Source organism: Cydia pomonella, chromosome 4 (assembly GCF_033807575.1).
Source record: "Cydia pomonella isolate Wapato2018A chromosome 4, ilCydPomo1, whole genome shotgun sequence".
Lineage (NCBI taxonomy): Eukaryota > Metazoa > Arthropoda > Insecta > Lepidoptera > Tortricidae > Cydia > Cydia pomonella.
Window position 1 is genome coordinate 25,684,685 of NC_084706.1, and position 144,179 is coordinate 25,828,863.

Sequence of the window (144,179 nt, forward strand, 5' to 3'; positions counted from 1 at the left end):
TAATTTAAAAAAAAACATGTATCATGATGCGAAAGCTTGTTTATGCTTAACTAATCAAATTGGTTTAAATTTTAGTCATTATTTGATGTAATGTTTGTTTAAATTGTTTACTTTGGGATTGTCGTTAGACGCGAGCGCTTCATTAAAAAAATAGTTTCAGTTTATTATAGCATATTTCGTCACCAATTGAAAGCAATTCCAGCATGTTACATAGAGTTATAAAGAACTGCGAAAGCAAGTTATAATAAATTATATTGTAAGTATAATGCACCATTAAATAAGCTTTTAAATGTACGAATAATAAGGAAAGAGTAATCATACTGTAAAACGTTTGGAATAAAGAGCTTTAATAATAATAACATTAAAGCTCTCCAAGAGGCCTCTACGTGTTGGATCTATATCCCCATGCAAGCCTATCAAAAGACCGGGATTTATAGGCCCGTGAAATCCAAGGAGATACAATAATAATAATAATCATAATTATCAGTAAAAATCTTTCTGATAGAACTTTTGGATCGACTAAGTATACAATATACTATTATTTTAAACATATTTATATTCTATCGTTATATAAATGGGGCGAAGTGTAACTGGAAACATTTTTCTTGAAAATGATCCGAACAAATAACACTTTTCTCGCTCGTAAACCAGTTAGGGCCCTCTACCTGTAGCATCTATCCATTTTTCTTTAATACTGGGATTTTTCGGGAAAAAAAAAAAAATGCAATCATGAACATATTTGATTATACCTAGTGCAGTTATTCGAATCGTTGCTAAGAACCTGAATAAAATATACTTATAGGTATAAACTATAATGTTATAAATAAATTGTACTTAATTAAATCAGTTTATTTTTTGGCTTACCTATTCGATTTTTAATCCAAATTAATAAGTATTAAATTAAACATTAGGTGCATATAAAATAATTGTAAAATTTTACTTGAAAAATAATTACTTTCATACACACTATATACAAACATTTTTATCGATAACGCTCAAAGATCAATTATATGCACGAGCACCACTCTACTTCGCGGCGTCAATGAAGGGAGCGGTTGGCGGTCGTACCAAGAAACAATAATGCCCCTGTGAATATCGTTAGCGGTTTAATGCATTGCGCCGTTGCTAAGGACACTACAAATAGTTTTCCATGCCAAAGCGTCAATGTAGGATGTATAGACAAATTGCCACGCGTTTGTATGACAACATGGTCTGACTCAGAAAAATCATATGTCACTGGATTTATTTGTTAAAATGTGTTGTTTTATTGACTAATACGTGAAAAAAAATGTACTCACATAGTTTTTGGATGCACTCCTATTTCGACACAAAATAAGGCTATAATTCGGAATTTCAATAAAAATGACGCGCACATTGTTCAATGACAGCTAATTTGCTACTGTCTTATGGCGGGCCGGTATGGCCACGATGTGGCCATGTCGCGGCGACACGCGCCACGCCTCCGTCAGCCATCTAGTACTTTCTATGATCTGAGCCTTAGATTGACTTATAAATGAAGTCTAATAGGTATGACTGATTTTCGGAATTCCAAAAATGCACCTTAGGTTTAACAGTAACAGAAGTGTCACTAAATTATATGAAAAAAAAAGGAAAAAATGATCCATTTTCAAAAAAAAAATTAGCATCGTTTTAAATACTTCTTCCTAGTAAATATGTTTCCCAAAATGTTTAAAGTAGTTAGGTATGTCGATTTTAATACCAAAAGTCCATTATTTCTTAAGGTGATAAAATCGGTACATAGCGGTAAGAAGTTGATAACTCCCAGAATAGAAATAATGTTAACACATTCAGTGCCAGCGCGTGCTACGCGCTACGAGCGTAGCCGATAACATGGGAAAATGCGTATGTAGCGAAAACCGACTACGGACTGAGCACCCGCCTGGCGAGTTGCTGGCAGTGAATGCGTTAAATGTTAAAATAGAATAAAATAAGTGTTCCGTGAAAAAAGTTTTGTACGGAACACTAATAACCAATCAATCATTCAATTCAAGTTCATTCAATTAAAAACCGTGTACGAAAATGATGTATCATAGTTTTTCCCGTGTACTCTGCAGAAAGACTAAAATAACTAATTAAATATTCTATTATTGAAAATATCATATTTTATAGAGAGAAGGAAAAATTCCGAAAGAAATCCCAAATATAAACAACATGATATGATAAAGTATTGAAAGAAAAACAGAACAAGAATGAATTTCAAGAAAGCCGAACGAAAATAAGTTTTAAAAGTAAATATTATTACTATTACAATTTATATATATCTTGATCATCCTATTTACACTACAGACAACAAGCTTATAGGAAAACTCCGTTTTCAATATGGTAATTCACTGTAAATAAAGGTAGGAAAAACTGTACCTATACCATAGAGCATAGGTCCCTATCTTCACCATGACATTGCAGGTCCATTCGTCTCAGACGGTGATTGGACGACTAAAGTGAAATCTATTGTCTCGTCTAGTAGAAGATGACTAATCTTCTTTCTACTGGTGATCATGACATAAGAGGCGCGCCTGTTTCTGAAGGTGTCTACATTGGAAACCTGTTAAACATGTCTGTCGCTTCTATTGTTCGATCGTCTGCTGTCCGCTGGTTATGAGAGGCGAACCCGTCTCGGACGGTGATTGGACGACCACACTGGGCACTCTGCTGGTTTGTGGTGAACGCCTACTGATGGATGATCTTCTACTTTGTGGAGAGTTCCGTGCCTGAAAAACGTATTAAATGTTAAACGTTTTGTGTAATAGTAGACAAAGCAGGAAAGCGGGACCTGCTTGTATGCCTCGGTGGAATGCTACAACGCGATTGGTTGATAAGTTCGCATCACGCGCGCGATTGGTCGCAATCGCAACTAGTTAGCACGCTTGGCTCACATCGCCACTGTGCTGGCACTATTCTTGGTACCCTTGCCTTTTACGTCAATGAGTTATATAAGACAATGAGAGACAGCGTTTTGTGTCATTTCTTGTAGATTATTCTATGTCCACTTGTAAGTTTACGTGTGGAAATTGAGTCTACTCTATAATAGAATACAGCCAATACAGGTATGGTGAGAGGCCTCTGTAATTCTTACGCTATACTTAGGTATACTAAAAGGTATGCGCAGATACTTATTTCAATCGGATACCAGGGAGTGAGTCAATTTAATCGTGTTGTTTGTCAGTTGCGCTATAACATGGGGTCAAAGCAAGTATTCAGTTTTCGCTCAGACAATTCGCTTTTAAGGTGCTGACAGACTTGAGCATTCACTCGAGGGGAACATCGGGCATTTGCAGTTTTTTTAGTAAGTTATATTCAGGATGCTGATGAAGCTGGCGCGCAACTGCAGTGCGTCAGGTATGTTCGCAGAGGCGCGCACTGATGGCGTTCACGCAGTTAGAAGGAATAGAGTAGCGTGACTGCTGAACAGAGTACGCGGCAGCTCCAACACCATCCTGAGCATGTTCGCTGAGATAGCCCCTTGACAAAACACTGGGTAGAAATCATCACCGGCCAAACAAAGTAATGATTTCTACCTAGTGCCGCTAATTATCATTTAATTTATTTGTTTGATCATTAATTATTTTTGTAGCTTTTTGTTATTTAATGTATTTTTATTCATTTTATTTTTTGTAATGTTTCATATGGGTTGCTATACCTAATATATATATATATTAATGTTAGTAAATTTGGAGAATTCTTCGACGAACGCTAGTACATGCTTCTGTTCGCGAGAATGCTCATTATAAGATTTACAAGTGTAATACAAACCTGCGGCATTTCTCCCATCTCATGCCCTTCGTCATGCACTTCCTGCCGTGGTGCTACCCCGAGGAAGCTCCTCCTTTTCCAGCCTAGGTACCCTAGGATGATCAGGAACGCCCCGATGCCTATAGCGCCGAAGGTAACTCCTGTGGCTGATGCTGTTGACATGGTGTATATACCTGTAAATAAATTAATGAGTGAGATTAATTTCTTAAGCATATGGTACATACCTAATGAAAAAATAAATAAATAAATAGTAATACGATGTAATCACTCCGTGGTTTGGTAGAAGAATATATGTAGTGTAAGCATGATTCGTGAATAAACTTTTTTTTTTTGTTTTTTTTTTTGGCGATATAACGACCTGGTGCTCATAATCTTCAAGTCAATGATAACTTGATAAGCTACCCTAACCTAACTTTATTTATTTATTTAATCTTTATTGCACAAAAGAAAACCTTATAGTACAAAAGGCGGACTTAATGCCATGAGGCAATGCATGAATGCTTTAGTCATAAATGTTCTATACAATTAACGCTGTTTCTTGTGGGCCCCGGCATCTTTGGTTTGGACATACCCCTTACCTTCTACGATCAGCTCCACTGTGTCCGTATACTCCTTCCCATCACTGAGACTAGCTCCGCAAGTCCAGATCCCCACATCTTCATATTTCACTTTCCTGATGGTCACAGCACAATCTCCTCGATCCAAGCTCTTGTTTTGTGGAAAGTAGTAGCGGCCGAGGATTGATCTGGAATTCAGCGGATAAATTGATTATAATCATGAACTTTTGAAGTGAAAACTTCTTAAGCGGCGCTGTTCACTTTTTGTGTGAAGACGGACACGTGACCTGATCGAAAAACTGTTGCAATGTCATTGAAGCCAGTGCTAAACAACAATGACATTGTAACAGTTTTTTGATGAGGTCACGTGTCCGTCTTAAGAATTTTCAACCTGTCGAATCTGTCGGTCACGTGACCTGTCGCGTGAGTTTAACATTTTTTCCCCATCAAAAAAAAAGAAATTTCACTTCCGCTAAATTTCACTTCAAAAAATTTTATAGTACCGTCGGGGACCGTATGACCTACATACAAGGATAAGCCCCATGGCACACGTTCATAAAAGTGATGCTCAGTTTGGAAAAATAGTCAAAAAAATTAGGATTGGCCGAAAGCACGGAAAAAGTACCACTTTCGGTTACAATAAAAAGGTTAAATTTACGCCATCTGATACAAAGATGAGACTGGTGGCAACAGATAGGAATTTATATGTAGCTTCAGAAACCATCGAGCGAGATGCAAACATACCTATCTGGTGTACACTGGTTTCAAAGTATATCAGTGTACTGAATTATGCAAGAGTGTCGATTTTCTAAGTTTACTTATTAGTAACTACTTATATATTACTGGACAACTACTTACTAGATACTAGCAGCACACGAATGCCATTAGTGGACCTTATATCTTCCCGACAAGGTTTATAATTGTCAGAGAGTCTATACGGACCAATGTATGCACAGTCTCGTAAACACAATATTAAACTCTATCCAACTGGCTCAAGGTCGAATTTATCGTAACAATCAAAAGTAATTAGCATTCCGACCTTTAAGTCAGATAATGGAGCCAAAGTGTCAATAAGTTTCATAATTGTTATCACGACTCGTCTTATCTTCACTTTACGCTCTTTAAAAAAAATATGCATGCCTATCTACTTGGCTGGCGCGATGACCCAAAATAAGTCTTGGCCTCCAACACAACAGTCCGCCATTTGGCTCGATCCCTAGCGAATTCACGCCAGTTTTCGCCGACGTCGAGCTCACGGGGGTCTACCTCCACTCTATCCGCCCAACGATATTTAGGATGACCAACAGGACGGCGTCCACAGTTGCTCGACCCAAGTATGCTTTTTTGACTGCTCGATCTTCACCCACCATTTCGAGATGGCCAAAGGAGCGGAGACGATGTGATGCGATTTTAGATGCGATGTGATATGGTGTGAAATATGCATACAATAATATACAAACGGTTGTGGTTCAAACACTCCACGGTCATAAAAATAAGTCTCTCAAACTTATGTACCAAATATAGCATTTTATATTTACCAGTTACTTTTCGGCGAAGGAAATCATCTTGAGAAATTCTGCTTAGGTACTACTGCGATAAGATACAAGGTGTGTGTGGAGTCTCCAATTTTGAGACTGAACGCCTCAGAAAGCTCGACAGAAAACGAGATGAGCTTAAGGCTTGGCCGCCAACCTCAATTCCCTACAACTAATGTAGGGGCTGCTGTGCCCAAAATGCGCACGAGTATTTAGCAGGAAGATAGGGTACGTGAGCCATCTAAAGGCGCACCAGAGAGTGGATCAGCTCTAATAACGCGAACTAAAAATTGCCTACTCCAGAGCACACAGTCGCTGTAGCCGAAAGCGGTCATGAGAGCATCATCATCAAGTACGTATTTGGCGGGATAAAAGCACCTGCACAATCACCTCGATGCGCATAGGTAGGTATAACCATTTTTAAACTGCGCACCATTTAGGGGGCTGACAGCGACAGGGTCAGTAACCAACATCCCATAAACCCGGTCGCACATTCTATCGTTTTGTACTGCGTCTACCTTCTTTGCTAGTACTTACTTACTTACTTAGTATAGTTCACTGCTGAATGAATATTAAAAGTCGGACCATTAGGGGGCTCAAAGCGGCAATAACGCAGTGGTCTATAACCCTCGGTGGTCGGACACTCTAAGATCAAATCTTTACGTCTACCTTGTTTGCTAGTACTCAATACTTACTTAGTATAGTTCACTGCTGAATCAATACTAAAAGGCGGACCATTAGGGGGCTCAAAGCGGCAATAACGCAGTGGTCTATAACCCACGGTGGTCGGACACTCTAAGGTCAAATATTTACGTCTACCTTGTTTGCTAGTACTCAATACTTACTTAGTATAGTTCACCGCTGAATCAATACTAAAAGGCGGACCATTAGGGGGCTCAAAGCGGCAATAACGCAGTGGTCTATAACCCTCGGTGGTCGGACACTCTAAGGTCAAATATTTACGTCTACCTTGTTTGCTAGTACTGAATACTTAGTATAGTTCACTGCCGAATTGATACTAAAAGGCGGACCATTAGGGGGCTCAAAGCGGCAATAACGCAGTGGTCTATAACCCTCGGTGGTCGGACACTCTATGATCAAATCTTTACGTGTACCTTGTTTGCTAGTACTGAATACTTACTTAGTATAGTTCACTGCCGAATCAATACTAAAAGGCGGACCATTAGGGGGCTCAAAGCGGCAGTAGCTCAATGGTTTATAACCCTCGGTGGTCGCACACTCTAATGTGACATCTTTGCGGTGAACTGTTGTTATGTTGTTGCGTATTGCGGCTATCTTGTCGACGACACGAAGTTCGATTATCTGCTGATCTTCTACACCTGTGATTGGAAAAAGAAATACGGTCAAGGAATTTAAACTCATTACCATTTCGTACATTGTCACAATGACAATAGTATAAGGTCCCTAAGCGACTTCCATATTGATTGTCACTGACAACATTTGAAATGGTAATGATTTTTTTCTACTGTACTACTTACTTCAGATTTTTTCTCAAAACTAAAGTAGACATAAGTATAGGTATTCATTCGTTTTCAAGGAAGATAAAGCAGAGTCAAAGTACCAGAAGTGCGAAAACGGAGATTAAGAAAAGCCCTAAGAACAAGCAAAATTCAACTTTGGCGGTACGGAAGCCGGAGATAAGGAATGGAATCTCCACATACCAAAAAGTGTCATCAAAAAACCTTAAATAGGTGGCGCTACAATACCTAGAATACTTGAAAAAAAAAAAACAAATCATAGACAGCGCACTTGACTCCGTCGATAACGCCTAGGTTCTTAGCTACTCTAGCGCTACTCTGGAGAGATTTGGAACTATTATTTATAGCTGACCACTGGACACTTTTGCATAAGTTCTGCCTATGGAGATTGCGTTCCTTAACTCTACCTTCTATATTATATTTGGCGGTCAAAGAAGTGTCATGTTTCAACTTTGGCGGTCAAAGAAGTGACATGTGTCAATCTCCTACCTGTAAGCTTTCTTCCTATATGGCATCTCCACTTGCCCACGTCCTGACGAGTCGCTTTGATGGGTATGGCACAGTGTCCGTTTGTCAGCTCGCTTCCGGAAAACCTGATAAATTAATAAATTGAACAAAGCTTTTCAGCTTTAGGTATAGTTGTTGTAGCTAGCCTTCAACGGCTTATCCTTTGTCCATTGTTAACTAAAATGGCGCTTGCCACTATCTGCAAAAAAAGGGTCGTATAATTCTAATTGGCACCTGAGCGCGGGCTAGTCCAACGCTCAGAAAACCAGTGTAGGTGTGCTCTCCGATAACGTGCCTTAGTTACGGATATCGAGGACACATTTTAGACTGATTCGGTAGCGTTCGACTCGCCGGCACTCAGTATAACCGTATAGGGACCACACAAGAAATGGCAAATTATTTTTCCATTTGTTCATTTTGAATCTTATTTCAATTACCATAGGAGTTGTAATTAAATAGCCGGTTAAAGTGACCGGCCCCTTTTTTTTGCAGGTAGTGGCACGCGCCGGTTTAGTTAACAATAGACAGAGGATAAGCCGTTGGGGGCCAGCTACAAATTTAACGACTATAGTTTGTCTTGCACGCAGCTCGAGTTGCATGCGAGTGATAGGTCTTATTTATTTATTAATGATATTTAGAGAGATGATATCGAGGGAACCAGGACGATATGACCTCGAAACCCGTATCGTATAACCTTAACTAATGAGGGCACTAAACACGTCGTCCAAGCCTGTTAGCTTAACTGCTCGGTGAGGGAGCTGAACTTCTAGGCTGCATCTTATTATGAATCTGAATATTTTTTACAATAGACCTGTCTTCTTCTTCCTCGGGTTGTCCCGGCATTTTGCCACGGCTCATATGAGCCTGGGGTCCGCTTTGCAACCAATCCCGAGAATTGGCGTAGGCACTAGTTTTTACGAAGGCGACTGCCATCTGACCTTTCAACCCAGAGGGTAAACTAGGCCTTATTGGGATTAGTCCGGGTTCCTCACGATGTTTTCCTTCACCGAAAAGCGACTGGTAAATATTTCGATACGTAAGTTCCGAAAAACTCATTGGTACGAGCCGGGGATTGCAAGTCGCACGCTCTTACCGCTAGGCCACCAGCGCTTTTTTTTACAATAGACCTAAGTATATTAAAAAAATTAGAAGCGTTGGTCCCAGCGTACGTCGGATTATTGTTATTGTATTAGGTATTATTAGTTTGCCGGGGTATCTTTTGTTGTCACTATTTGTATTGTTTACGCCTAATGACCGTGCCAAGTGGAGTCCCGCCAAGGTAAATGAAATGGACAATTCTTCGGTCCTATGCTACCACCGTTTAAAGGTTTACCCTTGCTTTACCCGTATTGAATTTACACACTGTATTTTACCTACATTGGCAGTAAATGTAAATCTGTTGTGTACTTACGAATACCTCTTTCCGCTTGGGTGTACAAAGCCACAATAAGCCATAGGGGTATCCTGTTTACATTGTATATTTATCCACTCGTTTTCTAACGCCAGAATTTTCACCGCACCATTCACATTAAACGTTCTGAAAGCTATCGGAAACTATTTAACTTCTATGGTCCTGTACCCCTAGTGTAAATTTAATCGACATCATAACGTGACGAACGAGTTTGCGTTAAGTCTCATTTTGTATAGGATTTTGAGTTTCCAAAACATCCCGCTTGGCGCGCTCTTTATAAATCCAATACAAAATGAGACTAAACGCAAACGCGTACGTCACGTTTCGAAATCGAATTTATTTACACTAGGGGTACAGAATGCATCATAAATACCTAGTCTCGGTTAGATGAAGCCAACACTCAGAAATGGGCGTCGAAAAGAAGCGTAACTATTAGGCACAATATTAACATTAATTTGTAAAAAAAAAAAACTGGTTGAAGTATTTTTATTCAAATTGAGGAACACTTGGTAGTTTATTTAAGCATTGCACAAAATTAACAAAAGCACTCGTATCTGAATAGAAATAATATAACTGTTTTATTATTCTTGAATACAAAATAAAAATTTAGGTAAGGTTTGTCTGAAAACTCAAACATCATCTAGCCCGAAACTTAAAATAGGCTCCTTTGAAAATAGGCTAATGTAGTTTCCTAACGATGTTTTCATTACCCAATTTTGCATTAAATATCAATAATTCAAACATCATCTAGCCCGAAACTTAAAATAGGCTCCTTTGAAAATAGGCTAATGTAGTTTCCTAACGATGTTTTCATTACCCAATTTTGCATTAAATATCAATAATTCAGTTACACCACAAACACCATTTGTAAACACACTTCAGATAAATACCGTGAATAATAGGATCGTTTAAAATCACAGTAAGAAACACGAACGCCAGTGCCTTGTCCATTTTAAGACTGTTAACAGATAAAATAAGTCAGTCCGTGCAGCGTTCTACCCTTTTCTGGCATTAATGATACATTGATAACTTTGTTTGTAAGATATCGGACGGTCTCAGACTTAACGATACGGTAGCATCATGGTTCAATTTTATCACTTGTCACTATGCCCGTCACTTTCGCGCTTACATAGTTGTTAGAACGTGACAGGCATGGTGAGTGGTGACAAATGATAAAGAGCCGACCATCTTAGCCCTAATAGGCTATAATCGCGAAAATTGAAGTTCGTCAATTGCGGGCATTTTTCTCTGTCACTCTTGCGTCTTAGTGAGAGTAAAAGAAAAAGATCCCCGCAATTTGCGAATTTCGGTTTTCACAGTAGGCCCCCTGCTCTAGACTCCGATCCGACCACATTAAGTTTGCACTCATTTAGTACGGTCGAGTCAAACATTTTTACAACGCTCTAAAATAGTAGATTGTCAACCAAGGGATGAAAGGCAAGGTAGTTTAGTCCGAGACTGAAATGTTGCCCTTTCACCCGAGTTAAACACTCTACTTTTCATTTCAAATACGAGGAAAGTAAAATACACGTGCATTTAAAAAACACGGCTAATTATAAACTTCAGGGGTATTTCTTGAGGGTACTTTGAATTAACAATTTAGGTAAAAATATCGTTATTTATCGAATGGGGAGTTAATTATAAGAATGGAAATTGTACAACAAATCCATTTAAAAACAAAATTGTGTGTCAAAATCTTTTTTGTAGGTTCGTGTGTTCCTAATGTAGGTATGCTTCTGTTGTAGGTACTTATCATTAACTTTATCTGCGTGAATAAATATATAGGTACTTTTTATTTCTCATGCTCTAAAAGTGTGTCATAGTTGTTCTAAAAAGTGTACAGAAAATGATACATGTCTGCAGTAGAGCACTGTACCTACCTACTTTCGAAGTACGTGTTTTTTTTATGGATTTGCTTTACAATACCTCTACAGAAATTGGTGCCTTTCATTTTCTCGATTACATTCTAAATAAATGCAATGGGAATGCAAACCGGTTTTTAATTGTATGGGGAAACCGGTTATTAACCGAAATGTCATACAAATAAAAACCAGTTTGCATTCGCTAAATCTAAAATATAAAGGATATGGGTTCCCCGCAAAACAATCCCAAGAATTGAGTTTAGTACCGTTCACTACCTATGGAAACTCATATTATAATTATTTTGCTTAAGGGAATGCTACAATTTGGAATAAAAAAAGTTATGGTATGGTTATAGATAAAACATTTATTAAAACCAGGTACTTACACTTTTACAATAAACTTGAAAATTAAAAAAAAATTAAAATTAACATATGGTGCCACTTTTCCGCACTAGTGCATAAATTAGCACATTATGTAACTATGGCGAAAATTTAAAGGGTCATATGTAATGTACGGTAAAACGTTGTACAATTCAACTCAACTTCAACTCTTGTGGATTTAAAACACTTCCTTCAGTCGTGTTTTAATTTATCGCCACTCGTTATGAATTTCCTATTTTTCGCATTTGTATCGTAATAGTACATTATTTCAGACCTTACTCCATACACTGTTAGTTTTAATTTAATTGAAATGCAGACAAGATTTTTCTTTAAAAATTAGTTAATAATGAAAAATTAAAATACCAAGTGTTGTTCCATTTAGGGTTCAACCTGATTTGGTGGTCAATACTGACGGTATGAAATGTCCAATGTAAAGTGAACCCTTAGTGGCTCATGTTGTATTTGTAGCCACCTGACGAAGCCTGCGTTGCGGATTTACATATAAACTATGTAAATTTTTTTTAATGTATAAACATGTTTGTACACATATTAGTAGTTTATTACTATTATACTTAACCTAATGTCAGTGTCACTAACTAGTAACTTATTCTATTACCAGCACGTAGGCTATTGGAGTATTGGCAGTACCTCTGGAGTTGCAGGCGTCCATAGGCTACGGTGACTGCTTACCATCAAGCGGGCCGTATGCTTGCTTGCCACCGTCGTGGTATAAAAAAAAAAAAAACATGCACTATCAAGCAGAAACCCGCGAGTAATCGGCCCGACTTATTACGAGCGTCGACCCGCTGAATAGGGTTGTTTCCAATTTTTTGAAACGTTTGTATTACGTTCTGTATTAACTAAAAGTTGCCCTAAAATTCAACTTTTATAGTAAAAACGGCTTTAAATATGTTAAATTAACAAAATATATTTTGACAGGTGCTTTCGCGCCCAAAACGCTCTTTGAAAATTGTGTGACGTCACAGTTTACGGTTTGACACATAACTACATACACACGTAGAAGATACGAACTGTCAACTGACATTTGTCATTTGTTGTTTATTCGCCTAACTGTCAACAGTGTCAATCCGAGAGTTGTGACGTCATTAGAATCTTCAATGAAGTTTCGAGTTTGGTCACGTGACGTGTGCGAAAAGATATTTTAAATTCAATATTTACAAAGATATGGTCATTACAGGTCCCCTAAAAGTAGTTTAACATGTTCTTATAATCCAAAAGAATTTATTGGGATACAATTAAGGAAATTAAGATTTGTAGATGGAAACAACCCTATTACGTATGGAAACATCTGGCGAAACATTTGAACGTCAACTGAGAGTCCTTTTACTGGATAATCCACTTTATTCCGTAAATGAGTAAATGACCTCGACATTTGAAATTGTAAATTGATTGTGTTAATTTGAAATGTTGTAATTTTTTTTAAAGTTAATTTGTACCTAGTTTTTATTTTAGAACATGACGATCATTATGAGATACTCGTACTTAGTAATTTTACCTATTCCCGTACGGTGTCTTGACATGAATGATAAGTTGATAACATTGTTGACATACGATTGATTATTATTTTTAGGACATGTTTTGAATTGTAACCATTTTATTTAATAATATTATGTAAATATTAATGACGAAATTCATGTAGCCTAGCATAATTTATAGTGTAATTTTATATTATGAGAATAAATATCTAAATCTAAAATCTATTCCAATATTGCCAGAAAGCGCCATCTACCGTGTCCGCGACTATGGCAAGGAGACTGTTGGCTCTGCCACGCACCCACCGCATCAGTGGCGCCACCCACTTGCGCATGATTGCGTGGAAGTGGATAAATGTATACATTCATACTTTCTGTTTCGTTTCACTTACAATCTCTAACCAAGATCTGTGACGTGTCAGTTGTCATCCCGAAGCTCTCAAGGCTCTCGTCATCCCACTTCTTCCCGTAGAATCGTGTATAATATCTCTCTTTCCAACAGATAAGGGCTAAGAATACGAGGAGGGCGAGAGTAACGCATATGAAGATTGCGACGCTGATGATGAACGGTTTGTTATCTGGAAAGGAAATAAAAAATCTTCAGTAAATATAACTCTAAAGTACATGCGTTTGATAGAATGTATACCACCGAAACAATAACCTCGTAAGGCCCAATGTGCATTATAATGTACACCTCATTATTAAATTGTAGAACGGGACTTAATGCGTGATTAAGGGCGTCCTCTATCTGAATGACGTCGCGTGTTCCAACTCCCTCGAGCTCCCTTCCTCGTTCTTCACCTTTACAACTAGAATTTGGACAAGCAAGCAAATTATTGCGTCCGTAGTCTCTCTTAACAATCACTCACTCACTTTAAACTTAAATAAACAGAAACCTATCACTCAACTGTCAAAAATCTAAATTGTACGATCAATTCACAGAGAATAATTACGCGCGCGCGTCTCGTCGAGTGACACAGGTTACCCGTCCGACGGCCAAGCGGCGACTGTCCCTCGTCGTGTGTCTGGGCCGGGGCAACGCACGAATTTTAATAGCATCGATTTCTAAAAAACTATTTATATAATTGAACAATCGGCAGACGTAATTGAAGTGTACATCATTATTCACAATTGTTACAGTTTTATGTATATAAACTTGCATAATAAGGGAGTTTATACGTATTATAACTCAAGAAAAGAGCTCACGGAAAAATGATTTACTTGTGATACGATATTTTTTTTGAAATATGAATAGACATAATTAAAGAATAATTACCAAGCTAAAACGTTCAAGCTTGCTATAGCGTAAAACAGCGAATTTGGCCTGGTAGCCCCTTAAATCCTGTTCTGCTGGGAACTGTAATATATCCTATATCTTTATTAGCATCAACATCATGCACGTTCAACTAAATGTAGTCGGTATATGCTCGGTTTTCCAGTTCCAGCCAGCCCGTACAAGTCCAGGTCACCAGGTGCCTTGTTCAGTTAGTTCTATAGACTGAACTGTGATGCTGCAGTCCCCGCGATGGGCGCTCAGGTTTGGAGGGAAGAAGAACTTTTTGAAGACAGTTCTAACATGTTCAGATTCGCTCACCATTTGTCTCCATTGATAGGAATATCTGACCAGGGGCGGATTAAGAAGGCGCGGGGCCCTTAGCACAATAGATCGCGGGGCCCCCTGGTTTGAAAAAAAAAAGATTATTTGCGAGTCGGACTCGCACCATGAGGATTAATATAAAATAAAAAGAAAAATTAACGGAGCCCCTACACAAGAAATGTTATTTTTTTGTGTCTGTAGTTCGTGTCATCCACGAAGACGCGCCCCACTCTTCCCAATCGCCTATAGTACCTACAAATGTTGATGTTGTGTGCAACCTTTTAGTAGTTCTGTCTATACACATCAATTAGTAGACATAACTACTACATTGCCAAAAAGTTGCAGATTTATACTGTAAGCGATTAGGAAGAAGAGCGGGGCGCGTCTTTATGGATGACACGAACTACAGACACAAAAAAAAACATTTCTTGTGTAGGGGCTCCGTTAATTTTTATTTTTATTTTATATTAATCATCCTTCCTTGCTTTTCACTAATGTTTTTTTAACACAGTATCTTTTTTTGTTCGTTTCCGAGCTCTGCTGTTTCCTGCACTGGCTAAGCCCATGCACAAAAGTTTTGAGACACTCTGTTCACACCTTCGGTTTTATGCTAAACTCTGTTCTTGTTCTTTGCGTAAGCCTAAAAATTATTTTAATTTGGTGATAATAATTGATCAATATTGTTACTGACTTACGAAAAAAATTCATTGTAAATAAAATGTGATAGTACAGGATCCGCGGAGTGCGAGTTCTACTTGAACTTAGCCGGTTCCGCGTGCCGAAATCGCATGGTCAGGGTCGGAGCGCGGGGCCCCCCCAAGCGCGGGGCCCTTAGCATATGCTTTTTCTGCTGTTCGGTTAATCCGCCACTGTATCTGACCCCTTCCATAAAAACTATTCCCTGCAGTTAACACAACCTCACCTATGCTTGTAGCTTCTGTCACATCAAGCACCCTCAAATGTATGTAGTCGGTATACGCCCGGTTCTCAAGCTCCAGCCAACCCGTACATGTCCAGGTGCCTTCATCAGTCAGATCCGTAGACTGGAGTGTGATGCTGCAGTCGCCACGATGGACGCTCAGGTGTGGCGGGTAAAAGAACCTTTTGAAGACAAGACTGTAAATGAATAATCATTACTTAATTTCAGATTCTGATTGTTTATCATCATCTTCCTCGCATTGTCCCGGCCACGGTTCATGGGAGCCTGATAAGTTTCGCTTGGCAATTAAACCCAAGAATTGACGAAGGCACTATAGATTTTACGACAGTGACTGCCATCTGACCTTCCAACTCAGAGGAAGATTCCCCTCTGGGTTGGGAGGTCCCTTATTGGGATTAGTCCGATTTCCTCACGATGTTTTGCTTCACCGAAAAGCGACTGGTAAATATCTACATAAATTCCTAAAAACTGAGTTTCAGCCAGCAATCTCTTGCACGCTCTTCACGCTATTCTAATTTCTATCATCATTCAAAGGGTTCCATTGACATTGCAACAAATCGGATGCGATGTTTGAAACATTCTCGACTAAGTAGATGCAAAGCGCAATAGATTGATCAAATGCCGCCATGTATTAAAAATTGCATGCGATTTGTTGCAAGGTCTATCAAGCCCTTATGGTACATTCAGCCCATGCGACGAATATAAAGACTTCTACAGAGTACAGCTGAGTAGGAGAAACGAATTCAATTGATCGATCAAATGCCGCAATGTATCGCAAATTATCGATTATCGTAAACGTTTGGAGAGGCCACGAATTACAAACTTACTTTTCCTCAGTAATTTTATCATCCATATGAATTAATTGTTGCTCTGGTGACGTAAAGGAACACTCATTCAACGGTATCCTTCCCTCCGAACTGACGCACGACAATGTCACTCTATCTCCCTTCTTCACTACGATCTCTTTGTCTAGCGCGGCAAATTTGTGAGCTACCCTCACTTCGACTGTTTTTGTGATTTCTTCTTGTGGTGCCGTTGGGGTCCATAGATGACAGGTCCAGAAACCTACTTCGGAAACAGTGGCGTGGGTAGTGAATTTGCATGATGGCGTACCCGGAACGAGGTCTACAAATCTGAAATACATAGTTTTATAATACTTAGTACATGTATCGTGCAACGTTTTACAGTACATATCTATGGCCCTTTAAATTTTCGATTTAGTTACGTAATGTGCTAATTGGGTACTAGACACATGTTGAATATTATAACAAAACTTAGTTAAATGGATAGAAAATGAGCCATCCATTATAAAAAAAGTGGAATTTATAAAATTATATTGAGATTATAAAAAAATAAAAGACTCCGAAATCTCAAAAAAAATTTTTTTTTGTCTTTCAAAAATAGAAAAGAAAATAGTACCATTCGATTCCTTACATTTTATTGATAAATAAATTGTTCGACAACTATATACATAAACGCAATATTTCAGGGTCAAAATGGCAATTTTCTTGATCTTCCATACATTTAGGACAAACATATGATGTGACGTCACAGCACCTGATCATTTTGTTAGAGGCGTTTCAATCGTCGAGTGCGAGCGTCAGATTTTAACTCTCATTTCTGACCTTTGTGTTGCTTAAATGCCATGAGTCCTATATAGACATTTGATCCTCAGGAAAATCAAGATCGTTTGACATTATTTACAAAAAACAGTCAAGTAGCCAATTATCGTACTCAGTATGTATTGTAAAAAATATGAACATGTAAAGTTTGTATGGTAGGCAATGATGGCGAGCAGCGATATTGTAAAATAGGAAATAATTGGCGATTTACGACACGAGTTGGAATACTACATTGTGTATTAAGGGCGGTAAACAAGAACGAGTGTGAATTGAAGCCCGAAGCCGAACGCGAGGGCTTATTTAATACGAGTTCGTATTCCTGTATCGCTTGCTGCACACACAATGTTTTTCATCACACTAGCAGGGCTGGTAACCCATGGAGTTTTATTACCACGCCTCCTTCGTCTCCCTTGAAGGATAGGCCATTTTAATATAATAATTATTTCGTTACACATAAATATATAATCAATGAATGTAAATAGGTACTGTAAACAATGTACCTGATCTGATTCTGATTGTGAGAAAAAAAGGGAAATAAATAAAAGTTCTGGCTAATTCCGTACGTACATTATAAACGTCGATCGAAATTTAGGATTTACGGACCGTATCGCCTACGTTTTATAACACCTTTTACGAGTAAGTGTGATGAAAACTTACTTTTATGTGAAGTTGTGAAGATCAATAGTTAATCTCAAACTTACAAAACTTTAGTTCCATTCGGGTGCGTAAACCCGCAGCGGACCAGAGGCACATCTTTTTCGCACACCACGTCTATGCTCTCTCCAGCCTTCGCAAGTATAAGATTTACTCCCGTGTATTTTATACGTCTATAGCCTGGAAGACAATAAAAAATAGTCTTAATAAAAGACTGACTTTTTCGGGATGCATTTTAGGGTGTCGAAGGGATTCTATATAATGTCTCCGCTGTTCGTCTGCCGGTAAGCGGTCTATATTAATTAAAAGAGCTCGTTTACTATGATAAAGCTTATATATGTATCAGAAATCAGAAATCGTTTATTGCGAACCATGGTACAGAGTTATTACATTTAGATTATAGAAACACATGGCACCCTGAAAAGGGTATTGCAAGTATTCTTATAGCTAGCTAGGACTAAAGTTATTAAATATAGTAGTACCCATTTATGAACATTATTTTTAAATACACATAAGTATAATATATTATAATTATTATTTTACTTAACCTATGGAGGAGATCAAAGTTAGTTTGTTTTTATATTTATGTTATATATACCTACTAAGTACTACTTATAATTAATATTTCTTATTATATAAAATTATCTCCCATAAATTCTTGGGTAGAGTAATATGCTTTCTCTATTAAAAAGGATTTTAGTTTTGATATGCACGGGTTTAATTGTTTTATGTTTCTTATTATGTACCTAACCATGTACCTAATTTTATGATACTTTTTTGTAAATAAGGTTTTTTTCACTTCTCATGCTCGTAAAACTGACATTTAATCCGCTTTTTATGATCTAGAGCATAAAGTAAAATCCTCTATTACGACAGTCAAAATCTGCCATACTAGCTGCCAGCTCTCGACCGGCGCGCCTGCGCCCCCGACCGGCTCGAGTACGATTTCCTTTAGTCTTGAATAAATAGCTAAAATATTGGATATTTTACTCACAATCGAAGTGAAAAGTAGGGTATACAACTTGGGCATAAATTGCCTCGGACAACGTGGGTCGCTTTATGCCCCAGTTATCTATTCTTTATCTATTATATTGGTGTAGGTCGGTAGGTAGTGTACATACACAAGATTTTTGGTTAATGGAAAAGTATATCTAACAGCAAATAGACACTAAGTATAAGCACAAATTATAAAATAGTTCTTACAAATATTCATTTTCGCGGCAGGCCCTCAGAAGAGGAAGGTTAATTTAATAAAATCTCGTAGAAGGTGGTTACGTAATAATTACCTATAGTAGGTATCACGAGATATCAAAAGATGTGCAAAACTTAATATACGCTTTTGTTTGAGGCGATATTCAAAAAATGTAAATTACAACACTAAATAAAATATATTGGTAGCTAGTACTAGACAAGATAATTAAGTGAGGTAGTTAAGATATTATGCACTAAAACCAAGATATCTCAGTTTTTATATGGACTTTTTATGCTTCGCAAAACTACTAACTTCAGTACAGCACTAACCGCCTACTATGCCTTTGCTAATTCATGGTTGCGGTATGGTATTTTAACGTGGGGCAACAGTACCGATGCGCATGACCTGTTTGTCATGCAAAAAAAATGTATTCGTCTGTTAGTCGGAATACAAAATCGAGATACCTGCAAACCCCATTTTATTAAACACGGCATACTCACTCTACCAAGTCTTTACATTTTAGAATTAGGCATGTATATCAGGAAAAATATTTATTTGTTCAGAGAGCTGCCAAATAAAAGACAAAAATACAAACTTGAACTACCCGCGCCAAAATTAGAAATATACCGTAAAAGCCCTCATTATGCAGCCGTAAAATTTTATAATCATATTCCGAATTATATAAAAGCAGAGGAAAGGGACACAACATACGCGAATAAGTTGAAATCGTTCCTGGCAGAAAAAGCTTATTATTCAGTTACATATTTTCTCAATGATAAATTTGTTAAATAACTTATTATTGATCAGATAGAATTATAGTTAATAAGTATATTCCATACTGTGTTTAATAATACTTAGTTTAAGAAAATATTTGCTATGCCCTTCTGGGGTCCATGAGAGACTGAATTATTTTGTAACAACGTTTGTATTTTTACCATGGTGCAATAAACGATGATTGATTGATTAAGTGAACGCTAGGTATAGATATATACAAGGTGCCCATGAGCATTACGAGAGATTTTAACGGTGCATTCCTGACGGCAACAGAAGCAAAAAATTTTAAGTATGACTATTTGTGAAATTCGACAAAAAAAAAATTGTTTTTTTTTTCTTTTTTTTTTACACATACATAAAACGTAATTTTTATTGATAAACATATAACCTAAAATTAACTAAAAAGTTTTTATTTTATTTGGGGGTAGCCCCTCGAATACATTTTTTAATTTTTCGTTGGCAATCAATAGGTATGTCCAGACTAGACCTCAAAGTGGCAATACCGCAGTCAAAAATGTGTTTTGTACCGACTTATGGCGAAATAATGATTTCGAAAAAACATTTAATTATCTCTGAAACTAGGCCTAATCCAGAAAATTGTATATGACCTTTTAGTTTCTAAATATTAGCAGGAATGCACCGTTAAAATCTCTCGCAATGCTCACGGGCACCTTGTATATCTATAATAAAGTGTAGCTATATAGGAAATGATCTTAGCCAAGATTTTAATTTAAAGTATTTTTTTTATATACTACGTCAATGCAAATGAAATGGAATCGATGGTGGAGGTGGATTTGATTCCAAAAGATCGCGAGTTCTAAACTCGCCCAAGGCGGATTTTTTTATATTTTTTCTTATTTTTTCTGATATACCTTGCAGACCTAGGTATGTACTTGATAAAAAAAATAGAACTTACCTAATATTGCAGGTGTTATAAAACACAGATAAAGAAAACAGTTGAAAGCAATCATAGCGAGTAATTTATTTTAATGCTGCGCGTAAAAAAAAAAATATAGAAGACAAATCTTAATTATTTTTTAAGGTCTTCTCAAACCTACGATTTAAAAGCAAATGACGTATGGGTTCCCTCCCTCGAACTTCTGATTTAAAAAATACAATAACAACTTGCGTCATTTTAATAAACGATAACAATGATAGCTTAAATATACTTTATCATGCTTTGCAAGATGCTGTCTAGGGTCCCAAAGGGTGACAAAATGAATAGTAGATTGACCAAGGGCTGAAAGTCACCCATTGCTGTCGAGGTAGTTTGGCGCTCGAACGCAGAATGCAATAATACGAGACTGAAAAGAACATAGAAAGTATATATATACAGTGCTCTAGAGCAGAAACATATCATTTTCGGAAACAACGACTTTCCGGCATGAGAAATGAAAACCCTATTTATTCCCTACTAAGCCTCTGCTATCCGTCCGTCAGCTGTCGTGTCAGCCGGCTCTATCTCAAGAACTGAACAATAAATAAATAAAATAAATATTATAGGGACATTCTTACACAAATTGACTAAGTCCCACGGTAAAAAAAAAACTTAAATATATAGGTAGAAAACATCCATGACTCAGGAACAAATATCTGTGCTCATCATACAAATAATTTCCCTTACCGGGATTCGAACCCAGGACCATCGGCTTCAAAGACAGGGTCACTTGCCACTAGGCCAGACCGGTCATCCGATATTTTAAATATCTAAATCGTCGTTAAATATTTAAATCTTTAGGAAAAAACAACAATTGTATGATGGTACGGAACCCTAAATGCGCGAAACTAACTCGCACTTGGCTGATTATCTATTAGCATTTACGTCACTTGTCCAGAGATTGCTAAAAATAGGAAGTTTAGTAAACACGCCTACAATTTTAGCAAATATTGCTCCGCCTTTAAGAGGATATGGGAGCTGAGATTTAAATATTTTAGGTGAATATATCCGTCTCGCTAACGTAAGCGGCTTCTTAAACTAGTGCGATAAAGAGAACGCCAGGTTAGGCGAAAAATCCTGCGTATAAATCTCAAAAAACCATGTTTCGTAGACGACCTCCTCCGAAACATAACCAAATGTAACGAAATTTCGAGATCTAAATGGTAATGAAATTATCTCTCTCGCACTGTTTTGCTTTTTAGACTTATTGATGTCAGTTTTGAATACCATGCTACTCTTTGCGGCCTAGTAAATTAGGCCGTTTTTGCGAATATTTCAAGTGCACTAGCGCCTTAAGAAACAAAAATATCAAAAAAACAAAACAATCCGACACAGATATTAATAATAATAATAATCTGTGTTGAAAAAAAACATTAAGTAATCTAGATTCAAAAACCACGGAGGAAACAGTCGAGTACCTACTTTTGTATGAAGAACTGACCACTCCTGTTGCCTCTTAATAGGTTCCTTGCGTAGGTTAGGTAGTTACATACCTACACCCGGCCGCAATATTGCATGAATCAACTTGATTCAATGTGTCCATGAACTTTGCCGGTCACTGTACCTAGTGCGGTATTAGTTCTTTTACAATATACTTATCTATTGATATGATTACTCACAGCGCATTTCAATCGCTCCAAGCTCCAATGTAGGTACAGTCAAGTGTAAAAATATCGGTGTACACATCTTACTCAAAAATATGTCCCATAGCATCATATTGCAGTGTAATAAGAGCGTAGTACCATATTGATGAGACGATTCTTTCGATACATTTTTTTGCACTTGACTGTACATACACCATGGGCCAATTAAACCCGACAGAATTTTACCACGCATTCCTGAGGTCATAAGGAGCAAAAAAAATTATGAGTTTTGGCCAAATTCACCAAAAAAAAATTTTTTTTTTGCCGAAAAAAAAAATCCTTTTGCGTTTTCTGCACACGACACGTTATTTATTTTTACACCTTGGTGAAAAAAAATCATTACAACGAATAAGTAAAGTTTTTTTTTATTAACAGACGAAAATTACGAGTTTACTTTAAAACTTTAATATCTGTCAGTAGGTATGTCTAAACCAAGTCACATAGTGGCAGCGTCACAGCTAAAAAGGCGTTTTTGACTAAGTTATAACAGAAACAAATTTTCACAGAAAATTTCATTATCTCTAAAACAAGACCGATTTCAGAAAACATTGTCACTTTAGTCTCTAAATGCGGTCAAGAATACACCTTTGAAATCTGTCGGGTTTAATTGGCCCACGGTGTATATAAGCAGTATATTATATAGTCCTCCTCATCGTTTTCGATGACGGCGACCCCAAATAAACACATTATGGACGTTGTCTAGCATGAGCCCTAATGTGGCTGGCCAGGCCGAACTTGCTCTTAAATACTCTATTGCACGCATGACAATAAAGTTGGCCAGCTGCGTTGAACGTGTACACGTAGGAGGGTTTAGGTCTCTCTTTCCAGTTACGAAAGCAGTAATATAAGTAGGGGCACAGAATAAATAATAGTACAACCATACAGAAATGACACTACAAAACCGAAGTTTGACAGAGATTCAGGGACGAATTATGCTGTCTCTTTCTAGTGTATGGCACTATCTCTTTCGGCCATTTAGGGTTGTCAAAATTCAAGTCATTATCTTATCAGTGGTCGTGTACGTATAGGGACGTTTTTCTATAACGCGTAGTACCTTGGTGGGGACCTAAAGGCCGTTGACTGCACGTAAGCGGCGCGCGGCAAATCATGCCATTCATACATTACCCTCTACCAAATATTATTATAAGACATTATTACACAAATTGACTAAGTCCCACAGTAATCACAATAAGGCTTGTGTTGAGGGTACTTAGACAACGATATATATAATATATACATATTTATAAATACTTAAATACATAGAAAACACCCATGACTCAGGAATAAATGTCCATGCTCATCACCCGAATAAATGCCCTTACCAGGATTTGAACCCGGGACCATTGGCTTCGTAGGCAGGGTCACTACCCATTAGGCCAGACCGGTCGTCACACCAAAAACTAAAAATGAAAATATAAGTAAAGGGTCTAGCAGGCTAAGCGAACAAGAAGTGCCCCCAACGACGGATTTTGTCGATATTTCTGGTAGTGTACTGTTAGGTCCTAAGGACCCTCCATGCTTAACATCAGACCTCGATTCTCTTTTGTTTGCGAGTTATTCAGGATAACGTAAAATAATTAGGGTATCATTGAAAGTGTCATATTTTATAAACGATTCAAGTTACGTGAACCAAACAAAATTATATTTGATAACAATAAAAAAAACTACAAAATGCATATTTTTTACCAGCATCCTGTCCTTAAACTTCATTGCAAAAAATAAAAATAAAAATTTCCTTCCAATTTCTTTTTTACATTTCGCGGAGGTACACCTCCAAAAAAAATATGCATGAGTAGCCACTAATTCCCACTACATACACATATAAAAATATTTGCACAAATGCTCGTGCTTCATGTCAAAAAAAAAAACGATTCTCCAATAAGTAGTCACTGGCATTATATGTACAGATAGAAGTACCGGTATCAGCGTAATTCGTCCCATTCGTTTTTCGTTCATTTCTTATGTCCGTCTCATTCTGTGTTCGTCACTCATTCTTTATTCGTCTTGATCGCTATACGTCCCTATCGTCTTAAGTCCAATTATGTAACCTGTCTCTTTCTTAATAAGTCTTTTTCGTTTTTCATCACAGTCTTCCTATGACTCATTCTTAATTATTCCCTTTCGATTTTGGTTTCATTCACTTATTCGTCTCTTTTTTTTTCATGCATTCGTTATTGGTCACATTCGTGATTAGTCTCATTCATTTTCAGTCTAATTCTAAGATCGTTACATTCGTTTTGCGTCTCGGTCGCTATGAATGCAGTTATTTTTTCAAATGAAATAATGTTTATCTTGAGAAAAATTAGCTATCTTAAGTATCTAAGTCCCAGACCCTTCAGGGCACTCATTTTTTTTCCGTTCTCTATATGTCCCCTAAACTTCAATTTGTTTATCAATTCCGATCCGGAGGAGATATGAATAGCAACTAAGACCTACGTAGTACCGGACGATTAGTGAACGTGCCCAAAAAAGAACGGAACGAGTTACCACTAAAGACAAAAAAAGAGTGAGACGAATAACGAAAGTGACTAAAGATAAAGTGCGAATGATACCAAAAACGAGAGACACAAACAAAGACATAGTCCTAGGAAGACCGTGACGAAAAACGAAAAAGACTTATTAAGAAAGAGACAGGTTACATAATTGGACTTTCTTAAGTCCAATAGGGACGTATAGCGATCGAGACGAATAAAGAATGAGTGACGAACACAGAATGAGACGGACATAAGAAATGAACGAAAAACGAATGGGACGAATTACGCTGATACCGGTACTTCTATCTGTACATATAATGCCAGTGACTACTTATTGGAGAATCGTTTTTTTTTTTTGACATGAAGCACGAACATTTGTGCAAATATTTTTATATGTGTATGTAGTGGGAATTAGTGGCTACTCATGCATTTTTTTTTTTGGAGGTGTACCTCCGCGAAAAGTAAAAAAAAAATTGGAAGGAAAAAAATATTTTTATTTTTTGCAATGAAGTTTAAGGACAGGATGCTGGTAAAAAATATGCATTTTGTAGTTTTTTTTATTGTTATCAAATATAATTTTGTTTGGTTCACGTAACTTGAATCGTTTATAAAATATGGCACTTTCAATGATACCCTAATTATTTTACGTTATCCTGAATAACTCGCAAACAAAAGAGAATCGAGGTCTGATGTTAAGCATGGAGGGTCCTTAGGACCTCACAGTACACTACCAGAAATATCGACAAAATCCGTCGTTGGGGGCACTTCTTGTTCGCTTAGCCTGCTAGACCCTTTCCTTCTAAATAAATGTAATATGAAATTTGATGGTGTTGCTATGGAGTAGAGTAATAAAAAATGTACAGATTCATACTTAACCCTTTTCCAGGCCGCACCAATCTAATCTACAAGGTTTTCCCAAAAAATCCAAATATATTCCAATTAATTCAGCTTTGACGATTCATTTGAAGACAAGTAACATTTCCTGAAAGTGTAATCTAATTTGAACCTTAAATCGGAATGCTAAAGTTGAAATTGAAATGGCGCGTATGTGGTCGATAAATCGTACTATGCCTGGAAAAAGGTTGATGTCGTTTATTTAAAATAATTAATCGGTAACTCGACTTCACATCCAGTATCCTGTGTGAGCCACGGCGTTCTATCGAAGTGAGATGTCATTATCGGTAATCTATGGGTTGGTATTCCATTCATTTCCGTTTTGGATCCTTTAATCATAACTTAATCTGCCGTCTCATATACAGGGCTGTAAAACACGTATCATATCTTTCTTCTTCTTTAACGCATAGGGCCCTCTTACGTCGCTTCCTCAAGTAAAAATACATTGATTAAGTCCACTCTATAGTCTTAGGGTTCCCCTAAGGATCCAATCTTGCGCTCCTTTGAGACGTTGATCGTGATGGAGGCCATCTTCTCTCCTCATCAATAGCTAGGATGGTTCAGCATGACGGCTAGTCGTTCCATGTTCACAGCGTATACTGAATGACTGGCTATCACGTTCCGGTGTGTCAGGAGCGTGTTGTAGAACTCGTCTATGGTTAGTTTGTCGTCGTTTGGTGAGGGGTTTGGCACACTGTAAAAAAAACATCAACATCACGTAAAACCAGTGTTCATAAATAAATCTAAAAAAACATCAAAGTAAGCGTGATAAAGTTGATTTTATTTTAGCAGATAATGCCATGTGGAATTTAGTCCGCGATTGGTATATTGTTGTATGTATATGTTTTGTGCAAAAGATAGAAATCATTTATTGCTTGCCGTGTACAATAAGATGGAATACAATGTTATACACATAGAGTCACAAGCAACCCACATCATTGGACATACAATATTACATTCAAATTATAAATAAAATTTTGACTTCAATGAACCTGAACTGTTTTTTTTATGAAAATTAGAAATTGTGGAATTCCTAAAGAATGCAGTCATTAGGTGGATCCACACAGACGCGCGAGGCAATCTCCTCGCGCACAAACCGGCCAGTGTAGACATGCCTCGGCGGAGGCAGCGCGCTCAGGCTAGGAAACTTCCTCAGGCATATGCTCGCTCTGTGTGGACCTACCTAATGACTGCATTATTTAGGAATTCCATAATTTCTAATTTTCTATTAAAGAATAAGAAGCTAGAAAAATTTATATAAAGAATCAAATAAGTCTCAATAAAATGGTTCAAGTTTTCAAGTTCTGAAGTTCACCTTAATAGTACATTTAACCTGTGCAATTGCCTTTAATGTGTGAACTAAGTCTTACCTGCAAGCAATCTCATAAGCGGTGGCATGCTCAACTTCATCAATAGTTGGCGGACACCGCGGCCCCAACCCATCCACTGCATCGTCAACCTCCACTCTTCCATCACCCTGAGGATCATACAGCTTTGCTGTATTCCGCAGCCACATATTAGGCATATCCCCACCTACGTCATACGTAAAGTTCTTATTGCGTAGCTTGTACCCTTTCCTTTGTGTTACAACGGCTGAGATGATGTTCTTAAGGAAGTTTTGGACAGCAACAACTATTAGGTCGGCTGCTTCGTCGTCAGCACCTTCGAGGCCAAGCTCCCATGCTGCTAGCATGAAGCGGCCAACGACTAACGCATGGTCTGGGAGGAAGATTTCCTGAAATGATATGTTGGAATTATTCAAAAAGTGTTAAGGAAATATTGTTATTGAAATTAAATTTAATTTATAACTATTGTTATTGGATAATAAAAACTGTTTTGATGTCTGAATAAATTAATTTAGTTAGGTAGTATTTAGAGTATAGGAAAGGGGGCTGTTCTTGAGACTTGGGTTTTCCTGGTATTTTTTTTTCCAACATAACACCAGTTCCTATTACTCAACCAAATTGAATATTATTTGAATGCCATAGTTGGCAGGTAAAACATATTAATAATAATAAATAAAAAGCCTTTTATTATAATTATAAAACTACAAGATATTTACAGCTTAATATAGGAGATAAATCTAATTTATAAAATTACACTAGAACCCTCTTAAGAGTTATAGGCCTCTTCCGGGTTTTCTTGGGAACAACCAAAGAGAATATTAATATTTAATTAGGTATTGAACCTTTAGATCATAGTTGAGTGGTGAAGCGAAACACATAAAAAAATAAAACGAAAAATAAATAAAAATCACCTGAGCTGCGTATTTCAAAGCCCCATCGCTGCCCGCACCAGGCGGGGAGTTCGGCGGCAAATATTCCAGCAAATCTGCGGCTTCGAAGTTCGACTTCTCCGACGTACGCGAACTTCGCTTATGCCGACGACTATTCCTATTATGGGAGCTCGCTTTCTCCTGCGCGATATTAATAGATGTCTCCGCCAAACCTTCCACTTTGTTCAACAAAGCTAGTAAGAACTCGTTGTGGAAGTGGACTTGGTCTGAGGATAACAGGGCTCGAGCTTCGGTGTCGAATTCTTCTTTAGTCAGTTTCATGCGAAACCACTGCTTCATGTGATGGAAGTATTTTGTTGATTTTTCGCCAAGCACTTCGTTGAGCTTTCGCCGAGCTATATTTAATGTATCGGAACTCATGTTTCTGTTGCTTATTGTAAGTAATATAAGTTCGAGATTAAATTAAATGGTTTAAATACGATTTTTTCAACAACAAGACGCGCAGCATGCGATTGCGAGCTTCTGTCAGTGTCAATGTCACTGTCAAACTGTCATGTTCTCATGTTGTTTTTTTTATGGCCTGAACTGTCATGATTCGAGACAAGTTTTTTTGATTGATATTTCAATGTAAATGGTGTAATAATTTAGAGTAGATACACAGTGACCGATCGTATCCGTTCAATGGGAAACATACAGCACATAATAAAACAAAACAAAATGGTAAAAACTAATCTAAATTAAAATATATCTAAATAAGGCCCCCGCGGCATTGTGCCAAAGATGCTGGCAGCATTCCCTCGCTGAATGGCAATACTAATGCGCTGCGAGAGAAAGCTGCCAGCTCTCTGGTCACCGGTAGAGTCTATGAGCCTTTTACTCATTTCCTTAAAAAGTATCTTGGCGCTTGGACCCCACGGCCCTAGTGTCTCGACTCCAAACGCCACAAAGTGGTATTGGGGGCCGAGACTTCGATATTTGAAAACCTTTTTGGTTTCAGCCGCCTCGGCAGCTGCCCCAGCCTTGGCCGAAGTTCTTGGTAGATGGGACGGTGCCAGTGTATCGACGCATGTGGCGTCCCAGACTAGCACTCGACCCATCTTCCATGGGACCAGGGTCATACCGTCCGGTCTCTTGCCATCGTCCCTCGAAACGCCGTTTGGTTCAAGGATAGCCGGCGCGTTGACGGTAGCAAGAGATCGGCGGATGATATCGTTTAGGGCAGCGTGCCTGGAGAGGCGACCGGCACTTAATTGACAACAAAGGCCGTGGTGTCCAAGCACGTCGACGGTTGCGCCGCAGGGGCATCTGTGGGGGGCGCAGACCTTTACTCCTAATCTAAGGCTTGTGGCTAAACGGAGGGTATCCGGCTCTAGATATGTACCGGTGGGGGGGGAGGGGTAGGCATGCAGCCACTGGCCGGATTCTAGTTCTGCAGCTGCGAGGAGCCGCGCGCGTGTAGGACCAACTGAGCTGGAAAGTAGTTTATCAAAGTTAATTTTGCACAACGTGTCGTCCCAGCAACGTTGAATGTTTAATTTTGAAGGTAAATTTTGACCCGGACAAGCCGTCAGCCAGGCGTTTCTGGCCTCCGTCAAGCACGCCGTCTCGTAGTTTAAAGTGCAGGCCTTTAATATTTTTCCTACGAGGGAGGACGTGCCATGGACGGAAGATAGAAACGCTGGTAAAGCAACACTAGAAATTTTGCGCGTACCCAGCCCGCCGAATCTGATGGGCAGGGACGCCTGGTTCCAAGAATGCTCGCTAAGTTGTATATTTAGAATGGATTCTAGGGAAGATCTAATAAGGTTGTCAATCGGTGTTAAGGAGTTTTGGTGTTTCCAAAATGGACAGCAGCGGAGCAAATAAGTAAATTTTGGTACAAAAAGGCAGGATTTTAAAATAGTCAGAGCGGAATGAGAATTGACGTCGAGCAAGCGATCGGCGCAGTTTTTGAATTTAGTAATCGCGTTTGTAATGATGCTGGGAATGGCTTCTTCGAAAATTGGTGACCCTAGGAGGTTTAGTGAGTCCTTGTTTACTACTTTTATATTAGGGGTGATGGCTTGAAATTTTGATACGATGTCGGGATTACAACGGTTTAAAAATAATTCGCACTTCTCGAAATTTAATTCCAGGCCAATTAGCATAAATTTACTTTTTATTTCCGAAAGGTCTGCTAGTACAGTGTTAACATCGCCTCCTAGGGTACCATCATCTAAATACCAAACGTTAAATTTTGAATTTAGGTTTTGAACAATTGGATTGATAGCTAAACTGAAGATGGCTGGTCCGAGAGGGTCGCCCTGCTGACAGCCAACTTCGGAGGAAAGTTCGTGGTTTTTGTATAGTAATTTTGATGGATTAGCATAGCAATTTAATAAATAGTTATAAAGTTCTGGAGCGTGATTGTTGACTTCTGTAAGCAGGGCGTCCCTATTAAGCGAGTTGAAGGCATTTTTGACATCAATTTTCAGGAGTACCTCACACTGGTCATTAATCAGGCAGGTGCGGAGGGCATGGACAGCGGCTTCGCACCCACCTTTAGTACCGAAACCTAGTTGTACCGCTTCGAATTGTTTTTGCAATTTTGAAAGTATGTGTCGGACGGAAATTTTGGAAGTTAAACGCCGAAATGTTGAACCAACAGCAATGGGCCTGATCCCCCCATCTTTTTTTGTGAGGGCTAATGTAAATTAAAATAACGGGTTTACCGAATATTAATATCGATTTTAAAAGTACCTTGAATAGCTTAACATATTCAGTGTTGCTAGTTTATGATAAATTCGTAATATTTAAGACTTTGTAGCCAACAGTTCCTAAATGTTGTTTGCAAACTTTCTCGCTGTGAATTAAACAAACATCTTTTCATGTAAATAGTGAAATTTGTGGTTGACCTGCTACTATGCTTCCTACTATCAGAAAATACGAGGTTTACTTGTTATTTGATAACCTAAGTACAATTAGGCGTTTCTGCACACAATAACTTCTCGTTTACTAACTTTGCCAAAACTATTCGGCAGCTGATAGAATCTTAAAATAGCGAGTAAACTTATTGCAAAATATTTTTGAAGATTATTTAAATTTAGGCCTGGCAATAAAAAAAATTACATTCGATTTGACTTTGACAAACAAATTTGACATTTGGGAATTTTGGGACTTGCCCGAGAGCACCCAAGAGCGAGTTTAAGATTTACTTTTGATTCCCATCTTGTCCATTTTATATTAAAATTCGGCTTTGTTGTTAAAACTTACAATTTATACCATTGTTTGAATAGAACGTAAGATAAATTGATATACCCTTACGCTACGTACGGACCACTTTCAAAATGCCGCGTAAGTTATATTTAACTTGTTTTTCTATCAAGTATTTATTACTTGTTATAAATTATTAAAAAATCCATGCACATGTCAGGGAAAGAGTTCTAATGCTTGGAAACATAAATTAACTAAATACTAACTAGTAAATAAAATAAAGCTTTACGTATTTTTGTTGATCAAAAGATCATTTCGTCAGGTGGCAAGCAAAACTCACTAATTACTAAATAAATAATAATAATAATAATAATAATAATAATTCAGCCTATATACGTCCCACTGCTGGGCACAGGCCTCCTTTCATGTGCGAGAGGGCTCGGGCTATAGTCCCCACGCTAGGAGGATGCGGAGGTCGCGAGTTCAAATCCTGGCTCGTACCAATGAGTTTTTCGGAACTTATGTACGAAATATCATTTGATATTTACCACTAGCTTTTCGGTGAAGGAAAACATCGTGAGGAAACCTGCAATACATCTGCGAAGAAATTCAAAGGTGTATGTGAAGTCCCCAACTAAATAAATATTAAACAAAAATCAACCTTATATAGGTAATCATATGGTTCATTATGGCTATGAACTTGTGGTGTAAAAAAAAAATAGGTATGAACACAACAAATCGTCACTAATAACTGTCAGTTTTGCTTTTCACCTGACAATTTGTTGCATTCATACCTATTTTATCAAAGAAGGTGTTAAATTATCAGTAATAATTATATCACACTTTGTATTTAATCATCTCCATTGCCAAATGCATTAGGCATTGGAGTTTTTATCACACAATAAGACATTAGCGAGTTGGAGTCAACAGTAGCAATAAAATTCAACTCATATTGATACTAATACTCAATTTTTTAATTAGTGGTTTTAATTTTATAATCAAGGACAAGAATGTTGACCAGATTATAAACAATCATTAAATTTTGTCTTACAGTATACAAATATTACAAATAAAAATAAAGATTTTTCATTGTATTGATTATAATTACGAAATTTCATAAAAAAAACACTAACCAAGCTGTTAATGTAACCTTCAAGTGTTAAACATTAGTTTTCTATGATAGTGAAAAATCTGTAATAAAAATGTCTGTGTTTTACAGGTAATCCAATAATACAGGTGTACATAGCAGAAGGGTTCGCAGATGACTGTGAGGAGCTTGTCCACCGCTGCTCACGTGTGGACCACCTCAACTACCCGACATTTTGCTCACATTACAAGGAGATGAACTTTGCTACGGTGTATCAGTGAGTAATTAAAATGTACTTAGAATAACAGAATGTGCGGTTTAAGAGGAGTTTCCTCCTGTGGACGCTCTGGCTGCGGAACAAGCTCCCTGCCAAGATTTTGACACAATTGAGCATTCTTATCTCACAAGACTAAAGAACAAATAGAAAGATATGTTTTACAACTGTTTATTGAATATATATTACGGTAAGCAACTTTATTAACTGACCACTACAATAAATAAATAGAATAACAGTTTGTAATGTAATAACATTAAATAATTAACATACATAAAACAATAATAAAAACTGTTTTATAAATTGTTATACTTGTTGCAAATTTTCTTGTTAACAATGTGGGTGATGATACTCATATAAACTATATGTTCAAGTATTAAAATAATTTATTTAATAATAGTATAATGTTTACAGACACAGATCAACAAATGCCGAGATAGGTGAGCTGTCAGAGGAATTGCTGCAAATAGCTAAACACTACATGGTTCGGGATACAAGCAACTTTGAGGTAAGACGAGAAGACACAACATGGACACAATCCCATCTTAACACATTCACTGCCAGACAAAAAACGGCGCACTACCCCAGAAACAGGTGGTTGTAGCGGGTTGTCCGGCATCTGAACAAAGTTCACGAGCGCCCACCAGGTGGGTTCCCGGCAGTGAATGTGTTATGTAAATAGCCACCCATGGGAAGGTTTATGACTGTATGTTATAGGCATAAGCCCTTATTACATTGTGGAGCCAACCTTACTACCTACTGAGCCAATAAACTCTTTTCCAGGCATAATTCATCGACCACATATGCTCCAACAGAATTTAAACCTTAGCATTCCGATTTAAGGTTCAAATGAGATTGCACTTTCGGGAATTGTGACTTGTCTTGGAATGAATCATTAAAGCTTGACTAATTGGAATATATTTGGATTTTTTGGGAAAACCTTGTAGATTGGTGCGGCCTGGAAAAGGGTTAACCAACTTCAAAAAAACTGAGTTTTTATATGAAGAAATATGAGTTGGATACGATCAATGGACACTTCACGAAATTACAGCTTGTCTCGAAAATTACTCTTAAGTCCGGTTGTTATTTGTGTTTAAGAAAGTATGTGCGTATTTAGACAAGCACTGACCGGTGACCACGTTTACAGAAGACTAAATTTGGCCTTAAAAACGCATTGATATTTGTTAATATGATAGCAGACAACCGAACACTTCTTCATACAAACATAGTCCCTGTGGTATTATTTATTCACTCATTTACTCAATATGTGTTTTTCTCTCATATACTACGTCGGTTGCAAACAAATATACGGCCCGCTTGATGGTAAGCAGTCTCCGTAGCCTATGTACGCCTGTCCAGAGGAGTTACATGCGCGTTGCCGACCCTAAACCCCCCCCTCCCTCGTTGAGCTCTGGCAACCTTTCTCACCGGCAGGAACACAACACTATGAGTAGGGTCTAGTGTTATTTGGCTGCGGTTTTCTTATAAGTGTAAGTGGTTTATTCTTTATTTGATCAGGAATCAGTCGCCGGCCTATTCCTCGTGTATGCACTCCTGAACTTACAGCCCTTCCCGCGCTTCGCTGCACTCCGTATTGTACAGGTAACACTCGATCCTGATTATAATGACCTTGGGCCCATTTCTCGAACGGTATTAGTCTAATATTATTAGTGTGTTGCCATGGTAACCGATACTACTTGTCAGTTCGTGGACTGATAATATGCTCGAGCTCGCACAGATGATTACTATGCCATAATAAGAAAGAGGATTGCCTCGTTGCTCTGCAGAGTGCGGGCCAGCTCCAACCCCATCCTGGCTACGGTAGCGGGCCGATACGACTCACCTGTTGTGCGACATTTTGAGGGTATCATGACCGCTACCAGGTGATTGTTTGTTATTAATTGTTGCTGTACTTTTCGCTTTTCTTTTTGTATTTGTTGTACTAACACTTAGTTTTAAACCTTAAATGTTATTAACCATTATGGACCATTGTTGTCTTTTGAAATAAATAAATTAAATTAAATTAAATATTAGTCTAATACCGTTCGGGAAAAAGGCCCATGTCAAGTCGTATGGGTTTCCATGGTAACACACTAAAAATATTAGACTAAATACCGTTCGAGGAATGGGCCCCTTGTGAGGCCTAGCGTGCATTGCATTGTACACCTGAAAACACTACACTGTATAACTTAATTATGTACATACTTATATGTGTACGCCTGAAAAGATACTTTGGTGAGATTTCTATACTTTGTATCTTTACATTTGTATATAAATAAAAGTAAACTAATAATTTGTATATTTTCGGGTAGTTATAACATTCATTGGTTAACCAACCAAATACGAAACCACAGGTGGTTCCAGGTGGCCAGATTCAGGGATCAGGGATCAAACATTTTTTTTTTGTCGAAAAAAAGTTTGGTTGCACTTTCTGCACAATGTACGTTATTTATTTTTATATCTTGGCAAAAAAAAAACAGTACTTATAACAATTAGTAAAGTTTTTCTTTTATTTACAGATAAAATATGCGAGTTTCCTTTAAAACTGTATGTCTGTCAGTAGATATGTCTAAACCAAGTCACATAAGTGGCGGCGTCGTGGCCAAAAAGGCGTTTTTCACTGAGTTATTACAGAAACAAATCTTCACAAGAATTGTCAATATCTCTAAAAAGTGCGAGTCAGACTCGCCCACCGAGATTTCCGTACTTTTTAGTATTTGTTGTCATAGTGGCAACAGAAATACATCATCTGTGAAAATTTCAACTGTCTAGCTATCACGGTTCATGAGATACAGCCTGGTGACAGACGGACGGACGGACGGACAGCGGAGTCTTAGTAATAGGGTCCCGTTTTACCCTTTGGGTACGGAACCCTAAAAATAGACTGATTTACAAAACGTTGCATGACATTTTAGTCTCTAAATGCTGTCAAAAACACATTTTTAACATTTGTCAGGTTTTACTAGCCCACGATGCATATTATATATATCGTTGTCTGAATACCCACAACACAAGCCTTCTTGAGCCTGTGTTGTGGGTATATATTATTGTATATATTTATTGTATATATTATATATATTAGGTTGTATCAAATTCCAAGTCAGCCATATTTGTTGGGTAGGTGTTATTTCTATTAAACTTCGCTTTCTAGGACGACCTCCCCGCAATCGCGCGCTTAGAGCGAGTAGCGCGGCGTGACAACCGCCTCGACGTGTTGTATGTGTTGGCGAACGTGCTAGTCCGGGGGCCGGTGCAGTTCCATGCGGAAGCGAGGCCGAGGGGCATGGAGGCCGCCTACAGAACCAACTTGGAAGGTATGTGGAACAGCAACTCGCATGTTACACCGTTCGAAATGACAGCGTCTATAGGCTACGGTAGGTTACAGAGGGACCGAATGCCTGTTTTCAACCGATTGTTTACTTATGTATAAAAGTAGTTTCAAATACACTATTATGTAGGTTTTTAATCTTTCACGCATCGAAATATTGTAGCTAAAGAAACAGGGACAAAATTGACCGAGCAATAGCGAAGGTCTCCTTTCAGCTTGAGAAAAAATGCTTTCGTATGTCCAGATGCTCTGCAAGTCGCAATTCTCAACCGATTCTCGTGAAATCTGGTGAGAAGGTTCAATAATTATTTTGATTTATTTTGTCAGAGCTACTGGTCACTTCAATAATGGAGATAAGACCGCGTTAAAAGTATCTATAGCTTTATGAAATATGTACGAGTTTGTATTTATATCCAAAACAGCGAGTATACCAGAACGCGAATAGGGTTGTTTCCAATTTTTTGAATTTTTTGTATTACGTTCTATATTAACTAAAAGTTGCCCTAAAATTCAACTTTTATACTAAAAACCGCTTTAAATATGTTAAATTAACAAAATATATTTTGACAGATGCTTTCGCGCCCAAAACGCTCTTTGAAAATTGTGTGACGTCACAGTTTACGGTTTGACACATAATATACACACGTAGAAGATACGAACTGTCAACTGACATTTGTCATTTGTTGTTTATCGCCTAACTGTCAACAGTGTCAATCCGAGAGTTGTGACGTCATCAGAATCTTCAATGACGTTTCGAGTTTGGTCACGTGACGTGTGCCAAAAGATATTTTAAATTCAATATTTACAAAAATATGGTCATTACAGGTCCCCTAAAAGTAGTTTAACATGTTCTTATAATCCAAAAGAATTTATTGGGATAAAATTCTGCCCTAAAATTTGTAGATGGAAACAACCCTATTGTAGATACAGGGTGTAAATTTAGTCACCTGCAATAATTTACGGGGTGAATATGTAGGTCATATTGAGCAAATTTTACTATGGGACCAATTCCAAAATCGCGAAAAAAATAAATCTTGGCTGGCTGATGTTGATATTATGTATGGGATAGTAATTTTTTTTTTCGCGATTTCCCTCTATTTATATGTTTGTGAAAGTTCTTGGCAGCTACTTTAAATTAATAGTTTTCTTCAGGTTTCTGCAACATCGATGCCCATGGCGTCCGTCCTAAAGGTGTATATTCGCGACAAAACGAGGAATTGGACCTTTTGAGAGACATGAACAGCATCTTCGAGCGCTACTCTAAGGCTAAAGCGCAAATACCAGGTGAGGCATTTTAAAAGACAGTCCTTTCTGTAGTACAAGTTGTAGTTAGACCTTCTGAGTGACATGAACGGCATCATCGAGCGCTACTCTAAGGCTAAAGCGCAAATACCAGGTGAGGCATTTTAAAAGACAGTCCTTTCTGTAGTACAAGTTGTAGTTAGACCTTCTGAGAGACATGAACGGCATATTCGAGCGCTACTCTAAGGTTAAAGTGCAAATACCAGGTGAGGCATTTTAAAAGACTGTCATTTCTGTAGTACAATTTGTAGTTGGACCTTCTGAGAGACATGAACGGCATATTCGAGCGCTACTGTAAGGCTAAAGCGCAAATACCAGGTGAGGCATTTTAGTGTACTGTAGTAGAAAATGACCACGAACCACCACTACTAAAACAAAATGCAGCATTAAATTAAAACAATTATTTTTGCACAAAAATTGCTTCTAAAAATGCGTAATTTTATTTTTGATCGAAGCCATTGAATACGTGGTTTTTAGGGTTTCGTACCTAAAGGGTAAAACGGGACCCTATTACTAGGACTCCGCTGTCCGTCCGTCCGTCTGTCTGTCTGTCCGTCTGTCACCAGGCTCTAGCTATCACGGTTCATGAGATACAGCTTGGATACAGTTGAAATTTTCACAGAGTTCTGTTGCCGCTATAACAACAAATACTAAAAAGTACGGAACCCTCGGTGGGCGAGTCTGACTCGCACTTGTCCGGTTTTTTTAACTACAAAATAACAATTCAATAACAGTGGTCACAGACCTGCGACCTGAACTCACGGCGCCTTCAGTGTATGATTTTTTTTTATTTTTACATTTACCACACAACTATTTCTACAGAATACTAAGCTTAATACAACAGTGTAACTATTCTAACAATCTTGTTTATTCCTTAATTATATATATCGTTACGCCTTATTGATTGATTTGTATAAATAAATAAATATTATAGGACATTATTACACAAATTGACTAAGTCCCACAGTAAGCTCAATAAGGCTTGTGTTGAGGGTACTTAGACAACGATATATATAATATATAAATATTTATAAATACTTAAATACATAGAAAAACACCCATAACTCAGGAACAAATATCCATGCTCATCACACGAATAAATGCCCTTACCAGGATTTGAACCCGGGAGCATCAGCTTCATAGGCAGGGTCACTACCTACTAGGCCAAACCGGTCGTCAAATCCTGGTAAGGGCATTTATTCGTGTTGTATGATTAGTAAATAGCCGTGTGCACTGGTGGCGTAGCGGTAAGAGCGTGCGACTTGCAAAACGGAGGTCGCGGGTTCAAACCCCGGCTCGTACCAATGAGTTTTTCGGAACTTATGTACGATATATAATTTGATATTCACCAGTTGTTTTTCGGTGAAGGAAAACATCGCGAAGAAACCGAACTAATCCCAATAAGGTCTAGTTTACCCTCTGGGTTGAAAGGTCAGATGGCAGTCGCTTGCGTAAAAACTAGTGCCTACGCTAATTCTCGGGATTAGTTGCCAAGCGGACCCCAGGCTCCCATGAGCCGTGGCAAAATGCCGGGACAACGCGAGGACGAAAAGAGTAAATAGCCGTGTTGTTCCAGGGTTTCAGCGTCGAGACATCAGCCATAACTTGGCGATGGAGCTGAGCGAGTCGCTCAAGAGGGTCATTAATGGCGTCACAGATGATCCAGGTATATATATGTCTAAAAACAACGAGTTGCACTCCGGGAGTGCCTGCGGAGGTGAAAACTTGAATATTAACCAACGTTTTGCATTTTTGATATTTTGGAATGGTTAGGGAATAATTTTGCACGATTTGCCTTAATTATCAGTATAAAAGTACTATCATTTCATCATCCATAATTTCAACGACTCTACTGGCTTCAATGACATTGTAACAGTTTTTCGATCAGGTCAGGTCGCGAGTTTAACATTTCTTCCCCATCACAAAAAGTGCACAGCGCCGTTAAAGTTTTCACTTCAAAAAAACAAATAAATGAATTATTCTTTATAAATTACTTCCAACAAAAGTACATTGTGCAACGAGGTAGGTAAGAGAAATTTTGCAAACGAGGGCGATTCACGAAAGCCGCAGGCTGGAATGAATTAAAGACTCGAGTTTGCAATATTCTTACCCCCGGAGTTACACACTATGTTTTTCATCACACTTGCGAAGAAAAAACTAAATTTTCCTCTCCCTAGAGTTACAGATTTTTTTTCACAATCCATAACTCCCGTGGCAACAATATAGGCCATTGTCCTTCAGTACACTTGCATGAAATAAGAAGAGATTAGGAAGGTAAATTCTAAGAAAAAAACGTGCCCCTTAATTTGGGATTCAAAACAGATGGCGCTGTACTGCGCCAAATTTTTTGCTATGGAAGGTAGAGTTAAGGAACGCAATCTCCATAGGCAGAACTGTTGCAAAAGTGTCCAGTGGTCAGCTATAAATAATAGTTCCAAATCTCTCCAGAGTAGCGCTAGAGTAGCTAAGAACCTAGGCGTTATTGACGGAGTGAAGTGCGCTGTCTATGATTTGTTTTTTTTTTCAAGTATTCTAGGTATTGTAGCGCCACCTATTTAAGTTTTTTGATGACACTTTTTGGTATATGGAGATCCTATTCCTTATCTCCACCTTCCGTACTAACTATAGCTTTTGTTTAACTGATTAGTCTTTGGCGTAAAAATCATTTCAAAAATCATATTATACCAACACTCATTGTTTGATTACAGAAGAGAGCTCCGTCCTGGACCACCACGATTCTGTGCAGGAGATAAAGAAACGGGCGATGCGAAACGCCGTGTCCACCGTGAGATTTTTAGACTCTACCGAGCAGAGGCAGAAGTAAGTCTCATATTTGATTTTTTTTTTGACGACCGGTTTGGCCTAGTGGGTAGTGACCCTGCCTACGAAGCTGATGGTCCTGGGTTCAAATCCTGGTAAGGGCATTTATTCGTGTGATGAGCATGGATATTTGTTCCTGAGTCATGGGTGTTTTCTATGTATTTAAGTATTTATAAATATTTATATATTATATTTTTTTTTTTTTTTTATTCAAACAGATTACACAGTATTACAGTGAGACACTAAGGCACTGTGGAATGCATACAATATAATTACTATCCAAAAACGTTAACGTAAAGTTGTGTTATACAATAACAAATAAACTTAAATACTAACCGAAGACGCGTGATCATCCATCGCCTCACATAACCTCTTACATTCGTCACATAGTATCTTCCAACTACTGGCAAAAACATCACAGTCAGGAGCTGATTTGACAAGTGCGTTTAGGTATTGTAAGGCGCGAACTAATGGTGAGTTCCTGTACGCCACAGTGCGCGCTTTAGGAACTGCCAGTAAGTCGCGCTTACGTGGCCTAAAATTCGTCTTTGATTGAAACAGAGGGGGCACTAGAAGGCGTAAAAGTTGCGAGACCAGCTGTGGACAGTCCGAATCCCCACGTATTATTCGGCACGCCGCGGTCACGAGAGCATAATTACGCCTCACTTCCAAGGAGTTAAAGCCCAGGGTGCCAAGCAGAAATTTTGTTGGGTAAAGGAAGGGATAGTACCCATAGGTTTTTTTATATAAGAATCGCAAAAACGCCTTTTGAATTTTCTCTAGAAGCAGGGCATAAGTGACCTCGTGGGGGTTCCACACTATAGACGCTGCCTCCAGTTTGCTCCTAACTAGGGCGGTGTAAACAAGCTTAATGACAAAGGGGTTATCAAATTCACGAGCATTGCGGATTACGAATCCCAATCTCCGATAGCAGTCGGTAGCAAGGGTTCTTATGTGGCCATGAAAATTAAGATTTGAGTCAAATGTGACACCCAGGTCTTTCATAGTGTCAACGCGTTTTATTGATTTAGTTCCAAGCCGGTAATTGACAGATAAAGGACTACGAGCACGGCTAAAGGACATCACGGAACACTTCTCAGGGTGAAAAAGCAGCTTATTCGTGATACTCCATTCATAGATTCGGTTAATATCATCTTGGAGCGATTCAGAGTCAGACAATTGCTGCAGGCCATAAACAAGCTTTAGGTCATCAGCATAAAGGAGACATCGGGCATATCTAGAGAGAGACGCCAAGTCATTAATCATTACGCCGAAGAGAAAAGGGCCTAGAATTGAACCCTGGCTTACTCCGAAGCGAGTGTGGTAGGAATTGGAAACGAAGCATCCGTGCTGCACATACTGCTGCCTATCGCGTAGATAACTAGCAAAAAATTTAAGCAGTTTTGGAGAGAAACCGATGATACATAACTTCCTTAGTAGTATGTCGTTATCCACGCGATCAAAGGCTTTTCTAAAATCAAAGTACAACACGTCCACCTGTATTCCTTTATCCAAATGCTCAGAAACAGAGTCTACCAGGGTTAAAAGGTTTGTCTCTACTGATCGCCTTGGCCTAAAACCATGTTGGGAGTCACAGAGATAGGGCTGTATTTGGGAGGCTACATGCTTCTTTACTATTGATTCAAATAACTTCGCAATCGAGGAGAGAATCGCTATGGGACGATAATTTTCAACCTTAGTTGTATCGCCCGACTTAGGAATCGGTCGCACCCGGGTTACCTTCCACTGATTCGGGTACTCCCCAGTGCGTAGAGCTAGGTTGAAAATATGAGCTAAAGGCAGTACTATCCAGTCTTTGCAGCCCTTTAGTATATACGCTGGAAAGGCATCCGGACCCATAGAGCTTTGAGGCTTTAGCTCAGCTATGCCTGATTCGACATCCTGAGGAGATATCGAACCAATATTAATTAAATTGGCACTTTTTGTCCCATCCTGCTCATTTGTTTTAGCGTGGTCAAGTAAAGGTACGCCACGTATATATATCACTGTCTAAGTACCCTCAACTTAAGCCTTATTGAGCTTACTGTGGGACTTAGTCAATTTGTGTAATAATGTCCTATAATATTTATTTATTTATTATTACAGAAGGAATTTGACGACCGGTCTGGCCTAGTGGGTAGTGACCCTGCCTATGAAGCTGATGGTCCCGGGTTCAAATCCTGGTAAGAGCATATATTTGTGTGATGAACACGGATATCTGTTTCTGAGTCATGGGTGTTTTCTATGTATTTATAATTATATATTATATATAACGTTGTGTGGGTACCTAGAACACAAGCCTTTATTGAGCTTACTGTGGGACTTAGTCAATTTGTGTAATAATGTCCTATAATATTTATTTATTTATTATTTATTTAGAAGGGACCTCCGTTCCGGACCACCACGATACTGTGCCGGAGATTCTTAAGTAATGCTGTTTCTGTTTGGGCTGGGCGAGCAGAGGCAGAAGTGTTATTCTAAGAGTGTTATTACTGTGTCGAAAGATGGCAGTATAAATATACTGCCATCGGTGTATTATCAAAGTAAATTTTGTAGTTAACTAAATAGTTAACTACAAAATTTACTTTGATAATACAGCTCTATACTCAATACTCTTTGATATAACAAACCGTTGATAATCGTTCTTCCCTATCCGTCATTTTGAAATTTTCGTTTATAAGAACATTGATACTTGTTTTGACAGTTTGACAATTTTTTTATTAAAGATCATAGACGACAGATGCTTTTAAAGTTAACATAACTTATAAATTAAAAAAATAACCCTTACCCCATATGCTCAAGCAATCAATTTTATGCCTTATATATAGCACTTTGGAAAAGAGCTGATACTCTTCATACTGCTGAGTCGATTTCTATGAAACATAGCTGAGAACCAGCGCAAGGAAACTCGCTTTCACGTAAATAAATCGCATCGAAATCGGTCCATCCATTGGAGAGCTACGATGCCACAGACAGACAGACATTGCTGTCAAACATATAACACCACTTTTTGCGTCGCGGGTTGATAATGGATTAAAAAAAATACACGAATTAAAGCCTATATAAAATAAAAAATAATATAAAATATTTACTTGCAGAACGTCGACGCCAGCTGGAAGCAAAGATGGTGCGAAAAGGCGCAAAAGTTCAAAAAAATCACCGAAAACAAAATTAAACTCGAGCAGTTCATCTGAAGAGGACGAAGATGATAAGGAAATAGAAATTCTAGCAAAAGACGTTATGAGTCAAGCTAGTTTTAGAGAAATTATCAAAGATAAAGAAACACAGTTAAATATAGATTCTCTCCCGCGTTTACTAACTACGGAAAGTAATGGAAAATTATTCGAAATTGAAATTATAGATGAAATGAAACAACCATCTTTACCTGTTTTAAATGAAAATGATGGGAAAATAGAAATTGAAATAAGTGACCAAATGAATTCCAGTGCAACGCCTATAAATAGTGAAAATGATGGAAAACTCGTTGAAATTGAAATCTCAGATAAAGTGACAAATCCAAATGAGATATCGTTTGAATCTACAGTAAATGACAGTACCGTTGAGAAAGAAGTTACAGATAGTACAAAAAAACGAGTTAGAGAAGTTGATGAAACAAAAGATGAAAATGAAGATAAAATAGACAGACCAAAGAAAAGAGGAAGACCGAAGAAAAACGAGAAAAGTCCAACGAATGAAGGGAAAAAAACAAATGATGATCTATTTTTGCAGCCATTAAGAGTATCTCCTAGACTTAAGACGGTGTTAAAAAGAGACCAGAAAAAACCTGTATTGAAATCGAAGTTTAAGAAAATGGGAATGTTGGAATTAGCTAATTTTGAAGACAAAAAGTAGCCTTTTGAGAATCATTCTAAGTTGTTCGTATTATTTGAAAATCTTTCGTATGATTGTAACACATCTATGGGGCCCTGGTACTCTGAAATAAAGATATTGTATTGTACTGCAAGGCAGTATTAGTTAACAGGAATTTCCTCCCGCGGATGCTCCGGCTGTGGAATGAGCTCCCTGCCGAGATTTTCCCGAGGATATACAGTATGGGGTTCTTCAACAAAGGAGTGTACAGGTTTTTAAAGGGTCGGCAAGTGCTTAACATCAGGCGGGCCGTATGCTTGTTATCCACCGTCGTGGTACATAAAAAAGTGACAAACTTAGTTAATAATAAATAAAGTTACTTTTGTTATACAAATATGGTTTTAAATCTATTTCCTATTGTTACCACATTATGACAAATGTGCGCCTTTTTTACTTCAGCAGTCTCAGTTACTTTGGTGTTTTAACATTTTTATTTTTATTTCAAACATATTTCCATAACATCACAGTCGCAACCAATACGTCATGAAATTATATAAATTAACAGCATAAAACTACACAACAACAGTTGAGGGCCTAGCATCCATCATCTCACAGAATCTCACAGAACATAATATAACATGTTTGTGGCTAGCATTTTAATCAATATTATTAAATACATAATCAACACCTTTTTTATATATATATATATAAAAACACATATCAGTGAAAGATTAAGGATCAAAGTCAAATGGCGTTCTAAAAGTTTTAATCATGTGTCGAAAGATGGCAAATTTACGTGGCTACAAAATTTTCTTTGACAATACACCTCTATTCCGAATTCTCTTTAGTAATAGTAGTAGGGTAATAGTTTTCATACGCACAAAGCTAAAATGCCACAACAATTTATGGAAATTACGTACCTTACCTACTAACAGGACCTGTATATTTTATTCCGTTGACGCAAATTACAACTTTTATTGTGAGTAATTATCATATCAATATCGTATTTGCTTCACGATTATAAAAATAGTGGCAATTAAATGTTATAGTAAATGATAAAAACACATTTAAATCTTTTTAACAATTTTGTATCGTATTGAGTGATAAGTCTCATAATTAAAAACCGCTATATAAAAATCATATAATGAGGAAAAATGTGTAAATAAATTGATATGCGTTTTAGATTATAAAACGTACAGCGGGAACCAACACGTTTTATTTCGAAATACCGTGTGATTAAAGTAAAAAAATGTTTCACAGCAAAATTAATAAAAAGCGACAGGCCCAAATGATTTCTGTCATGCAAGTAAGTAAATGGGTTTCTAGTTTCTGTTTGACCCAATGGTTGACTGGTGGGGAATACCTGATTGAGAGATAAATAGTGGGACTATTTATCTCGCAATATAGTTTAAATCATTACATCTTATAAAACAAAGTCCCCACCGCATATGTATGTCTGTATGTTCGCGATAAACTTAAAACTACTGAACGGATTATAACGCGGTTTTCACCTATCAATAAAGTGAAGTGATTCTTGAGGAAGGTTTAGATGTATAATTTGTGAAGTCTTACCCGTGCGAGGCCGGAGCGGGTCATTAGTAAATAAAGTAGTTCAAATAGGTACTATATGCCATATAGAATAGGTACTTAAAGGTAGTCTTACATGCAAGTATAGTCGTTAGCTTTGTAGCTGGCTTATAAAAAATGATCCGGTCACTTTAACCGGTTATTGAATTACAACTCCTATGGTAATTGAAATAAGATTCAAAATGAACAAATGGATAAATAATTTGCGATTTCTTGTGTGGTCCCTATACGGTTACTGAGTGCCGGCGAGTCGAACGCTACCGAACCAGTCTAAAATGTGTCCTCGATATGCGGAACAAAGGCGCGTTATCGGAGGGCGCACCTATACTGGTTTTTTGAGCGTTGGACTAGCCCGCACTTTTAATGCCAATTAGAATTATACGACCCTTTTTTCCAGGTAGTGGCACGCGCGATTTTAGTTAATTTCATCATTCTTCTCATTTAATGCACTTTTGACTTGAGCCCAATAATAGTCGAGAGAACGGCACTGCAGGACGTTTGGAGCTCTATTCTATGTCAACTACCAAAAAATACGAATTATGAACGAAGGAAATTGTATGATTTTCGACTTGGCCTAGAATTAAGTAACACACATTTTCTGTAACTTTAGCTATCCTATCCTTCGTACGAAGAAGTGAACTGACTTTCATCGTAGTTCGTTGCATTTTAGCTGCATATCTACCCCAGTTTGGTATGCTTCGTTTTCGCAAATTCTATTAGCAATCTTTGTGATGGGCCCAGGGTCACTTGTTCCTAGAGATCTGCCGTTTTAAGGCATCTGTTCAAGTTCACATACTAAATTAGTTGTTTAAAGTGTTTTATTTATAGTAATTTTAAGTGTTTCGAAATCAGGCATGTAGGATGTTGCAAATATTCTTGCTATTTGGAAAATACCAGTTATCAGTGATATCTTCTCTTTGCCAGTGTAAAGTCGAACAGCATAGAACCAGAATTATTTATATTGCTATATATAAAATAATAATAAGACTTTTTATCACGGCAAGAAAGTCGTAGTCATCTTGCTTAGAAACAAAATTACAGCGGCTTGAAATTTACAGTCTTTTTCGTTACAGGCCTTATCTGTGGCACCTTAGATTAAATGGGTGAGCCGATTTGCGGTTGTTTCTATTTGTTTTCTAGTGGCTTCTTAGACATGTTTTATCAAAATCGATTCATCCGTTAGTGTTGTTTTTTTAATGTTATACTTACAGAGTTTAAATGACTGCCCACAAGAAGATAGACCACAAAAAGTACATTCAATAAAAATGCTGACCGCTCTAGAATTATTTGACACAAAGAAATATGGCCTGGCTATGACCATATTCAAACAACTAAACGCAGAGCCCATTGACGTTATAAAATTGATTCCCGAACTGGACAATAAGCCTGGGAAAAATGGGAAAATTAAGGGGGAAGACTTAAAGAATGCAGTAAAAGCTTTAGTTGAGTATTTGAGGTCGAAAAAAAGAAGCGTGACCGAAGCCAGTGGTCACGACGATGTGCAGTCAGAACTTATTGATACAACGCTGCTGAAGTGTTATGTGCTGGTGAGTTTGAACTTCGCAAATTATTGTGGAAATTGGAAATAACATCTCAGGCGCCATTCATATGATTTAAGGTATAACGACGATGAAGGGACCACTGTAATTTTGTCGTTATATCCGGAATTCGTTATAGGCATAGGCAGAGATAATAGTACATTACGATACAAGTGCAAAAAATAGGAAATTCGAAACGAGTGGCGATAAATTAAAACACGACCGAAGGGAGTGTTTTAAATCGACACGAGTTGCGAATTGCCTATTCGCACATGTATCGTACAACGTTTTACAGTACATATGGCCCTTTAAATGTTCGACACAGTAACGTAATATGCAAATTTTCGCATTAGTGCTATAAAGTAGCACCATATGTACTGTAAAGACATGTATGTATAAATTTAACTTCGAATCATAACTATGAGTACATTTCAAACGAGTGTTTACGCTATCTCCCTTTACTTGACTAATAATATCTACCTATAAACCAAAGAGAATATGAAATAAAGGTGGATTGTCAAAGAAATTTTTGTAGCCACATTAGATTTAGTGCCATATTTCGACACATGATTAAAACTTAGAACGCCATTTGACTTTGCATCCTTATTCTTTCACTGATATGTGCTAAATATCAAAAAGTGTATTTGGAATAGTCTCCCTGACAAATATAGACAGTGTCCGAACAGATTTTCTTTTATAAACTCCCTAAATTAGTACTTTGCTGGCATTATAAGTACTGGAAGTACTGGAAGTGTTTCTGTTTTGTACATTTCATCTGATTTCATATATTATGTATATATATGTAATTATCATCATTCGCTTGCCCTTATCCCATTCATTTGGGGTCGGCGCAGCATGTCTTTTCCTTCCATATCTTTCTGTCACCCGTCATCTCATCGTTCACTCGCGTTCGTTTCATGTCATCTCTCACACAATCCATCCACCTTTTCCTAGGTTTTCCTCTCCCGTTCCATCCCTCCACATTCATTCGTAATACCTTTCTCGTCACATGACTCATCCCTCCGCATCACATGCCCATACCATAATAATTATATGTATTAATATTATGTATATGTGTATGTTTATGCCTGTGTATTATTTATGGTTATGTGTATTGTGCCCTTAAAGTACCTTATCGTATTTTTTATAGGTACATCATGATTTTACACCACCTACAACTTATCTGCTCTGCCCAAGGGTGACTGAGAGAAAGCCTTATGGCATTAATTTCGCCTTTTGTACGTTGTAATTTCTTTTTTGCAATAAAGAATAATTAAATAAAGTCATAGAAGTTTGACGTTTAAAATAACACTTACCGGGGCTATCAAAAAAATTAAAACGAAAAATGATTTATTTAGGTATCAAAATTGCAGCTTAAATTGCTGTACTTGGTCTAACTCTGTAACTATACGTCTATCTATATTTTTTTTTATTACCAGTTAAACGATCATAATGCTCTAACCGACTTACTACGCCTCAACCACTGCCAACTGGAAGAAGCAGAGAAAATCCTGACAGCTCATGAAAAGTTCACTGAATTAGTGATATTGTACCAAATAAAAGGACAGCATCGGAAAGCCCTGCAACTGCTGAAAGAACAGGCGAAGCACTCCGATTTTGAGCAAAAGGGAATTCGCATGACGATCGAATATTTGCAAACAATGGGTAAGTTAGCTGTCTCGCCACGGTAAGTTGAAATTTTCTGAGATGATTTTATGGGCTCAAACTTTAAACTGTTTAACACAAGGCATTGTTTCTTATATGCATCGTGGTTGCTCCTGACCTTGACCCGAGAGATAAAGATTAAACCCGTGTAAACGGCAGTCAGATTTTGAGCAAATGGGACATCGCTTGACGATCGAATAATTGTAAAAAATGGGTAAGTTAGCGGTGTCTCGTGGCTGCAAATTGAAATTTTCTGAGGTGATTTTTTGGGCTCAAACTTTAAACTGTTTAACACAAGGCATCGTTTATATGTGCATCGTGATAACTACCGAATTTGACACGAGAGAGAAAGATCAAGCCCATTTAAAAGGCAATAGGCGAAGCATTCAGATTTTGAGCAAATGGGACATCGCATGACGATCGAATATTTGCAAAAAATGGGTAAGATAACTGTCTCGTGACTGTAGATTGAAAGTTTATGAGGTGATTTTCTTTTCTTTTGTGTACCACGGAAGCTACCGAATCTCTCTTTAGTGATTAGGACCAAGCCCATTTAAAAGGCAATTTTTAGCGCTTTAGTTATATGGTTCAAATTTGTGTAACAGTTTTTTTATACTACGTCGGTGGTAAACAAGCATACGGCCCGTCCGATGGAAAGTAGTGTGTGTGTGTGTGTGTGTGTGTGTGTGTGTGTGTGTGTGTGTGTGTGTGTGTGTGTGTGTGTGTGTGTGTGTGTGTGTGTGTGTGTGTGTGTGTGTGTGTGCGCGCGCGCGTGCGTGCGTGCGTGCGTGCGTGCGTGCGTGCGTGTGTGTGTGTGTTGCAATTTCCGAATATGCTTACCTAAATATGAATGCGGAGGGTCGGTCGTCCTACATTACCCAAACGTGATATCAGAATTCTATTACATGAATTTGAACCGCAATAAAATAGAGCGAGTAGAAGTTTTGTATAAATCGTGTCATTCACGACGACGCGTGTCTCGAATCGTATTGTCATGTTTTTAAAGGTTATATTTGACAAATCTGCGCGTCATCGTGGATGACATGAACAATAAAACGTTCAGTACCCCTAGTGTACATTCAGTACCCCTAAACGTCCCGCTTGGCGCGCTGTTTCTAAATCCCATACAAAATGAGACTTAACGCAAACGCGTACGTAATTTTTTTTTTATACCTCGACGGTGGCAAGCAAGCCTACGGCCCGCCTGATGGTAAGCAGTCACCGTAGCCTATGGACGCCTGCAACTCCAGAGGTGTTACATGCGCGTTGCCGACCTCTTAAAAATCTGTACACTCCTTTTTTGAAGAACCTCATACTGTAGACCCTCGGGAAAACCTCGGCAGAATGTCACGCTATCGAATAAATTTACACTAGGGGTTCTGTATTCTTAATCACGTTTAGACTTTTTACTTTGCCTTATTTCAGGGACCGAAAACTTGGATATTATCTTCGAGTTTTCTGACAGCATCCTAAAAGATCATCCCAAAGAAGCTCTGAAAATATTCACAGAAGACAAAATAGAAGTAAAAAAACCTTCCCCGTCAAAGTATTTTGGATTTTCTAAAAAGAAAACACAAATCCCTAGTTGTACCTTATTTGGAACATATTATTCATGCGTGGAATGAAAGTAATGCTTTGTTTCATGACGAATTAATAAACAAATATAGGGAGGGCATAATGAATAAAGAAGCTAACAGGTAATTGTCTTTTTCATTGCATTTGTTTTTTTATAAATTTGTATGTTAGTTATTAGGAGGTGAACATTGAAAGCTATACTCTGAAAAGCTTGAAAGGTATATCTTTAGATATTTAAATAAAAGTAAACAAACAATTTGTAAATTTTCGGGTAGTTATAACATTTATTGGTTAACCAGCCAAATACAAAACCGCCTGGATCTGTCACTGAACGACCTCACTTTAATGTTTTCATCTACCCTCCTCTGGCTTGAGGAGCTATTTGAGGGTAGATTTTGTTTATTTTTATTTAAATACCTAGAGATACAGAGTATAACTCCATTTCATGACGTTCGATTAGTCTCAAATGACCACTGATACGTACAAAATATGATGATATCGGTTGATCTGATGATGGAGATCGAAGGTAGTCACAGAAAACTAGGAAAGAACAAGCAAATTATTATTTTTTTGTCAAATATTGCTTACCAAATTTAAAAATTATATCTAGGTACTTCTATTACAGTAAAGAAGAGCTCGACCATACAAAGTCAAACCTGCTGGCATTTCTAGAGACATCTTCTCATTACACCCCGGAGTGTGTAATAAGGCACTTCCCGACCGACAGTCTGTTTGAAGAGAGAGCCGCCATCTTGGAAAGATTGGAGAGACATGAACAAGCGCTCGCTATTTATATACACATCTTAGGTACGATTATAGTTATAAAATTCAGGCTTTTCTAGAGAAATCTTCGCAATACATTTCGGAGTGTGTAATAGGCCCTTCCCGAGCGACAGTCTGTTTGATGCGAAGAGAGGGCGGCCATCTTGGAAAGGGGAGACATGAACAGGCTCTCGCTATTTATATACACGTTTTAGGTATGATTACGATTATTTCGTTATAAAATGCAGTTGAACTGAACTTACAAAACTGACCAAGTGCGAATTGTATTAAGTATAAAGAGTTCCGTACCGGTGGTACAGTAAGCTGCACAGGTAAGTGATCCCCCTGCATAAAAACTTGTTTACAGGGGGGATTACTTAACTCTGCAGCTTACTATGCAGTTTTCTATATAAAGCATCACGTGATCACCGGTCGCCTGTTGTAGAAAATGAAGTGTCTGTTGCGTAGGCCCGGACGCGGGCCGTTCTAGCGTGAGTCATCCTCTGTGTAGCATTGAATTATTTTGTATGAATAACGACGGAAATTTTCCATGCCATTAAATTCCTTAAATGTACGACGCCTGCGTTCGTAGTGTTCTACCTTTAAAATAAATAAATAAATAAAGTTTTATTTCAGGCAAGTTATCCATATCAAAATACAATTAACATATTATAATGCCAAAAGAATACTTAATAATGTAATAAAAAAAGTTGAACAATTAACATTTTTGTTTCCGTTTTGGTGCACGGAAAGAACTAACTTTACTCACAAGAAACTTTAGGGCGATAGGTACACATGTAGTGAATAATCCTTTCCCATCGTTTTTTTTACGGAACGTACGAACGTGTTATGCTATTTTAGTCGGTCTCAGTACAAAATGTACTGAGGTTGACCGAAGTAGCATGACAAATACGAACGATCCCGAGAAAATACGAAGGGAAAGGATTATTCACTACATCTGTACCTACTCGTTTGAACACCTTGCAGGTAGGCAGTAGGCAGGTATTAAGGGAACCTATTTCTTATCTGAAATACCGCAAGCGCAGGTGATTGTACTTCACTACGACGAAATTAACGGAATCCGTGTACACCTATTTTGTCCACGAAACCAGGTGACGTCAGCCGCGCCGTACAGTACTGTGAGAAAACTCACAACAGCCACGACGAAGATACCCGCGACATATACATCTTACTTCTTCAATTCCTTATGAACCCGCATCAGGGCCCGGTTGGGCCGATGGCCAAAATTCCGAGACACGCAAGGACCTCGGAACCGGATCTAGAGACGGTGCTTCGTATACTGGAGAAGCATGCGGACAAAATATGTCCTATTAAGGTTAGTGATGCGTGGACCGCATATCTTTGAAAAGTGCATTGTGTATTAAGGGCGCTAAATAAAAATTCACGAACGAGTGTGAAATGAAGCCCGAAGCCGAAATTAAGGACTTAATGAACACAAGTTCTTAATTCCTGTACCGCCCCTGACACACACAATGATTTTTATCACACTTGTGAAGAAAAACAGGAAAAAAAGGGAAGGAAGGGATTTACGAACCGCATCGCTTAACAAGTGTGATGAAAAAGTACATTACAGGCCTAGATCGAAATTTAGGATTTACGGAACGCATAGTAACTCTTTTCGAGCAAGTGTGATAAAAATGAGGTTTACGAATTGTCAACTGCTGGCACCCTTAACTAACGCGTCCTAAAGTGCCCGAAATTAGGTGACTATAGTAGGTAATTATTGCTACATTCCTCCCTACCACTAATTTCTGATGGTTTCTAGAAGAGCTTACTAAATTAGTTTTCAATAAATAAATAAATTATATTTGCAGGCTTTGTCCGTACTGCCCGACTCCGTGCCGCTCTCGAGATTAAAGTATTACCTTCAATACACTCTGGACTACCAACTCGCACTTAAACGCAGCACTCAAGTGCTGAAAGGATTGCTGTATGCGGAACAAGAACAGGTAAGTATTATAAAATTCTTAGGTGGGATAGCAGCCATGAGTTGGAACGAGAGGCAGGATCGTGACGTCTCACGCCAACGTATGGTCATCGCACTAAGTTACAACAGAGACTAATTTAATTTAACGCTTTTTATGCCTTGCCAACAATGTGTCTTATTTAGAAGATACATATATAATTTTACGTGCTATTTTGTATTTTTTTCTAAATCATTTATATTTATCTATCAGGCACGAGGTTGGTTTGATCTCTCGTTTTTTTTTTTAATTTGCCAAGAAAAGGAATAAACCAAATTATTCGAAGGTAAAGACAAATGATAACATAGCCCATGTTACAAACACATTTGCGAAAATAAATTCAACGGGATTAAGACATACACACATACACATAAATTATATTTTACAAAAATGCCAAATATAAGATGCATCAGGGTAATTTCGAATGTGAGTTAATTTTGGAAATTGCAAATATCTACTGTAATAAAGTAAGAAAGTAAGCGTTGGAGTAGTGTTAGTTTTGCCAAAGTATGAAATATGCTAATTAAGTAGATATTAGCGATTTTCAAATATATCCCGCTTTCTGCAAACTTATCCCAATTCATCTTAATATAAAAACTTCCGCTCTGAAATGGAACGGTGTTTTTTAGATAGAAGAGTTGAAAGAATACTACGAATCAAAGAGTATCCTGATCTCCGAGTACAATGTGTGTCGAGTCTGCAAGAAAAAGTTTAGCAACCAAAATGCCCTCATGCGATACCCCAACGGCGCCGTCGTACACTACTCGTGTGGCTTAAGCAAGTGATTGATCAATGACGAAGGCGTGATGGAGAATAGTAATTAAGGTATAAACTAAGGTTGTTCAGTTCCGTTCCAGATTACTTTGCAAAGAAAAATGTTTTTCAGTTTATTATAATTCTTCATATCTTATATCTCCAGTTTTAGATCATAATATACTATGTTTAGATTAAGTACTAGCCAAAAACGGCACTTGCAACATTGCTGACATATTGCATACTCTTATGTCTAAAGCGCGCGGTTGTGTCGTGTTATAAACGCAGCGTTGAACGCATGTAGAGAAAATAACTTTAGTCCTAGCTAGCTATAAGAATACTTGCAATACCCTTATCAGGATGCCATGTGTTTCTATAATTTAAATGTAATAAAATAACTATGTACCATGGCTCGCAATAAATGATTTCTGATTTCTGAAATGATAATGCGCTTCCCGCTGTGTTTACCGCGTAAAACAATGTAGCATCATTTAGTGGAAATAGTGGCAGTGACTCTGCAACTTTTTCTTAAAAGCGCCACTTAGCACAGTTGTTCCTGAGGTCACTATGAGCTGATGGCTGATTTAGCCCGGTTGACACGCGGTACCCCCCTACAGGTTGCACTCTGGGCTCCCGTACTGCACTCTGGGCTCCATATCTGTCCCCATATAGCTATCAGATCAAGTTTGGTATTGTTTTCATATAATTCGTGGAAGGGCAATTCATTTATGGAACAAAATTTTTACCCGTCTATAGAAATAAATGGAGTAAATTGAAAAAAAAAAAAACACAAAATAATAGAAAAAATAAATCGGAAATTCGTCGATCAGAATTATTGCGGAACCACGACACACTTTGGCTCGCTGCGCCAGAGGAGTAACTAAGTGTATAATTCTGATCGAAGAATTTCCGATTTTTTTTATTTTATAAATTTGTCTTTTTTTTCTGAACCACTGATTTGATGTCGGAAAAATACTAAAATACCGAATTTATCACAAAGAAAACCTCGGAACCTTCTCATATTTTTGTATGGGGATCGAAATTTTCCATTTCCAAAATTAAAGATTCCTTTATGGATTTTTCTGTACTGTACTCGGGACATTATGTCAATGTGTGTGATAAGACTAACATCGACTGGCAACTGTCAATTCCTCGGCATCATTTTGACATGCACCCCATTCCTGGACCTCAGTATGAGGTCCCCACAGGGCTCCGGTTCATCGCCACATGGAGACAGCTCGAAGCTCCTCACGATGGCAGCTAAGGTCACTTTCATTTCCAGCATTGCGAATTTTTGACCTGAAAAAAAAAGAATATACGGTGACAATGTTTCCTAAAGCTACTCTTTTCTGTGTGTGTGAAGTGTTTGGATAGACATTCCATATTTAAATTTGGTAATGTGACGTAAGGTTTGCAGACTCATTACTTACTTTGAGAACATGTTGGGTACGAGAAACATAATTTATTATGCTCGAGCAAGGCGTTTCTTTTCTCTTATCTAATCTAACATAACATAATATATATCAAAATATGTATTCCATAGTTACATTCATATAAAACAAAAACTAATAAAATAGTGATGGTTTATATGTGCCTGAACTAGGATTCCCTGTTTCAACCTAACCAATCTAACCTTGTTAAGAATTGGATACTTGACACATGCTGAATATTATAACAAAATTAAGCTAAATGGATAGAAAATGAGCCATCCATTATAAAAAAATTGAATTTAAAAATTCATATTGAGATTATAAAAAAATACAAGGCTCCAAATTCTTAAAAAAAAATTGGTTTTTGAACTTTCACAAAGAAGGAAGACAATAGATTACATTTTATTGAAACATAATTTGTAATAAAACTATATACTTACATAAATGCAATATTTCAGGGTCAAAATAGCAATTTTCTTGATCTTCCATACATTTAGGACAGGCTAATGTAAAGAGACGTCACATTACAATATCGTTTTGTTAGAGGCGTTTTAATCGTCAAGTGCGAGCGTCAAACTTTAACATTTCTGGCCTTCGTGTTGCTTAAATGCCACGAGTCCTATATATACATTTGATCCTCAGGAACATTTTAAGTTCCATCCTAGACTACATCGGCACTTTCCATCAGGTGAGATTGTGGTCAAATGCTTACCTTTTCGGAATAAAAAAAAAAAAAAAGATCGATTGTCATTATAACAAAAAAACTGTCAAGTAGCCAATTTAGATTGATCCTGTTCAATTATAGGGACCGTGCGCGTTGGAGGGTCTGCCATCTTGTGGCCTAAATCGGAACCATAAACATGTACATTTACACGTCAGCACGTCACGTGTTTTCTTGTGTATAGTAGGTTCTGCCATCTAGTGGGTTACATCGGAACAATAAACATCACATTTACGCCTCGCGCCAAAAATCTGACCTACAGTTCATGGACGCTCCCCATACCTAATTTATTTTTCAAGCGTATTCAACAGGGTTATAGATAGACCAAGCTAGTTATCAGGTGTCATTATGAATGATGACAAAGCTACATTTTGTCATTATAGGTACAAATGCCACATAGTTGATGATTATTTTACTGAGAATTTTTTACATCCATCGTAACAAAAATACATGCAAATCTTTAGAAAATTTGCGTTTGTATGAGACAAAGATATACGATAGATAATTTCGTGGAATGCCCTTTTAATACCAATTGCAATAGACGCATGCGGGAGTGTGGTCATGACCCTCGCTCCGGGTCGTTTTTGATGCAGAGGTTGTCCATCGCCGTTCAACGTGGCAACGCGGCGAGCGTGATGGGCCCCTTTGCGTCTGGAGGGTCGCGGGGCGAGTTGTGCGGATAGTTTTTGTGTGTCGGTTAGATTTAGGATTTAGTTCAGTTTAGGTCAAGATTTTTGTGTTTGTATAACTTTATATCTATAATTATTATATGATAACTAAAAATAATAATTATCAAATCAAATGCCTATAAATTTTTAATACCTTTGGCCCCGGGTACGTCCTTAAACTACGTCCAAAAGAGAGGTATGGGCATTGTGAATGTCATCTCGCTTTGTGTGGTAGGGCACAGCCAGTGGATGTCATTCCAGATCTAGAGCAGAGCCCAACTGGGGAAGTACCTCCACCTTACAGAAAACAGCAGCCAAATAACACTAGACCCTACTCATAGTGTTGTGTTCCTGTCGGTGAGTAAGGTTGCCAGAGCTCAATGAGGGGGGGCGGGGTTACGGTCGGCAACGCGCATGTAACTCCTCTGGAGTTGCAGGCGTACATAGGCTACGGAGACTGCTTACCATCAGGCGGGCCGTATGCTTGTTTGCCACCGACGTAGTATAAATAAATAAAAAATCTCACCAATGCAGTTCCTAGGTCCAGCGCTAAACGCAATCCAACTGAACGCGTTCCTGGCACTGTTGGAGATCTCAAATCGTTCCGGCCGGAATTCTAGGGGATCCTCGAACACATCGGGGTTCCGGTGCATGCGGAATATGTTGATCATGACCGTTGTGTCCTTTGGGAACCGCAGACCGGCCATTTCTGGAATATGTCGAGTTTTTTTATTTTTTTATTTTTATATGACTAGGGACGATGGCAAGAGGCCCGACGGTATGACGTTGGTGCCTTGGAGGATGGGACGGCCGCTAGTCTGGGATGCCACATGCGTTGACACCTTCGCGCCGTCTCACCTTCCGGGCACCAAAAATGTTGCTGGTCATGCCGCGTCCATGGCAGAAGACCTCAAACGCCGCAAATATGCCACACGGCAGTAGTTATATTTTTGAGGCGTTTGGGGTCGAAACGCTGGCCGTGGGGGCCAAGCGCGCGCCGGCTGTACAGGGACTTAGCCGCGCGCCTTATAGACGCCACAGGTGACCAGAAGGCTGGCCAGTATTTTGCTCAACGCATTAGCATTACCATTCAACGTGGCCATGCGGCCAGCTTCTGGGCACACTGCCCATCGGCAGTGACTTGGAGGACGTGTTTTATTTATAGGACCTTTATTTTAAGTTTATTTATAGTTATTATTATTATTTTTAAGTTTATGTATAATTTATTGTTATCAAATAGAATAATGATGCCAACCACTCACATAATTGTACAAACATACAAGAAGATAAAACTAAAAAGAAAATTAAAAATAAACAGAGTTTCCTAAAAACTAAACAAGACAGTAGAGTTAGACCAAGATAAGTTGGCAGCGATTTTGATAGCCCAGAAGACGGTGCAAGTGTCAAGTAAATGTCATAATTTCATAGAATTTTGACGTTTTAAATAACACTTGCACTGTCTGGGCTGTCAAAATCGATGCCAACTTATCTTGGTCTGACTCTAGCAGCCACAGCGCTGGTTTTCAGTTCACCCCAATGACTATTATTATATTTATGTCGGCGGCCGATCGTAAGATCAGGCAGGTCGTGAAATTCCGAGGCATATCTTGAAACGTGAAAATCTTCGTCGTTTTCCCTAAGTCGACGGATAATAATTTTGTATACGAAAAGGAAACAAATAAATTGAATTACACGTGTAAGGAGTGATTTCATTATATTTATTAAATAATTCTCTTAACTCAACGATGCCAAGAGTTAAAAGTGAATTTTACGTACTCCACTTACTTACTTCACTCGCTCAGTGACCCAAACAGGATCTTGGCCTCTGACACAAGAGAGTACCACTATGCCCTATCCTGCGCCACTTCGCGCCAGTTGGGTATTCCGAGGGTATTTTTTTTTGCCAAAGTGAATTTTAAGGTTTTAAATTCGTTTTATGATCATATCAAGTACCTACTCCTATCAGGTAAGACTGTTTAAGTTCCTTCAGCGCTTCTAATTTTTGCATTTGTACTTTTACGTGTGTTCTACCGCTTGTATTATGGGCTGTGCTTTGAAGAATTGTTTCACATGATGGCCACGGCTACTTTCTATCACCGCACCGCTCGCCGTCGGCAGGGTGTTCATCCTCTCACCCTAGAAACTAAATGGTCGCGTACTGTGCGGTTTAAGGGCGTCCGCTGGCTGGCGCGGGTGCACGAAGCGGGCGGGGTGGGTGCCATTGTAGGTAAAATCCGTCGCACGCGTCCGCGCCAGTTAGCGTTGCTCGTACCGTACTATTTTTCGATAATCCGCTCGCCCGCTCCGTGCACCGTGTACAGCTAGCGGGCACCCTAAGATGAACTTCTTCCCGCGGACGCTCCGGCTATGGAATGAGGTACCTGCCGACGTTTTCCCGAGGGTCTACAGTCTGAGGTTCTTCAAAAAACCGGACAAGTGCGAGTCGGACTCGCCCACCGAGGGTTCCGTACTTTTTAGTATTTGTTGTTATAGCGGCAACAGAAATACATCATCTGTGAAGATTTCAACTGTTTAGCTATCACGGTTCATGAGATACAGCCTTGTGACAGACGGACGGACGGACAGCGGAGTCTTAGTAATAGGGTCCCGTTTTACCCTTTGGGTATGGATCCCTAAAAGGAGTGTACAGATTATTAAAGGGTCGGCGACGCGCATGTAACACCTCTGGAGTTGCACGCGTCCATAGGATACGGTGAAAAAATACTCATCTTACAGAAGGTCAGTAGAGCAGAAGGAGCGATGCTCTTCTTTTCTGACTGTGTCTAAGCGAAGTAAAGCCTGACCAATAATATATGATCACGCGCCATATTGCGGAATTTCATTGGAACTAAATTTTTCATACTAAACTGAACTGTCACCCTTACATGAGAATAACAGCGCCCTCTTGACAATGATCATATATGACTGGACGGGCATTATGAATGTATGCAGATTTTCAAATTCAGAATTGATTGTCTATTATTTTTTAAGGTTATACAGATGTAGTGAATAATCCTTTCCCATCGTGTTTTACAGAAACGTACGAACGTGTAATGCTATTTCAGTCAGTCTCAGTACAAAATGTACTGAGGTTGACTGAAGTAGATAGCATGACAAATACGAACGATCCCCAGAAAATACGAGGGGAAAGGATTATTCATTGTGACTATCCTCGAGCCGCCCAACATATACGATTATAGCAGCTGAGAAAGTTTGAGTCTAGTTGTATTCAGAATTAGGTTGAATTTCATTTAAATAAAAATTAAACGAGAGAAAAGAAATGCTAGGTCTTGTTTTAAAGAAGGTTAAGATTCCATTGAAAGAGAGTTAGGTACAATAATTTGGGGCCACTTGATACATGAATACTTAGCTACGAGATTGAATACTAAAATGCTTACCGACGTCTTTAGGAACCATTCTCTGGATCATGGGAACAGATGGGTATAAACGGAGGCTCTCCTTGATCACGCACTCTAGATATTTCATCTGTTGCAGCTCGCTGTTGGATTGAAACGAATAATAATTAAATAATTCAGCTTATATAAATCCCACTGCTGGGCACACGCCTTCTCTCAGCGAGAGGGCTTGGCTTATAGTCCCCACGCTGGCCCAATGCGGGTTAGGGGCTACACATATTTACACCTTTAAATTTCTTGGCAGATATATGCAGGAATGCAGGTTTCCTCACGATATTTTCTTTCACCAAAAAACTTATTGGTAACGAGCTGGAATTTGAACCCGCGATCTCTAGGTTGAAATTTTGACATCAGCCCGCGTAGCCAACGTGCCAATCGTTAACGCTCCGTAGCGTAGTCATCCCTCTCTATCACTTCTATATTGGTGCGACAGTGACAGTTGCGTTTCGTTCGCTAAGGGGCGGTAACGATTGGCATGTTGGCTACGCGGGCAGATCCACTCGGCCACCACCGCTTAAGAGACACAATAGGTATTATGATATAAAAAGTTTTGGAAACTGGATTAATCTCAATGAGGTCTAATTTACCCTCTAGGTTCGAAGGTCGCAGTTGATTTCGTAAAACCTACAGGCATTCGTTTTCAGTTCATACTATTATATTTTATCTATGTCGGCGGCCGATCGTAAGATCAGGCAGATCGTGAAATTCCTAGGGATATCGTGAAACGTAAATCTTCGTCGCGTTCCCTGAGTCGACTAAAGGGGGCGTAAAATCAGGGTATTAGAAAGAGACAAAAGATATGGCGCACTGCGCGAGTCTTGCAATGGAAGAAAATGCCATCGCATGAGCTTTTACCTTTTATCTTATGAGAAGTGACGAAAGAGCTTGTTAGAGTGGAAGGAAAAGTGTGTGAAGAACACCTTCGTACCTGCTAAACGAATCTAAATCTTTCAAAGCTCATACCTAAACGTGGGGTCTCTTTTTAAATCGCCGCCTAAAACTTCCTCCTGCTCTTCTAGAATCTTCCGCTGCACTTCTGGATGGTTCGCGATACAGTATAACCCGTACACGGTGCCCGACGCAGTTGTGTCGTGGCCCTGGAAGAGTAGTCATTTCAATTTAGGATTGCCATACGTCAAATTTTTCTTTAGGATATTTTTGGTCCTTTGTCGGGATTGCGGGGGGACTTGCGAGTGCAAAGTTTTTAAGAAACCTTAACTAACCACTAGAAGCTAGATAAGTTTGGAGTTGAGCAATGGAAAGGAAAGCTTGTGTTAGTTACGAGTATGTCATACTAGGTTTAAGTCCACTGCCAGGTGGCTTGGGTTCGACGACGGTGCCGCCCTTCCACACATCGATTGAAACCCCTTTTCTACCCTACCTATGTATTATCTAACCCTTTGCTTATGAATTACTTATGATTGTTATATATGATTTATAATTGTTAAACATTTTTATGTCATACTAGCCATGGCGTATTGTGGCAAGTTGAAGGGCTAATGCCCGCGAAAGGTTTTGCAAGATGGAGATTTAATAGGAGGACTTTTGTAGAGATAACCGACTAGTAAATATCAGGAATTTTAGGACTATTGTCAGTGGGGTGAAACTGGACTTTCCAGGCGCACTCGGCTCCGTTCGGCTGTTGTGCAGCACAGCCGCACGTGCAGTGCAGCACAGATAAGATAATGACTTGAAACTTGTCAACCCTAAATAGCCAAAAGCGATTGTGCAATAAGTATGTATTTGTCTACTTACACACCGTGCCATACTTATACACCGTGTGATCGTAAAACCCGACAGAATTTTTGAATTCATTAGGAGTAAAAAATGTTATAAGAGTTTTGGTCAAATTCAGGATAAAAATCCGATAAAAGGTTCTGCGTTTTCTGCACATGACATGTAATTTCTTTTTACATATTTGCGAAAAAAAAAAAACATTACAACGAGTAAGTAAAGCGTTTTTTATTTCAGATAAAAAATTCGACTTTCCTATACTTTATAACTTTAATGTCTGTCAGTATAAGGTATGTCTAAACCAAGGCACATAGAGGCAGCGTCGCAGCTAAAAACGCGTTTTCCACTAAGTTATTACAGAAACAAATTTTCAGAAAAATAGCCATTATAGAATGTGAACTGTCGTGAGAACAAAAAAACACGTGAGTGTAAACCGTAGAATTACTTTAATTGTCCTTATCTCTAAAAACAAGACACAAGACCGATTTCAGAAAACTTTCTATGTTAGTCTCTAAGTGCGGTCAAGAATACATCTTTAAAATCTGTCGGGTTTTACCAGCCCACGATGTATAAGTATGGTATGTGTATATCGTCGCATAGTACTCATAGTACAAGCTTTGCTTAGTTTGGTGACAGATAGATCTATAAAAAAAAAGCGGCCAAGTGCGAGTCGGACTCGCCCATGAAGGGTTCCGTACTATTTATGACATATTAAAAAAACTACTTATTAGATCTCGTTCAAACCAATTTTCGGTGGAAGTTTACATGGTAATGTATATCATATATTTTTTTTAGATTTTTCATTCTGTTATTTTAGAACTTACAGGGGGGGGGGGGGGGGAAGGGACACACATTTTTCCACTTTGGAAGTGTCTCTCGCGCAAACTATTCAGTTTAGAAAAAAATGATATTAGGAACCTACATATCATTTTTGAAGACCTATCCATAGATACCCCACACGTATGGGTTTGATGAAAAAAAAATTTTTTTTTAAATTTTATGACGTATTAAAAAAAAAACTACTTACTAGATCTCGTTCAAACCAATTTTCGGTGGAAGTTTGCATAGTAATATATATCATATATATTTTTTAGATTTTTCATTCTGTTATTTTAGAAGTTACGGGGGGGGGGGGGACACACATTTTACCACTTTGGAAGTGTCTCTCGCGCAAACTATTCAGTTTAGAAAAAAATGATATTAGAAACCTCAATATCATTTTTAAAGACCTATCCATAGATACCCCACACGTATGGGTTTGATGAAAAAACATTTTTCGAGTTTCAGTTCTAAGTATGGGGAACCCCCAAAATTTATTGTTTTTTTTCTATGTTTGTGTAAAAATCCTAATGCGGTTCATAGAATACATCTACTTACCAAGTTTGAACAGTATAGCTCTTATAGTTTCGGAAAAAAGTGGCGGTGACATAATCGGACAGACAGACGGACATGACGAATCTATAAGGGTTCCGTTTTTTGCCATTTGGCTACGGAACCCTAAAAATGATATGATATGATCCTTCCGGCCGATTTCGACCATGTCCACGACCAAAACACGTCCTATAAGGACAAAATATGTCCTATTAAGGTTAGTGATCCTCAGTCAAGTAACTGTGTGAACGATGGGAGCAGTGATTTATTACTTTATTTTTTTGATGATGATCTTTCCGGCCGATTTCAACCATGGCGACCACTTCGACTCCTAGTTAGCTCGGCGCTCAAGGGCCCGAAGATGGCTGACGTAGCCGATCTTCGAGGTGAACCCCCGCGCACATTGAGGGCACGTGAGGACACCAGCTAGGTAGAGGTAGTGAATGGATGCAGGCTGGCGTGTTTAGCGTCGAGGTCAGCTTTACGTTGCTCCTCGAAATCGCGCACATTGTCCTGCACCAGCCTGCGCTACTCAGGAAGAATACGAACCTTCCTGCTGACAGGGCTCAATGTTGCACCTTTTCATGTGTCGTTTCTGAACATCTTTGTATGGGAGGAGTTGTCCGTCAAGTTTCCGCTTACCCTCCTCTAGTTCAGAATATAAGATGCGCTTCGCCACTCTCTCCTCCGCCGTACGCGGTACGTTAAAAAAATAATTAAATTAGAATCGATCTCATGGCTTACATCAGTTTCTTCAATACGTACTTCAAACATAAACGTGAGCACTTCGTCGCGTACGCAGTCGTCACTGATCTGTTTTCCATCTACTTCAGCCAATAGCAGTAAATCTAAGAAGGCGTGCTTGTTTTTCATACCTGTAACACAATAGTATATTGTGTATTAAGGGCGGTAAACAAGAATTAACGAGCAAGTGTTAATGCGAGGGCTTATTTAACACGAGTTCGTAATTGTTGTACTGCCCGTGGCACACACAATGTTTTTCATCACATTTCACAGTGTTCAATATTCCACAAAAATTACCCATGCTGTTTATCGCTAGATCGATCAAGAAATGCATTTTAAACGCAAGACTAGAACACCCAAAAGTCTATTTCAAATACTTTTTTTATAAAAAATATTTAATATTTCATGATCTTGACTGAATACGAAGAAAGTAAAATACGTGCGTGTTTAAAAAAAAATAAAAATTATTTTTGAGGGTAAATTTCATTAACAATTTAGGCAAAAGTATCGTTATATTTATGGAGAAAAATGTACTTGAAAAGTAAAACGCCCTGGAGCACAAACGTATCACTGTCAGCCCGAATAGATAGAATTTATTCTAGAAACAATCTAGACTAGTATTTTTTATAAAAAAAAATTTCTGTATGACTATATTTTGTGAAATTTTTAGTATTACATTTTATCTATGAATTATATTCATTAGTATTATATATGGAATAATATTTACAACATCAATAAATTGCTCTGATAATTAGATTAAGATAATTATATGTAATACTGTCTTACTATTCATAAGTGCTTGTTGCTAGGCCTACATGAATAAAGTATATTTGAATTGAATTGAATTGACAATGACCCACTTTCAAAGCGTGAAGAATGAATAAAAAAGGTACCGACCCAATTCCGAACTCTCAACCAACTTCTTAGCGTTGGCAGCATTCAACTCTTTCCTCCTGGCTTCTATTACTTCCTTCGTATGTCTGGTCATGAACTCGATCGCCTTATCGTGTTTCCTCTTGTGTGGTGTCAGCGAGAAGAAGAAATTGTTGCCCATGAACACGTCTCTCATTCTGGTAGCCATGATTTGACTTATGCTGAAAAAGTATCGGTAATATTTGAAGTATTAAAACTGTTTTTAGCTATATATATAATACCGCACAATAGAGATTAAGATGCAGAACAGATTCCTACTTAAGAGCGAAGAAAATCTTTATGATCCTAACGAAATAACGGTACTTTTTCTATGAAATTCCATTTCGGTTTCCACTAAACCTTCGTTTTCAATTGCGTAATATTAGTAGCTGTCATAATTTGACGTTTCAGGGATAGTGAACATTTTTTTACTGTACATATTATTATCAATTATTTTTATATGAAGTAAATATTTCTTGCATGAACTCTTATTTGACTGATTTTCAAAGTGGGCAGTTCCCTTGAACGTAATTTCAAACACATTCGCACGTTCAAACTGTTGAAAGCCGAATGACATGAGTCATGACGTAAATAATTATGCAATTTGTTTGAAATGGAGGGTAGATAGATGTAAGGATGCACTTTCGGATCTTCACTTCACTTCACTTCGGATAAACAAATCACTTTGATTTTGATGTCGATCGCTTCAGCATAATATTAAAAGTTTATAGGTTTCGCTTAAAAAAAAATTGTTTTGCAAATTTTGAACAAATTGAAAACATATACACCTAGTTTTTCATTGTGTAAATAACATACAAAAAAACATGGAGAATGGAAAATATTTAGAAGTGGAAAAAGGTTTTCTCTTTTTGTATGGAATAGTACGTGCGTACGTTCCCTCTCAAATATAGGTATCAGTACCCCTAGTGTAAATTTATTCGATAGCGTGACGTGACGTGCGCGTTTGCGTTAAGTACCTATATTCTAACTTTACTCTTTGGCATGAAGTCTCATTTTTTATGGGATTTAGAAACGGCGCGCCAAGTGCGCGTTTCGGAAACTCAAAATCCCACACAAAATGAGACTTAACGCAAACGCGTACGTCACGTTTCGCTATCGAATAAATGTACACTAGGGGTACAGGTAGTTTTAGTTAGTCTGTATTAAATGTATGCAAGTTTATAGTAATTTATGTGATAGCTGCATAATGAAATGCTAGAGAGACGACCACATAGAGTGTGGGTATATGAAATGAATTGAAAGCGACTTGCATAAAACATCAGTAATTAAAATGATTGAGGTAATAAGTACTAAAATAATTAGGTTATGCAAACTTACTCGTCGATAGATTTAACATATTTGGAGTCTTTTTCTTTTTGCGCATCTAGGGACACCCCCATTATTGTTTCTGTAAAATAAAACAAATATGAATTTAAAAAATTGCCTTTGTAACAAGGAATTTGCATTTGTAAATACAGTTACCATAAGAAACAATTCATGATTTTTTTCATAGTTTTGGACCCATGGTTCAAAAGTTAGACATTTTTTTTATTTATTTAACTTTATCAAAAAATGGTTTTTGGAGGTCCTTATTCGCTTTGAAAGACCTATCCATCGATACCCCACACTCCACACTATTGAGTGATAGCAAAAAAAAAACGAAAAATATCATTAGGTATCGGAGGCGTACCCTTAAAAAAAATTTTTTCGTACTTTTTGTTTTATTGTATTGTCGCCATGCATGATTTATGTATCCATACCAAATTGCAGCTCTCCAGCACTAACAATCACGGAGCAAAGCCGCGGACGGACGGCCAGACGGACATGGCGAATCAATTAAAAATGGAATATCCTGTCAAAGTCCGGACATCGCCCTAATCTCTAATAATCCTGGTATTTTCTGGGCCGTCACACATCCACCCATGCAAAATATAAAAACGGCCATTAAATCCCTCGTTCCAAAACTTTTCGTCGGCCACTAGCTCCTGAACTCGCCACCATAATGCTGTCGCTATAGCAACCTTCCCTGTCCTCTGCCCAACTCCAAGCTTTTTGCTAGTTCCTAAAAGCCCTGATACTCGCCAACCCCCCGCAATCCTGACAAATATAAACAAAAAGAAAAGATGTACCTGTAATGTTATCCAACGCCGCCATAGCCATAACCGGGATCAGTTCTATCGATGAACCATCGGCCTTTTTCTTCAATGTATCGCACAAAATATTCCCATTCTTCAAAAACACGGGAAGGAAGGTGTGGAGAATGTTATAATGGAAGGCCGGGGTGAGGAATTTGCGATGGCTTCTCCATTTTGGACCTGAAAGAATATAATTTTAATTTCACCTGTTTTATAATAGTACATTACTAAGTACGAGTTGTGAATTGCCTATTAACATGTGCTCGGATTAACATGTGTTAATCGTTTTACAGTAGGTACAATACGGTGCTACCTTACCACACTAGTCCGATAATTAGCACATTACGTAACTATGTCGAAGATTTAACACATTCACTGCCGGGAACCCACCTGGTGGGCGCTCATGAACTTTGTTCAGATGCCGGACAACCCGCTGGGCGGGTTGTTTTGTACGCAGCTATAGACCACCGGTTTCTAGGGTAGTGCGCCGTTTTTTGTCTGGCAGTGAATGTGTTAAAGGGCCATAATGTACTCTATAACACGGTGTACGATACATGTGTGAATAGATAATTCGCAACTCGTGTCGATTTAAAACACTCCCTACGGTCGTGTTTTAATTTTACGCCCCTCGTTGCGAATTTCTTTTTCTTCGCACTTGTATCGTAATGTACTATTTCAACTTATACTGAAAAATAAACTTTTCATGAATAGCTTATTCATAAACTAGCTAAGTTATGTTGTCGTTTTTTCATCAGATATCGATAAAATTTGGTGAATAGATAGTTCCCTATTTTGTCCAATAAGCGCATATTCTAAAAAAATCTTCCTTTGAGTTATGAAAACGTCAATCTTCGTAAGATTGTGATTAAGTTTGGTAAGTTTGAAGAGCTCCTTATTCTGTGCGTATGTGCAAATGTATGCAATTTTACGAAGGGTTGAAAATACCATAACATGATTTCGTAGCTCAGACACTTTTTCTACAGATTAGGGAAATCTATATTTCCATCAAGCTTTATTAAATTCTGACGAAAAAATATAATCTAAATTAAAGTCGCCCCTTTTACTGCCTTAGAATTTTGAAAATAAAGCGCACATCGGATGCGTGTGCACGACGTCACGCAAGCGTGTGCCGTGTGCCGTCTCTCATATGGATCTGTATATTACAACTCGACAGTGCACGTCTACACGCATCCGGTGTGCTCTGGTTTAATCGTGTAGGTCGTGTCAAAACCCGTTCGAAACCATAACAAGTGTTTAAGCCTGAACAGGCAGTACTATAACATTTCATTTAGTCAATATCTCGTTTTTAACACCCGATGCAGAAAGAGGGGTGTTATACGTAAATTATGTGTGACTAATGTCTGTCTGTTTGTGGCATTGTAGCTCTCAAACGGATGGAGCGATTTTGATGCGGTTTTCATGTGAAAGCAGGCTTTCTTACGGTGGTTCTTTGAAAATTGGTCCAGCAGTTTGAAGAGTATCAGTTCTTTTCCAATATGATGCAAGGCATTTTTTAACTGTTTTTGCTTTGCTTTATACTCTGTATTTTTAGGTATTTAAATAAAATAAACAAAATCTACCCTTAAATGGCTCCTTGAGCCAGTTGAGTGTAGGTGAAAACATTACATGATCAAAGAATGTACCTAGGTTAAAGTCAGGTCGTTCAGTGACAGGTTTATGCGGTTTTGTATTTGGTTGGTTAACCAATAAATGTTATAAGTACCTTAAAATATACAAATTGTTTGTTTACTTTTATTTATATACCTAAATACAGAGTATAGGCCTATACCGTTAACATACCTGTCGACGTCAAAAGACCGTCCCCTAACCAGGGCCGCAGGAAGTCGTAGGATATCCCCTTGGTTATTATTTCTGTGCTTGATATCAGTTGCTGAAAAATAATATATATAGAATTAAAGAGCTACTGTTGATGGGTTCGTCTATGGTGTTAATGAATTACATACAAAACAGCCTAAAGCTTAGCGGTTTTGGCATAAGATAAATATCAGGACCCGGGTATGTCCTTCAACTACTTCCAAAAGAGAGGTATGCGCACTGTGAGTGTCATCACGCTTTGTGTGGTAGAGCACAGCACAGCGGATGTCATTCCAGATCTAGAGCAGAGCCCAACTGGGGAAGTACCGCCACCTTACAGAAAACCGCAGCCAAATAACACTAGACCCTCATAGTGTTGTGTTCCTGCCAGTGAGTGAGGATGCCAGAGTACAACGAGGGTGCGGGGTGTTAGGGTCGGGAACGCGCATCTAACACCTCTGGAGTTGCAGGCGTCCATAGGCTACGGTGACTGCTTACTATCAGGTAGACCGTATGATTGTTTGCCATCGACGTGGTATAAAAAAAAGAAAAGTGTAATACATAATTGTGGCTTTCCGTCAGAGAAATAATAATTTATGTATAATGTGCTTTTGACGATTCAAAAGAGATTGTAAAATCCTATTTGAATAAATGTCTTTATTACTTTTTACTTTTTTTTTCATATGCATAATGATCTTTTCATCAAAAAAGATCATTATGCATATGAAACGGAAGTCTTTATTATCCCTTTACGGCCGGGAAAAATATTTTGCAAAGATTCATAAAAAATGCATGTGAACCGTTTTTAATTGATATAAAATACGCGTATAAAATGTTTAAAAAAATCCTAGTGTCCTTTATCATAAAAAAAATCGCGTGCACGAAAGTGACGTTCAGGAACTATCTGGAAATGCACGAACGTGCAAATTCATTGAGTTTTGTAAAATAATATGACTAAAACGCAACATTTTACAGAACAATGCATGTGTATGCTGCACATGCATAGCATATGAAGTAATCAGTATTCAATTTAGCATAATTATCACAATTTTCTTTAAGAATCAACATCTTAACGATTAAAGAATGATTAAAAACAATAATAATTGTTGATAACAATAATAAAGTACTCTCAATTCAGTACATCTAAAGGAAATGCCTGAAAAAATTATTTTGACGTGTAACGAACACGTTGCATTTAATACAACGAGTAATAGCCCTGCTGAAGTAGTCTGAAGCAGTCTGAAATTGGCGGGCTCTTGGAGATTTGGTATCGTCAAATTGAAGCATCATCTGAAACATCACTCAGACGCCTCAGACATGCTTCACTACGTCGTTTTCTTGGTGGTTTAACCAACATTTCTAAGATTTTGAAGCGAAAATCGAGTAAATCCAGTATTTCGCACCTAGGACGGCCTATGGCATCACAATCAAGCGAATATCCATAAAATGAATACTGATTCATTCACATGTAAAAAGAAAGAAAGAATTTAGTTTCAGTGTCCATCTCCTTGTTTAAAAAAAAGTCTCCCATGGGTTTATTAGTTCATAACTTTTTCTGAAGCTGTAACATACACGTATGACCGAATCTTTATCTCCCATCTCTTGACAACCTTAATGCTGATCGTTCCCGAGCAGTTCGACAGTAGGAAAACATATTTGTTGTCTTTCCTCCTAACTAGTGACACTGGGTCTGTCACAATCAGCAGATCTTTAGGTACATCTCATCGTATTCGTCGTTGATTCTTTGATTTCGTTTTCAATTCATTCAAAAACCGAATAAGGGAATTCTTCGAGGTCATCGTATAATTCCTCAATATGTGATATACTCGTATCATTATTGCACAAAATTTCAAGGAATTTTTTGCCTCTTAATGGACGCTTAAAAAAAAACACAAATCTAACATTACAAAACGAAAAGTATTATAAAACTATCAAACATATGACTATTTATTTTGATTTGATTTTCTGCGCAGAAGCCGGATAGACAAAAACTTGCAAATAGTTATGACCATCGATTTACGGGCTACGGCCGAACCCACAAATTCGTGCACTTCTTTTTTACGAGCATGTAGTTTCCCCTTAATAACTTATTGTTACTCTAATTTGTGATAAATAAACACACATAACTCTTTTACTGTAATAATTAAGTGTTAAATAACAAGTTTGATACCAAAATTATACAAAATTAAGAACTTACGTGTGCCACTGCTCCCATCAAAAAATGCCACCATCTTCAAAGCAGTCTCGCGACGGACTGATCCTACTGACCTGCGGTATTTAGTACTGAAACGTGTCGCTAATGTCTGCAGATTCGATCGGAATAGGTCTGAGCTCGAAAAGACAATTTACTTGCGAGCAGGATTTTTTAAAAGTAATTTGCAGAATTATATCGAACCGGTCGTAAAGGGTTATGGTTCATGTGCGTAAGAATCCGGGCAGTTAACTTTCAATGTATTGCCCACAGACCTTTTTCACACATAATGGCCATGTATTAGGTATAGTTTATACGCCGCCTTTATACTAAACAGCAATACTCGTTACAATAGCATTTGTAACGAGTTTTATTGCTTGTCAAAAGGTAATAAGTTGTAATACGGAGAAGTGAGTTTCGACCTAAACACAGTTTTATTAAAGCTTAAAGTTATTTATTATGTTTCTTGAACAAAAGATATCCTTACACATAGTAGTAGTACTTAGTCGTAAAACACTTTTACAGTACATATGGGGCTACTTTATAGCACTAGTGCGAGAAGTAGCATATTACGTTACTGTGTCGAACATTTAAAGGGCCATATGTACTGTAAAACGTTGTACGATACATGTGCGAATAGGTAATTCGCAACTCGTGTCGATTTAAAACACTCCCTTCGGTCGTGTTTTAATTTATCGCCACTCGTTTCGAATTTCCTATTTTTCGCACTTGTATCGTAATGTACTATATTGTACAAAAAGAAACAGAAAACAGGAAATAACACACATTGTTTGTACAAAAGCGAACTTACAAGAAGAGGGAACAATAAGTGACAAAATAATACAACAATAATAATAATAATTGGAAAAATTACTGTCTTGGGAGTTGGGTGAGACTTGAACTCACTTAATAACGCTCGCTTCGTAGCATCGTTCACAGAAGTATCTGCTTCTTAAAAATTAATTTAGTATGGGTAGCACATCGTTACTGCTGAATTTCCAATATGGCTTGGAACTCCGGTAGCCGTCCAAGAAGTGTAACGTTCTTACGGTAGATGTCGCTAGGGTCCCCTAGCAAATTTGCCACCATATAGGTATATATGGTGGAAAATTTTCTGCCTATGGGTTAAGTCTTGGTGACTTAGATGGCAGAGCGCTGGAGTATCGATCCAGAGGCCGTGAGTTCAAGCATCACCCAAGACAGTAGTAATTCCACTTTTATATATATTCTAAGCTTATTATCATTATAATAATCGTAATTATTCAGTAAATGTCATTAGTTCGATTTCTCTAAAAAGTCCACTGACAAGTACACATTATCAGCAGTTTGTTTACTAACACTACTTACATTTTCATGCAACACGGAGGAAACAATTTTTTATCAAAACACGTTAATTGCGTATACACGTAATCAATAATCCACTTCCTATTGAATACTAGTTCTAAATTCCTTTAGTCCATCGCTTTCACCCAATAGCCCAGTTCATTTTAGATTCCATCAACTCTCAAATAGTCCTTACACCCTGGCGGGTGCTGCCTCTGCGTGCGTCCCATGACGAGGGCAAGGGCAGCATCCGCTAGGTGTACCCCTTATATTTCATTAAAGTGTCAAAAGGGACTCTACGTGTTGGCTTCGGCTCCGCGGACGCCTCCCAAAGGTCCGGAACACCATTGTTCCGTGATGGGAAAGAAATAATACTATAACTATGTGCTTGATATGTAATATTTAAAATACATACATATTATGAATAAATGAATATTATTATGAATATGCCGCACACTGGTGGAATCTCGCCTTTAGACTCTGTAAATGTGAGTAAAAATTTTTATAACAAAATACGTTAGCAGGTTCTTGAATATTCTTACGTACGAATTTATATTAAACGTAGAGAGTAAGAAACATATATTTATTCGTAAACACGTAAACACAAACGCGACAGATTACATAATACCGGGTTGATAATACTCGTAAAATCAAAATCAAATTAAAAAAAAGATTTATTTAGATTTTATTATCAACTATTAAAAATTATAAAACCTTTAGATTTTCTCTTTTTCCTACAAATTAAATATTATTTTCAATGTACGCTGTCATCAGTCTGTTTGACGTTGCTTGTCACGCTTTAAACATAACATGCAACACATTGCGTCTTCGAATAAACTTTAAAGTGTAATAAAAAAAAACATAATTTATTTTTAAAAGTTGTTGAACAAATGTCGGTCAGTTTGAGAAGTACAACCAACAGTTTAATTTATTGCTCCCGTTACAGGAAACACCCGGTATAACAAAAACATAGAAAGAAGTGCCACGAAATGGCCTCATCTCAGCATGTTGCTGGCGGCAAGTAAAAGTACAAACTATAGGCAACTCGTATTAAGTCTGGAGCAGGGATCGGAAACTGGTATTTTTTGTATGGGAACGAAAACGGTATTTTTTCGTTCTTTGTTAATTACTTCATTTCTAATTAGGCAATCTAATAATACGAAGTCATTATCTGAAAACACAACTGAGCCCTACATTTAGAGTATAAAATAAACCGAAATATATGGTTATTTCGATGTTTTTGCAAAAAACCGGTTCCGATCCCTGGTCTGGAGGCTTGGTTAAAAAAAAAATTGATTTTATTTTAGGCAAGCATCCATATGAAATAAAGTGATGCGCAGAGAAATGTAAAATGACTCAAAAGTATAAAAAGTAAAATAACTGTAAAACAATAATATTTTTTAATTACAATTTAAAATAAAATAAAATAACGACTTCCGGTTCGCATCTTGATGCAGAGACAGCCAAAACCTTATTGGACTGTGCAAATCCTCACTAATCGTGGCTAGGATAGAGTTCTCAAAGCTGCGCAGCCTACTCCAAAAGGACGTCACTCTACACCGAATTACGCCAAAGAAATCGGGGACACGAGCTCCCGCAAACATACTCGACGCACTACACCACCTTGACAACTTCATCAGGATTCTGAAGGCGTCGTTATATTGTACCCTTAGGGTGTTAATTGCTTTCCTGGTGAAGTTGGTCCAAAGTTGCCCTGTGTAGAAGCTTTGACAGTATGCTCTAAAAAGCGTCACTTTGACCTCGTCAGAGCACCTGCGCGCGAGCATGTTGCACCTTACTGATAAGGCTCTTAAGTAAGTTAAGTTGGTGATTGAGTAAATACTGTTCCAGTTTTGACATAAAACTATGAATACTTTGCAGGTTTCTCAAGGGAGGAGGGATATTATTCCAGACCTTCGACGCAGCATAGCGAAAACTTCTCCAAAAGGCTGCTGACGCATGGCGCGGCGTTATTTCTGATCACTACTTTTGAACCATCCTGTAGTATTTTTGGCTATTTGGTTCGTACTTTGTAAAAGGTCAAACCAGTTCCATATTGCTCAAAAATAAACGTTGTTAACCTTCAGAAAATACCGGAAAAAAGTAAAAATAATCAAACAGCGGTGTATCATACAAAATGGAGGCCTAGCTAAGATGGCAATCGTCGATAGAAAACGCTAATCGAAATTTAAACAATAATAAATATCATAGCATAGGACATTATTACATTTATTACAAATTGACTAAGCCCCACAGTAAGCTCAGTGGGCTTGATAAAGTACAACAGGATAAGACCACTATTTATCGGCGACTAATTAATTGCTTATTTCAACTCTAAAGCTAGGAGAATACGAGTAAGTTGCATCCATTGAAAACGTCCCGCCTTTATTCATTAAAAATCATTTTTTTACACTTTTTTTAAACGTTCGTAAATCGTAACACACAACTAGCGGCTACTACAATGTGGCGAGAGGGGCGGGGATAAATGGCGTCGAAATGAAAAAGTTTTATTCCAGAAATCATTTTCCAAAGATACCTTTTTTATATACCGGGCCCCAAACGAAGACCGGAGGGAATCTGGACAGTCCTTAAAGTAAAGTTGGGCAACTTTGAGAGAATGGAACGTAAAAAGAGCATACCTGGGTCGCCTAGCAGGAGGACGTCCTTCGTATCATTATTATTCATATACTGTATTTACAAAAACAATATACATAATGGACAGATACAGATATAACTAGCTTAAATCTAGAATAGGCCCTTGAGGCATTGTACCAAGGATGCTGCTGATGATTTCCTCGCAATACTGATACGTTGTGCGAGGAAGCCGCCGGCTCTTCGGTAATTTCTGTAAAATATCTTTCTCGTATTTTTAAATTGGCCCATTAAAAATGGAACAATAAACCAAAGAACGTAATAGTACCGGTATTTTTTGAATGAAAATTCAAAATTCAAAAATTTATTCTTCAAGTAGGCTTCAAGGGCTCTATTACAAGTCAATACAACATTTATAGTAACATCATATAGTGACATGAAAAATACATAACAACATTTATAAATACAACAGCCAATACCTGGGTAAACATTACATTATAATAATCTTAAAATAAATAATTACTACAATACAATAGAGATGTATAGTCTCTATGGTTAAAAACACATTAAATCTGGAGATGTAAAAGGTCCCCAATGTCAGAGTACTAATAAAATTTGGAGGTGCAAAGTCCTTCCAAGTGTCAAAATAAAATTTATACTAAATAAATAAACCGCGTCTGGACTGTTAAACTAGCAGTCTCATAAAAAAACCGTGAAAAATGAAAAAAAAACCGTGACAGGTTTGTGGTAGGTCCTCCAGCGCTCATGAAAAACAAGGTCGAATCAACCTTTAAAGTTAAAAACAGCTTACAAGCAACTTTGTCATGCTACTTCGCAACATTGTGCCGGTAGTTTAAGGTAAATTGCATACAATTGCATGTGATTAAATTGCATAAGCATGTTGTCTCGATATGAAGGTGACCGAAAGTAATTGTCTGAACTCGTAAACGAGCAAAAAACTCATTGTTAATGATACAATAACAAGTTTTTACAAGCTTTTATTGAACTTGCCCTGTTATTATGTTAGCGCCACTTGCACCATCCCACTTACCCTGGGTTAACCGGTTAAACCGTTAAATCAGTGTGAAATTGTACTGGTAACCATGGTAACTCCAGGTTTAACCGGTTTACCCCGTGTTAGTGGGATGGTGCAAGTGGCCCTTAGTGTATTAGTGTTTAATGTGAGGCAAATCTTGGAAGCTAAATTTGACCTATTTCCCGATTTCCGATTGAGCTGAAAATTTGCATACCTACATATGTAAGTCGGCTGACAATACAATATTATGGTGCCATCGAGCTGATCTGACGATAGGAAGTGGCCATAGGAACTCTGTGATGAAACAACGAACCTAATGGTGTTTGAAGTTGTTAGAATTGTGTCGATGAGTATTAGTTGCCTGTGGAAATAAAAGTATTTGTACCAAAAATTAAATGAGATTAGACGATTAGGCGTCCTTTCTAAGGTCAAGCGGTAGGTACTTCACACCGGGGCAGCTTCTTCAGCTTTACATAGCTCAAGTCCAGTAGTGTATGGAGTATTGCAGCCACCTTTGGGATGGATCCGCCAAGTAGCCACCTTGGATTGTATGGACAAACGCTCTAGGAAGCTTATTGGAGATGTGAGATTGGTAGAGGCTAGACTGCAGAGCCTAGAACACCGTAGAAAGGTAGCATGTTTATCGGTATTCTACAGGATACATTTCGGGGAGTGTGCGATGGGATTACATAATCTAATCCCCCCATCTCCGTTCTGCCACCGTGGGACTAGACGCGGACTTGCGTTTCACCCTTACGTCGGTACTCTGCCGCTCATTCCCACTAAACGCTACGCATCCTAAGGAGTAGAATTCACTTCCTGCCTAGTCCTTACCCACTTCGAACCCACTAGGCAGGTTCACTACCTACCAGGCCAGACCAGACGTCAAATATTCGTCAGTTAATTTTTTTTTTTTTTTAATACTACGTCGGTGGCAAACAAGCATACGGCCCGCCTGATGGTAAGCAATATCCTTAGCCTATGTACGCCTGCAACTCCAGAGGAGTTACATGCGCGTTGCCGACCCTAACCCCCTCCCGCCCCTCGTTGAGCTCTGGCAACCTTACACACCGGCAGGAACACAACACTATGAGTAGGGTCTAGTGTTATTTGGCTGCGGTTTTCTGTAAGGTGGAGGTACTTCCCCAGTTGGGCTCTGCTCTAGATCTGGAATGACATCCGCTGTGCTGTGCCCTACCACACAAACCGAGATGACATTCACAATGCCCATACCTCTCTTGTGGACGTAGTTTAAGGACGTACCCGGGTCCATTGTACTAAGTTTCAAATCGATATGGCTATTAAATTTGTAGGTTAAAATCCACGTGCAAGATTTCATAACATCGTGATTATCGTAAAGATATATAAGTGTGATCGAATTTGAACTGTCGTGACTGTCGTCAGCATACACATACGTAACATTAAGCTCTTAAATCGTACGAGCTCACGTATTTATAGTCACTCATATGACATGTTTCGGGGAGTCTAGGCCTCGGACATATATAGTAGTAGTAGTAGTAAAACACTTTATTCTACAAAAAGAAACATAAAACAGGAAAGAACACGCATCATTTGTACAAAGGCCAACTTATCCCTTTCAGGGATCTCTTCCAATTAACAAGTTCCGTCCGAAAGCCACAAGTTTTTAAAATTCGCTATAAGCGATGCGACCGATTGACACTGTCGAAGAGAATACGGTAAGGAACGGTTAGGACCTTAAAAGACTTGACGGATCGGTGTTTGTGAGGAGGGTGTGGGGGGGGGGGGGATATCTAAGGACGGGCCTTACGGGCACTAAGAATGATGCTAGTTCAGTGGTGTCACTTACGAATTCGAGCCAATCGTGCGACCAATCGCGCGCGTAATAGAAGTAGAACTCGTGAACAATTGGCTCGAATTCATGTGCGTGACACCACTGTACTGGCCCCATTCTTATTGCCCGTAAGGCCCGTACTTAGATATATGTCTATACCTCCATTTTCAAGAGTACCTGCGTGGTGAACGTATATATCGTGACTAATACTCGTGCACTGTTAGTGCTTAAGAAGGAGACCTATAAGTCCTCCGAAACTTGTCGCACGAGTGACTAAAAATACCTGAGTTAACCGTAAAATTAGCTTAATAAGTGTGGTAATAAAAACGTATCAAACCTGTCTATGGATTAATCATGGATTAATAAAATTATTGAAAAATTCGCAATGTGCTTTTCGCAATGGAAAATAAATTGGCTAAGTTGTGAGCTAGTTGGAATGGTTTAAGAAGCGCATCTGGTGCATTGAAACGTCTAATTGTAAATAATCAATTACTAGGAATATTATTAACTACCTTAACATTGATCATCAAAAACTAGGAGTATTACTACCTTAACATTGATCATCAACAACTAGGAGTATTACTACCTTAACATTGATCATCAACAACTAGGAATATTACTAACTACCTTAACATTGATCATCAATAACTAGGAGTATTACTCTGCAGAAGATCGGGTCATTTCGAAAATCATTCATAATTCTATCACATTAGAGTACATTTTCGGGATTACTCGAATACACCTTATACATTGTATAGATTGATAAGTGATAACTGCAATGATATTCAGAATTAGGAGTAAAATAATGTAAGCTATGCTGAAAAAATGTTACATACTTAGTTTTTTTTTATACAACGTCGGTGGCAAAGAAGCACACGGCCCGCTTGATAATAAGCAGTCTCCGTAGCGTATGTTCGCCTGCAACTCCAGAGGAGTTACATGCGCGTTGCTGACCCTAACCCTCCGCACCCTCGTTGAGCTCTGGCAACCTTACCCACCAGCAGGAACACAACACCATGAGTAGGGTCTAGTACCATAGTGTTACCAAAATGTCATTAATTTGCGTAATTTTCGTAACACAATGGAATCAATTAAAATAGGGACACATTAAGTCTTAATTAACGCTATATTATACAAAAAATATCCAACTCTTTCCAATTTTAAATATCCATAGTCTCTACACAATTTAGGGGAGACCGAGGTGAGTTAAAACAGGTTACGGAGGTAAGTTAAAACAACGTCAATTTTGCGGTATTTATATCGTCCTTGACGCATATTGCGGGATCCACGGCTAACGAGGCTAAACATCGTTTTTCCAGTTCGATAATAGTTATACATGTCTCAAAATTGACGTTTCAACCAACCTCCGTTTTAATTCGCCTCGGTCTCCTCTACTACCTCGGTCTCTACTACTACTGACGTCCCGATTCGAAGAATGATTAAGACACGTTTAAGATCTTGGAAAGACCGATAACTAAACAATTGACGTTTATTTCGATTCCGCCGTGATCCCAATAAGATCTATATACGTTATTTCTAACGTCAAAGTGACATTGGTTGCCCGAATCGAGCTGCTTCTGTCAATTATACGACATACAAACGATATCTAAATGAGAACTTATCTAAACCAGAACTTACTGTTATCGTATCTCATTCTTCGAATCGAGCCGTGAGTGTATTTACTGCAGTATTTACATCAAATATACACTTACCTCAATGTATTTAGGGTGTGACAGCACAAAATATCTGTCTGACATGATGTATATGCGATAAGCATCTTTATATTCTATCGCCAAATCGGATAAAATTCCCAAAAATTCTGCAATAAAAATAGGAATTTTAATATATTTCGTTTTAAAAGATAACACACTTGAAATGTACTCGTACCTGTAGGTACGTATTAATTTGTCACGTTTTGCTTTCGAATAAATTTACACTAGGGGTACAGATATTTTTTTAAAATTGTAAAACAACAACGGACCAGTTTAAAACATTGACAACGACAACGTCAATGACTTTTTTTTTCGATCGAGACAAGACTAGCTTCTAGCTTAGAGTTGGAGTTACACCATTTAAGAATAAATACACATTAAATAATCAATAATAAATTAAATACAAGTCCTATTGAAACAAAATAACTATCAGCGTATTATTTTATATACCCGTTTCAATTAAAATTTAGAGAAGTAATAAAATTTCAGGGTCAGAAATAAGAAATGTTGTAAATTGTATTTATAAGCAGAATTTCTCTCGATACACTTCTTACGTCCTACTCCTATGGTAACGACCGTTTAAATATTCGCCCGTTTTGAATTTACACACTGTATATTTCAAGTTAACGTAATTATGTTAATTTAATTCAATTAAAGTTATACATTGAAATATTAGGTTGGGTATGTGTTAAGTCCGTTTTATTTGTTTATATTTTTTGCTATTTCTATAAAAAGTAGATACAATCTACATTTATGATAATGGGATGAAAATCAATACCTATTTATTTTTGGCAATTCTAGTAACAAAATATATCCCAGTCAGTAAAACCAAAAAGAATATAAGTATCTAACTGAGATTTTCTCGAATTTGAAAATTCTTTATTTTGGAAAATCGTATACCCACGTAAACACTATATGTATATAAAAACAGCAGCTTTTATTAGAAGTTTAATTATATCAACGATAATATTTATTAATAATCATACCCTGGGATTGTGAGCGCAGGAATGTTTTACACTGCAACTAACTGCCATTAACCAAAAAAAAACTGTAAACAGATAAACAATTTTAACATTTGTAAGCACGTTTAGAGGCAGGTTTAAATTAATAGTTTGGTAACTAATAATATATGAAACAATAAGTTTTTGTGAAAAATTTCATGCAAGCAAAATTTGGTTTTTATCGCTGACTGTACTTTTCAACAGGCAACTAATACTCATCGAGACAAATCTAACAAAAAAAATTTAGTTTACGTTATTTTATCACAAAGTTCCCATGGCCACCTGTCTCCATCAGCAGATCAGCTCGATGGTACCATAATATTGCATTGTCACCCAACTTACATAAGTACGCAAATTTTCAGCTTCATCGGAAATCGGGAAGTAGATCAAATTTAACTTGCAAGATTTGACTCGTACACACATAGGTACATACTTGTAATAAACAAAACCATTCCCACAGCCACAACCCCGGGGTATATTAATCTACATAAAGAACGTACATGAAGAACGGCTTCAGGAATTAGGTCTTACAACATTGGAGGACAGAAGGAAGCGAGGCGATCTTATTGAGACATACAAAGTCTTGTCTGGACACTACAATGTTCCAAATATTAAAGACCTATACATATCAAGCCAGAATGTAACTTGTCAAACCTCCATGTGCTAGCAACCCTAGGAAACACTTCTTGCCAAATCGTGTAGTAAATGTGTGGAACTCTCTACCAGAAACTGTTGTTAGTGCACCGTCAGTGAACTCTTTCAAAAATAGACTAGATACACATTTTAGAACATTAAAAAGTGCTAAATAAATACAAGTGCTGCGATATACACGCATCAGCTCCAAGAGCTGCTAGTGTATCAAATAAAATAATAATAATAAAACATAAATACAACTTACTATTAGAATCGCACAGGAACAAATTCCCATTGCCAATAATAGGATACGGAGTGGGTCCAGAAACATTATATTTCCTCACATCTCTAAGGAAGTAAATCCACGAAGCAACAATAAACAAAACAAGCGCGCATAATAATAAAAACAAAATCATTTTAAATGCGTGCGTCCGTGAGCAAGTGACATTCGCAACTGCCACTGTTTACTTTAAATTCTGTCCGGCGGTTCATGACTGAGTTGATAGTGAATAGCCTTGATCCACAGACTACGCCAAGTACTAGACAGCAGATAAGACAATCGAGGTCCCCTCCCCACACAAGCGCTTCCATACAAATTTAGTATGGAAGCGCGACCTTTTATTCAGCAGAGGCGGCGTTAGGCGTGGGCGACGTGGGCCACGGCCTACGGCCTCGCGGTCGGGGAGCCTCGCACCTCAAATAAGTACCCTTATCTCTATCTCGGACATAACGTAAAATGTTCGTTATTTCTTGCGCCACTAGAGGGCCTTGCTAAACGTACCTTGCCCACATACAATTTTGGTCTTGCCCCGCCACTGTATTTCAGTTGCGCCCACAATACAAAGTGTTTATTTAGTCACCTGCAATAACTTACGGGGTGAATATATAGTTCATACCGAGCAACTTTTACTATAGGACCAACCCCGAAATCGCGAAAAAACAATTTACTCTCATATAGAAAATGTCAAGCGACAACCAAAACGTATGAAACAGCCAATTTTTTTATCGCGTTGTTGGGGTTGGTCCCATAGTAGAAGTTGCTCAGTATGACCTATATATTCAGCCCGTAAATTATTGCAGATGACTAAATAAACACCCTGTATGTGACGTCCAGGACTCATGTACATTAAAAAATATGTACAAAAATTAAGGTTTAGGTGTGTACCTGGTGGTGTAGAATACAACTCAGTTGTGCTGCTCGAATTATTACTTACATATGGAGTTATCTATTGGGGCAATTCTGTAAAAATGTACAAAACATTTAAATAACAAAAAACATACTAAAACTATGTTTTTTATTCAAAGTCAAGCTGCATTTTTTGTAAATAAGTCATCATTTAAACAACTCTATGTACAAAAAAGCACTTTTATTATGGCTTTCCGCATTTTCAACTATCTTCCTCTAGATTTGAAAGCGCTAGACGGAATTATGTTCAAACGGAGACTTAAGAGCTAATCAATAAATTATTTTATGATATTAATATTTTTTTTGTAAATTAACAGTTACCTATGTATAGACACCTAAGTAGTTATCTATGTACCTATGTAGTTTAAGCTTAGTTTTAGGATAGGTAGGTTACCTACCAAAACAAAATTGTACGCCCTAGTAGGCAACTATAAAAACTAATAATGTATAAAAAGACCACCTTTATAATGCTTATGCACACATGTTATACCTACTAAAATTTATTGTATTCTATTCTGTGTATTAGTCTGTGCCCTGGTCAGACAGGTCATTTTGTTTGCTCATAATATCTGTTTTATGCACAATCAAGATTGTAATTACAATAAACGCCATTATCTTTTTTGTGTCATATTTTTACGGTTCCGTACCACAAAAAACAGAACCTTAGGGCTTGTCACAAATCACGCGAGGCTTTTTCGGCTATTTTTGACCCCCCCCCCCCTTCCTTGGTGATATTTGGTGAGGTTATTTTGAAGTGTCAAGTGAAGATTTATGTATAATAAAACCAAGAAAAAATATATGGTAGATATTTTTTCCGTTTCGTTCACTATAGAAAAATACACGTGAGCTTTTCTTATGCAAAACTTAGCAGTTTATCTTCCAGTTAAGCTTATTTGACGATTGTGAAACGCCAACGATGACTTTATTCGTCAGATAAGTGGCAAGTAGCTTATTCAGGACTTTACTTGGACATTGTGAAACGTGCCCTTAGACTCGTATACTGACGAATATTAGTATACGAGAAATATTATTTTACGGTACATATTTTTACTATTATAAGAACCTAGTTATCATTGACTACCGCTTTTAGTCGGCACCTTCAAACGCCAAAGTGCCACTTGTCAGAAGCAAAAAAAAAAAAAACAAATAATATAAGTACATATCCTAAGAAAGGCAATTTAAAACCGGCAGGAACACAACACTATGAGTAGGGTCTAGTGTTATTTGGCTGCGGTTTTCTGTAAGGTGGAGGTACATCTCCAGTTGGGCTCTGCTCTAGATCTGGAATGACATCCGCTGTGCTGTGGCCTAGCACAGAAAGCGAGATGAAGATGACATTCACAATGTTTAAGGACATAAGGACATTTGTTTTTAGGGTTCCGTACCCAAAGGGTCAAATGGGACCCTATTACTGAGACTTCGCTGTCCGTCCGTCCGTCAAAATTCAAAATTCAAAATTTTATTCTGCAAGTAGGTCTCAAGGGCTCTTTTACAAGTCAATACAACATTTATACTAACATCATATAGTGACATGAAAAATACATAACAAAATTTATAAATACAACAGCCAATACCTGGGTAAACATTACATTATAATAATCTTAAAATAAATAATTCCTACAATACAATAGAGATGTATAGTCTCTATGATTAAAAACACATTAAATCTGGAGATGTAAAAGGTCCCCAATGTCAGAGTACTAATACTGTCCGTCTGTTACCAGGCTGTATCTCATGAACCGTGATAGTTAACCAGTTGAAATTTCTACAGATTATGTATTTCTGTTGCCGCTATAACAACAAATACTAAAAACAGAAAAAATAAATACTTAAGGGGGGCTCCCATACAACAAACATATTTTTTTGCCGTTTTTTATAAATAATGGTACTGAGATGGCAACATAGCTTGACGTACATAGTAGGTGTTAATAATTTAGAAATATTGATATGCAATTGCAACTAGTTTAAAAGGTACCCTTTCTAAGAACTGGATGAGTAGTCAAACAATGATCTGCTCTGTTAAAATAAACAACAAAACGGAGACAAACAATAAGAAAGGTCTAATTTATGATCTGCCTTCCCAATATTTATTTAAAGGCAATAAAATGCTAGCAAATATCACGTTACTGTACACAAGATCAAACTAATCTAGTATCTCGGCACATGACCTTACGGTTCATAACGCAATACGTATCGATATCTACCGTGGTTCTTTCAAATGATTTCAGGCAAACAACATGTGCACGCCACTCTGCGTCTGCTACGGGCGTTGGTGCATGGCGCTTAAAATTCCTTTCGAGAGCGAGAGGAGCGAGGCAGTACCAGCTTCCTGATGACGCCATGCGTTGGAAGGAGACAGCGCGAACGCGTCCTGTGCGAGCGATGCAATGCGAGTCACAGTAAGAAGGAGCGAGACGGCGCACTTGCAAGGAGACGTCGAAAACCCCCGGAGGGGTGTCGAGTGGAAATGACTCTTGTTACATTATACCTAAGGTTAAGATAATATGTAGATAATAAAGTTGTAGTTGTTTAAGTTGGCCAAGTGAGTTAATGATGGGACACTCTGATCTTAGACCCGGCAAGGAGAAGTGTTTCCGACTGAGTTTAAATTGTCTCAACAATATTAGTAATAGTAGTAAAATACTTTATTGTACACAAATAATATATTATTGGCAGTACTTGTAAAAGTGGTTCCCGTCCTTGGCGACATAATCCAGTTAAGTACCTAGGGTGTTGTTCTTGAAGCTAATATGTATAAGTTCCTTTTCATGAGGTTTACACAAATAACCGCCCAAGCTGCATTTTATCAAATGACAGCATATTTAACCCTTGCAAGTTCAATTCTTGCTTGATAATCTGAATTCATTGTTGGGGCGATTCTAGAGAATTAGTAGCAGATTAATCAGTGAATTATCTTAGTTAAGATGCTCTAGTGAGCTCACTTATTTTGTATGATCTATTTTGAGCTTATAACATCCTATGTATGATGAGACAATTAATGTTAAATAAATGCCCAAATGAGTTCGACTCTCATTATTATTATATATTATGATTATTGCTCGACGCAAAGGTTCAAATCTCTACAGATATTTTGATGGTGAATTGCCGATGGAAATTCCTGATATTGTATCATTCATCTCATGTAGATTGAATTTAACATGTACATCTTAACTAGTTACTCACCTAAACTGTGTAACTGTCTTGGAAATTTCGGTTGATAAAGTTACGAGTTATTGTATCGTTACCGTATTAAAGTGCATAAGCACAGATGTAATTATATGTACCAATTTAGATGATTAAGGGTCAAATCTTGGTTTTTCTGGGTTTTTACTTGATTTGACGAGCCGACAACAAATGTAATCCTCCCAGATAGGTATGGGCGTTAATTTATATTGTATAACGACTTCATCAAATACTGATTATGTTTCAAACAACAAAAGGCATAGTTTATATTGCATATATGTATTCCCGCAGTGTAAAATTTACGAGTTCGCATTCATGTCCAAATATTTGGCTTAACGTAATTGATGCCTTATAGGTTATTTTCATAGGAACGCGCCATACCTAATAAAATTGCGATAATAAATATCAATTATATAAATCGCCATGCGCCTTTCTCTATCGACACCCCCAAAGTAGTTCAGACCTCTTCAATACAACAGTGATTACATCCAATTACTGACCTTTAATATCCAAAATTTAAAATATGGTATATTTAATCAACCCCAATACCATCTCACGTGGTGCTGCGTGACCAAGATTCTAGATTTTGTGTCAAGAAATATAATAGACACAACTAGAACAGAACTTTAAAAAAAAAATCAAACACAACGTAGGAAACTTAAATTTTATTTTATATTGAATATGACGATCACTATGTTCATATACCTATCAAGAGTCTGAAGGTCTGAGAGGGGCGTTATAGGGATAATAAACTCCAGTTAAAATCATTAGTTAGTATGAGGTTTGTTATGAACTTTTATAATCAAAAATTCCAAGACGGTGTACCTACTTTTATCTCATTGAATTTTATTTTGTGTGTGTTTTGTGTACAGTGACGTGGGTATTTTGAGCTAGATTGAAATTTAAATAGTCAAATGTAATTTAAAATATTATCTCCCTAATTTAGATTAGAACGTACAATTCGCTTGAAAATTTAAGGGTTGCTAATAGGCGAGAAATAGGTACCCAAGCAACGTAAATAAGCCGAGAAGAAGTATTTCGACTGAGGCGAGTCATTACAGCAACTTTAGTCTAAAGATTGGAGAGGGGTAATCTATAAAAAGGTTTTTCCCTAATTCAGATTAAATAGCTTGGCCTAGTGTATTATTGAGCGTATTTTACATTCCCAGCAGATAATTAAGTTTAATATACAGCGTTTAATTATTTCGTTCCTTGAACTGTCTATTCGTAGCGAGATGTCCGGACTACAATATGAATAGAGGATCTACCTGGAACATTCAATATTAGGTATTGTTTGAGTACAATAATGGTGCTGTATAAATGTCGACTTAGGAAGTAATAAAATAGAGTTACTGATAGTTGGCTGTTATGGGTTAAACAGGCGTGGTATATTATAATTATTGACTAGAGAGTGAAATAAATAGATCGTGATTCAATGTTGCCGATAAGTAAATCAGATTATTGACCAGATTCGTAATTTTATGGTAGAGAAGACCGAGTCGGTTATTGTGGTGTTATGTAGATAAATTTTGTAGAAATGAGCTAAAGTCAATGTTATTATTTCATTAGAGTTCGACAAAGTTAAATCAAAATCGCTCATAAAGAACCGAGTAGTATTCGTTCGTGAATGTAGATAATGTTGAGGTAGATTTTAATTGTGCATTGAACAATGGCCAAGGAATGCAATTCATAATTTATTCCAAAAGGCATGTACCTAGATGAATATGGACGTAGTAGATTGTAGTATGTATGTATGTCGCATAGATACCTAGATAAATATGGACGGATATTTTGTGAGTCGAGTACAAGTCATTTTATGATTTGATACACTAGATGATTGTACATTTTATTACCTTCCAAAGCAGGTATAACCGTAAATAACCACGTGTTATAAATCACTAAAGATATAGTTGAAACGAATATTTCACAACCGCTCGAATTCTATAGAAACTTAGTTTTGAAGGATAAAAGTTGCAATTTGAGTTAAAATTATCAGTTACGAGTTTACGATATTTATTTAATTAGTAAAGAGAGGTGGACCACCCTAGTGGTGATATTATACATAAGTCACTTAACGTGTATAACAAGAGGAGTAATATCAGGCACGTAAGCAGTTCAGTTAGATACCTAGAACTTAGTCTAACACATAGAATTTTACACAAGTTAGCGGAACGTTTTATTCGCATAGCAATAAATAGACGGACCGTTTAATATTATAGATACATACGCATCATTTATTACATTTATCTTCTTTTAATAAGAGTTACCTAATAATTAATTATTTCTCGTGGTTGTATTTCACACAAAATGCGTTTATATAAATATTTATATATTAAAACTCAAGATAATAACTATCTCAAACTTATCATTTATTATTGCCCGTTTTAAAAGTTATTCCCTAGATAACAATGAAAGACCATTCTTTGTACGTATTTCATTTTTGTACTGGCAATTGTTTTAGAGCGACTCATGAGAGGCAAATAAGCTGTCATTAGTGCGATTGAACAGACAATAATAAGAAAAAAAATATAATTGATATTATGTGCCTGGCTTTAATAAGCGACTAGATTTGATCCTAGGTAGAAAAGCTCTGATGTGTGCTGGCAGTTTATTGCGGAAATGGAGGAGATCTTACCTGGCTGGGGATAACCTCTGAAGACGCTATTTGTTGGGGTTTGTTTTGCTTCCGCATCATAATCATAACTGTCTAATTTACCTTTAATGAGGCTTATAATTTCGTACACATCTGAAGGGAGGCTTCGACGTTACTACGTCAAGAAGAATAGGGACTCTATTAATTGTCATTACACATCAAGGTTATACGGCCTGCGTAGAATAACCTGATCCACCTGAATTGAAGCGCTGAGGGTTGGCGATGGCCACAAAAAAAAAAAAAAGTAATAATAATGGTACCATTTAACATCAAACACAATCACAATCCAACATTATATAGTGCACCTGTGCACTCCGCTGACCCTCCATACAAATGCTACGTAGCTGTTGAATATAAACTGGACACAGGCTCTTCGTGGGTGGTGCAAACGGGATCAATTCTAGAAGTTTTGGCGTTGCAGATGACAAAGACCCGGTCTAGTCAATCAAATCTATTGTCATTTACGCTTAGGAGTACCTGTACCTGCGCCCCTCCTCTATTGGACGCAATAGAGCTAGGGAATTAAACAACTCTCGTAATAGACGAATGATATTTATAGCAGGTCATGTCCAGCTCCATGAGGAAATGACTCTGAAACGTGTAGTCAGGCCATTGTATGTTCAAACTATTGTTTCTTTAGCAAAAGTTCAATTGTCTTACTAAATTTTATAGACAAAGTTAAGACAACCGATACATCTCTACTATAACATAATTTAAAGACCCTGAAGAAAAACATAATTACATAAGGGTTATGTTTTCATGAGTATAGACTTACTAAATAAAGTAAAAATATTTCACAAAATAAAGGAACGATATTTCATCATACTACAAGATATTTATATATCGTATCAGTTACAGTTTTGTCATAATTGGGATAACATGGACATGAAATAAGTTTGTTTTACATGCAGTTTTATGAAGCGAGATCTCTTGACAAAATATAGGCGTTATTAAATTGCCAGTAAATATAAACTTGATCGGTAAATAGTTAATATCAGAAACGACCTACGAATGATAGTTAAAGTAAAATTAACAAACTAGAGGTATTACGTGTGAACCTTGTATGAAGGAATCTCTGGCCAGAGTATTGCGTGAATTTGTAAGGCGAAGGATGAATATATCTTATAATATCTTAAAATCTTCACAGGTGACGGATGAAATAATAAGATTGTATGGTGATGAATGAGTCAAGAGATCTTGTTGTTATAAACTGTAACTTACGGGCTCAGTAATTATTTTTAAATTAATTTATAATTATATAAACGTATAATGTTGACGTAAATAAGCCGAGCTTACGAACGAACTTAATATACAACGTTAATTAAATTCCTTTTCCACATAGGAACGACGTTCGAAGATTTCGTATTGAGAGGTATATTTTTAATTCGTTAAAGTTATGTAACGGCTTTAGTTAAAGTATACGATAATTTGTTATCTCTTAAGATATCTAGCGCATAGAGGAGAGTCATTCATAGCCATAGTCAGGTAGTCCACTTAAGAGATGGGCGCTGGCGCTAGGTAGTTATTGTTCGGGTTTATGACCCACTTAGAATAGTAGGACCGCAGTAAAAGGGGCGCTTAACGCTATTGTATAGGGAAAAATAGTTTGAGGTTCTTGTGTTAGGCAGTGTTAGAGTTACAATAGGTTTATGATAGGGTTACGGGAGTAGGTCAAGTAGCTAGTTGATCGTATTATTTTTTGTTGTAGACGACCAAAAGGAGGGTTATATGTTTTGATCGACTACAAGAGAGGGGGGTGAGATGGCAACATAGCTTGACGTACATAGTAGGTGTTAATAATTTAGAAATATTGATATGCAATTGCAACTAGTTTAAAAGGTACCCTTTCTAAGAACTGGATGAGTAGTCAAACAATGATCTGCTCTGTTAAAATAAACAACAAAACGGAGACAAACAATAAGAAAGGTCTAATTTATGATCTGCCTTCCCAATATTTATTTAAAGGCAATAAAATGCTAGCAAATATCACGTTACTGTACACAAGATCAAACTAATCTAGTATCTCGGCACATGACCTTACGGTTCATAACGCAATACGTATCGATATCTACCGTGGTTCTTTCAAATGATTTCAGGCAAACAACATGTGCACGCCACTCTGCGTCTGCTACGGGCGTTGGTGCATGGCGCTTAAAATTCCTTTCGAGAGCGAGAGGAGCGAGGCAGTACCAGCTTCCTGATGACGCCATGCGTTGGAAGGAGACAGCGCGAACGCGTCCTGTGCGAGCGATGCAATGCGAGTCACAGTAAGAAGGAGCGAGACGGCGCACTTGCAAGGAGACGTCGAAAACCCCCGGAGGGGTGTCGAGTGGAAATGACTCTTGTTACATTATACCTAAGGTTAAGATAATATGTAGATAATAAAGTTGTAGTTGTTTAAGTTGGCCAAGTGAGTTAATGATGGGACACTCTGATCTTAGACCCGGCAAGGAGAAGTGTTTCCGACTGAGTTTAAATTGTCTCAACAATATTAGTAATAGTAGTAAAATACTTTATTGTACACAAATAATATATTATTGGCAGTACTTGTAAAAGTGGTTCCCGTCCTTGGCGACATAATCCAGTTAAGTACCTAGGGTGTTGTTCTTGAAGCTAATATGTATAAGTTCCTTTTCATGAGGTTTACACAAATAACCGCCCAAGCTGCATTTTATCAAATGACAGCATATTTAACCCTTGCAAGTTCAATTCTTGCTTGATAATCTGAATTCATTGTTGGGGCGATTCTAGAGAATTAGTAGCAGATTAATCAGTGAATTATCTTAGTTAAGATGCTCTAGTGAGCTCACTTATTTTGTATGATCTATTTTGAGCTTATAACATCCTATGTATGATGAGACAATTAATGTTAAATAAATGCCCAAATGAGTTCGACTCTCATTATTATTATATATTATGATTATTGCTCGACGCAAAGGTTCAAATCTCTACAGATATTTTGATGGTGAATTGCCGATGGAAATTCCTGATATTGTATCATTCATCTCATGTAGATTGAATTTAACATGTACATCTTAACTAGTTACTCACCTAAACTGTGTAACTGTCTTGGAAATTTCGGTTGATAAAGTTACGAGTTATTGTATCGTTACCGTATTAAAGTGCATAAGCACAGATGTAATTATATGTACCAATTTAGATGATTAAGGGTCAAATCTTGGTTTTTCTGGGTTTTTACTTGATTTGACGAGCCGACAACAAATGTAATCCTCCCAGATAGGTATGGGCGTTAATTTATATTGTATAACGACTTCATCAAATACTGATTATGTTTCAAACAACAAAAGGCATAGTTTATATTGCATATATGTATTCCCGCAGTGTAAAATTTACGAGTTCGCATTCATGTCCAAATATTTGGCTTAACGTAATTGATGCCTTATAGGTTATTTTCATAGGAACGCGCCATACCTAATAAAATTGCGATAATAAATATCAATTATATAAATCGCCATGCGCCTTTCTCTATCGACACCCCCAAAGTAGTTCAGACCTCTTCAATACAACAGTGATTACATCCAATTACTGACCTTTAATATCCAAAATTTAAAATATGGTATATTTAATCAACCCCAATACCATCTCAGTACGGAACCCTTCGTGCGTGAGTCCGACTCGCACTTGTTTTTAACCCTCGTGCCTTGAAACCATCGTAACGCTCAAGATTCCACTTTTTTGCGATCCTTCGTTTGTTTAATATCAGCACAAGGTGTTAAACAACAACTTTGCCCTCTTGTAAAACAATGATAATTGACAACATTTCAAAATTTTCAATATCCCTAAATCGAAATCCATTTCTCCTGTAGATTACAAAAAAATAAATTTTATATATTTTTTACGAATTTTTGTATTCAAAATCTCTAAAAATAGTTAACGGAAATTGACGTCACCCCCAGCTCCTTCAGTTCTGCCACTACAAGCAAAAAAATGACTTCCGATTGGGTTGACATTGTCATTGTCATTGAAAACGGGATGAAAACCATCGTTTGACTTGAGTTTTGACGTTTGTGACACTTGTTAATTTGTGATTTTATTTTTAACGTTTGAGGTTATGTCACTCGCACTGTTGTCTATGCTCAAACGTAAATTAATTCAAAGTTTTTTCCAGTGTATGAAACAGATCCGTGACGTCACGATTCTCACAAATGACGTTTATTACATACGCCCTTTTGTTTCAAGTAACAATATAAATAGATTTTATGACCAAAATATAGGACTTACGCAAAATAAAAAAAACGGGTACCTTAAATTAGTGCGTTCTTTCGATGTAGACAATAAAAAGTAGCACTTAAAAATATGAAATGTTGTCAATTCTGCAAACATTTCTTTCAGTGCGCCTGCATATTTTTAACAGGCAAAATACCTGAAAGGAATAATGGAAACAATAGAAAATCTATAAGGCACTTTGGCATATTATACAGTACCCCTAGTGTAACTTTGATCGACATCATAACGTGACGAACGCGTTTGAGTTAAGTCTCATTTTGTATAGGATTTTGAGTTTCCAAAACTTCCCGCTTGGCGCGCTCTTTCGAAATCCAATACAAAATGAGACTAAACGCAAACGCGTACGTCACGTTTGGAAATCGAATTTATTTACACTAGGGGTACTGATGTAACAAAAATAGTAGGGATCCGTTTAACGGCATATTCCGTACTGTGTGCAAAACTTCTGATTAGGAAATAGTAATTTTTATATTGATTAATGATTAGTGTTTAGTAGTAGTACTTTAGTAGTACTAGTTTTATAAGCAAGGTATTTAGGTAAGTACTAACGTTGAATATTGCATTTTTTACAAGCTTTTATTTAGTTTCACCCAGGGATCGGAAACCGGTATTTTTTCTATAGGAACGAAAACGGTATTTTTTCGTTCTTTGTTAATTATTTCATTTCTAATTGGGCAATCTAATAATACGAAGTCGTTATCTAAAAACACAACCGAGTCCTATATTTGGAGTATAAAATAAACCGAAATATATGTTTATTACAAAGTTTTTTCAAAAAACCGGTTCCGATCCCTGGTTTCACCTGTCCCGTTGTCTGTCGGTCTGTAAGTCTGGAGTTGCAGGCGACCATAGGGCCGTATTTTTTTTATTTTATACAACGACGGTGGCAAACAAGCATACGTCCCGCCTGATGGTAAGCAGTCACCGTAGCCTATGGACGCCTGCAACACCAGAGGTATTACATGCGCGTTGCCGACCCTTTAAAACCTGTACACTCCTTTTTTGAAGAATCCCATACTGTAGCCCCTCGGGAAAACCTCGGCAGGAAGCTCATTCCACAGCCGAAGCGTTCGCGGGAGGAAATTCCTCTTAAACCGCACAGTACGCGACCATTTAGGTTCTTGTGCTTAGGCTTTGTGGTTAGGCCGTATGCTTGTTTGCCACCGACGTAGTATAAAAAAACATTTTCAATATGTACCTGCGGAACGGTATTTCAATGTTTTTTTCTTTCGACTTATATTTGGTATAAATTTGTATTTCTCTCGTTTGATTTTGTATTATCTGTTTTTTTGTTATTATTTGTATTTTCTGTGTGTATTGGGGCAAACAAATAAAAGGATTATCTATCTATCTACAGGGTGTCCCAAAAAGGACACGCCATAGCGACACTGGAGGTAGATCAGCCTGAGAGGGTTCCAACCAACCTAACATGACCCTAGTAAAAGTTGCACCGTTTTCAAGTTATTGGCAATTTAACGTTTTTCGTGAATTTTGACCGTTTTCAGCATTGTTAGGCTCAGTCTGCACTTATAAAGCCCTTAAAATAAGTTTTTTTTATGTGTACGGCACCATGAATAGTTAATTAGGATAATAAAAGAGATATTTCATCGATAACCTACGTGAAATGTAAAAAAACAAGGGATTGATCTAAAGTTTTATTCGCAGCGAAACATCAATTTCAACTTTGACCACCTGCCGTGAAAAAAAACTACTTACAAGGTAACAAAAAAAGAACGCTATAATATTAATCATTTTATGCAGATTCTAAAATGGTATAAAACATGCACCTTTCTGCCATAAAATAATGAGTTATTATCATCTTTCGAATGCCTCATAAAGCTAAGTTGGACTAGGGAATCTGCAATCCAATGACGCGTAATTCATCTTGGAGCTTTGAGTGCAAGTTCTCAAATGGTAAAAAGAGTGAGACAACATGAGATGCACTCGCTCTATCTCGCTCTTTTTATCTCAACTTTGTCACACGGTCAACTGCTACCTGGAATTATCGTAGGGCTTATCTCTTAGAAGACAGAAGTGTAAGCTTTTGTTTGTACAATTGTGTCGTCCATATCTAATAAGCATTCCGGAATGCGTAAGCTGTTATGATATCATTGCTACTAAGTAAGGATATCATGAAGTAAGAAAGGTTCGAAAAAAATGTAATACAGGTTGAAGTTTCATTGATTTATTTATTTTTTACTACAGGTGCTCAAATTGTTTTCCACCGACTCGTAGCTTGGCAGCGTCTTCTGAAATTTCTTGTTAATTTCCTTAAGTTAATTTCGGATATGTCTCGTGCTGCCTGAAATACACGTCGCCGTAGTTCGTCTTGGGACCTTATTGGCTCGGAGTAGACCTTGTCTTTTAAGCATCCCCAATAAAAAAAATCCAATGGATTTAGGTCCGGCGAACGCGGTGGCCATAATACTGGTCCTAATCGGCCGATCCATCTTCTCGGGAATGTCTGCGAGAGATGGTCGCGAACATCGCGAGCGAAATGTGCTGGGCAGTCGTTTTGCAAGAACTGCAGGTAATTTCTCCCATTTAAAAATAGCTGGCAACTCGACCGGTCCTATTATTTGGCCATTAAATATTCCCGTCCACAAATTAATTTTAAATTGATGTTGGGACCGGTCTTCTCTCCCTTCGTGTGGGTTTTTAATTTGCCAGCTATGAATAATGTGGAGATTGAGATACCCATCTCTTCTACACGTGGATTCGTCGCTCCACATCACTTCATTAAAAAAGTTATCATTTTCTTCCAGTTTTTGAAGCATTTGTCGGCAAAATTCAACGCGGGGTGCGTAATCCGTCGGAAGAAGTGTTTGCAGGCGTTGAATATGATACGCATGATATTTATGACGTTTTAAAATTCTCTGTGCAGAGAATTTATTTACGACGATACGACGTTCAATATTTCTTAGAGAAATTTCTGGCTCTCTTTGTACCATATTTAAAACCACGTCGTCGTCAATAGTCCGGGGCCTTCCTTCAGCGTAAGCCTGTCCTGGCCTTCTGCCATTTCGATATGCATTCACAACTCTTAAAATGATTTCATGATTCGTGGCATGACGATTGGCATACCTTTGATTGTACAATCTTGCAGCCGATTTGGCGTTGTATGAGACAATTCCTCTGTTAGAGACACGTCTAGTTTCTCCATAGATCATGTGCATGTCACTTTACTCACGATCGGTTTAGTTGTGATCTGCCATTGTGATGGAGAGGTTTCAAAAAGCAATAATCAGTGTCCGTGAGCGGTGCCAAGTTGCCGTTTCAGTCCCACAAACACACCAAGTCAAAAAGAAATCAGAGTCCAGATGAAAGCCAAGTAGATTTGTTTAGGACCACGAATACACAGCAGCAAAGATAACACAACAATTGCACGAAACACACGGTAACGAACTAATTAGGATTAGGATTCCTAAATACTTACTAGAGATAAGGATGACTAGTGGCTATCCCTCCTCCTTCTGTTTTTAAAGAGATAATCCGTAGGATAATCCCAGGTAGCAGTTGACCGTGTGACAAAGTTGAGATAAAAAGAGCGAGATAGAGCGAGTGCATTTCATGTTGTCTCACTCTCTTAACCATTTGAGAACTTGCACTCAAAGCCAATAAGAATCCAAGATGAATTAGGTACGCGTCATTGGAGGCAGCTCGAAACATATCCAAAAAGGATTGCAGATTCCCTAGGCCAACTTAGCTTTATGAGGCATTCGAAAGATGATAATAACTCATTATTTTATGGCAGAAAGGTGCATGTTTTATACCATTTTAGAATCTGCATAAAATGATTAATATTATAGCGTTCTTTTTTTGTTACCTTGTAAGTAGTTTTTTTTCACGGCAGGTGGTCAAAGTTGAAATTGATGTTTCGCTGCGAATAAAACTTTAGATCAAGCCCTTGTTTTTTTTACATTTCACGTAGGTTATCGATGAAATATCTCTTTTATTATCCTAATTAACTATTCATGGTGCCGTACACATAAAAAAAACTTATTTTAAGGGCTTTATAAGTGCACACTGAGCCTAACAATGCTGAAAACGGTCAAAATTCACGAAAAACGTTAAATTGCCAATAACTTGAAAACGGTGCAATTTTTACTAGGCTCATGTTAGGTTGGTTGGAACCCTCTCAGGCTGGTCTACCTCCAGTGTCGCTATGGCGTGTCCTTTTTGGGACACCCTGTATACTATCCGCAAAACTATCTGGCCGGTCAGGTCATAATGTCATCTCTTTCACTCTTTGTTGGTCTTAACAAGGGTGAAGGAGATAGCATTATGATCTCAGTGGCCAGTTAGTTTTGCGGCAAGTATAGTATGATTTTATAGGTGAATTTGCTACGAAACCCAAGTACTATCTCAGACGATCGATATTCGAAATGTCATTGATATTATGACAAATCAATGACATTTCGATTTGTTGTTTTCAATAGCGTTGTTTCCATCTACAAATCTTAGGGCAGAATTGTATCCCAATAAATTCTTTTGGATTATAAGAACATGTTAAACTACTTTTAGGGGACCTGTAATGACCATATTTTTATAAATATTGAATTTAAAATATTTTTTGGCAAACGTCACGTGACCAAACTCGAAACGTCATTGAAGATTCTGATGACGTCACAACTCTCGGATTGACACTGTTGACAGTTAGGCGATATAGAACAAATGACAAATGTCAGTTGACAGTTCGTATCTTCTACGTATGTATGTAGTTATGTGTCAAACCGTAAACTGTGACGTCACACAATTTTCAAAGAGCGTTTTGAGCGCGAAAGCATCTGTCAAAATATATTTTGTTAATTTAACATATTTAAAGCCGTTGTTAGTATAAAAGTTGAATTTTAGGGCAACTTTTAGTTATTGTAGAACATAATAAAAGCGTTTCAAAAAATTGGAAACAACCCTATTGTTTGGTGGATTTAAATAATAATGTCCGTGTTACATTTCTATTAGATACTTGTTAGGGAAAAAATAATAATTTATAAAGCCTTTCTGTTTCCTTAAATGTACTTACCCATATCCCGAAGTTAACGGAGTTCAAAAAACACCGTGTATACATCATATTTGCATACAAATTTGATATTAATGATGACATTGATGACATCGCAACACTTTGTCAATGCCAGCTGTGCAGGTTTAGTTTGGTCCGACTCTACATTCAAGCCTTCTCCGATAGATGTCGCTGAAAGTCACAAATCATCGGTAAACATAGTGAATTAATTTTAAATAACTAATTGTTGACTACAGAGGGCGCTTGAATTACGTTCCCACTGTATGTAGTATGTTTTATGTTTTCGGCATTTGTCAGCTTTTTTTGGATTATTTCGAAATATTATATTCTACATAAATAAATAATTGAGCCTATGTGTACGTCCCACTGCTGGGCACAGGCCTCCTCTCACGAGCGAGAGGGCTTAGGCTATAATTATAGTCCCCACGCTAGCCCAATGCGGGTTGGGGAGTTCACATACACCTTTGAATTTATTCGTAGATGTATGCAGGTTTCTTCACGATGTATTCCTCCGCCGAAAAGCTAGTGGTAAATATCAAATGATATTTCGTACATAAGTTCTGAAAAACTAATTGGCACGAGGCAGGATGTGAACCCGCGACCTCCGGATTAAATGTCGGACGTCATATCCACTCGGCCGTCACCGCTTAAATTAATTTATGTACTTAAATTCGCAAAAACATCAAAAAGTTGCAATATACATAAATATAAACACACACAGGAATTGATTGCCGTAAACTCCATAAAAAAAATGTTTTTTTGTATTATTTAGAAAACTAGACTAATTTCCTGGTAGTTGGAACCATCTGTGTTGAGCTTTGCGCGTTTATCCTCATTGTGAATTGTGATATATTATAAAGTTCCAGAGGGCTTACCGCGAACCACGTTCGACGAGGCAACACCCTGTCACACTTATGTGCGAATTTACAAATGCGACAGAGAGGTAACACGTCGAACGTGGTTCGCGGTAGGCCCTCAGGTTATAGCTGTCCCTGTCTGAGCGACTGGTAAAACGGGGTGGCTGTCAAATGCAGGGGCGACTTTAAAATTTCAGTTTTTAGTCATAATATATTTTTATGCCAATTTTTTACAGTAGGTGAACATCAATATATAGTAATGCAACCAGTTACATTTTTATATTATGTCGGTGGCAATCAAGCATACGGCTCGCCTGATGGTAAGCAGTGTCCGTAGCCTATGTACGCCTGCAACTCCAGAGGAGTTACATGGACAGTTTCCGTAAATAATGAATAATGGTAATTTTATGGTTGTTTTAAAACTGTCAAAGTAACCCCATTTTTCTAAACCCACCCCGTTTTACCGGTACCTTTCGCGTTGAATGATGTTCCCTAAGACAGTTAATTTTTATATGGAGTAGCAGTCATGTAAAATGATTGTAGACATTTTTTTTAAATTACTACGTCGGTGGCAAACAAGCATACGGTCCACCTGATGGTAAGCAGTCTCCGTAGCCTATGTATGCCTGCAACTCCAGAGGAGTTACATGCGCGTTGCCGACCCTAAACCCGTCCCCCCTTATTGAGCTCTGGCAATCTTACTCACCGGCTTAGTGTTATTTGGCTGCTGTTCTGTACATGTTTTTTTACATTTTTTGGAAGTTTAGCACTTCAAGCAAAAAGTTATCATTTCATTTAATTGGATCAGAAACGTAACACTACATTGGTAAAAAATGCGGTAAAAATATATTTATAAATTATAACCATAGTATCTACCGAGCTACCTGCCGAGGTCTACAGTATGAGGTTCTTCAAAAAAGGAGTGTACAGATTTTTAAAGGGTCGGCAACGCGCATGTAACACCTCTGGAGTTGCAGGCGTCTATAGGCTACGGTGACTGCTTACCATCAGGCGGGCCGTATGCTTGCTTGCCACCGTCGTGGTATAAAAAAATAAAAATAAATTAGTACTGTGTAATTGGTGCCGTATTGGTTTGTACGTAGCACATTTTTTTTTCTAAAAGTTATACAGCCTATCACACATAGCTTTTTCATATATTTTGATATAGCCGGTAACAAAGCAATCGGTCGGTAGTTACAAGGGTCCATGACATCAATTTTCTTAAGACGAAAGAAAACAGCTGATTCTTCATAGAGACGTAGTCCCCATTTTCCTTTCTGGATATTGATATTATTTTGATAAAAAGTCATTAAATGTTGCATATAGCGTTGTTATAATACGGGCATTACATTTAACTCAACCAAACAATTGAAAACTGTGACATATCAATGTCATTTTCAACATCGATCGTCCGAGATAGTACTTACGTTTAGTAGCGAATGTATACACTCGAACTAAACACTAATCAATATGTAAACGGGCCCTAACGCAAGTGTACACGCTCGTAAGGGCCTTGTAAGTTAGTTAGTAGGGCGAGTTAATTAGAATACCAGTTTCTTTGAGAAAGTTACATAATTTAAGCTCAGGAATGCACCCTTGAAATTAACGAAAAAAAAAACACGGTGTAGATGTTCAGTTATTGTTATAAATGAAAAGATTCTATTCGATATCATTGACCGAGCCTTCACCAGCTCTGTAATTGTTTTACTATCATAGCGCAATGGAAACATTTTTTGTTAAAATAGTTTTCGCAAACTCTCATTATGCAATTCGCGTATTTTTGCTTAGCGTCAACATTTCTGCACAATACTGGGTTGTAAAACTTACAAAAATTAGTATTTTAAAAACGATTACGTGAAAATATTTTGAAAAACAAAGGATGTTTTGGTGAAAAAATTATGAAACCTGAGGCAGCTCGGTAGACTGATCCTATCTATTGTTTTGTAACGCAACTTTAGACTAATAGACTAGTTTTAGTGCCCAAAACTAAATGACCCCTTTAGCGTATATGACATTTCTTAAAAGCGTAAGTAAATAGGTTCTGTTAGTGATTGCGACGGGTCTAGATAAGCTAGCTGTTATACGGATTAACATTCAACATATGTTAGAGTGGGCAAGCAGAGAACGTCGCGACTGACCGCAAGCAGTCGAAACCCGCACGTCTCAGCGTACGCTCTCCACGCTCCCAAGGTACGCACTTCCCGCCACAATTCAAACTTCGAACGTTCGAACACCTTTTTTTATTGCAAGCGCACTCGCGCGTTCAGCCAAAACTGACCTGCCAGTGTCCAAATCGCGGCCGTTGACATCGGAACATTTGAAATGGAACGCTTTACAGAAATTTATTTTCAGCGGTTTTCGAACGCGTTTTTGATTTCTGGCGGGAACGTGTGACGTGAAGTTTTTTTTTTATAATTGACAGTGATCGTGACTAATCTGCCTGAAAGTGAACAATGGTGAATTACACTTAATATTTATCAGTGCTTTTATTACATCAAGAATTAGAAGAAAGTTTTAACTATAAAGGTGAGTAGATGCATAATTAAATAGGTGTTACGGTAAGTATCTTAAAGTGGCGGTGTTGTTACTCAATGATAAATTTTCTGGGGTCTTTCGCTTTCTAAAGTCTCGGCCATGAGTGTGGCCGCAGTCACGACGGGTAAATTTGCAATGAGAAATGCTTTACAGCACTTTAATTGTAACAAGTGGTTGTATTCAAACTGGTTTATCCAGGAACTGAGCTACGTTCGCGATTTAAGTCTACTATCGAAAAAACTCACGTATTAAAAAAAGTCGTTCACAATCGTTTTATTTTTGCGTCAAACAAAAAAAAAACAGAAAAACAATTGTTTCCCCAGAGTGTAACCTAGGTTGAATAGTTTTGTAATCTCATACACATCATCTCATCTTAGTAGAAATCGTTAAAACAATTCGTGATCATTATCACGAGTTGTTTTACTGATTTAATAAATTAGCCTTCACCAAGCTGGCCACTTGGTTGGCATAGAAGTCGTTGAAAACTTTCAACGGCATGTTCACCCTCTTACACGTGGAATTCCAAAAAATATTTTCTTAGTGCACCTTATTCCCATTTCATAGTATCATAATATTACAAGCTTTGTTTAGTTTGGGGCTACGTCAACCTGTGTAAGATAAAAAAAAATTGTTGCGCACAAAAATGGGTTCAACAGTGGTGAATATAAATAAAATCAAGGTTGCATGCACAGTTGCACACAGCGATACTTTAAAAAAAACAGTTTGAACAGGGATCCCCAAACTAGGCATAGCCTGTATCTTGGGTAGGTAACAAGTTAATGAATTAAAAACTAGAGAATTATGCTTAAAAATAAAGATAATACTGAAGGCACAGGGTAAGGCAAAGCATTCTCCATACAAACCTTGTGCAAGTTTTATTCGTTAATTTTGGCACTATAGCATTTAATTTCATTTTTTGCTTGTATATATTGTAGGGGAAGGTGGGGAGGGTCGATCCCTAGGGGATACTTGGTAATCTTCATTTCAAGTTTAACCAGACGTCATACAGTTTTTTACGCTAGCAACACTCATTAATTCGTTCCTAACTTCACATTCTGTCATGGCGCCGTTTGGAACAAGTCAGTGGTTTGCAAGTGGCGGACTATGAAAAATTTGCTGCGTGCTGTATTTAATTTTCGGTAAGTTTTAACTGGATTTATTAAGTAAAATGTGATAAAAATGCTGTTAGTGAGTATGATTATTCTATTTGTTGTTTATTGAAGTGTTAATTAACTTTGATTTCATTGAAATACGCGAACGTAAGTTTCGATCACGCCATGTTTTATAACCTGAGTATGTATGGGGAGACTTCGACTTTTTCTTTGGGGGAGACATGATCCTGGGATCATGTCACCCCTAAAGGGATCAAGTCTACTTAGTAATGAACAAAACGTTTCATAATGCTGTAATTTTTTATTGTTTTAGGAAATCATGCGTCGAAAATATACGACCAGAGAAGGTTAAAAACAAAGAATACTGATAGATAAGGAAAGAATAAAAAATGCTGTATCAGAAGTATTAGCTGGTATTACCATTAAAGTGTTTAAAGCCAAATAGTAACTTATTTTTGATGAAGACTGATTAATATAATATAGCTAAGTATTAGCTATTGTTGTTGATTATTACTTAGATGTTTAATTTCGCAAATTAGGCATTTCTAGACTGTTAAAACTTTTGAAATTATAGTTAGCTTGTTACTTGAGTCTCCAAATGTGGTAATGATAAATAAGAGCAATTTTCAGTAATCATTATGATTGTTTGGAAGTTTGTTTATAAACAATTAAACTTTTTTTAATTATTATTCTACAGACAAGTGTACTTGTTAGAAGAAATTTTGTTTGCTACTTCTTTTTGATTTTTTGATGGCGCAATAGTTATTTACGATACAAGTGCGAAAAATAGGAAATTTTATACGAGTTACGAATTACCTATTCGCACATGTATCCTACAACGTTTTACAGTACATATGACCCATTAAATTTTCGACATAGTTACATAATGTGCGAATTTACGCACTATGCGGGAAAAGTAGCACCATATGTAATGTAAAATTGATTACCAGTTTGGTGTTCTTTTTTCGAAAATATAACTAGTTCCTTCTTAAAAATTGAAAGATACGGATCATTATGTGTTTGATTTCTTAATAGATTAAATTCCTGTTGATCAACTCAATAAATTAACGTGAAATCAACCCTCAAAGTATGCCATTGTCACTTAAAATCTATTTACCATGTGTCCCCAAGCATGGGAGACTTGATCTCTTTCGCATCAAGACATCTTATTGGCGGAAATATAACTGCTAAGTATGGAAGATACAGTATATATATGTTCGTTGTGTGTTTTCCTAATTCTAGATGCATTGCTAGTTCCGATTCGGGCTATATAATCTGTGAGAATCTGGTATGGGGAGACACGGTAAAAATCTGTTTACCATGTGTCCCCAGAACCGGGGAGACTTCATCCCCCAGGATCAAGGCTCCCAACCAGGGGTAAACATGTCTCCCTTATACAGGGGACACATGGTAAAAGTCTACATTATGGCATTTCTTTAAATAATGGTCTAAATTGTTGCACAATTCTGTTCTAATTCAAAGTATTCATAAATAGATAAATTCTGAATCGTATGATCTATAAAGCTTTTCAATACTGCTAATAGTTTAAAAAATTTAGTCTAAAACCAAAAGGGGTGATCAACCCTCCCCAGTTTCCCCTATATACGCAGAACTTGATGTAGAAAATTTTCTTTATATAAAAAATAAAAATACACAAAAAAAGATAAATAAGCATATTTACCGACAACAAACGAAGAAAAACGCGCACAACGTTTGTATGGAAAGAGCTTGCCCTACCCTTCGCCTTAACCTTAGCTACTAAGAATTTACGTTAGTCATTCTGTCAGTCAAGACCCTTAAGGCTAAGTGGATTGTCCCCAAATATTTATTTATTAAATGTGTCTTAAATTTCAGTCTTACCGTCTTTAACGGATTAGTACAGACAACCCACCGGGGTTGTATGTCAGTGTCTAAGCACCTATAGGAACTGTTTTGTTATATAAATATATATTTTAATAATATAAAAATGACCGGTTTGGCCTAGTGGGTAGTGACTTTGCCTACGAAGCTGATGATCCCGGGTTCAAATCCTGGTAAGGGCATTTATTCGTGCGATGTGCATAGATATTTGTTCCTGAGTCATGGTTGTTTTCGATGTACATATTTATGTATTTATAAATATTTATATATTATATATATCGTTGTCTAGGTACCTTCAATACAAGCCTTATTGAGCTTACTGTGGGACTTAGTCAATTTGTGTAATAATGTCCTATAATATATATTTATTTATTTTAAAAACATGTTTACTATATATCAGTGAGTGCAAAAACCAGTTAATAAAATTGAAAGTGCGACATAACTCGAAGCCGGCGACCGTTAAAATTAAAACATTCCATTTCATCTGTCGCAAATAGTAATTATAGTTAATTATTTATTACGTACAGTCAGCAACAATAGCTATACAAGTATTCAGGTGTTCTAAACACAAGGTGTCTACTGAAATCTTAACACTAGCGTCTTTTGAGCGTCGGCGTCTAGTCAGCGCTATGCAAAATGGCGTCGCTGCGCAGTTGCGCCAACGTTGCGTCAAGCAGCAGCCATACAGTTCAGAGTGTAGAGTCTTCTCCGAGACCACGGGGACAACGCCGTCCTCGAAACGTCGGAGGTAAATATAAAACTTAATACGCGATTAAGTCCCGTTTGTGTTAGTTAATAAAGCCATAGAGTTTACTAGACGCCGACGCTCGGAAGACGCTAAGTGTGGTGTGGCTCTTAGTCCCGCAGGAACGAAGTGCAGAACCGCCTCGGAGGCGCGTTGATGTCTTTAGATCTATGGAGTAAGTTTATGTTGTTATAGTTTTCTGGAGAATTGTAGTAGTCTGCGGAGTGGTTAATTCAATATTTCATTATTCTATGAAGTACTAATTTAGTCTGCCATAAATAGCTGCCAACCGTAATAATTAGGTACATGTTTAATTTATCCAAGACAGTAATTAACTAACACTAGGTACATAATAGTACACCTACGTATATTCTTTGTTGTTTCATTCGTTTGTTCGTCCGTTCGTTTGGTTTCTTCGTTCTGTACCCCTAGTGTAAATTTGATCGACATCATAACGTGACGAACGCGTTTGCGTTAAGTCTCATTTTGTATAGGATTTTGAGTTTCCAAAACGTCCCGCTTGGCGCGCTCTTTCTAAATCCAATACAAAATGAGACTAAACGCAAACGCGTACGTCACGTTTCGAAATCGAATTTATTTACACTAGGGGTACAGGTTTAAAACATTGGTAGCTAATTTAATTTAGGCTACGTACTGGAGTCTATAAACAAATGCATTAAATATACATTAACAAAATAATACATTAGTAGCCAACGTTACGTTACGATTTATAATTAGTCTCGTTATTTTGCAATGAATAATTGATAGTAATACCAGAAATGAGAATTGAGATAGGTAGGTACTGACAGACATGCGAAGCGCTGGTGGCCTAGCGGTAAGAGCGTGCGACTTGCAATCCGGAGGTCGCGGGTTCAAACCCCGGCTCGTACCAATGAATTTTTCGGAACTTATGTACGAAATATCATTTGATATTTACCAGTCGCTTTTCGGTGAAGGAAAACATCGTGAGGAAACCGGACAAATCCCAACAAGGCCTAGTTTATCCTCTGGGTTGGAAGGTCTGATGGCAGTCGCTTTCGTAAAAACTAGTGCCTACGCCAAATCTTGGGATTAGTTGTCAAGCGGACCCCAGGCTCCCATGAGCCGTGGCAAATGCCGGGACAACGCGAGGAAGAAGAAGAAGGAGGTACTGACAGACATCGCACAGCCTAAAGTGCCTAGAATCAGTGTTTATTAGACCCTGACTGATTATTTAGTCATCATTTTGCACTTTTTTCGATAATTTTTTTTTCAGCTCTATAGGTACGACCGAAGTCAGGGGGGAGAAACTGTAGCATTCGGGCATTCTCGGCTCTGTTCAGCTCAGCATTGCTCCGAGTAATTTTTGGGGTTGGCACAATTTGACGTCCTTTTGCGTGCACGACCACAGATAAGATAATGACTTGAATTTTGACAACCCTAAATAGCCGTTAGGGATAGTGCAAGGGACAGCATGGTTCGGCCCTGAATCGCTGTCAAACTTCGGTTTTGTAGGAAGTTTCTTTTCTGTACTTTAGTACTATTCCTTATTCTGTGTCGAGGTTAGAACAGAAAACGGAACCCACGATGTTTGACCACCACACACATACGAAAGGTTAGATGGGCCTTTTGAAATAGAGCTGAAAAGATTTTTGAAATCCGGCCCTCAAAGGGGCAAACAGAGTTGAAAGTATATAAATTAACAAAGGAATACATTACTAAACTACGTCCGTTTAAGCTTATTAGAATTAATACGAGGCAACGGCACCAATCATGGGACATTTAAGAGAAACTTTAGAGTATTTTTGATATTTCACCGACATTTGTAAAATTTCTACAGCTTTATGCTTTAAAAGTTGAATATCTAATTCGTCCTTTATGTTTTCTGTTTTTAATGAAAGCTACTACAATTGGTTTCAACATTTTTAACCAATTAAAACTATGGTTTTTTGCTCCAGTCATGGGATGTATGGCGCAGGCGCAATTTACTTTCAAACTAATAAATATCAATGAAAAATTATACTTAAGCAGCTCTTTGGCTCTTGTTTATGGTAAAATGTTGCTAGCGATTAAAAACTGATGGTAAATATTTGTTTTACAGGATTTGTCTATACCATCCCATTACTGGTGCCTGTTCCATTATAGGGGTGTTTACTATAATCATCGAATTTATTTTATACCAGGAACACAATGTTTTGTGTTATTTTATAGTCACTTTAATTCAACGTATAAATTTAACAACAAATATTGAAGTCAAACGCGCCGTAGAAAGTCCTTTGTGATGTTAAAACAATGGTACAGTCAAACTACTGTTATTTACTAACAATAATACATACAGGGTGTAACAAAAATATTGGGGATCCGTCTAAGAGGAATTCCTAGTTGCGATTTTTTCCATACAAATGCTCTCGACTGTTTCCTCCCTGGATTTTTAACCTAGAGCAATGAGTGTTTCAAATAATATCAATATCTGTGCCCCTATATTTTGCTGTTACAGAGGAAACAGCTGAGTGCAAAACCTCGATCTTTGAGTTTTTTGAGTGGGAATTTTAGTCCGAGCTGCAGTTGTCCTTATCCCACGCACGCACTCCCGCCCACCGCAGCGCGACAGAAACATAGCTTAAAATATGAGATTTAAAAAGTTGCTCAGCTAGGAATTGCTCTTAAGAGCATATTTGGTATCGTGTTCTAATTAGGAAAAAGTAGAAAACAGAATTTTTGACGTGTTTTTTTTTTCCATGGGGAAGTCGTCCAACCGTCCATACAAAAATCAAAATTTTTTTGCGACAAAAAATGTTTTTTTTTCTACTTTTTCCTGATCACAACACGATACCAAATATACCACTATTTTCGTTATACTACCTTGTATATCAATAATAAGGAAATACCATACACATCTGACAATTTATTTTCCTTCAAAAGAGTATAAAATATAAAATTTATTTCTTTATTTACCTTCAAATCAGTAGGTAATTTTCAGATTGCTGACTAAATTTAATATCTCATCAACTTCAGACTGCTTTGCACATTGCATACAAGTTTTGAGGGTCGCTTGACTTCAATTCCGTTCCTACTGCGATCTTTTATTCTAACAACTTTAAATTAATTTAGCGAGGTGCACGGGTTATGTCAAACTTCTATTAAATTATGTCATTTACTTGACACTTGCACCGTCTGGGGTATCAACTTCACTGCCCACTTAGGTATCTTGGCCTGACTCAAATTTATTGTAACACGCGAAAAGCCGCCAAGAGATTAACTTTTTATGCCTAACCCAAAAAAAACAGTATGACACAGAACCAATGGTTTATTATAAATAAATATATATTACAGGCGTTCCAAAACCGAAGCGCTTACCTTGTGACAAATTGTACAAGCTGTCTTTAGTCGCACCTGGGCAAGCGAGAGATGTGCACGTGATCACCGATAGAAAAAGAGACAAGCTCATGTTTAACGAGTGTTAAAAATGAATGGAATGAGAAAATTAATCAAGAATAACAGATTTCTTCGTAGGTATAGAAATAAATATGGAAGTATTTTTTGCGTTCCTTATGTATGAGTATAACAAATCTATAGTTATATAATATCATTGATCCGAAGCCCCTGATCCGAAGCCCCTGGCGTCCGTTGGCTCGTTGGGTGGACGACATTCGGAAGATTGCGGGGCACTTCTAGATGCGATTAGCTTAGTACCGGGACAAGTGGCGTACTGGACGAGAGGCCTAATATGCTCAGCAGTGGGCGATAAAGGGTTGATATAAAAAAAAAGAAATAATAAATATTATAGGACATTATTACACAAATTGACTAAGTCCCACAGTAAGCTCAATATCTAAGGCTTGTGTTGAGGATACTTAGACAACGATATAATATATATAATATATAAAAATTTATAAATAGTTATATACATAGAAAACACCCATGACTCGGGAACAAATATCCATGCTCATCACACGAATAAATGCCCTTACCAGGATTTGAACCCGGGACCATCAGCTTCGTAGGCAGGGTCACTACCCACTAGGCCAAAGCGGTCGTCAAAATCGATCGATATGATGATGATGATTGATCCAAACTCCTTTAGTTGGGATTTGACGCTGCTGCAGCCATTGAGTTACTATTACTATAGAGAAGCCATACCAAATTACATTGTCGCTATCCCAACCTGTACCACGCGACCAAAACGTAGTAAGCGCCGTAAAAATACATGGCGCTTATGCGTTCAGGTCGCGAGATTCACGCTCCGCTCCTACGGTTTGTTGTCAAAACAACAACTCATGGCGCAAAATACTAGTTCTCTGTGCCGGTTCTATACGTAATAATAATAGTTCAATGGCTGCAACGAAAGTGTTAAACACGATACTCAAATTTGGTTGCATGTCTATTATACTGTTGTATAAACTGGTTGTTAGTTCTCAATACTATGAGCTAATCGAGCCATCTGACCTAGTAGCTGTTTCCTTTATTTGCCGTTCAGGTCCAATTCTATTGCTTGCGTCAACAGTTTACTAGAAAACTGGCTTAACATATTTTAATATCTATTTATTGACAGAAGCGTTAGCGAAGGACTCCGTTTTAACTCGGGCATTCTGCTTTTGTATGGCCAGATGTTTTCCTCCAGGTCGCAATTGCTACCCGATTCTCGTGAAATTTTGTGACCAGATTCTATGATTAAATAGATTTTGGTCGATCCAGTTTTTGCAATTTTAAAATGCAGAAATTGGCATATAAAAGGACTTAAGCGACAATAGCGTCGTTTATAGTTTAGACATTTCAGACAATTTTAGATTAAGAATCTGAACCTTACTGAACAGCGATGGAATATGTACAGACGAAGCTTTTGGTAAATTTATGACTTCTAAAAACAGTCCATACTGACTGACACTCCATAAATGCCCCACTTGGTGTTTGGAATACTCAACACACAATTTCCCGCTATTAATAAGTTGTGATGGGTTAAAAATGAGCAAAATCACATTTTGCTCACTGTTTTTACACTTGTTCGAGCTGCTGAAACTTGAAGTTACATTAAATATACAGTGTAAACTTCATAATGTCACTCGATATAACGATTCAATCCCTATAACGTCCACATTCGGTTTAAAGAATCTTTATTGTCTAAGAAATTGCAGATATTTGTTTGCTATTATTAGTTGTTTTGCTTTAATATTAATTTCTTTCTATACACGGTGCTCACGAGGAACCCAAAAGATTTTGACAGTGTATTAATGATCACATTTAGAGACTAAAATGTCATATAAACTTTTCTGGATTTCGCCTAATAGTTTCAGAGTTAATACCAATGTAAAAAAATCATCTTCTTATCGTAACTTAGTGCAAAATGCCTTTTTGATCACGATGACGCCATTATGGGGCGTAGTCTAAATATCCTTATTGATAGATGTCAAAAAGTGACAAGTAACCTTTGCAAGAACTAGTTTTTACAAAAAAAATCGTAAAATAAAATATTTTCAGTGCCAGTTTTACCATAACATTAACTTTTTATGAACAAATATGTTTAAAATTTGAAAAAAAAAAACCAAAAAAAATTATTTTTAGGCGAAATTTAGTGAAACTCATATAACATTTTTTCCTTCTTTTGGCCTCAGAAGTACGTGGTAAATCTGTCGGGTTCGTCGTGAGCACCGTGTATAACGAAAACTCTCTATAGCGTCAACGTCTGATCCCTTGAGTGTCGCTATATGTGACAGTCCACATCAAAAAGGACCTTATGGCGGTCGCTTACGTTGCGTAGTGCCGCATTGTTATTGGCGCGCCGTTAATAATGGCATAAGCGCCAACCGCTATAAGGTCCCTTTTGATGTGGACTGTCACATATAGAGTTTACACTGTATTAAAGGTACCACTGTGGATCAAATTGACTGACAACTGACTCAACAGTTTTTAAAGAATGAAAGAGCATTTACGAGAAGTGCTGGTGTGGCGAAACCTCTTTCAGCAGTTTTTGCGAGATTGAGACATCTAAAAAACATTCAATAATCAGGTTTAGCAAAGCTATTCAAATCTGCGTTAAGACGAAAACGGAGGACCAGCGAGAAATCGCCTTTTCATTCAAACGCAGTTCTCATTTTCTTGTCTGGATATTAACATTATTGAAAATATTTAGACATAATTTGTTGTATATCAACCGCAGCGATGCCCCAACGTTAGATTTTTAGGGTTCCGTACCCAAAGGGTCAAACGGGACCCTATTACTGAGACTCCTCTGTCCGTCCGTCCGTCCTCTATCACCAGGCTGTATCTCCTGAACCGTGATAGTTGGCCAGTTGAAATTTCTACAGATTATGTATTTCTGTTGCCGGTATAACAACAAATACTAAAAACAAAATAAAATAAATATTTAAGGGGGCTCCCATACAAAAAAACGATATTTAGATAATGGCGCGGAACGCTTCGTGCGCGAGTCCGACTCGCACTTGGCCGATTTATTCGAATTTTTAATTATTATAAGAATTAGGCGCATTTAAAAAATTACATGAAAACTGTTTTTCGCTCCGAATTCTTAGAACAATCAAAAAATCTAAAAAAGTCATGCGTAGGTTCATAGCTATTGTTAATTACATAAAATTATGTAAATATATTTTCCATAGGTTGTCTGGAAGAGATCACTCTTGAGCGATAAGATGGCCTGTTGTCGGCCTCTATCATTACTTAATCAATAGGTTTTTCTTTAAACTTTATCTTTTACTGAGGTATCAATAAAAAGTATTAATAAGAGGAGTAGTTTTAAGTTTGTGTTCGTATAGTGGTGCTTGTTTTTTTTTTTAGTAATTTATATAAGTTTTTTTTTGTAATGATTTTTATTGATTATGTGTGTATAAATATATGTTATTGTAATATTAGCAAAAAAAATGTAGAAAAATTAAATTATTCTCCTTAAAAAAATAATCTGAGAGTATTTTATCTATCTAATGCCAATATCTATAGAGGAAAATGGGGACTACTATGGAAAAGCGTCCGTCCCCTTTCCTCTTAACCGCTATCTGTAAGATTATATAGTCTTACGCTTTGCCACGATAATAACATCAAATAAGAATAACCGCGGTAGCCGTGCGTGATGCGATGCGCGTGCGTTTCGCGATGATTATGAAAATTGTTTAATAGCTTCGTAATTTTACACATTAAGGTCGGTGACCCCCTTGGAGTTCTCTGGCTTCTAACGCACGCCACTTTTAACCGACTTCGACATCTTGAAGATTCTCAATTCGTCACAATCTTTTTTACAAGTTTTTATTTTACTTGCCCTAACCTAAGAGAGAATTAAATACGGTAACGATAAGTTCTGCGATGGCATCATGGTTCCATTTTTATCACTTGTCACTATGCCCGTCACTTTCGCGCTTACATACTTGTTAGAACGTGACAGGCATGGTGACAAATGATAAAGAGCCGACCATCTTAGCCTTACTTAGATAAGTTCTCATTTAGATATCGTTTGTATGTCGTATAATTGACAGAAGCAGCTCGATTCGAGCAACCAATGTCACTTTGACGTTAAAAATATCGTAGATAGATCTTATTGGGATCACAGCGGAATCGAAATAAACGTCAATTTTGACATTTCGTTTAGTTATCGATCTTTTAAAGATCTTTCCAAGAACTTAAACGTGTCTTAATCATTCTTCGAATCGGGCCGCGATTCATAATCATAATCATGATCATTCTTTATTGCACCCATGGTACAGTATAGATGTTATACATGATATACATGCACCCTGCAAGGGCACAGCATATAATATCTTATTCATAACTCATAACATATTATCATATTATTAGCATAATTCCCAATACTACATATTAAACTTTTCGTTGGTCATTTCTTATAGTCGGTAAAAAACGCGCAGGAAGAGAAAGTATATTAATGCACCTTAAATTTTATTCACGTTTTACCGCCGTGGCCTTGCTATCGATGAATATTGTTTTTTTTTAATACAGACTGTCCGGCTCAAGTAAAAAAACTGGCCAAGTGTGACTTGGACAAAGTCTCGTTTTTTTTCCACCTTCCGACTCATTCTTTTTCTTTACTATCACACTTAGTTTGATATTTACATGTTTAAAAATTCATTAAGGACCTGCTTTTTTTATTAATTTAAGGTTTATAATTGGTTATTATTAGCAGCACAAGAAATACTTACACCTTACAGAAAACCGCAGGCAAATAACACTAGACCCTACTCATAGTGTTGTGTTCCTGCCGGTGAGTAGGGTTGCCAGAGCTCAAAGAAGAGAGGGAGGGGTGTTAGGGTCGCCAACGCGCATGTGACTCCTCTGGAGTTGCAGGCGTACATAGGCTATGGAGACTGCTTACCATCAGGCGGGCCGTATGCTTGTTTGTTGTGTTAGATTTGACTAACTATCTGAACTGACTAACTGAAATAAATTGATCAGTTTTTTTTTGTTAGCCTACTTTAGTGTCCCGTAGCTGGGCAAAGGCCTTCCCTCGTTTTCTCCATTCGATCCTGTCATCAGCATTTTCCCACCATTTTGGATAGGCGTCCAAGTCGTCCCGCCACCTCCTTTATTTTACATAATTTAATTTTGACTCTAAATAAATGTAATACTAATACTTATTGCAATAGGTAAATAAATGGTTGTACAAATACAAGTCGATATAAAAAAATTGCGGCAAAAGTTTAGGAATCATTGTGCCTATAAAATGTACATATTTATTTTCTTCCTTTTTCTGCGGAAGCGTGTTTGGATGCAAGGTAAATCAGCCAGCGGCGACAGCCACACATTTCACTTTCCATCTCGTTCGGGCTAAAGCTACCATCGTCTACAGTTTGACAGTTGGTGAACCTTATCACCAAGACATAAGGTACATAAATGCTTAACTAAGTGTTACATTATAGCGGACAATTAGGTAACGCTATAGTTACAGATAATAAGACACTCCGACATGACGCTATTCAGCGGTCTTTTAGAATCTAGAAAAAATTACTGCACAGTCGCCATCAGATATAGCAAAGCGGCTAATGTGTTCACAGATATCTGAACACGCACTCTAGCGCCTTAGCAATAGAGGCGTGTTCAGATATTTGTGAGCACCTTGGTCGCTCCGATATATTTAATACAGACTGTGTAATTGAAATTCGTAATCTATGAATTTATGAATGTTGTGTTGCAATATCGTCAAAACCAAACTCAAACATTTATTCGGCAAATAGGCCACAAGGGCACTTTTACATGTCATTTTACAAGCAATAAAAAAAATAAAAAAAATTATGAAATACTATTAACTATAAATATAGGTTCAATCGAATATCTCATAATTAATTAGAGATGTATACAGTCTCTAAAGGTAGAATTACACAAATATGTATAATAAAAAAAAAAACAATTGTTTGTTATTTTTCACTGTATTTTACTGTGCTGTAGTTTACTGCAGATGTAGTTAAGTGCAGATGTTAAGTTCCCAAAAACAGATTTCATAACCCTGCTATGTTTATTACAAAAAAAAATCATTCATTTCTATTGTATATAGCTTTATATTTTTTTACTACTTTCCAATTTTTTGTGTATTGTCATTCCTTTTTGTTACACATGTTTATCCTATAAATTATCTATGTATTTATATTCTTTGTCTTTCTGGCACCTTGTTGTACATTTTGCTGCATTTGTCACCCTCTTTTCACTCTGTCCTCTCATCTGCTCAAAGGTTAATTGGAAGAGATCCCTCAAAGGAAAGTTCGCCTTTGTACTTCTTACTAATTAGTAATTATGTTACTTTAAATATGTATTTTTGTACAATAAAGACTACTACTACTACTAAAACAGTATGTTCTAATATATGTATTTGAATCATATTATTTAGTTATCGTGCATTTTCTCGTACTTTTACGTACATGCATTGGCGCGGGCGAGACGCACGATAACTAAATAAAATGATTCAAATATTATTATTTTTATACTACGTCGGTGGCAAACAGGCATACGGCCTGCCTGATGGTAAGCAGTCTCCGTAGCCTATGTACGCCTGCAACTCCAGAGGAGTTACATGCGCGTTGCCGACCCTAAACCCGCCCCCCCTCGTTGAGCTCTGGCAACCTTACTCACCCGCAGGAACACAACACTATGAGTAGGGTCTAGTGTTATTTGGCTGCTGTTTTCTGTAAGGTGGAGGTACTTCCCCAGTTGGGCTCTGCTCTAGATCTGGAAAGACATCCACTGGCTGCGCCCTACCACACAAAGCGAGATGACATTCACAATGCCCATACCTCTCTTTTGGACGTAGTTTAAGGACGTACCCGGGTCCAATTCTGATGTGTAAGTTCGAATTGGCCTGCTATTTTTTGTATTCTACAATCGCATTTATGTCTACAATCAGAAAAAGTGAAATCGAATAAAATATGTGCACGTTAAGCCACTAAATCAACAAAACTTGTTTCTCGGATATAGGAATGTCTCAACTAACAAAAAAAAGTAATAAAGCTGTCTCTGAGATGCTCATCAAAGTAAGACTTGATGGTTCTATTCATAAAACAAGATATACTTTTGAACGTGAATTTTAGAGATTTATCAAATTTGGAAAAAATATCCGGAATATCAGATACTTTTGGCGCGTTTTTTCATCCGTTACTATTGATGCTGACTATACCACTACTTTTGAGAGTAGAAAAAAAAAATCTTAAGAAAAACTGAGTATATTTGTCTTATAGAAATGTCAGGTCTTTCGAGCGGCGCTTTATACTTACCTTCTCTTATATTTCTTGGCCTATGCCGTGCCTGTACATTGAATAAGCATAACACAATATTGAAGAAACCTTCGAAAGTATTTTCTACAAATTACCGTAACTGTATCTTTTCTTCTCCAATTGTGAGTAACAACAAATACTGTGATCTTTACAAATGAAACAGGTACGAAGCGCGTTGATGTATTTTTAACGCGCGAGTAATTTTTTTTTATATGGCTTACTGTTGATTGCCAGTGTCATGCGCTGAAACATTACTCAAAGTAGTCAACTCTATGGCTGCTGCTCGACGCAACGTCGCGTTGGCGCAACTGCGCAGCGACGCCATTTTCCATAGCGCTGACTAGACGCCGACGCTCAAAAGAAGCTAGTGTGAGTCTCTCTAAGAGTAGCATTATTCTAAATAACAATTTATTCAATTAAATTGTTATTAGGAATAGAGTTAATTAAAAAAAAATGTGTTATACTCGTATTATACCTTCCGACTGTTTTAGTTTACTACATAGGAATTAGGAATATAAAATTAGTTTCAGGTTTCAATGAATTTAACCAAAGCTCAATTGAAAAATCAAGTACTTAAGTTCAAAAATGTATCCGCAACTAAAACTACTTTCTTCGGAACACATCAATGACACTTTCTCGATCGAATGGCCGACTGTTTTTTTTTTCTATACCACGACCATGGCGAACAAGCATACGGCCCGCCTGATGATAGATTGATGGTTAACACCGCTAAAAGAATTATAGAAGTATATTAACGGCACCAATCATGGAACATTGAAGAGAAAATTTGGAGTGTTTTTGATATTTCACCGACACCTGTAAAATTTGTCTATACCATTCGATTACTGGTGCCTGTTCCATTAAGGATGACTCACGCTACACCGGGGCGTTCTTTTCTATGGAAAACGTCACGTGATCACCGATCACCTGTCATCTGTCATATTAGTCGTCATAAAAAAGTAAGCGCCGGAAGCTCCGGCCCGGACACGGCCCGGTGCAGCGTGAGTCATCCTATATATATATATATATATATATATATATATATATATATATATATATATATATGTGATAACTATATCTCATTGACGCTTGGAGAGACTTTATATCTCCAAAACTTTTTTTTCATACGACAATATTACAATGATCGACTTAGTCCAACAGTAAGCTCAATAAGGCTTGTGTCGTGGGTCCTACCTCTGTATCTTTAGGTATTTAAATAAAAGTTAACAAAATCTACCCTCAAATGGCTCGTTAAGCCAATTGAGGGTAGATGAAAACATTAAATGATCAAATAATGTAGGTTAAAGTCAGGTCGTTCAGTGACAGATCCAGGCGGTTTTTGTATTTGGTTGGTTAACCAATAAATGTTGTAACTACCCGAAAATGTACAAATTATTTGTTTACTTTTTTTTTAAATACCTAAAGATACAGACGACGACGATATATACTGGGTGTTTATTTAGTCACGTGCAATAATTTACGGAGTGAATATATAGGTCATACTGCGCAACTTTTATTATGGGACCAACCCCAAAATAGTACCAAAAATGAAATTTTAGCCAAAAACTCTTTATTTTTGCGGTGTTTACATTAACCCATTCATGGCCAAGCATCTGCGAATGAACGCTTACCGCCAGGCCCCCATACAAACGATTTTTCGTTAAAAGCGTTGACGAGACTTGTGCGTCATGGGCCCGGCTCGACGTGTAAGCGGACCGCCACTTACTGTACAGGTAAAAATATTATACGACATTATTACACAAATTGACTAAGTCCCACAGTAAGCTCAATAAGGCTTGTGTTGAGGGGTAGGTGTGAGAGTAGGTATTGACTAAATGATGGTTAAATGCGTAAATCAAGGTAAATCAAGATTGATTCTTTATGCAGCTAGCACATACAAAAAATGCTGCATCATCGAACGAGCGAGCGAAGCGAAGTGAAGTTCTTACATTCAACTTGGAAAACAAGGCTGGCTCCCTAGCCAGCCCCCCTAGCGTGGCCGTATTTTTAATGGATGACAGCTTACATTTTTTACTGATACAATGATTCCAATATGATTCAAATATCGGTTTGATTTCAGTGCACGTTCGAATTGGCCTGTCTGCCTAACTAATTTCAAAATAAATAGAATGAAGGTTGGATATAGGGACATACAGTCATCAACGGCTTTATGAATAAATTAGGCGCAATGGCATTGGGCACTACGTGTGATAGGGATGTCGCTATAATACGCATATAGCGTTCGCACTCGTTCAAACATCGGAGCGACGTGCGAATAAGATGCGCTTTAGTTTTTAGGGTTCCGTACCCAAAGGATAAAAAGAGTCCCGCCCTATTATTAAGACTGCGCTGTCCGTCCGTCTGCCTGTCTGTCTGTCCGTCTGTCACCAGGCTGTATCTCATGAACCGTGATAGACAGTTGTTCACAGATGATGTATTTCTGTTGCCGCTATAACAATAAATACTAAAAAGTACGAAACCCTCGGTGGGCGAGTCCGACTCGCACTTGTCCGGTTTTTATTTTTACCAGTGCTTAGTGATTCTGATTAGAAATTCGGAGGTCAAATCATAATAGAATTATCAGAAACAAGAACACATTGTTAAGTGAATAGGTAGTTAAGAGGACTTCCCAATCAAAGAAAGATTAGCATACAAAGAAACACCCTTGATCTGTCCACATTGTTATAATTTGTTTTGTCAGGAACACATGCTATAATGCTTTTGTAGAGTATTAGCATTGTTCGTCGTATAGTCTGTGCATCGCACACTAGATCCTATTTGAGAGGCCATAAACATAGGGAAGTGCGAAAAGTAGGAAATTCGCGATAAGTGGCGATAAATTAAAACGCAATCGAATGGAGTATTTTAAATCGACACGAGTTGCGGATTACCGTTTTGCACGTGTATTGTACATCGTTATACAGTAAATATTATTAATTTATTCGATACACTGGCAGTTCTTGGAGCTGATGCGTGTATCGCAGCACTTGTGTGTATTTAGCACTTTTTAACGTTCTAAAATGTGTATCTAGTCTATTTTTGAAAGAGTTCATCCACGGTGCACTATCAAAAGTTTCTGGTAGAGAGTTCCACACATTTACTACACGATTTGGCAAGAAGTGTTTCCTAGGGTTGCTAGCACGTGGAGGTTCAAACCTCTAGTTTTTTAGTGTGTCCTCTCAACGTTACATTCTGGGTTGATATATATAGATCTTTAATATTTGGAACATTTTAAGATATAGCCCTTTAAATATTCGACATCGCTACATAATGTGCTAATTATCGCACTAGTGCGATAAAGTAGTACTATAGTGGTGCCGTTCTCGAGAATATTCTCCGTTTACTATAGAGAATGTTCTCGCACGAGAACCCCATACAAAACGGACGGTTACGGTTCAATTTGTAATGGATATTTTCAATATTTTCAATTCAAATTAACTTTCGGCCAACACTACCTTTACTTATTCTTTGCCTATACGAGCTCTTATTTATTTATTTTTATTTTCTTTATTGGAGAAACAACAAAAGCAAGTACAATAATAGTATGGGTAAAAAACTTAAGTAAGTCACCTGTTGTATGTAGTTGTGACGTGTTCGAATAGACATTTGTTTTGTTTGTGTATGTCTTTTAAACATGTATTGTCTATTCGAACACGTCACAACTACATACAACAGGTGACTTACTTAAGTTGTTTACCTATATAAATGATAAGTTATACATTGCAACAGACCTGCACCTACCTCTTAAAACGCTCTCACTAAGAACTATACATAATATAGATAAGGTAATGCAGTAAACTAAGCGAAACTTAACGCCCTCAAGCGATGAAACAAATCGCGCAAAGATATTAAATTGTCTCAACTAGAATTTCAAGGATTTGTTTTTGGAAACTCTGCTTGTACTGAAAATCTCTCAATACAAGTAACCCTCTTGGGTAGTAAACAAAACAAGATATCATTGACAGGAAAATAGTGCTGCCAAACTGTCACTATCACATGGCACATCAAATCGCCTAAGGTAAAAAACTTAAGTAAGTCACCTGTTGTATGTTTGTGGCGTGTTCGAATAGAAAATACATGTTTAAAAGACGCACACAAACAAAACAAATCTCTTTTTTTTTTTATACTACGTCGGTGGCAAACAAGCATACGGCCCGCCTGATGGTAAGCAGTATCCGTAGCCTATGTACGCCTGCAACTCCAGAGGAGTTACATGCGCGTTGCCGACCCTAACCCCCTCCCGCCTCTCGTTGAGCTCTGGCAACCTTACTCACCGGCAGGAACACAACACTATGCGTAGGGTCTAGTGTTATTTGGCTGCGATTTTCTGTAAGATGGAGGTATTTTCCCAGTTGGGCTCTGCTCTAGATCTGGAATGACATCTGCTGTGCTGTGCCCTACCACACAGAGCGAGATGACATTCACAATGCCCATGCCTCTCTTGTGGACGTAGTTTAAGGACGTACCCGGGTCCGCGTGTCTATTCGAACACGTCACAACTACATACAACAGGTGACTTACTTAAGTTTTTTACCTATAGCATTGCTTGTTTGTTCTATTGCGGTGCTAATGAGATAATAACTAGCATAGTTCCAAGTTCCAAGCTCTTGCGAATCGATCGCTCGAAGAAACCACTAGAGATTGGCAATTTAGCTTCATGGATGATTTTATGGAAGATAATTCATCCTACTTATCGTGAGATTTAAGTGTTTCTAATCAACTATCTATAATGAAGTAGTTCCCCAAAACCTTCCAAATTACTATAGGTAATAAATGTGGCGCGCGCACAATACAAAATAATCATGTAATAGTATTTTATACAATCGTGGTATAATAGAGAGCTTTTGAGTTAAGTACCGTGTTTCAGCGACGAAGCTCGCTGATTTGCCTAAGTAAGGTACCTACGAGATTGAAAGGCTTGATTATATCACTATTGTATATTGTAAAGTAGTATTTTTCTCACTAAAACACCTAAATAAGTAATTAAATTTGGTAAGTATCTCAGTAGACAAAAATGTAGTACAAAAGACATGAACGCGCGAGCCCCCGCCCACCCGTCCTTCGTTCTATGGGAGCGCGGCGGCACGTGATTGGTAATTTTGTTTATAGTTGATTACAGAATATCGTAAGTAATTTTATAGTTGAGTCGGGAGCCCATACATGAAAAGAACGCAATTATAGTTTGGTATACTAAATCTTAATTCAACCATTATAGTCGACGAGTAGAAAAAAAGTTTTTTTAAGTACTACATGGTGCTATATTATATAAATAAATATAGTACATTACGATACAAGTGCGAAAAATAGGAAAATCCGAGTTGTTGAAAAACACGAGTTGCGAATTACCTATTCGCACATGTATCGTACAACGTTTTACAGTACATATGGCCCTTTAAATGTTCGACACAGTAACATAATATGCTACTTCTCGCACTAGTGCTATAAAGTAGCCCCATATGTACTGTAAAATATAGTACATTACGATACAAGTGCGAAAAATAGGAAATTCGAAACGAGTGGCGATAAATTAAAACACGACCGAAGGGAGTGTTTTAAATCGACACGAGTTGCGAATTACCTATTCGCACATGTATCGTACAACGTTTTACAGTACATATGGCCCTTTAAATGTTCGACACAGTAACATAATATGCTACTTCTCGCACTAGTGCTATAAAGTAGCCCCATATGTACTGTAAAATATTATAGGACATTATTAGACAAATTAACTAAGTCCCACAGTAAGCTCAATAAGGCTTGAGGAATTATATGGTGTAAAATACGTGTGTAAGTATATAATTTTTTGTTTTTAGTTTTTAAAAACTCGCGCAGCTAGAAAATGTCTATGTCAACTTTAGCCAGTATTTTTTTCAAGACCACAGAGACAATGCAGTTCTTGATACGTAAGAAATAATGTTAAAACTTAAAATACACGATTAAGTCCCGTTTTTGTAAACAATAATGTGTAAAAATCTTGAAAGTTATATAGTGTTTCATCTCAATCTCCGAGGCCTTCGAGCAACCGGCTTCCGAAGTTCCGACACGTCGGAGGAGCCCAAGCGATGTATTAACTACAAATCTACCATTTATTCAAAGAATTTTTTCAAAGAATTTATTTGCAAAGAATTTATTTGCATAGAACACAGTAATATAAAGGTCTTACAAGATAAAAGAAAATCCGTGCGGGGGAAATGCACACAGTCGCACATCTCACTAACTACATACAAAATCCAATCTATAATGACAACACAAATATATATAGGGTGACCTTAGCCATTGGACAAACCCTGAAATCCCATGTAGGGTTACTTCTCAGGAATGCTCTGACGTTAATATTTTTTTTAATTAGAACAAAAGATAAAAAAATATTTTTTTCGAACAAAAGTTATTTGCAATAATCGACAACAAAAATAAACATGCTGTGTTAATCTTTGGCAGTGTTTTTGTCAATTTGTTCGAAATATTTGATAATGATGACATTTATCAAAAGTCAGAAGCTTATTAGTGTCATAAATAAAAAAAAGATAATCAAAAAGGTTGAAGAAGGTTCCATACTATTCTTTGAGGATATTACCTTTAAAGCTACTAAGACATACAGGCTGCTCCAAAGAAAAAAATGGTAATTTGTTAATTTCTTCGAAACCGCTACACCGGCTGCTATGATACTTTGTACACTGGTTCTAAATACCCTAATGCATATGTACATTTCGGCTTTGTCCAATGGCTAGGGACACACTGTATAGAGAATGCCACACGTCAAAGACAAATCTTGCACTCCTCGATCTCTTTGTGTACGGGTCGTATAACAAGCACCGTGCTATGCCCAGTTAGGCATGCGCTTCGTCAGAGGGGAAATAGTGCGAATACCGACTCCCTTCCCAGTGTTGCTCGAAAATCCCAACTTTAATTACAATGGCTCAGTCAAGAACGCGACTCGCATAACCAATCAGAATACGCCAGCGTTGTATAGCAGATGCTATCGAAACAAGGTCAGGCGAAATTGCTCTCATTCTCTTCGGGGTTAGGGCCTAAGGTCGTCTGGATGAATGAATGTGTGATGACTATATGGACATTTCGTAGTCTATAAAAAAGTTCTTTTAAGTATTACGAAGTGCTTTTATCTTTAGTCATTAAAAAAAGCGGCCAAGTGCGAGTCGGACTCGCCCATGAAGGGTTCCGTACCATTTATGACGTATTAAAAAAAAAACTACTTACTAGATCTCGTTCAAACCAATTTTCGGTGGAAATTTGCATGGGAATGTATATCATATGTTTATTTTAGATTTTTCATTCTGTTATTTTAGAAGTTACAGGGGGGGGGACACATTTTTTCACTTTGGAAGTGGCGCGCAAACTATTCAGTTTAGAAAAAAATTATATTAGAAACCTCAATATCATTTTTAAAGACCTATCCATAGATACCCCACACGTATGGGTTTGATGAAAAGAAATGTTTTGAGTTTCAGTTCTAAGTATGGGGAACCCACAAAATTTATTGTTTTTTTTTTTCTATTTTTGTGTAAAAATCTTAATGCGGTTCATAGAATACATCTACTTACCAAGTTTCGACAGTATAGCTCTTATAGTTTCGGAAAAAAGTGGCTGTGACATAAACGGACAGACAGACGGACATGACGAAACTATAAGGGTTCCGTTTTTTGCCATTTGGCTACGGAATCCTAAAAACAAGCAGATGATTTAAGAGGAAAGGGGACGGCCGCATATCCATACAAACGTAGTCCCCATTTTCCTGACTGGATTTTGACATTATGGAAAATATTTTTACATAATTTGATGTATATCAAGCATTGACGAACGTGGAGGACCCACGCGAAATCACCTTTTCATAATATAATATAAGAATTAGGAATACGTAAATTATGAAATCTGTTTTTCGCACCAAATTTTTACATTAATCAATAAATCGAAAAACGACGAATGTAGCGTTCCGGTTTACGGTTCAATTTGTAATGGTTAATGTTCAATTGCGATTAACATTCGGCCAACACTGATACGGGTACCTTAGGCTGGTCTAGAAGGTGGTCTAGTAAAAACTTCTTGGGTTTCGAGATAATCGAACTCCGGGGTAACTACAATGGAATTATTTATTTATGGATTATGGATTTATAGAATTAGATTCAAAACGTTAAACACAATATATTTGAGGCCGACTGTACTGAATGCGCATAGTGGAACCGAGTGGTAACTAGGTATAGTCGGTATAATTAGAATTACATTGTTAGATAATGTGAGGTGGCTGAGGTGTTGCTATACAGTCGGTGGCACGCTAACCTGGGATTTCTGGCCAAGGCCCGAAAGACATTGTTGTCTTTAGATAGGGCTGGCAATTACTTTGTTACATTTTTTTAATGACATACTAGTTTAAAAAAGTAAAGTTTTACATACAATTACTAAACGTTTTGCATATAAAACCTAATTAAGAAAGATATATTTGTTAAATTATAGCTTGTCGTTTTAAAATGAGTGCGTATCTAAGGATTGTATTGGAGCGCCATTTTGATGGAGGGTTCGTGAGAGTCTTTAATTCCCTTTTTAGGGTTCCGTAGCCAAATGGCAAAAAACGGAACCCTTATAGATTCGTCATTTTGTATTAGCATCAAATATCTTAAAAGCCAAAAAAGACTTATTCCGCATAAGATTTCCAACAAAATATGACCATTGACAGCTAGTTCGTGTATTTGAAAGTTGTTTATGTGTGTGTAGTTACAATTACAGTCACGGACATTAATTGTTGAGCAACTAGGGTTTACTTTACATTGGACGTTTCATACCGTTAACATTGACAACCATATTAGCTTGAACCCTAAATGTCTCAACATTTAATATCCGCGACTGTACGTTCAGTGATTAAAAGCAATATATTTAGAAGTATTTAATTCAACTATAAGAGCATCACTTTGTAATTAAAAAAATAAATTTATAATATTTTTAACTGTGTACGTTATTTTAATAATTTTATTGTAGATCATTTGTTATCTGTAATAAGGAATTGAATTGCATTAAAGTCATTGCGAAATAAAATAAATGCAAGTTCCAAGTTAATGTTGCAACGAGTGACAACCCTAACTAAACAATAAAAGAAAACTTATGAGTAATGACTTGGTGATCATTCTTATCTATGACATCTTCAATTAAATCATTAATGCGTCATGATTGTCGCATAACCATCATTATGGTTTGCGTGGTTCAGGCAAATAAATAATCATGCAAAAAACAGGAATATGTCATTGACATATATCTAAGGACGGGCCTTAAGGGCAATAAGAATGGGGCCAGTACAGCGGTGTCACGCACACGAATTCGAGCCAATCGTGCAGTCTAATACCACAACGTGATTGGTTGATGAGTTCGCATCGCGCGCGCGATTGGTCGCAACTAGTTGCGTTAGACTGCACGATTGGCTCGAATTCGTGAGTGATACCGTTAAACTAGCACCATTCTTAGTTTTTTTTTATACTACGTCGGTGGCAAACAAGCATACGGCCTGCCTGATGGTAAGCAGTATCCGTAGCCTATGTACGCCTGCAACTCCAGAGGAGTTACATGCGCGTTGCCGACCTTAACCCCCTCCAACCCTCGTTGAGCTCTGGCAACCTTACTCACCGGCAGGAACACAACACTATGAGTAGGGTCTAGTGTTATTTGGCTGCGATTTTCTGTAAGGTGGAGGTACTTCCTCAGTTGGGCTCTGCTCTAGATCTGGAATGACATCCGCTGTGCTGTGCCCTACCACACAGAGCGAGATGACATTCACAATGCCCATACCTCTCTTGTGGACGTAGTTTAAGGACATACCCGGGTCCGGGTCCGGGTCTTAGTGCCTTGAAGGCCAGTTCTTAGATATATGTCAATGGAATATGTAAATTGATTGCAATTTATTGTTAAAAAATTTAAATCGCTAATTATTTACTTAGATTGTCACGTGTTTACACGCTAAAATCCATAATTAGCTACATAAAGGACTCATGTATTAATTGACGGAAGTTTTAACCATTTTCTTATGCGCCAGATTTGGGTAATTCTTTTAATTATAGACAACTAGGGCAACTAATACTCGTAAAAATAAAAATACCGGAATTCCGGATTCCCGAAATACCGGAATATCAGAGAGAGTTGAAGAGGATTAATATCGAAATGCTTATCGGAATTCTACTATTAGGTTTTTTGATTTGTTCTATTAAAAAATGAAATTACGACAAAAATTACGATAGTTGTGAATATTTTGACCTAAAATCTTTTATTTTCGATAAAACTATTTTTTCGAACAGAACATATTAAATTCCGTCGGACGATTTCCGGCTTTGGGGATTAGCGAATTTAGCGATGGCCGAGTAGCTCAGGCACCTAACCTAACCTTTACCTGCACTTAGTAAAGGATAAAGATTGTAAGAAATCATTTAATATTTCCTATTTACTGTCATTTAATTACACTGTTAACCGGATTACTTCGGCAACTTAACTGACAGCGGAATGTTTCCAATATAAATATATTATATACATATATGTATATAAAGTAACAGATCAGTTTAAATGCCGTAAACCTGTCTGTTGTGTTGCACGTTGAATCTATTTACCACTCAGTATCAACTCCTATGTTTCCACAATATAACTTGAAAAATGTTCCGGCACTGTTTGTCTTCTCCGTAGTCCATTTATTGTATCTTTTCATGTAATGGCTGTTTGTTGCCATAATAAAATAAAATAAATAATTTTTTTTTTTTTCAAAGGCACATATACATAATCAATTTTAAAGTTACTCGCCAAATGGCATGTTGGCATGTGCAGCATTGTCTTTGGCCGTGACCTTTCCATTGTTCTATAGAATCTATACCATAACACTACTTGATCGTTCACAGTAGGTTAACGCATCTTCCTGTTGGATTGATATCTATTATTTAGTTTTAATTTTGATGTTTCTTTTGTTACAAATAATACTAATGAATCTATTGTATTAGGCAATTGGGCATTGTTGATTTTTGCAATCTATGATAGCTTAGATACAAAAACCGGACAAGTGCGAGTCGGACTCGCCTACCGAGGGTTCCGTACTTTTTAGTATTTTTACTATTATTTATTTAAACTTTATTGCACAATACATGAAGAGTACAAATGGCGGACTTAATGCCAGAAGGCATTCTCTACCAGTCAACCATGAGCCAAACCGAAAGATCCTAATTGGTGCAGGGTCAGAATACAGAGTAAAATGACAAAAAAAATATCACAAAATTATATAAAAAATTTCGTATATAAATAATATGATACATAAATATACATTGTTGTTATAGCGGCAACAGAAATACATCATCTGTGAAAATTTCAACTGTCTAACAATCACGGTTCATGAGATACAACCTGATGACAGATAGACGGCCGGACAGCGGAGTCTTAGTAATAGGGTCCCGTTTTACCCTTTGGGTACGGAACACTAAAAATGACTATCATCACTTTCATTCATTCATTTATTCCTTTAAACATAGTTTTACATGTCAATACAATTTTTCATATTTAGAACTATTTAAAGCTAACTTACATAATATAACATCAGTCTATTATAATGTTAGGTATAACATGTCAGGTGGGTACAATTATTATTCCAGTTTTTATTTATTGTTATTTCTAGCTTTCGCTGTTTACAGTACTTATCATTATATCAAATAAGGCAAGTTAAATTAATATATTATATTTCTAGTTTGGGATTGTGAACCAGTTCAGGAGTGCACGCCGTTGAAAATACAACGTGTCAAACATGAATAGCAAGTGTCTATTAGGGTATTTCTAACCTATGTACCAAGTCTCATTGCAAACGCCATAGTATTAACGGAGAAATTTAATAGTTCGGAATAGTCTGTATGTAGATACACAGTAATTAAATAGTATGTCATGTCACTAGTGTCACTTTAGCGGAAAGCGTCAACTTTGCTCCCGCTGCGCTAAACGAAGTTGCCGCTTTCCGCCTCCGTCGAGCAGAAAAATAGTATGCGCACCACGGAAGGAATCGCAGGAAATTCCATCCCGCGTTTTTGTGACAATTTTACACGCGGCACGCAATGTCCTACTTTTCCTCCCTTGGGACACAAAACTATATCGTCATTGTGAACGACTAACTGTATGCTCCTATTTATTGATGATTTATTTGATTTAATTTAACAAATATATTTTTTTATGTTTATGTGATCAAAGAATTTACCATATTAGAACATTCCCGAATTGAACTCTACTCGGAATCTCGGTCACTGTCCAAAAAAAAATGTAGAAAAACAACAAGAAAGAAAAACAAAAAGAAACAAAAAGTAGAGACACGTTGTATAATATTATAGTTAAATATAATATCTTCTTCTTCTTGCTCCTGCCCTTATCCCACGTTATGTGGGGTCGGCACAACATGTTCTCTTCCATTCTCCTCTATCTTTCGTCACCTCAGCACTCACTCCTTTCTTTCTCATATCCTCTAGTTAAATATAATATAAAGGAACTAAAGTTACATCCGCTAAAATGTACTTGTTTCTTAACAGAAAAAAAAAAGAATCAATTTGTTTGTCTTGCAAAACAAACGCAACAGTTACGCGTGAGTACGTCGCTCAGTCGCAAGTAAAAGTGTTTCAACTGGTGGTTTCACTTTCGTTGCTCGAATTATTGTTAAGTATACGCTTTATATGTAGTCTGTCCCGTTAAGAAACCGGAGTCGTTGGATATTTGAACTCATCATCATCTTCCTCGCGTTGTCCCGGCATTTTCTGCCACGGCTTATGAGAACCTGAGGTCCACTTGGCAAGGATTTTTACGAAAGCTACTGCCATATGATCTTTCAACCCAGAAGGCGTTATTGGGTTTAGTCCGGTTTCTTCACGTTTTTTTTTCTTTACCGAAAAACGACTGGTCGTAGATAAGTTCCGAAAAACTCATTGGTACGACCCGGGGTTTGAACCCGCGAGTTCCGGATGGCAAGTCGCACGCCCATACAGCTAGGCCACCAGCGCTTTTTATTGGTATACCGACCTAATAAAAATAATCGTATTTGTTTAATTCAAGTCTAAATACCAATACAAGTTAACCGCGTAGGTGTAACAGCCTTAACATTTATCTCAAAAGGCTCACAAGCCTTAAAAGTGAGTGACCGAACAAACTAGTATAGGCGGTGCACTGTTTCTGCACTCGCTTACCGAACACACGCCTCACGTAAATTAGTAGGTAAGTATGCTCAATTTTATATTTTAGAAATTGTTATGTTTATCCGGTATATAACCATTTCGTATGCTGTTTGTCATGTATTATTTATTAATAGTAGTTTTATTAGTTATGTTTTTACCTACTTTTATGGCCTTTGACTCATTTAACTGAATTAAATGATTTTATTATTATTCTATATGTACCTACTCTTATACAGCGAGCTACCCGAGTTAATATATTATAATAATATTTCCTGTTTAATTACGCCTCTTGTCACAAAAAAAATCTGAAGTGGGTTTTTAAAGTGCATACATGAGATCGCTACACTAAGGATAGTAAAGAACGTTGGTCCTAACATAGAACCCTGAGGAATTCTCATATTAACGTTAAGAATATGTATCAAAGGTTTTTCAAGGTTCAGCTAGTTTCTTTTTTCTCGAACATGGCCTATATTTCCAGAATTGCATGGACACATTATGAACACAATTCATTCATAAAGCGATCATGAACTTTAGATACTGGGTGTACACGCGATTATTCATTGCGGTCCTGCTATAGTAAGATATAGCAATCTTCTATAACGAGAAATTGTTATAGATAGATATCACTATCTATTCTAGACGATAATAAAAAAAATATTACGAAAAAATGTAATTGAACCTCTATAACATTAACTATAAGAGAGGAAACGTATCTCTTAAATCGATAACTTGAGACGGTGCACTCGGCAAGCAAAGTGAACTGGTAACACTGGAAGGAAACCGGAGAAAGTACTGGACTGTAGGTATATAATTACTGATATTAAGGTACTGATACATATATTTACTTGTCTTTGCTCTAAATCACATGTTATATTTAAGAAGTCATTCGTTTTAATAACCAGACAAGCGAGGTATATGTCGGCCAAATGTCGGCAAGCAAAACGTTTGAAAAACCAACCCGACTTAAGTCAATGGGGGTTTTTTCTCGAATACGATTGGTCATACCATCTATGTTACGTTTCATTCTCCGAGTTGCTCAGGCTTTATCACTAGACAACGGGAGCTCTAGTATTCTTAAGCTGGCCATACACACTAGGGTATGCCTACGCAGTTTTGCCTGTACAGTTCAACTGCACAGGCGAAGCTGTGTCGGAAACTGCACAGCCGAATGCCACACACGCTCCGTTTTACCAACTGTAAAACTGCGCAGGCATACCCTAGTGTGTATGGCCAGCTTTAAAAACGTTGTTTATAAAATAACTAAATTAGATGCAATAAACCCATAGTTGTATTACCCCGGTTGACCTTACTGCTTTATAAAAAATACCTGCTCTTTCATATTTTTCATAAGGCCATTGTAATATACCTAAATTTAAGAATGATATCTTTATCTTTATCATATTCGGTTAAAACCCCAGTGTTTTAAAGACGCATCGAGAGACACAGGTGTTGAGGTACACATGATTGTCCAAAATCAGCTTCGTTAATACTTTTGACACTTTGATGGAACATACGGCTCAACCAACTGTAAAATTTTCCTTATATTTATTTAATAACTCTAAAGTAATGACATAAAGTTTATTTTGAAATGAATACAGCTTTCCAATTTTTAGTTATCTCATACTACAATCCTACACGTATTTAGGATCATTAATTAACGAAACGCATATTAAAGATGACATACACAACTACTTGCTCCTTATTAAGCACATCCATAGACCTGTCAATAATATCTTAAGTTTAACTTTCACTAATTTAATAGATAGATTAGATGAAAACAGTAAAATTTTATGGTCCTGAGAATTAAATGACAAAACAGCATACATTGTGTGCATGAATGTGAATAACCTAAACAATGTATTGACGAAGATAGTACAATGATCGGAAGTACAAAATACTGCACATTAATCAATATGTAGACAGACCCCAAGGCAAGTGTACACGCTCAAAGGGACCTTATCAGAAAAAAAATGATTATCTCCAAAATGGAGTTAAATAGAATACCGGTGTCTTTGACAAAGTTATATAATTTAAGCTCAAGAATGCACCCTTGAAATTAAAGGAGATTAATAAAACACGATATAAGTATATACTAAGTTGCTTGCAAAACTGTTCGATCTTATCCCAACGCAGCCTAATATAATTTATAACCGTAGTAAATTGGCACCTGTAAATATTCTCGATTATTTAGGGCAGTAGCGGCTTATTGCCTACCAACCATTATTAGCCGTTTAAAGTTGAAACTAAAATGGTATTTTAAAAGTAATAATTAGGTACAAGACATGAAATCACATGTAAGGATTACGAAAAGCTTAGGGCCTAACATAGAACCTTGAGGAATCCCCCTATCAAAGTCAACGATTAGTACCTATCAAATGCATTTTCAAGATCTAGTTAGTGTTTTTTCTCGAACACGGCTTATATTTGCATACGCCCCGATGCATTCCATGCACGTCACGCACTGCACTTGCAACGCTTGCTTTCCCCGGTCAGCTGCCATGTGGGCCGGTGAGGCAACTAATTGCACTGATTGGTCAACTTGTTAATTCAAACTGTGTGCGGAGAAGCGAATCAATTAGGCTAGAAACACAGAATAGTTAATGGTGGTTACTTCTATTTCTGAATGTCTTACAAAGCCTAAGTCACGAATGGCCCTTGTCCCTAACGTGATGGTATACACACACAAATGGACACGGCTATTGTAATAAGTGCAAAAGCTGTCTTATCAAATCCTTTATTACTTTAAGGCCTAGTAAGCTCGTGTTCTTCTCTCACTCTCACTGAGCGTAAGCGTGAGTGAGACGGAAGTGCGTGCCCGAGAGCGTAGATATCATGTTTCTTAATTTTAATAAAATTTGTATGTATATTTAAATGAAAAAAGTAATCGTATCGTTCGCTCAAACATAATACTGCCGATTTTTAGAAGCAATTCTCATAGCTTTTGTGCATCATTTGTTACACATTTTTAAAGTGCGTTTTAGACCTATGATCGTGTTTTTTTTTCTACTTAGCGAAACTCGAAGCCGTATTATGACCCAAAAAGCACTACGACTTCTTAAAAACTCCGTTTTCTGAACCTACTGCACCTGTGTTGTGTGTGTACAGATAAAAAACTTTAAAACGCTTGAATAGCACGTGATTCTTTTGATAAAAAATACCATTAAGTTTTCTTAACATGCCTTAAATAGCGGTCGAAGCGAGCGGGAGAACATCGGAATGGTTTGTCAGAGTACAAATATGAGGTTAAATGCTAGACACAGCAATTGCAACCCAACACTTCTATATTTGTAAAATATTAACGTAAAAACTGTACAAGGATGCAGAAATGTTATTAGTGTTATTAAGATGCCAACTTCTCGTAATAGGAATGTAATGCTATATAAATATGTTAAACTACTTCACAGTTTTCCGTTTATTAATATAAACAATAATTCATTGAAAAGAATGTGTTCTTAGACTCACTTCAAACTTTCATAGTAACAAATATTGTTTCTCCAGCTCGAAAAGATTCTCTTTATACTTCATCACTGGTATGATGGTCGTTCTTGTCAACGTGTCCGTCACTTTCAATCGCACAGTGTTAAAAAGTGACAGTTATTTTATCACGTGGATATAGCCATCCATAACACGCCTGCAGAATTCGTTACGGTCTATCTACATGAGAGGCAAAGTAATGTTGGCTGGTACAATGTACTCTTGAATGATAAACATTTAATAAAGTTTATAAAATTTGATTTGTAACGTTTTACAGTAAGCATTTTTCTAGCGTTGGTCTGGAAAAAAAATCAATCGGTAGAAAAGCTGAATTTAAACCTCGCGTCTTAATTTAAGATCCCCTGCAACGAGCAACGCTCAAAATTCCATTTTTTTAAATAATTTGATTGCTCGGGTGTCACAATTATTAACACGAGGTGATAAACAACAACTTTGCCCCCTTGTAAACATAACTGGTACACTAAATACCCTATTTTACTTAATCTCTTCCTTTCCTACCGTTTGTCCCGGTTAATTGCCACGGCTCATGGGAGCCTGGAGTCCGCTTGGCAACTAATCCCTAGAATTGTCGTAGGCACTAGTTTTTACGAAAGCAACTGCCATCTGACCTACCAACCCAGAGGGGAAACTAGGCCTTTAGGATTAGTCCGGTTTCCTCACGATGTTTTCCTTCACCGAAAAGCGAAAAGTAAATATCAAATGATATTTCGTACATACGTTAACACGAGCCGGGGCATGCTCTTACCGCTAGGCTACAAACGCTTTTTTTGTCATACCGCTAGGCTACCAACGCTTTTCTTTATTAAATGCTTTCTTGATTTCGTTCTAGCACCGTTGCGGAAACTGCTTAACAATTTTATCCCCAAATTTGGCGTAGAACTGCTATTTGATCTTCCAATCCAGAGGAGAAACCAAACAGGTCAAGTTTGGCCTAGTTTCCACGCAATTTTATCGTTCAATGAACATACAGTGCAATATGCGTGAAAGGAATTCAAGAAAAAACCCTGTTTTTTAAGTTGGGTGTCGTAATTCGTACAACGGATATTTTTAAACTGGAATAGATGTCATAAAGTAAAGACCCGGACCCGGGTACGTCCTTAAACTACGTCCAAAAGAGAGGTATGGGCATTGTGAATGCCATCTCGCTTTGTGTGGTAGGGCACAGCCAGTGGATGTCATTCCAGATCTAGAGCAGAGCCCAACTGGGGAAGTACCTCCACCTTACAGAAAACAGCAACCAAATAACACTAGACCCTACTCATAGTGTTGTGTTCCTACCGGTGAGTAAGGTTGCCAGAGCTCAATGAGGGGGGGCGGGTTTAGGGTCGGCAACGCGCATGTAACTCCTCTGGAGTTGCAGGGGTACATAGGCTACGTAGACTGCTTACCATCAGGCGGGCAGTATAAAAAAATAAAAATAAGTGACCAATCCCTCCAGTGGTGGAGGGATTGGATGCGGCGACTTCAGCTCACACGACTTACGCCTTGGACAACAACAAAGACACATATTTCTCGATTATATGCAATATATATTATGGATATATAGGATAACTATAAATTGATTAAATTTTAAATCGGCCCTTGAGGCATTGTACCAAATAAGTGTTGTGCGAAGAAGCCGCCAGCTCTCCGGTCACCAGTTACGTCAACCAGACCCTATGGACCTAGAAATATTTACAACATTTTGAAACACCAGGCGTCTTTGACTAAGTATAGAGCGAGCAGTATATGCTTGTACAGTCAGGGACTTTTATTGAGGTAACCATTTAGGGTTCAAGCTAATTTTGATGTCAATACTAACGGTATTCTTGTCCAATGTAAAGTGACTCCTCAATGGCTTAGCATTTAAAGTCCGTGACCATACCTAACTACTTAAAAAACACAAATCAAAATAAATATTCAATAAACAAAATTTTTTTTTCCCTAAGTTGTACCGGATCCTAACTAGAGCGTTAATCAGGGTCCGCTTTCCTACTCGCTTTTCGCCACTTTGCGCGATCCAGGGCGTCCTCTCACGTGAGCCCGTTACAGGGCTTCAACCGCGAAAAATCGAAGTTCGTCAATTGCGGGCTTTTTCTCTGTCATTCTAATTAGGTCTTAGTGCGAGTAAAAGAGAATGATCCGCGCAATTTAGGAATTTCGGTTTTCGCAGTAGGCCCCCTGGTCGTGTCATTTATTTATTTATTTATTTAATCTTTATTGCACAATACATGAAAGGACAAATGGCGGACTTTGGGGGATTTTTATGGCATTCACGACGACGAGTACCTTGACTCGTATTGTCAAGTTATTAGAGGTTAGATTTGACAAATCTGCGCGCCATCTTGTATGACACAAACTGTACACATATCTGTTTTCACGACATCGAGCAGTCGCTACGTTGAACGGGATATTTTTATAAATTATTGCAAAGTGCATATCTATCTTGGTTCAATTCCCTGAATTATGTAATCTGTCGCAAGGCTGTTCGTTTTTAATGTCGCAAGGAAAATCCTGTTTTCTCTCTCAGATGTAGATCACTGACTCATTCAGAAGGGCTTGGTTAGTACCAAAGACTAGTAAACATTTAAGACATACAACCTCCATGCCTTTTTACTATTAACATTTTAGCTTTATACATATAAAATCACCTACTGCTTTTATGACTTCTAAACGTAAAATCCAACTTTCCTGGCCGCTGTTATATGCAAAAAAAGTACAATTAAAGCATAATAAAGGCATATTTACAATAATTTGATGTATATCAACCATAGCTATGCCCCTACGTTTGATATTTTCACATTTTTTTTAATAATTGTAAAAATTAGGAGCGAAAAATAGATTTCCTACACATTTTCAAATGCTCCTCTCTTATAATAATCAAAATTTTGAAATAAATCAAACGTAGGGGCATAGCTTAGCTTTTGGACGTACTACACGCAACGGGCCTACGGGTCCCTCCGGGTCCAATATAACAACGCGTTCCGGGTATTGGTGGGGCTGCCCCGCTCTGTAGCACCAGGAATGTTTGTTGAAGCGCGCGTCGATTGCTTTTATACAACTATGCGCGAACGATGCACATCCCTGGTGCGCCGGGTGCGGCCCAGCCCCAACCCAATCCTGCGTTCGATTGCCGAGGTTTGACTGCCCATATTTGAGGCATTGTGATGATATGCATGTTTTTAGAAGTATCTATTATGTCTAACCACTAAGTAGGTGCTTCTAGAAACATAGCTGTCTTAGTAATTATTTAGTGATAAGTTTGTACATATTAACATAGCTGTAAGTGCATACTAACATATTTATGAGTCTAAAGTTACTTGAATTAAATGATTAAATAAAAATAAAATAGCTGGGGTTGATATACAACAAATTGTGTCAAAATATTTTCAATAATGTGAATATCCAGAGGAAAATGAGGACTTCGTTTGTATGAAAAGGTGATTTCGAACGGGTCCTCCATTTTCGACTTAATGGCGCCATCTAGTTATAAAATTGTTTTTACGAGTTAAAAATGGTTTAATTATGTCTAATAGACACACTTTATTTATAGACATTGTCTATAAATAAATACGGTTAGTCAAATCCAATTTTCGAAATTATTAATAACAGTAGCTTGACAGTTTTCGTAAATAAATAAAATGTTAAAATAATATTTACTGTTGTGTTTTTTATGGGGCTGTCAGTCTTCTTTATTTACTAGACTCTGATACTAACAAACACACCAACTGACAGTGCACCTTATGTATTTACAACAAGATTTACAATTGTTCAGCAAACAGTGTACGATAGAACAGAAACAGGTTTAGTTCGAATACTAAGTGAGTCCTAGTCGCAACGATGTAATCTAGTTTTAATAACTTGAAATATGGCAGTTATTACAAGATACATGAAATTACTTGCAAAAGTTTCTTATGAGAACGAAGTGTTTGATGATTTTAAGCATTTAAAAGTTCATGCCAGTAGGGCTAAGATGGTCGGCTCTTTATCATTTGTCACTATACCTGTCACTTTCTAACAAATATGTAAGCGCGAAAGTGACGGGCACAGTGACAAGTGATAAAAATGAAACCATAATACCGCCCCTGGATAAGCTAAGTGAATCTGCCCCCAGCGAGTTTTATCCTGGCATGGCCTTTAATATCTGTAAGTAGGCCTCAAGGGCTCTTTTATAAGTCAATAAAACATATATAATGACGACCGGTTTGACCTAGTGGGTAGTGACCCTGCCTACGAAGCTGATGGTCCCGGGTTCAAATCCTGGTAAGGGCATTTATCCGTGTGATGAGCATGGATATTTGTTCCTGAGTCATGGGTGTTTTCTATGTATTTGTATTTATAAATATTTATATATCGTTGTCTAAGTTTAGTACCCTCAACACAAGCCTTATTGAGCTTACTGTGGGACTTAGTCAATTTGTGTGATAATGTCCTATAATATTTATTTATTATTATTATTTATAATGACATCATATAGTGACATGAAAAATACATAGAAACGTTACAGGTACAACAGCCAATACCTGCGTAGACATTACATAATAAATATCTAAAAATAAATAATCAATACAATATAACAGAGATGTCTAGCCGCTATGGTTAACAATACATTATATTTGGAGATGTAGAAGGTCCCCAATGTCAGAGTAGAGTAGTAATAAATACTAATAAGATTTGGAGGTGTAAGGGTTCTCCAAGCGTCAAAATGAAATTATATGAAATGATCGCATCAGGAGTTGATATGACCGATTGGTTATACGTAGAGCAGATCTCAGACTAATATTTGAGTTATGATGAACAATGAAACAAAAACGACGTTTTCTTAAATCGTCTATTTTTTGTCTCTTTGTTAACTTAAACACCCTGTAGCTCCTAAAGTATTGATCGTAGAATAAAAATTAAAATAACCGAATTCGTAGGAAATTTTATATTAAAATGTTTTGTCTGAAGTAATTATAATGGTATTTGTACAGATATTCAAGATATGAGCAAAAGTCTTTAAAAGGGTACCTTCAACCCCCCCTACGCCCCTCAGCACAACTCCCACCCTCGAGGGCTTTTAGATTGTTTATCTGGAGACCACAAGGTATAACTATACTTATTTTTGAAACTACCCGAATCATTTCTCTTGATTTTATTAATTTTCTTGACCTATTTCACACAACTACAAATGACAAATTTATTTCTCGATAAGGAGACCTTTTTGACGTTTCTTGCAGCAATGCAGTAGACTGCAGAGCTGCCTTGGTTTATCTAGGATAAATTTGCTTACTATTGTTCCAATAAAAGTTAAATAAATTCGTTTGTTTCAGCGCAAGGATGCGTGCGGGGGTGTGGTGCGTGGCGCTCGCCCTGCTGGCCGTCGGCGGCGCTCTCCGACCCACACAGGTATGTTGTCGGCCTTGTTTATACTAATTGTATCTATAAAAATAGAACTACTGTTGGTTTATGAATATCATTAACATTTATTCCTTCATTTCGTAGCCATTGGTCCATTCCTCCATTCATTCAAAGAGAATTTGATATTTAACAAATTTGACACATCAGTGAAAGAATAAGGAACATCGTTCTAAAGGTTTTAATCATATAGGGACCGTGCGCGTTGGAGGGTCTGCCATCTTGTGGCCTGAATCGGAACCATAAACATGCACATTTACACGTCACGTGTTTTCTTGTGCATAGTAGGTTCTGCCATCTTGTGGGCTACATCGGAACAAAAAACATCACATTTACGGCTCGGGCCAAAAATCTGACGGCTCGTGTGCTGCCTCCTACAGTTCATGCACGCTCCCTATATCAAAAGATGCCAGTAATTTAAAGCTGACCACTGACTAACAGTCCGCCGGTCAGTTGTTCGGGACTGTCAAATTTTTGTTGTAACTGACAAATGGCAAATGGGAAGGTGAAATTGGGCCGACCTTGCTGCGGAGTCCTAATTCGAGTTTCAGCTCGCGTAGCCAATATGCCAATCTTTAACCTGGTCTGCGCTCTAAAGCCCGCCGGGTCATAGTCAAATATTATTAGAAAAACCAAAAAACTGACGGATCTTTTTTTGACATAAGTAGGTAACCGTAAACCAGAATTCAGCTCGTAAATCTGTCTCTAAACAATAATTTAAGTGTAATCCACACTTATTAGTCATAAACAAAAGACCCTCGCATGCACATTCAATTCAATTCAATTCAATTCAATAAGCCTTTATTTAACAATCTTATTAACTAGTTTACAAAATATAATAAACATCTTATTTCCTAGTTTCACTTATCTTATACTGTAAAAAACTATTATTATATATCAATGCTCAGTTTCAGACATCGGAGTCGAGATTGTCTTGCTTTCCAGCATAGGCCTCCCGCAAGTTTCTCCAAAGTTCCCGATCATGGGCTTTCCTCCGCCAAGGCACCAGCAAGAGCTTTGAAGTCGTCTTCCCATCTTCGTAGATGTCTATGATTTTTTCCCCACATTCGTATGCACATACCACGTTTTAACATAATGATCACTCGTTACTCGAATTAACAATTATAATTCTAAATATCACGTACAAACTTGCGTGCGCGTTAAATTGACTGTTACCTTCTTGAAATTGTCGTATCTCTTTATCATTATCTTGAAAGGAGAACCTTAATTCGTACATGTTACGGTTACTTTTCGATAGTAAGTAAAACTCAAATATGATTTTGAGAGAGTAATCAACTGAATAAATGAAGATCAGAGTAAACGGCCTATAGAAAGTGGGGTTGTTGCTCTGGCTGTCACAATAACCAACGCGCAAGAAGAAATCCAGTATTAAAAGCGTCGTCCGAATTCTTATAGATTTAAAGGATATCAAGGTCATGATACTCTGGTTTTTCTGATAACTGGACTCAACAGTATTATCTATAAAGTTAACTGGCAATGCTACACCTTATTGCTAAGACATTAAGGTCCTCCGATGATCAGTTAAAAGTTCTGGTAGTATTTTAATTTGGAATTTCACTGCGTTAATTCATTTGATATGGCCGATACGGTTCAAATATGATTAAATCAGTGTTTACTGTTATGACATTCTGGTGAAAACGTTACGTATTCTGAGATAATTGTTATTTACGGAATTTGCCGTATTGTGTTCTAGAAACGGGGTTTCGAATACGTTCATGGGTTAAATTCATTCCACGAATTTGTTAACCATTGTCTCGAACTAATGCGAATATTCTGAACTGCAGGTACCTATAGGAGTTCCTTTTTTTGCAACACAAATTAAATTCGGATACGCAAAATAAAATGTGTGTGCACGGGACAACCCATGGATTACTTTTTTTTTATACCTACTACGTTGGTGGCAAACAAGCATACGGCCCACCTGATGAAAAGCAGTCTCCGTAGTCTATGTACGCCTGCAACTTCAGAGGAGTTACATGCGCGTTGCCGACCCTAACACTCCGCACCCTCGTTGAGTTCTGGGAACCTTACTCACCGGCAGCTTCTATTTTCTGCATTTTTTCTAGAGTTTGTCTAGTGTCACGGTTTTTTTAAGGGGAAAAACAGCTGAGCCACTTTTCAGATTTGAGAATTTTAGGTACATATCTCCGTCGCGCTGACGGGGGGGCTCCTAAAATTTACGGTAAGGAAAACTGCAGCTTAGGCGATAAATCTTGCGTAAAAATCTCAGAAATCGAGGTTTTGTTCTCGACATTTTCCTCCTCCAAAACTTAACCAATCGTAACGAAATTTTGGGAACGGAATGAGAAAGAAATTATCTGTGTCTGACCGTTTTGTTTTTGCGTTTATTGTGGCCGATTTTGTATACAAGGCGTCTTTATTTGGCCGCGGTTTTAGCGCTGTTTAAAGTAATCTAGTTCTTATAAAAACAAGAATACCAAAAAAGCAAACCGTACAAGACACAGGTAGTGGTAATATAGAACTCATATCAAAAAAATATTCATCTAGGGCCAAACTCCAGAGACTTTTTCCATACAAACGTTCTCGACATTTACACGTTTGTATGGAAAAATTACCACTACCTCATGTTTCCCTTTAAGAGTTGGCAACTCGTGTTGATACCCCGTATAACATATAGAAGAATATACATACATACATACATACATACATACATACATACATACATACATACATACATACATATATACATACATACATGCATACATACATACATACATACATATATACATACATACATACATACATATAATCACGCCTATATCCCGGGGGAAACGAATAATACTACCATAGCTTTCGCGTGGAAACCGCCTGATGGAAGCCGTGGCTCCGGGCGTCCTGTACACTCTTGGCAACGGTCCGTCCTAAGAGAGCTACGAGCGGTCGGGTTGAGCTGGAGCGAGGCCAGAAGACGAGCTGAAGATAGGAAGTCGTGGCGCGAGCTTGTGAAGGCCCTTTGCACCTCTGGGGTGCCTTAGGACAACAACAGCAACATATCCCGGAGGGGTAGGCAGAGACCACGGATTTCTATTTGCTACGATCCTGACATACCTTCACTTTCATAACATTCCTCATACACGCTCGCCAGTTTAGGGTGCTCTTGAACTGGCCTTTCTTCAGGATTTCCCCGATTTACTTCATAATAAGTTAATAAGAGATTTTCTACACTTTTTTCCTAGCTGTCTACAACTGGATTAATGTTCATACTCTATGAAACATAAATCAAAGTAAACATCATTAACTAGACTGTCCGTAAAGTATTTCCATCGTCCGTACACTTATATGAATTTAAACCGTAACACGAAGACGTAAGGTCTATCAACGGTTAATAGTGTTGCTGTTAAAAATGATATGAATGCATGTATACTTTCGATTATAGCATGACCAATTGCGTCCGAAAGCGAGTACATTTATTGGCAGTCATTGCTATTACACAGTGTTATTTACATTCAAAATATAAAACGGATTATCGGTAGGTATTAGGTAGTTAAGTACTATAGATGTGCATTGTGCAAGTCGAGAAAAAAGCAGTAATACCCCCTATTTGACTGCACACCAATATGAACAATGACATGTGCTTGGACACTCACACACAGAGATGTCTCCAAATTACAGCCCGCTGATCTTTTGGCCCAAATCCAAGCCGCAAAGAAGCGGGAGGGCTGAACCAACCACCCGAAAAAACCAACACTATTTTAGCCTTTTGGCGCTAATATCTAAAATGCATCTAAAATGTAGAATAAACTGACGCCTGCGGTTTCCGGACAGACAGCACAGACCTCTGGCGTTGCAGGTGTCCATTGGGCTACGGTTATTGCTTCCCATACCATCAGGCAAATCATCTCCTCGTTTGCCTCTTGTATCATGAAAAAAAAGGATAATAATGATATTTAGGGCCACCCCATACTAGCGTCTATAAGCGTCAGCGTCTAGTCGGCGCTATGGAAAATGACGTCGCTACGCAGTTGCGCCAACGTTGCGTCGAGCAGCAACAACGTTAATGTGGGGTGGCTGTGAGAGTCAATATTTTGCCCTATCTATGATTAACAGATAAAGAAGTTTTTGTGGCAAAATAAACTGTTTGACAAAATAATATATCGATATGTCTGATATCGATGTTACCTTAACGTTACCTTTATACATAATATTTTCTGAACTGAAGATAGCTACCGCAAAACAACACGCTCGACACAAAACTCTTCTTTAATATATTGGTCGTTTTCTATTCTTTTAGCACTGTATACTACGGTTTATGTTTTTATTTTTAAGTACAAAATAAATATAATAAAGAAATTATGTAAAGATTTGTAATTAATTTTCAATTTAAAAGCATGTAGATTTTACATTTCTTAATTATTAATCTATGTCTGGCATATCGATAACAGATTTATCGGTGTAAAATTTTCTCAAACACTCGTTTTTGCCACAAAAACTTCTATATCTGATGATTAATATAGCACTAGGTACTAGCAGAAGCATTTCATGGTATAAGTGGCCCATTCATGTGCCTAGGTACGTTATTACTGATTGCGATTCATAGCAATTTTGTTTGACATTACGCGAACTTAAAAGACGCTTGCGTTTAGGTAAATGGCCGTATTTCACCTACATGCTGGTTTAGTTTCGGCCCATTTAGGTTATAATGTATTATCTTCAACTAACTTTTAGGCTAATAGAAACTTCATAATTCCGTGTTTAATTGGACGATGGCGTGTAGGCCCGCCAAGCTCTTGAGAGACGAAGCAAAATTTTAAAAATGTAGGCCGCAGACGTGGCCGTTTTATTTTCCTCCCGCTGCGGGAGTTCGGAACACGAAGGGATAGGTTGTATTATTGATTAAACACCACAGGAGATTAGACGGATTTTTTTGCCGTGCATGGTTTGCCCCAAACCGTCTGAGGAATAAATACTATTTTAGTACGCTTGGCAGTTTCAGCTATATTTCAAAAGGGATCACCTTAAACAGCCATTAACTGCTAATATTTGAATGGCAATAGAATCATTATAATATCAGCCGAAAGAGGACGCCTAGCTAAGATGACAATCGAAAACTCCAAACGAAAAAAAAATGTATTGGGGCTAGGTACAAAAAGTCATGTATAATAATTCAATGTTTTTTTTATAACAATAATAACTGCAGCAATAAATTGCTCTGATATTTAGATTAAGATGATATTTGTAAAATTTGACGATTTAAAAGTGCTTGTTGCTAGGCCTATTTGAATAAAGAATATTTTGACTTGACTTGACATGAGACTATTTCCAGATATAGTTTATGTTATAGGGAGCTTTTCAACGCAACGAAGCTTGCTGAGTTGCCTAAGTAAGGTACGAGATTGAAAAGCTTGATTTTATCATAATTTTGTACAATAGGTTTTCTACTAGTAATCTAAATTAATACTTTTTTTACTATTAAACCTAAATAATTAATGAACATTGCTAATTATCTCAGTAGACAAAAGACAAATGCGCGAAGATACGGCTTGTGTTGTAGGTATTTAGACAACGATTTATATATATTATGTAAGTACCTAAATAAATAAACCTAAAAAAACCAGAGCACTGGTGGCCTAGCGGTAAGAGCGTGCGACTTGCAATCCAGAGGTCGCGGGTTCAAACCCGGCTCGTACCAATGAGTTTTTTAGAACTTACATACGAAATATCATTTGATATTTACCAGTCACTTTTCGGTGAAGGAAAACATCGTGAGAAAACCGGACTAATCCCAACCAGGCCAAGTTTACCCTCTGGGTTGGAAGGTCAGATGGCAGGCGCTTTCGTAAAAACTAGTGCCTACGCCAAATCTTGGGATTAGTTGTCAAGCGGACCCCAGGCTCTCGAATGCCGGGACAACGCGAGGAAGAAGAAGATGTAAGTACCTAAATACATAGAAAACACCCATACTATCAATATACAAAATTCTGCAACATTTGGCAGCCTCGACCATTACAAAACGCATCATCAAGTCAGCGCAGCTCCTCAAGCTAGCGTGCAACGTGCGGTCACCGCCTGATACATGTACACTTATAAGTATTGCTCTCAACATGGCGAACTTTTGTGAGCTCCGTTATTATATTTTTAATCTTTCAACGTCATATAACTAAATAACTAGGTAGCTTCTGTCTGACGATTAACAAAAACTACCCTTTGTCCTTTCCCGGACTATTTCCATACCAAATTGTATCTGCCGTCAAACGTGGCAACATTAACTTCTGTAGTAACTTTAACCATTACCGAAAATTTGTCTGTTAAAAAAAAACAATTCGATGGTACAGCCAATTTTTTTTTCTTAGTTCGGCATTGGTCCCATTATAAAAGTTGTTCAGTATGAAAAGTCAAGTGCAAAAATATGTATCGAAAGAATTGTTTCATAAATATGGTACTACGCTCTTAATACTCTGAAATAAGGTGCTATGGGACATATTTTTGAGTAAGATGTGTACACCCATATTTTTAAACTTGACTGAACTATAAAGTTACTACGTGGAGTATAGCTTGTGGTTAAAATTTCATCCTGTATAAGTAAATCATAATTTTTTATTACACAAGACAGTACAAAAGACGGACTTATTTATATTAAGTGTCAAATATTCAATATCAGCTTCTTATACCATATACCATATCGTAAGGTTGCCACAGAAGGTAATGTTACCACATTTGATGGTAGGTAATTAGGTATATCTGTTCAGTTGTTTAAGCGTGCAGAAATAACAGTCAGACAGACAGACTGAATTACTTTCGCGTATATAATAATAGTAGGGATTGAGCGAGAAGGAGGTTTAAACACCCGGTAATCCCTGTTTGTATCGAATTTTAAATTTAAATCTTGTATTGGTTTAAAAGCGCTGGTGGCCTACTGGTAAGAGCGTGCCACTTGCAATGCGGAGGTCGCCTGTTCAAACCCCGGCTCGTACCAATGAGTTTTTCGGAACTTATGTACAAAATATCATTTGATATTTACCAGTCGCTTTTCGATGAAGGAAAACATCGTGAGGAAACCGGACTAATCCCAATAAGGCTTAGTTTACCCTCTGGGTTGGAATGTCAGATGGCTGTCACTTTCGTAAAAACTGGTGCTTACGTCAATTCTTGGGATTAGTTGC

The 144,179-nt window shown here is 37.5% G+C and overlaps 6 protein-coding genes across 16 annotated transcripts in view; 3 read left to right on the forward strand and 3 right to left on the reverse strand.

The window, feature by feature from the left end:
* LOC133517345 (uncharacterized) overlaps positions 1–18,062 on the reverse strand; it is an 18,704-nt gene extending 642 nt beyond the window's left edge. Inside the window, exons 1-10 of one of the 3 annotated variants that reach the window (XM_061850632.1) lie at positions 17,877–18,062; positions 16,381–16,686; positions 15,536–15,729; positions 13,409–13,594; positions 9,281–9,413; positions 7,852–7,955; positions 7,005–7,203; positions 4,350–4,516; positions 3,772–3,944; positions 1–2,729 (exon numbers count right to left, since the gene is read on the reverse strand). The exon at positions 1–2,729 is cut by the window's left edge and continues 642 nt beyond it. In XM_061850632.1, the coding sequence (XP_061706616.1) occupies positions 2,586–2,729; positions 3,772–3,944; positions 4,350–4,516; positions 7,005–7,203; positions 7,852–7,955; positions 9,281–9,413; positions 13,409–13,594; positions 15,536–15,729; positions 16,381–16,406 (1,326 nt within the window). In that variant the 5' untranslated portion in view covers positions 16,407–16,686; positions 17,877–18,062 and the 3' untranslated portion in view covers positions 1–2,585. Of the gene's footprint in view, positions 2,730–3,771; positions 3,945–4,349; positions 4,517–7,004; positions 7,204–7,851; positions 7,956–9,280; positions 9,414–13,408; positions 13,595–15,535; positions 15,730–16,380; positions 16,812–17,876 lie in introns of those variants that run through there. The other 2 variants (XM_061850631.1, XM_061850630.1) reach the window with 2 other exon arrangements.
* Positions 18,063–25,707: 7,645 nt separating this feature from the next.
* Positions 25,708–28,542, reverse strand: LOC133517347 (transcriptional adapter 1-like). Its single transcript, XM_061850633.1, has 3 exons — positions 28,001–28,542; positions 27,114–27,478; positions 25,708–26,437 (listed from the first exon to the last, which is right to left on the reverse strand). Exons 1-3 carry the CDS (start codon positions 28,397–28,399, stop codon positions 26,287–26,289), a joined length of 915 nt encoding a protein of 304 aa, XP_061706617.1. The 5' UTR covers positions 28,400–28,542; the 3' UTR covers positions 25,708–26,286.
* A 2,629-nt stretch (positions 28,543–31,171) lies between these two features.
* On the forward strand, positions 31,172–44,186 carry LOC133517348 (uncharacterized). The gene is made up of 9 exons (XM_061850634.1): positions 31,172–31,312; positions 32,391–32,535; positions 32,947–33,040; positions 34,051–34,134; positions 35,684–35,846; positions 37,013–37,144; positions 38,739–38,828; positions 39,871–39,982; positions 43,081–44,186. The coding sequence occupies exons 1-9, from the start codon at positions 31,306–31,308 to the stop codon at positions 43,832–43,834; spliced, it is 1,581 nt and encodes a 526-aa protein (XP_061706618.1). The 5' UTR covers positions 31,172–31,305; the 3' UTR covers positions 43,835–44,186.
* Positions 44,187–48,350: 4,164 nt separating this feature from the next.
* On the forward strand, positions 48,351–54,211 carry LOC133517534 (vam6/Vps39-like protein; the record flags this gene model as incomplete). Its single annotated transcript, XM_061850857.1, is given in 7 exon segments — positions 48,351–48,582; positions 50,008–50,108; positions 50,110–50,279; positions 50,783–50,964; positions 52,032–52,255; positions 52,755–52,889; positions 53,534–54,211. Coding segments are annotated over 7 exon segments (1,200 nt in total), but the record flags the coding sequence as incomplete, so codon positions are not given.
* A 451-nt stretch (positions 54,212–54,662) lies between these two features.
* On the reverse strand, positions 54,663–81,373 carry LOC133517349 (cytochrome P450 4d2-like). Its single transcript, XM_061850636.1, has 11 exons — positions 81,170–81,373; positions 79,271–79,377; positions 68,589–68,679; positions 66,783–66,968; positions 65,992–66,061; positions 64,639–64,835; positions 63,763–63,872; positions 60,856–60,989; positions 59,875–59,975; positions 57,003–57,185; positions 54,663–54,956 (listed from the first exon to the last, which is right to left on the reverse strand). Exons 1-11 carry the CDS (start codon positions 81,318–81,320, stop codon positions 54,802–54,804), a joined length of 1,485 nt encoding a protein of 494 aa, XP_061706620.1. The 5' UTR covers positions 81,321–81,373; the 3' UTR covers positions 54,663–54,801.
* An 18,726-nt stretch (positions 81,374–100,099) lies between these two features.
* The window catches only part of LOC133517350 (mucin-2-like), a 170,143-nt gene continuing 126,063 nt past the window's right edge, over positions 100,100–144,179 (forward strand). For 4 of the 9 annotated variants that reach the window (XM_061850642.1, XM_061850643.1, XM_061850641.1 and 1 more), the window contains exons 1-2: positions 100,103–100,577; positions 136,953–137,028. In XM_061850642.1, coding sequence (XP_061706626.1) covers positions 136,960–137,028 — 69 coding nt within the window. In that variant the 5' untranslated portion in view covers positions 100,103–100,577; positions 136,953–136,959. Of the gene's footprint in view, positions 100,578–136,952; positions 137,029–144,179 lie in introns of all 9 variants that reach the window. The other 5 variants (XM_061850637.1, XM_061850640.1, XM_061850638.1 and 2 more) reach the window with 5 other exon arrangements.

Excerpts from the sequence above, each read along its gene's own strand:
- LOC133517349 (XM_061850636.1), bottom strand. The coding sequence starts at position 81,320 with ATGATTTTGTTTTTATTATTATGCGCGCTTGTTTTGTTTATTGTTGCT. Across the intron at positions 68,680-79,270 it reads CACACCCTAAATACATTGAG|CAACTGATATCAAGCACAGA; the intron begins GTAAGTGTATAT and ends ATTATTTTTCAG. Across the intron at positions 59,976-60,855 it reads AAAAGAGACCCCACGTTTAG|CGAGCTGCAACAGATGAAAT; the intron begins GTATGAGCTTTG and ends TCAATCCAACAG.
- LOC133517348 (XM_061850634.1), top strand. Across the intron at positions 32,536-32,946 it reads AACTTTGCTACGGTGTATCA|ACACAGATCAACAAATGCCG; the intron begins GTGAGTAATTAA and ends TAATGTTTACAG. Across the intron at positions 38,829-39,870 it reads TGGCGTCACAGATGATCCAG|AAGAGAGCTCCGTCCTGGAC; the intron begins GTATATATATGT and ends GTTTGATTACAG.
- LOC133517347 (XM_061850633.1), bottom strand. The coding sequence starts at position 28,399 with ATGAGTTCCGATACATTAAATATAGCTCGGCGAAAGCTCAACGAAGTG. Across the intron at positions 27,479-28,000 it reads CTTTGAAATACGCAGCTCAG|GAAATCTTCCTCCCAGACCA; the intron begins GTGATTTTTATT and ends ATATCATTTCAG. Across the intron at positions 26,438-27,113 it reads GCTTATGAGATTGCTTGCAG|TGTGCCAAACCCCTCACCAA; the intron begins GTAAGACTTAGT and ends TTTTTTTTACAG.